The sequence below is a fragment of the Delphinapterus leucas genome, chromosome 19 (assembly GCF_059928025.1).
Source record: "Delphinapterus leucas isolate spDelLeu-1000000601 "Yukka" chromosome 19, BTC_Dleu_Yukka2, whole genome shotgun sequence".
In the NCBI taxonomy this organism is placed as follows: Eukaryota; Metazoa; Chordata; class Mammalia; order Artiodactyla; family Monodontidae; genus Delphinapterus; species Delphinapterus leucas.
This window is the reverse complement of record NC_143147.1, coordinates 38,261,354-38,405,532: the sequence shown is the minus strand read 5'-3', so window position 1 is coordinate 38,405,532 and position 144,179 is coordinate 38,261,354.

Genomic DNA, 144,179 nt, shown 5'->3' with positions numbered 1-144,179 from the left:
ATCATCTCGAGATATTTAATAATATCTAATACAATGTAAATGCTACGTAAATAGTTGCTGGTTCATGACAAATTTGTTTGCTCTTTTGGAACTTTTGGAAATTTTTTTCCTGAATGTTTTTCATTGGTGGTTGGTTGAATCCACAGATGTGGGACCCACAGATATGGAGGGTCCACTGTATGATCTGATACTTCAGAACCAATATAGGTGAACTTTCTTTCCCTAGAGTGCATTGAAATCTGCTTATAACACATGTGTTATTTATCAGGAATGTTTTCTTTTTAAAAAAATAAATAATGTAGATGTGCCTCCCTCATTAATAGAACCCTATATCTATTCATGTTTTCTTTGGATAAAGACAACAAGATGTTTCTATTGGTAGGACTGATGCTTTTGTATACGCTTACCATATTGCATGGGAGCATTTGTTCCTTTGATTACCCTAGGTCTTCACTCAGTGAAGAGTGATTTGCATGAGTAATACTCTGGGCAGTTTTGGTGGTCAGTCAAGCCATAGAGAAAATTCTCCTCCTCCCACCCTCATTTATTTTTTTCTCCTGAGTGCCAGCCAAAACTGGATTTTCATAAACTCTTCCAGGAATATTTCTGTTTGGAGTTTAAGTCCAGGTTTAAGTTGAATTCTTGGTGCCTAAGACCAAATTTCACAACAGGTCCTCTTGTCCTTGGTTAACTGATAAATAAATAAATCTCTGAAGAGGCCTGCCGTCTTTTCTAGGTTGCTTTCTCCATTTACTTTGCAGCCCAAGAGTTTCTTAGATGATAGCTGTGTGGATGGCCTGGGATCCAGCCCTCACCAGATTGCTTACCTGCCTATCCCCACAAGGAATACCTCACCAGTTTGACAAACGGTTTATTTCCATAATTTCACGACATCGGAATCTTAGTAGAGAAGACATAAGTCTTTGTAAATAATCACAAAGAGTTGAGAATTCAAAATATTAAGGTAAAGGAGAAGTGAAGATGTTAATTGTATTTGCTCATTCAAACATAATAATGAAGACCTATAGCTATGGGACAGGACCCAGCAATTATAAAGGTAGTATACACTGTCACTTAAACACCGGACCGTAAATGCTGCTTTACCCATTAAAATTACTCTCAGCAGAAGAGAAAAACTTCTTTCCCTTTCTCCTAAAAATGCCAGATCAAGTTTGCTGTGCAAATGTCAGTAGCATCTGACCCAAAGCACACAGCACCAAAGAAGTACTTAACGAATTGAAGAAGAAAGAAAAACAGGAAGAAATAAAAATAAAGTTAAGGAACTTGTAATAATACTTTTAAAGAAGGCTTTATAGATTCATCCTGTTAAAATTTAGCTTCATCTCTATTATTCCCATCTTCCCCTTACAGATGTTGGCACAGCCCTTTTATTCCTGGCCTAGTTCTGTCTTCAGACTTCTGTCCTACTTCCCTTTCTTTACTCCGTCCCAGGCTCTGAAATCCCATGAGAGCAGACACAGGAGGGGCCAAATGGGGTGCCCTGGCCACTTTGTAAGTTTGCTCAGCAGAGCTTTTTCAAGGACTACATACGCCAAATACTCAATGTAATTCTTCTATGGCATTGTCAGACCTACCGGATGCACCTCGCAAGAGAGCAAAGGAACTGAATGGAATTAGAGGCTCAATGGCTTATTCACTTCATTCATTATTTGGGGGGAAAATCCAAGACTTTGCTCAGAGAGGATTAAAAGGACTGCAACAGGCATCTTCCGTCTGCGCTGCCAATCTAGCTAGGATAGTCTCTGCTTGGTTTGAAAAGGAGGTCACAAAGTTCCACTTATTTCTCAGATCCTCAACACTTAAACTCAGCATGTCAAACACAACCAAAGCTAGTTATTCATTCTCACTGCTCGTTCAGTAATTTACCTTCAGCATCAAAGAAAAGTAGGGATTTTCCTTATAGTCCACCTCCAAAAAGCATTTACTTCTTAAATTAAAACACACACGCACATACAAACACTAACACACACCACACTACAGATTCACCATCTCCTCTAGATATATAAGTGAGAAAATCAAGCACTTAGGAGCATTTATACTTCATAAACCAAATATTAATTTAGTGCAATGCAACATATGGGTGGGAGAAATTGTGGCTATATTTTAACTGATTAAATTAAGACTACATAGGCTGAAGAGAGCTACATGTAGCCCGGTGAAACGCACTTGCCCTTGAACAAGAAGAATTTATTTTGAGCTTGGTAGCACTGAGCGGTTGAGACTGAGAGTAGATTCCTTTCTGAGATGGCATCAGGCATCACACAAGGACCCCAGAGTTAGAACGAAATGGTTTAGAGTTTTGTTTGAAAAAGGACCACGGTTGCTTTCATTTAACCCAACATCATTACTGCTTTCCTTTCCCCACATCTATATCTTCTTCTATAACACCCTTGTCTAACAGGCCCTCAGGCACTGTAGACTGTTACAGATGAGGGGAGCTGAGGTCAGGGATCCGTTGAAAAGTACAGTACTTGGGAAAGGAAATACCAGCTAGAGTAAGGAAATGTGACTAAAGGATTTTGAGTTTGCTACTTTTTAGCTGTGAATCTTTGGTAAGTCACTTGACTTTGGGAGACTCAATTTTCTTATCTATAAATTGGAATTAATAGTAGTTACCCTGTAAAATGCTTGAATAGACACATCACAACAGAAGATATACAAATGGCCACTAAGCACATGGAAGGGCGCTCAACTTGATTAGTCAACAGAGAATTGCAAAATAAAACCGCAATGAGATACCAGTTTACACCTACTACAATGGCTAACATCAAATGTTAGGGAGGTTGGTGAGAACTGGCTGAATGCACGTAGATTGTTAAAGGGAGTATAAAATGGTATAATAACTTTGGAGAATGGTTAGGCAGTTTCTTATAAAGTTAAATATAATATACCTTATGACTGCAATTCTACCTTGGGTTTTACCCAAAAGAGAGGAAAATAAATATCTACAAAAAGAATTGTATGAGAGTACGTATAGTAGCTTTGGTCAAAATAGCCAATCTGGAAACAGACCAAATGTCATCAGTAGGATAACAGATCAACAAATTGTGGTTTGTTATTAGTCATTCTGAGGAATATTACTTGACAATATAAGTGAATCTCAAAAATATTTTTTAATTTCGAGAGGATCTATTGCTGATGCAATTATTACTGACCTGTTAAAAGTATTTTACAAGTTATAATATTTGGATACATTTTTTTTATGTTTAGAATTTTTTTTTGAATTTTATTTTTTTGTACAGCAGGTTCTTATTAGTTATCTATTTTATACATATTAGTGTATATATGTCAATCCCATTCTCCCAGTTCATTCCACCACCACCCCACCCTGCTTTCTCCACTTGGTGTCCATACGTTTGTTCTGTACATCTGTGTCTCTATTTCTGCCTTATAAATTGGTTCGTCTGTACCATTTTTCTAGATTCAACCTATATGCGTTAATATATAATATTTGTTTTTCTCTTTCTGACTTACTTCACTCTGTATGACAGTCTCTAGGTCCGTCCACGTCTCTACAAATGACCCAATTTCGTTCCTGAGTAATATTATGGCTGAGTAATATTCCATTGTATACATGTACCACTTCTTCTTTATCCATTTGTCTGTCATTGAGCGTTTAGGTTGCTTCCATGACCTGGCTATTGTAAATAGTGCTGCAATGAACATTGGGGTGCACATGTCTTTTTGAATTACATTTTTCTTTGGGTATATGCCCAGTAGTGGGATTGCTGGGTCATATGGTAATTCTATTTTTAGTTTTTTAAGGAACCTCCATACTGTTCTCCATAGGGCTGTATCACTTTACATTCCCACCAACAGTGCAAAAGTGTTCCCTTTACTCCACACCCTCTCCAGTATTTGTTGTTTGTAGATTTTCTGATGATGCCCATTCTAACTGGTTTGAGGTGATACCTCATTGTAGTTTTGATTTGCATTTCTCTAATAATTAGTGATGTTGAGCAGCTTTTCATGTGCCTCTTGGCCATCTGTATGTCTTCGATGGAGAAATGTCTATTTAGGTCTTTTGCCCATTTTTTTGATTGGGTTGTTTTTTTTTTAATATTGAGCTGCATGAGCTGTTTATATATTTTGGTGATTAATCCTTTGTCCATTGATTCATTTGCAAATATTTTCTCCTGTTCTGAGGGTTGTCTTTTCGTCTTGTTTATAGTTTCCTTTACTGTGCAAAAGCTTTGAAGTTTCATTAGGCCCCATTTGTTTATTTTTGTTTTTATTTCCATTACTCTAGAAGGTGGGTCAAAAAAGATCTTGCTCTGATTTATGTCAAAGAGTGTTATTCCTATGTTTTCCTCTAAGAGTTTTATGGTGTCCAGTCTTACATTTAGGTCTCTAATCCATTTTGAGTTTATTTTTGTGTATGGTGTTGGGGAGTGTTCTAATTTCATTCTTTTACATGTGGCTGCCCAGTTTCCCTAGCACCATTTCTCCATTATATATTCTTGCCTCCTTTGTCATACATTAGTTGCCCATAGGTGTGTGGGTTTATCTCTGGGCTTTCTATCCTGTTCCATTGATCTCTATTTCTTTTTTTGTGCCAGTACCATGTTGTCTTGATTACTGTAGCTTTGTAGTATAGTCTGAAGTCAGGGGGTCTGATTCCTCCAGCTCCGTTTTTTTCCCTGAAGATTGCTTTGGCTGTTTGGGGTCTTTTGTGTCACCATAAAAATTTAAGATGTTTTTTTGCTCTAGTTCTGTAAAAAATGCCATTGGCAATTTCATAGGGATTGCATTGAATCTGTAGATTGCTTTGGGTAGTATAGTCATTTTCATAATATTGATTCTTCCCATCCAAGAACATGGTACATCTCTCCATCTGTTTGTGTCATCTTTGATTTCTTTCATCTGTGTCTTATAGCTTTCTGAGTACAGGTCTTTTACCTCCTTAGGTAGGTTTATTCCTAGGTATTTTATTCTTTTGGTTGCAATGGTGAATGGGATTGTTTCCTTAATTTCTCTTTCTGATCTTTCATTGTTAGCGTATAGGAATGCAAGAGATTTCTGTTCATTAATTTTGTATCCTGCAACTTTACCAAATTCATTGATTGGCTCTAGTAGTTTTCTGGTAGCATATTTAGGATTCTCTATGTATAGTATCATGTCATCTGCAAACAGTGACAGTTTTACTTCTTTTCCAATTTGTATTCCTTGTATTTCTTTTTCTTCTCTGATTGCCATGGGTAGGACTTCCAAAACTATGTTGAATAAGAGTGGTGAGAGTGGACATCCTTGTCTTGTTCCTGATCTTAGAAGAAATGCTTTCAGTTTTTCACCATTGAGAATGAAGTTTGCTGTGGGTTTTTCATATACAGCCTTTATTATGATGAGTTAGGTTCCCTCTATGCCCACTTTCTGGAGAGTTTTTATCATAAATGGGTATTGAATTTTGTCAAAAGCTTTTTCTGCATCTATTGAGATGATCACATGGTTTTTAATCTTCAATTTGTTAATATGGTGTATCACATTGATTGATTTGCATATATTGAAGGACCCTTGCACCCCTGGGATAAATCCCCCTTGATCATGGTGTATGATCCTTTTAACATGTTGTTGGATTCTGTTTGCTAGTATTTTGTTGAGGATTTTTTTGGCTATATTCATCAGTGATATTTGTCTGTAATTTTCTTTTTTTGTAGTATCTTTGTCTGGTTTCAGTATCAGGGTGATGGTGGTCTTGTAGAATGAGGTTGGGAGTGTTCCTTCCTCTGCAATTCTTTGGAAGAGTTTGAGAAGGATGGGTGTTAGCTCTTCTCTAAATGTTTGATAGAATTCACCTATGAAGCCATCTGGTCCTGGACTTTTTTTATTTGTTGGAAGATTTTTAATCAAAGTTTCAATTTTATTACTTGTGATTAGTCTGTTCATATTTTGTATTTCTTCTATTTCTTTCTTCAGTCTTGGAAGGTTATACCTTTCTAAAAATTTGTCCATTTCTTTCAGGTTGTCCATTTTATTGGCATAGAGTTGCTTGTAGTAGTCTCTTATGATGCTTTGTATTTCTGCGATGCCCATTTTAAGTTCTCCTTTATCATTTCTAATTTTATTGATTTGAGTCCTCTCCCTCTTTTTCTGGATGAATCTGGCTAAAGGTTTATTAATTTTGTTTATCTTCTCAAAGAGCCAGCTTTTAGTTTTATTGATCTTTGCTATTGTTTTCTTTGTTTCTATTTCATTTATTTCTGCTCTGATCTTTATGATTTCCTTCCTTCTACTAACTTTGGGTTTTGTTTTTTCTTATTTCTGTAGTTCCTTTAGATGTAAGGTTATATTATTTATTTGAGATTTTTCTTGTTTCTTGAGGTAAGATTGTATTGCTATAAACTTCCCTCTTAGAACTGCTTTTGCTGCATCCCATATGTTTTGGATCATCGTGTGTTCATTGTCATTTGTCTCTATGTATTTTTTGATTTCCTCTTTGATTTTTTCAGTGATCTCTTGGTTATTTAGTAAAATATTATTTAGGCTCCATGTGTTTGTGGTTTTTACGTTATTTTCCCCGTAATTTATTTCTAATCTCATAGCGTTGTGGTCAGAAAAGATGCTTGATATAATTTCAATTTTCTTAAATTTACCAAGGCTTGATTTGTGAACCAAGATGTGATCTATCCTGGAGAATGTTCCATGTGCACTTGTGAAGAAACTGTAATCTGCTGTTTTCGGATGGAATGTCCTATAAATATCAATTAATTCTATCTGGTCTATTGTGTCATTTAAAGCTTGTGTTTCCTTATTAATTTTCTGTTTGGTTGATCTGTCCATTGGTGTTAAGTGAGTTGTTAAGGTCCCCCACCATTTTTGTGTTACTGTCAATTTCTTCTTTTATAGCTCTTAGCATTTGCCTTATGTCTTGAGGTTCTCCTATGTTGGACGCATATATATTTATAATTGTTATATCTTTTTCTTGGATTTATCCCTTGATCATTATGTAGTGTCCTTCCTTGTCTCTTGTAACATTCTTTATTTTAATGTGTATTTTATCTGATATGAGTATTGGTACTCCAGCTTTCTTTGATTTCTATTTACATGGAATATCTTTTTCCATCCCCTCACTTTCAGTCTGTATGTGTCCCTCAGTCTGAAGTGGGTCTCTTGTAGATAGTATATATATTGGTCTTGTTTTTATATCCATTCAGCAAGCCCGTGTCTTTTGGTTGGAGCATTTAATCCATTCACATTTATGGTAAGTATTGATATGTATGTTCCTGTTACCATTTTCTTAATTGTTTTGGGTTTGTTTTTGTAGGTCTTTTTCTTCTCTTGTGTTTCCCACTTAGAGAAGTTCCTTTAGCATTTGTTGTAGAGCTGGTTTGGTGGTGCTGATTCTCTTAGCTTTTGCTTGTCTGTAAAGCTTTTGACTTCGCCGTCAAATCTGAATGAGATCCTTGTTGCGTAGAGCAATCTTGGTTATGTGTTATTCCCTTTCATCACTTTAATTATATTGTGCCACTCCCTTCTGGCTTGTAGAGTTTCTGCTGAGAAGTCAGCTGTTAACCTTATGGGAGTTCCCTTGTATGTTATTTGTCATTTTTCCCTTGTTGCTTTTAATATTTTTTCTTTGTCTTTAATTTTGTCAGTTTGATTACTATGTGTCTCAGTCTGTTTCTCCTGCCTGGGACTCTCTGAGCTTCTTGGACTAGGGTGGCTATTCCCTTTCCCATATGAGGGAAGTTTTCGACTATAATCTCTTCTAATATTTTCTCAGGTCCTTTCTCTCTCTCTTCTCCTTCTGGGTCCCCTATAATGTGAATGTTTGATGTGTTCAGTGTCATCCCAGAGGTCTCTTAGGCTGTCTTCATTTCTTTTCATTCTTTTTTCTTTATTCTGTTCCATGGCAGTGAATTATACCATTCTGTCTTCCAGGTCACTTATCTGTTCTTCTGCCTCAGTTATTCTGCTATTGATTTCTTCTAGTGTATTTTTCATTTTAGTTATTTTATTTTTCATATCTGTTTGTTTGTTCTTTACTAGGTGTTTGTTCTTTAATTCTTCTAGGTCTTTGTTAAACATTTCTTGCATCTTCTCGTTCTTTGCCTGCATTCTTTTTCTGAGGTCCTGGATCATCTTCACTAACATTAATCTGAATTATTTTTTCTGGAAGGTTGCCTATCTCCACTTCATTTAGTTGTTTCTCTGGGGTTTTTTCTTGTTCCTTTATCTGGTACATAGTCCTCTGCCTTTTCATTGTGTCTGTCTTTTTGTGAATGTGGTTTTCGTTCCACAGGCTGCAGGATTGTAATTCTTCTTGCTTCTGCTGTGTGCCCTCTTGGATAAATTTTTGATAACTCATTTTGAAGTACACATATTAGTATATCTACAGGTGATGATTCTTGCAGATAAACTTTTCTGAAAAGATGTAATTCTTTATACAAATTGATTTTGTCTGTATTCAATTTTAAATGTACATAATTGTATACAATGACATTGTAATGTTTCCTCTAGTATTTCCTGTAACTTATGGAGGTCATATAAGAAACTAAAAGTGGCTTCATGATTCATCTATCAGTGTATTTTTAATTATGAAAAAAATTTTAAACTTATGTTCCTCATTAACAAGTGGTTCATTTTTCATATGAAAATAATGTTCTCATGTTCAGTGCAATGATCTTTGAGTTTAATTTCTATTTCTAGCAAAAGAAGAGGAAAATAAACTAAGCAGAAGTGAGGAGATAATAACGATAAAAGCATAAGTCCATGAAACTGAAAATAGAAAAACATTAGAGAAAAATCAATGAAACAAAGAGATGCTTCTTTGATAATATAAATAAATTGATACCTCTATTAAGACTGAAATAGAAAAAGAGAAGACACAAATTATCAATATCAGAATTAAATGGGGAACATTATTGATATTAAAAGGATAATAAGGAAATACAATGAATATTCTACAAACATAAATTTGATACCTTAGATGAAATAGATTGCTTTCTTAAAAAACAATGACTACCACAGTTCAGCCAATATGATATAGATCATCTGAATAGTCTTTTATCTACTAAGGAAATTAAGTTCATAATTTAAAAACACCAAAAATTGAAATCTGCAGTCCCAGCTAGTTTCACTGGAGAATTTTACCAAATAATTAAAGAAGAATTAATGCCAATTTGACACAGTCTCTTTCAGAACACAGAAAAGGAGAGAACACACCCCAATTCACTTTATGAACCTAATATTACCCTGATGAAACCAAAGACAGTACCAAAAAATAAAATCATACAACAATATCCCTCATAAATGCTGATGCAAAAATCATTAACCAAATATTAGCATTCGAATCAAGCAATGTATAAAAAGAATTAAACATCATGACCAAGTGGCATTTATTCAAGGCATGCAAGGCTGGTTCAATAATTGAAAATCAATCAATGTAATTCATCATATTAAGAGACTAAAGAAGATTTGAAAATCAATCAGTGTAATTCATCATATTAAGAGACTAAAGAAGAAAATTCACATGATCACATAAATTGATGCAGAAAATGTATTAGACAAAATTCAACACTCATTCATGATGACACTTCTTAGAAAAATATAGGTATAGGGGGGCATCCTCAGCTTGATAAAAAACATCTCCCAAGGAATCTATTGCTAACATTATAGTAAATGCTGAAAGACTGAATGCTTTCCCCCTATGATCAGGAGTAAGCCAAGTAAGTCAACTCTCACCATTTTATTCATCATAGTAATGGGAGATTTTGCAGTGTAGTAAAGCAAGAAAAGGAAATGAGAGGCATACAGATGAGAAAGAACTTAAACTGTCCTTATTTGTGGACAAAATGATTGCACAGAAAATCCCAAAGAATCTTCAAAAAGATTCCTAGAACTAATACACAAATTCAACAGGGTCACAGGATACAAAATGAACGTGCAAAACTCAATTGTATTTCTGCATATTAGCAATGAATATATGACATGAATTAAAAAATACAATACCATTTACAGTTGCTACAAAAAAGAAATCTTAGGTGTAAATCTAACAAAAGAGGTACAAAATTTCTATGATGATAACTACAGAACATTGATTTAAGAAAATCAAAGATCTTGATAAATGGAGAGACATAATGTGTTCATAGGTTAGAAGATTCAACATAGTAAAGATGTCAATTTTCCTCAAGCTAAGCCTCTCACACCTTATGCAAAAATTAACTCCAATGGATCATGAACTTAAATGAAAAAATATACCACTTCTAGAAAAAATATAGGGGAAGGTCTTCAGGATCTAGGACTAGGCAAAGAGTTCTTAGACTTGATGCCAAAAGCACAATCCAAAAAAGGAAAAATTGATAAACTGGACTTCATCAACATGAACTTTTATTTTGTGAAAGATCCTGTTAAGAGGATGAAAAGACAAGCTGCAGGGTGGGAAAAAATATTTTCAAACCACATGTCTGACAGTAGACCTGATGTCTGGAATATATAAAGAATTCTCAAAACTCAATGATTAAAAACCAAACACTTCAATTAGAAAATGAGCAAAAGATATAAAGAGACATGTCAACAAAGAGGATATACAGATAGCCAATAAGCAATAAACACATGAAATTATATCCAACATCACTAGCCGTTAGGGGAATGCAGATTAAAACCACAATGAGATATCATTACAAACTTATCAGAATGGTTGAAATTAAAAAATAGTTGACAAAACCAAATGCTGGTAAGGATACAAAGAACATGGATCACATATATTGCTTGTAGAAATGTAAAATGGTACAGTCACTCTGGAAAACAACTTACTCAGAGATCAAAGGAATTATAAAGCCAAAGGAAGTGGCCTTGTATAGTAGACAGATTATACAATGGGTATACAATACAACCTATATACAATAGGTTGTATATTATTTCACCCAACAAATTCATTTCTAGGAAATTATTCTGTAGTTACCATTCCATAAATGTGCAATAACATATAAACAAACAATGCACATTTCATTGCAGTAGTGCTTCTAGTTGCCAAAAACTGGAATCAAAATACTTGATAGATTTAAATAAACCATATTTATAAGGGAGTACCATGTAGCTATTAAAAAGACCTGATAGATATGTATTATTCTAATTTTTGTGTAAAAAATGGGTATGTATGTCTTTAGGTTTGGTAGTATATACATAGAAAAACTAGAAATATATACTCTATGCTATTAAGGTTATCTTGGGAGGGGGTAGAATTATGAGGGACTTTAACTCAGTACTCTATTTCTGTATGTTCAAATAGGTTTCTATTAACGTCATTAACTTAAAAAATATTAACTATAGTTGATTTACAATGTTGTGTTAGTTTCAGGTGTATAGCAAAGTGATTCAGTTATACATATCAATATATACATATATACTTTTCAGATTCTTTTCTCTCATAGGTTGTTACAAAATACTGAGTATAGTTCTCTGTGCTATAAAGTAGGCCCTTGATGGTTATCTATTTTATATATAGTAGTGTGTATATGTTAATCCCAAACTCCTAATTTATCCCCCACCTTTCCTCTTTGGTAACCATAAGTTTGTTTTCTATGTCTGTGGGTCTATTTCTGTTTTGTATATAAGTTTACTTGTATCATTTTTGTTAGATCCCACATATAAGAAATATCATGATATTTGTCTTTCTCTGTCTGGCTTACTTCCCTTAGTATGATAATTCCTAGGTCCCTCTGTGTTGCTGCAAATGGCATTATTTCATTCTTTTGTATGGTTGAGTAATATTCCATTATACACACACACACACACACACACACACATACCACATCTTCTTTACTCATTTGTTGATGGACATCATTTATGTTGCTTCTATGACTTGGCTATTATAAACAGTGAACATTGGGGTGCATGTATCTTTTTGAATTATGGTTTTCTCTGGATATATGCCCAGGAGTGGGATTGCAGGATCATATGGTAGCTCTATTTTTATTTTTATTTTATTTTTAATTTTATTTATTTATTTTTTTGTGGTGTGCGGGCCTCTCACTGTTGTGGCCTCTCCCGTTGCGGAGCATAGGCTCTGGACGCGCAGGCTCAGTGGCCATGGCTCACGAGCCCAGCCACTCCGTGGCTTGTGGGATCTTCCTGAACCGGGGCACGAGCCTGTGTCCCTGCATCGGCAGGTGGACTCTCAACCACTGTGCCACCAGGGAAGCCCGGTAGCTCTATTTTTAGTCTTTTAAGGAACCTCCACACTGTTCTCCATAGTGGCTGTACTAATTTACATTCCCACCAACAGTTTAGGACAGTTCCTTTTTCTCCACACCCTCTCCAGTATTTATTATCTGTAGACATTCTGATGATGGCCATTCTGACCTGTGTGAGGTGATATCTCATTGCAGTTTTGATTTGCATTTCTCTAATAATTAGTGATGTTGAACATCTTTTCATGTGCCTTTTGGCCATCTGTATGTCTTCTTTGGAGAAATGTCTATTTAGATCTTCTGCCCATTTTTTGATTGGGTTTTTTTTGTGATATTGAGTTGTATGAGCTCTTTTTATACTTTGGAGATTAATCCCTTGTTGGTTGCATTGTTTGCAAATATTTTCTCCCATCCTGTAGGTTGTCTTTTTGTTTTGTTTATGGTTTCCTTTGCTGTGCAAAAGCTTTTAAGGTTAAGTAGGTCCCACTTGTTTATTTTTGTTTTTAATCCCATTACTCTAGGAGATGCATCCAAAAAGATATTGCTGCGATTTATGTCTGAGAGTGTTCTGCCTATGTTTTCCTCTAGGAGTTTTATAATATCCAGTTTTTCATTCAGGTCTTTAATTCATTTTGAGTTTATTTTTATCTATGGTGTTAGAGAATGTTCTAATTTCATTCTTTTACATGTAGCTGTCCAGTTTTCCCAGCAGCACTTATTGAAGAGACTGTCTTTTCTCCATTGTATATTCTTGCCTCCTTTGTTGTAGATTGACCATAGGTGCGTGGGTTTATTTCTGGGCTTTCTATCCTGTTCCATTGATTTATATTTCTGCTTTTGTGCCAGTGCCATACCGTTTTGATTTCTGTAGCTTTGTAGTATAGTCTGAAGTCAGAGAGCCTGATTCCTCCAGCTCTGTTTTTCTCTCTCAAGATTGTTTTGGCTATGTGGGTTAGGTCTATTGTGTTTCCATATAAGTTAAAAAGTTTTTTGTTGTAGTTCTGTGAAAAACCATTGGTAATTTGATAGGGATTGCATTGAATCTGTAGATTGCCTTAGGTAGTATAGTCATTTTGACAATATCAGTTCTTCAGTCCATCAACACAGTATATTTTTCCATCTGTTTGTGTAACATTTGGTTTCTTTCATCAGCATCTTACAGTTTTTGGAGTACAGGTCTTTTAGCTCCTTAGGTAGGTTTATTCCTAGGTATTTTATTCTTTTTGATGTGATGGTAAATGGGATTGTTTCAATTTCTCTTTCAGATCTTTTGCTGATAGTGTATTTATTAACTTTTGTATTCAGTCAAAGGTGTTTTAAAGAAGGAGCATGGGCTTTGGAGTTTGACTGACTTGTTTTTAAGTTTCAGCACTTTCATTTGCTAATTTGGACAAGTTAGTTAATCTCCCCAATAAGTAAATTTAGGATCCCCAGTTTCCTTATCTGTAAAATGGGGATAATGATACTTAGCTTATAAAGTTACGTGAATTCAGTGAAGTAAAATAAACATTTGATCCAGAGCCTGGCTCAAAGCAGTTAATTTATAAAGAGCACTTGTATATGTTTGCCACTCCCTAGACTATTGAAGAATGGTAGATTTCTGACTAGCTCACTTGCCTAAGCCTTATCAATCATGTAAAACCTTGATACCCACCAGGCCCCATGGGCTCATTGAATTTCCAAAACTGGCCACTTTATGTCAGTTCTTATCCAAGATCCAAAATAAAAGCTACAAGCAGTGTCAATACACTGGTTTGATGTTCATGTTCCTTGGACTTGCCCATCTTTTACCCTTCAGTCAGCCATCCAGGTCCAGAATTTCACTGTTCCATCTGTATCAGAAGCTAACTTAGTGATAGAGAGAAATACCTCTAAGCTCAGAATCTTTATCATTCAATGAGTTGAACACTTCTGCGCTTAACCCCATTTGAAAATGACAGAGCCACCAGGACATTCTTTGATTGGACTTCCTATTTGCAACTTTGTTTTGGGAGTTGAATGTCCACGTGGCTTTTTGGTCCATAGGGCAGAGAGTCTCAGCTTGGGCCACTGTGTTACAGAGTTCTAATACCATATAGTGAAAGTGGGATAGGATAAGCCAGCCATGTGATTTTAGGGCATTTTGGATTAAACCGAGCCACCATGGGCTTCCCTGATGGCACAGTGGTTAAGAATCCGCCTGCCAATGCAGGGGACATGGGTTCAAGCCCTGGTCCAGGAAGATCCCACATGACGTGGAGCAACTAAGCCTGTGCGCTATGGCTACTGAGCCAGCATTCTGGAGCCCACGAGCCACAACTACTGAGCCCACGTGCCACAACTACTGAAGCCCATGCACCTAGAGCCCCGTGCTCCATAACAAGAGAAGTCACTGCAATGAGAAGCCTGCATACCACAATAAAGATTAGCCCCCACTCGCCACAAGTAGAGAAAGCCCACACACTGCAATGAAGACCCAACACAGCCAAAAATAAATAAATAAAATAAATAAGTTAAAAAACAAAAACAAAAAACTGAGCCACTGTGGTTGATCTGTCCTAAGCTATTACATGCCATGCACTGTGAGACTCTGTGATCCTTAGCATCCAGAAGGACCCGATCCAATCCAGCAGTGAACATGCTGCCAGAAAGAAGCCTGACTGGAATTTAACTCCAGCTGATGGTAGAAGATGTGGCATCGCTACGAACCTGGATCTGATGCAGGTCAAACAACCCCAGATAATCCCTCATATGGCTGAGATGTAGTAGCAATGCATGGCGTATTTCTGCCTGGCCTATGGATGTCTGGGGATTATGTGAATCTTTCCTGTGACAGCAGACTCACTAACTCTAGGGTAGGGGAGTGCTATCTTTACAAAACTTTGTGCGAACACTTCCTCTGGCTATTAATGCAAGCATGCTGACTCCTGTTTTCTTTCTCTAGGGATGATGATGTGGAAAACTAGATTAGAAGACAGTTACTGTGTTGTAGAATTAGTGGTCTCACTTCTCTTAGACTACTTCTGTGCATGAACTTCTGATACTGAACTTCAGGGTATGACAAGGGTGGAGGGACCCAAATTCTAAGGAGCAGATCTCTCAATACAGAAGTACAGATGGGAGAGGGACTCTCAGCTTGATGGGCAAACAATCAAATATTTGAGTACTGTATCACAACACACTGCCAATTACTGCCATCTGCCTGCATGTGAAATTGATCTTTCTCTCACCCCCAGAGCCCTGCAGGAGCAGCAGTGGAAGATGCCATATTTGCAAATGCTCAGTTCCTTGAGCTTGTGTGTCTGACCCACCAATACTGACCTTGAGACTTTCAGTTTGATTCATTTTCTTTTAAAAAACGCAATTTCCTGTGTCTAAGGGAGGGAGGAAAGGTTAAAAAATATCATTATAAAGGCTCCAAGGATTTTTGGGACGTCAAATTGCTCTGACAAACCATTTTTATGAGTTAAGTGTAAAGGAAACAGAAACATACGGATTAAATTTCCCTTAAAATACACATGGGCTTAAAAATTAAGGGGGAAAGAAGGACTTGGCAATGTGGGTTTCAGGCTTTGCCAAACCCCAGCTCCTGAGAAATAACTTGAGATGCTTGACAAACCCAAAAAGCAGCTGGTTTTGCCCTGTGCCCTCATTGAGCGACATTTAGAGTCCCATGTGATTGCAAGCTCTCTAACTGAAATATGCTAATTTACAAACTCATGCTCTGATTCTTCAGATTACCTCAAACAGTCTCTGTTTATAAAATTTCTCCCTAAAGGCCTAGTCCTCCTCGGGTTCTCATTGTGTCTAGGCAGAATCACAGACCAGCGTTCTAATTCCCGTTTCATGGATGAAAACACAGAGCTTGATGAGGTATAAGCTAGATGGTTGGGGGCAGCTTCTTCAAGACAGAAAATTTACCCATATGTACCCCACACCTGCCTTGAGAATAAAAGAGAATCTTTGGTTCATTAAGTTCTATAATGGATTCATAGACAAATGGCAAGTATAAACTCCCCATTGAGCACTGAGGATTCAGAGGGGTATGTATGAACTTAACTATAGTATTCATTCATTCATGTATTCAATAAGCAAATGCTTATGGAGCAAAAAGGTACTATTGATATCACAGTGGAGAATAGAAATAAAAGCAGCTAACATTGATTGGGGGTTACTATATTCTGGATATTGTGCCGACCCATCACTGTGCAGTATCTCATTGAATGCCCGCTTGAACTTTCAGAGGTTGGTACTGTTGACTATCTCCATTTTGTAGAGGAGGAGGGAGGTAGAGAGGGATTTAGTAATTGACTTAAGATTGACTAGAAAGGGAAGATCTAGGATTCAAAACCAAGATTGGTGTTAAAGACACTTGGATGCTGCCTTCAAGGACCCTAGAGTCTCCTGGCCAAGCTAAGCCACACTCAAATGCAAATACAATAAAGAGTGATGAATGTCCCAGAGACGTTCAGAGCATGGAGGGATCACTTTCTACTGAGATTAGGAAGGCTTTGTGTAGGAAGAAGTTTTTGCAAAAGATTTTGAAGGATGAGTAACATCAGAATACCAGGGGAGAGGTCAGAGTCATTTCTGCCTGGAGAACACCCACGAGGGGGATGAGAGGAGGAAGCCTAGAGCACAACAGGAGATACTGCAGAAATGCAGGGAAATCACACTGAATGTACATTTTACTTAGGCAAATGCAATTATGTATCATCAGCCAAAACAAAAGAAAACAAACTCTCCAAAATAATTTAAATAGCTCAGGCAATTTAATCTGCCATTTCCTAGAAAATGAGTGTAAGACAGGAGGAGCAGTCTGTGATTTTCTCATTCGGGTCCAACTCTGAGAGCCTCTCATGATGTGAGCATCTCACAGCGCTTAGTGATTCTAGAGATGAAAGGTGTACATTTTTGCATAACATGGTCCCTAATCGTGTTAGCTAGTACTCAGGTGAAGTCTGTTCCAGGGCTTGAGGAATAACAGTCTACTACTGAGATGGAATAACTTTGACTGTATGTGATACTTACCTTATTTGCTCATTTCAGAACTTAAACCCCCTTTTATAAGTGCAAACCCACAATAGCTGCTTACCTTGTAAATGAACTCTTGAAATTAGAAGGTCAAGTTGTTAAAAATGCTTTGAGTGGATGTAGTAGGAAAAAAATCAATCCAAACAAAATGTAAATTGTGCATGAAAATATATGAAGAAGCTAAAAATTGTTACTAATGCATGAAAATATATTAACCTCTAAATATATACAAAAGGAAACCCAGCTATTAAAAAAAACCCAACTATTCACCTGTTTGTGACAAACCAAGCATACAGACTTTTGACAGTCTCCAAAATGCTATTTGTTATTAATAGCAAGGACTTCAAGACTTGAGGGTGAGAAAAATCAGTAAAAAGGCAGCAGGGCTGAGAAAATTTATTAAAGAAAATATAAGGAGGTTGAATTGTAAGAGTAAGAAACGGAAGAACACTGAAGGTGCATGAATAGTTAAGTCTTCAAGAAAATGTTAATATGGTATGAGTTGACATAATATACATGTAAAAGAAATATCTGATAACTTTACTCCTACTTTTCTCTAAATATAAAAGCTATATGTGCTCATTTTAGAAAAAGTAGGATATATAAAACCTACAAAAGATAAACAGAGAAAAGCAAAAATCATTTACATAGTTACATTGATTCATGCTCTCTATGGGTGGTTCTCAAACTGTAACATACATCAGATTCACCTGGCTGTGAAGACACATTGCTGTGGGCTCACTCCCTGAGTCTCTGATTCAGCAGGTGTGGGTGGGACCTGGGAATGTGCATTTCTATCAAGTATATAGGCACTGCTGCTGCTTCTGTTCCAGGGACCATACCCTGAGATCCACTGTTCTATAAGGCCTTCATTCTTGCTATTTTCACTTCACATTGCATCAAGAGTATTAAAGTTATTTGAAAATATCTTTTCTCATGCCTGCATAGTATTACATGATTTGTTAACCCTGCTCCTATTGTTTTTCCATACCCGTTAGTTGGAGGATGTCCTACTTAAGAAAACAACACTAAGATGTACCTCAAGCCTTAAGACAGAAGCACACACACCTAAGGCTGTGAGATAAGAGGAAACATTTACACTTAACGGTTACTTTGCAATTTAGAGGATCGTCATGATCACATCCCCGATAGGAATGGTCCTGATAAATCATTTCAGCTGCGTAGCAAGGACCTTGTAAGCCTCCAGAAGCTGTATCTCTCACAAAGCAGTTATCACTGACTTCTGAAATGGGCCAAGTGGTTCTTTTGAAATATGTAGAAAAAGAGAATCAAGATAACAGTCTAGGAGACTGATGTTATGACATGCAACCACCTAAAAATCTTCTTCCAGAAGTTGCTTGATAAGCTTATGGTTCCAAAGAAACCTTTGGCACTCTTGGTGAGCAGGCTCTCACCACGAACAGAATCCCAGTGTGGAGTGCTTTGGCCCTTCTGCCTTTTTCTCATCCTCAGCAATGAGCACCAGAAACAGTTAAACTACCAGCAGCTCCCAAACAGTGGTTTCCGCCCTTAGCGACGGCCAGCCCATGCAGGCTCACCACACACAGCCTCAGAGGCCTGGCTCCAAAGCGCCTCTCTGCCCAGACGCCATTAACAATGAGAAAGGAAAACTGTGGCCACCACAGGGCTTCAGGGGCCAAAGACACACAGTAGCCTCCACCCTACCAACGAATTCCCCTCACCCCACGCCTGCGCCTTGCTTCTCATACCCTACCTTTCCCCAGACTTTCACAAAAACCTAGCGTTCTCTTCCTCATTCATCGGATGGTCTCACACTGTCCCCGAAGAATTCCAAGGAGATCCAATGAAGCTGCATTTCACAGTGAGGAATCTCTGGACACTTTGATACTACTTGCTGTGGGTGAACTCAGTAAATTAGTACCAATGAGACCAAATGTTGTTTGAATGGTGTTATTTATCAAGCATGCTACAGATGTGTATTATCCAACTTAATCCTCACATTAACCCTAAGAGCTCAGTATTCTTCTTCTTCCCATTTTACCAATGAAGAAATAAATGGAAGACCAGAGAGGTTAAGCCACTTGCCCAATTTCACTCAGCTGGCAAGTGATGGAGATGGACTTAAACCCAGATCTACCGGACTCCAAAGCCCATGTTCTTTACCACTGTTCTGATCTGCTTCTTTTAAGAAGATATCTAATATTTGTTTAACTTTCTGTTCACCAGACTCATCTAAGTGCCCAAGAAGGCCAAGCATTTTGCTTTTTTAGAGAATCTTAAATGGTAGATCAGATTCCTAATAGCCTATTTTAAATCAGCCAAAAGAAAGTCTTCTGATTTCCTGGGTTATTGGTTTACCCTCTGGGGCACTCAGACCACAGGGAGCATGTGAAGATAGTCTACAGAGGACTCAGTTACCACAGCAATTAGCCTGAGGTGTGAATAAAAGTTACTATCGTATTAAAATAAACTGATTTTTAAAAAAATCCATAATGTTGGTACTTACATATATGCATGATTGTATGTGTGTATATATATGGCGGCCCTAAGTATACATACACACATGCATATATACACTTAGCCCTATACATACTCAGTTACGTAAATATGTCGAGTAGTGGTTTTCAAACATCAGCATGCACTGGAATCACCTGGAGGGTTGTGAAACCACAGACTGTTGGGCCCCTCCCGCAGAGTTTCTGAGTCAGGATATCTGGGAAGGACCCAAGAATCTGCCTTTCTGACAAGTTCCAGGTGAAGCTGATATTGCTGGTCTGAGTAGAGGGGCCGGGGATCTGCCAAAGCTTTACCCTACAGGGAAAGAAGTGTTTGCCACAATATTTTATTTCATTGTATTATTTTTTTATGGGCAAGGGGACCTGGAGGCGGTGGCTTGGTCTGTGGTCTGTGGGGGCATTGGGCCACCCTTTATCCACACCCTAGCTTTAGTGTCACAATATTTTAAAGGAAACTACCTTTCTTTCTTGAATTCCGTGCCACGTTGTCTGTCTGCTGAAATGATGGATTGGTGTATTCGACCGGGGAGCACAATCACCTGGAGAATTGGGCCCACTTCATACTGAGTCTTCCATGTCATGACACAGGGGGTTTCCCAAGGAACAGCTGTGACACTTGAAGTCCCAAGGGTGGTCGTTAACAGATAAAAGCCAGAGAAGGCCAGTGTTTTTTGATTGTCTCCTCTACATCAATAATGGGAAAAGATATCGACTCCTTTGTTACTTGATATAATTTTAGAGATGTTTGCAAACAAGCTTATTCATTTTCTGTAGCTGTCCTAGGAACTGAATGTTCCTCCTGCTGCTGGAAAGATCATGCTCCCTTGCTACAAGTGTGATTGATTTCTCAGATTTGCCTGTCAAAATGCCCTGTGAAATGTTCCCCAGCTCCCTGATAGCTCAGGTCTTGTCCTGTGTACATTGTTTCCGGAAGTTTCTTGGCATATTGGAGTAGAGGGAGTTTAGAATCAGTGTTCACTCAGTAATATTTTCATCTAAATTAACGGGTTGAGTTCTGTGGCAGAGAACTTCAGCTATTTCTGCCAGATTTGGGTGTCCCTGAATGACACAGCCATGAACAAGCAGGTCAGGTCCTTGCTCCAGTTTGAAATTCTTTGTGTCTTGAGCTGTTTTGCTAAAGTAGAACAGCATATACAATGCTGTACCAGGCCACACATTCAGCGCTATCAAAGAATAAAATTCTCAAATTTCTGCTATCTCTCCCCGGGATGGAGAAAGCCAGGCTGACTTCCAACCTCAAATTCTGAGAGCAGACCAGAGGGCCAGAAAACGTCGGTCTGTTTTCTTCTTTGATAAACTTCCTTGGCAAAGTGAGACGACCTGAATTACGGTGTGGCCTGCGGCCCAAGAATCTTGAAGTCGGCTCTGGCTTCCCCTGCTTCTTGCCTCTCTTCAGGCAGTGGTGTCTGGCCCACAGTGCTGTAGATCAATCACTCGGTTTCCAGTGGCAATCATGTATTCTCTTTATGATTACGGGTGCCACCGGAGGGAGGGTAACAGCCACAGATAACCCCAAAGAGAGCTAACCCAGAAGCCAGTTCTACTGTTTGCTTTGGGAAGGCGTTATTCAGTTTCTTTATATAGCTATTTTGCCTTTCTAGCTGATAGCAAAACAAATTTTTGTTCCCTGAGTACATAAGGCCTCATGGTGGGGGAGGTGGACCAGCAATTTGCTAATTGGGAAGAAAACAAAGCTTGGGGTTTAAGGAAAAGATGACTGAGTATGCCTGTAAAGGATGCTCTCCTTGCTGAGAGAATCTGCCAGGTAGCTAAACCACAAGCAGAAGACGTTTCTGCCTAGAATTTTGAAAAGGGAGCTTGGGTGTCCTCCAGTACGAAGGAGACTGCAGACTGTTCCGTGGAACCCTGGAGAGGGCTGGAGCCCTGGGACTGCAAGGGATGAATAAGGCCCAGCTCTTATTTTCAGGGACCTCAAGGTCCAATAAATGGCTGAATGCTTATTTAATCATTCATTTGACAAGTATTTATTGAATACTTAGAATGTGCCTGGGAGATTGTTTTGGTACTGAGATCTCAGAGTAGAAAGAGACTCTAGATCAGAGATCAGAAGTCTCCTGGGTAGCAGCATCTCTTCTGTGCTGTCCTTGGCAGATCATCACCTGACCTCTGACCACATACTGGGGTGGGAAGCTCGCCACGTTGTGAGGCAGCTTATCCCATTGCTCCACAGCAATCACGGCTCAAAGGTTCACTTTGTACTGTACTGAATCTGTTATCTGCCTTCTTAGATTCCACCCTGAATGGAACCAATGTCTCCTTGCATGAGCCCTGTGTAACTTGATACCACTGCCCACCCACCTGAAACCCTCTCACCTCTCCCCCTAAAATAACCACACACACAAATACGCACATGTAAAACCCCCAAAACCGTTGGGTATGTTTTTGCTTCTGTGCTTCGCAGTGGTGGTGGTGGTGGCATATGTGTGATACAATGAGTTAAAAAGATGAGGATGAATGTGTTTGTCCCAGTTCCTAATGCAGTACCTGGCACACAGTCGGTCTCCAGCAAATATCCATCAAAGGAATGAGTGAATGGATGAGTGACTAGACGAGTGACTAGAGTATGAATTACTAACTAGACTATAAACTTTTCATATTATGAACTGTGTCTCATACATTTAGTACCAAAGACAGTACTTGGTCCATAAGTAGGGGTTCAACAATAAGTAATTTCTGAATGAATGGATGGATGCATGAAATTGAAAACCACTGGAATATAAGTGGATGCTAAATAAATATTTGTTATCAGAACAAATGAATGAATGAATGAATGTTCAAGCCAAAGAGTGAGGCTTCACTGGGAATAGTTATCCTGCTTCAGCTGTAGGGAAGTTACAGTGGGTAGGTGAGAAAAGCATGACTTTAATAGGGCTGTTGGTTGCCTTTTTCAGCATAAGAAGCTCTTTCCTACCGTTGACTCAGCAGCCCAGGCAGTCTGCCTTCATTCTGCAGTCTTTTCTCACATGTTAGGGTTAGCTAGGTGAGATGGCAGTGTTTTGTCTTGTTTCGTTTTTAAATCAAACTCTCCTTTGCTTAGACATTCTACATTTATTTGGTTGGCTTTCCAGTTGCTTAAGGGAATATGGATGTTAACTAGAAATGGTTACAGATGCTAACAGAGAGACTGTCTGATTTGGTAACAGAGAAAAGAAATGTCTAGAGAAGATGAACACCATATACTGCTGTCTGCACCCTTATCCTCCTAAGACCACCTGGAGAACCCCTGCAGACAGAGAAGAAGAGTGGACCCTCCGTTTCCCCCAAGAGGTCTTCTTCTGGACGTGGCACACTGTGCTAGAGCAAGTCTGTTCCCCCAAACGTGGGCCTTAGCTTCTCAGAGCCACACTCTGTGAAGAGGAGACCACAGGTTACTTTTGATCACATCACCTCTGTTCCCTGGAAGGCAGCCCTTAGATGGTACAGGACCAAGAGGACTGAAATTTGGTTTGTTTTTCCTTTTCTGATTGTTAGATCATCAGCCTGTGAGTCAGTTCGACTGCACTCCTCAGGAAACCAAGTTTTATTTTGTTATGGTAGGAATCCGACTCAGCCTCTGCCTCTTTGGAAGGTACCATGATTTCCATGCCAGTGATGAAAGGGAAAACCAGGGAGGTACAAATGATGCCCACTATGTAGCAACGTACGTTCTCAGCAACGTGCTTCTTCTAAGATGCCACCTGATTGGCTCTCTTGCCTTCTACTGAAATGAAGAACGAAATACTGGCAGCAGCTCTAAAGAAGATAAAGAATTTGTCACAAACTGTAAGGAAATTTCATGTAGCCTAGTGAATTAAGTACCCACCTCTTAAGCTAATTAGCTGCTGATTCTTTGTTAAATTGGGTGTTAAATTGGGGTCACTTAATTACTTTTCAAGGCAAGTATCTGGCTCTAAGAAGATACTTTAGAGAAATAGGTGATCAGACTACGGAAGTTCAACAGATGCCTCTGGACCAAGTGTCAGAAGCCACAGCCCTTCCTTGTTTCAGAGGAACCCTGGAGAATTTCTGGATGGCCCATGGGAAAAGCAAGTAGCATGCTGGGTGGCCAGGTATTCTGCTGGTCCTGCTATTAGGTTCTAAGCGCTTCAGCAAAGGACTATAGGCCAAATTGGGCAAGAAGTGAAGGCTACCCAAGGCCACTGTAATAGGCAGCTGTCCAGTGTTCTGGCCAGTCCATTTACATGAAGCCAAGGTTAAATTAGCTGGACTAAAATCAGGAACAGTACAATTCGGCCCCTAAATGTGCTTTGGGCTGTTATACATCTGGGCATCGGAAGGTCAGTTCTATGTAGTAGGATACCCCACGCCCATTGACATGGTCTCGACCTGGATTGATTTGCCCTACCTGGACGACACCCATCACCTTCCAATCTTCTGATGATACGAGTGAATCTATTCAAAATAGAAAACCCCATATGTTCAGTCAATTAGTGAGTTAAAACACATCCAGGGCCTTTACAGAGAGGAAATCAGATGAGCAATTTAAGGGAGATGTAGAACAGATTTTGAAGAAATATGGGAATAGGACCAAAATACACACAGACACTTGCAATGATCCAGTGATATTCTCTTACAGACATTTTGCCCCTAAGGAATTATTTGCAGTCTCAACAGGGTTCTCCAGGCTGTGGTTGTTCAGCAGGGTGGAATGATCCAGACTCTTATTTACAAACTGGACCTACTGCTTTTAAGAGTCAAGGGGCATGGTTTTGGGATATTACCTTTCTTTGACGCTCTAGATTAGATTGGAGTTATTCAAATCCTCATAGTGAGACAATGTTCTCCAAGCATTACAGCCATCACAGCCTAGAGGCTGGAGACGGGCCCTCATGAAAGCCTGTCTTCATGTCATTAGTTTTCACAGGAGGGGAGGAAATGAGATAAGACACTGTTCAGAGTAATTTCAATATCAGATAGTCCTCCAGACATCTGCAAATCGATAGAAATTGAGGTGAGAGGGGCTATTAGGAGGCATCGGTGCAGTGACTAATGAGACTAGTTACCATCTGCCTAAGTTAGACTGTGAATAAAAAATTGCATGCTTTTGTTTTGAATTGCTAAGATATCCTTATTTAGATCACCAGGTAGACTCAACTCTTCGCCGGACCTTTGGAATATTTAGTTTGTGTGTCTCTTCAAGTAGAAAGGGTGGTGTGGTGAAAATGCTCCAGGTTCCGCTGCAACTCAAGTGCTCTAATCAAACATAATTCCAAATTCTAAAAGAGAAAGTGAAATTTCTACATCAAGGCACACGTGAATTTTACCTAAAGAGATACAAGTTGTATGTATCTCCTACAGCAGTATTTCTTTGGGCACGTCTCTGGCTTTTAATTCTGTTATCTTGTAATTATCCACATAGCATCCTTCTTTCATAGATGGAGAAAATGAGTCACAGAGCAGCAAAGAGATTTCCCTTGAGAGCTGTTTAAGGTCCTATTAAAATTGCTGGATTAATGGTGAAGTTGGTGCTATAATTTTGTAGTGTTCACGATCCTGCCTGAAATCCTTTTTGGAATAAGAGAGTTGAGGAAACAGCGTAGAGAAAGAGATTGAGAGAGAGGAAGGAGGAGAAAAGGGAGGAGGAAAGGTGGGGGGAGAGGGATGGGAGAGGTAATGGGAAGGGGGAAATCAGTAGAGAAGAGGGAAAGGAAGAGAAGTAAACCTTCAGCCATTGTGGGGAAGATGCAACAGCTGGGAGGTTAAGACCCAGTTCCACAACTCACCAGCTCCATGATTAAACTGTCTGAATCTCAGTCTTCTCATCTGTGAAATGGACTAATTACATCTGCTATGCCTCCCTTGCAGGGTTTGCCAGACCACAGGAGACCACAGCTCCTTTAAGTGTAAGAAGAAGCTTTGGAAAACACAGAGTGCTGTTCAGCTCTAAGCAGCATGATGGCAGACAGTCAGTTACTCCTTTGGGGAATTCAGGGTTTTGGTTACCCTGGAGGGTCACTTAAGACATTTGAACTCCCCCTTGCTACTGAGTGAGGAGTGCCACACGTTACAACAGGGCCAATGTGGGCTTCATTTATAAACAGTGAGAATTCCAAAGCAATCCCGAAGGGAGGGGATGAGCTGCTCCAAAGAACTGGCTCTAGGCGCCAGGAGAAATGGAGCTGTCTCCCTGCTTTTTGATGCCAAGACATCAACACTTAAAGCAGCCACAGGGCGAGTTTGATTGAGAACCAGCAAAGCAGAGAAAGAACTCAATTGAGGTGCCCTGCCCTGTAGGCAGCCTTCCTGCTGACATGAATGAGAACTGTACCCTGGTAAGGAGATCAGGACTGGCTTGCACACTTTAAGTATCCCACGGGCTTTCTTATGAGTGAATCTGCTGTCCTTTCAGCCCTGGAAGCAGAATTAGGTCCTCAGAGCCTGGCCCAAGTGATGGGACAGAAGAAAGAGAAAAGCTATTTCTGAACTTTAACAAAAGTGCCTTTTTCTCAGGGTCTAACAAGGCATCTTCTGGGACTTTAAAGTGAGACTCCCCGCCCCTCATGACATATTTCTCAGATACTGTAAACACAGACTAATTTAGTCTCTTCACTTGTCACTCATTGATGACAAATACAATAGTAGTCTTTGCCAGTAGAACACTGTTCTCTTGAAACAATAAGAGCAGAATGCAGGGCTTTTAAATGAATGGGGATCCACCTGCACAGAAACGGATGCAGTACAAAGTTACATTTAAATAACACAGGAGAGTACCTTACTCAGAGCCTCTGAATGGTGTTAACCTTGCACTCTGCCCCAGCCATCCAGGGTTGGCAAACTCCAAGATCATCTACCAGCAACACTGATTCCTGCTCTGCATAACAAGGAAACCTCCATATTGCCAGCAGCCTTTTGAGCTGGAGATTTAATTATTAGCCTGTATCCTATTTAATAATGTTTGCCTAGATGAGTTTGAGAAATGACTGCCCTTTGTAAGGTTTCTTCTTCGAACTACCGAACAGCATCTCTCTATGAGAAAGATCTAAGATGACCAGCTTGCAGAGGTGATTTGAGGATGGCTCCCCATCTATACTCAGATGTAGAGCACCTCCCTTTTTTTTTTGTTTTGGCCAGGATTAGCATTTACTTCTTAAAGAGCAGCTTCTAAATAGGTAGTGTCACCTGTTATATCACACATCATCATTAAAATTAACTTCTTAGCTACTGTCTAAGTGCCCAAGATGTGTTAGGCACTGCACTAGGCACTTCATGGACATCATTTAATTCCACGGCAGGAATGAAACACAAGGTAGGTTTTATTGCTTTCGTTCTAAGGGTGAGAAATTGAAACTCAGGGACGTTAAGCTCTTTATCCAAAGCCACCAAGCTGTAGAAACAGAACTCAAATTCAGGCTTGTTTGGCCCAAAGCCTAGGCTCAGACCCCAGTGCTGCGCTGTTTTCCCATTGGCAGAGGTCAGTTGGTGGCGGAAAGAAACCTGATTCCATATCAGACTGACTGCACTGAGCCTCAGCTCGGTGACTGTGGGTCAGTTATTTACCTGGCTGTGTTTCCCTTCTTGCTTAAAAAAATGGGGAGAGTGAGGCCTGCCTTATCTTCCTCACAGGGTTGTGAGGATCAGATGCAAAGATTCGTGAAACTGTAACAAACCTCACAACTATGAGGGATTGTGGTAGCATTTCTGATTAGAAAATTATCACTCCATGTCATTATATCAAGGGACTTATCCTTGGAAAATTTTGATAGAAGGCATTAACAAGGATGATGACATTTCGCCTGTGGTTGGTCAGGTGCTTGGAAGAAGTGGCTTGTTATTCTCCAAACATGGATATATATATATATCTCATCCCACATGATCTTTTTACAAGGTGACTACATTTCTCCTGCTGAAGGACATGGGAGTCGAATGTCCTTTGCCCTTGAATCTTGGCAGTGGTTAACATCTTCCTTGGGACTTGATGTGAAGTGAGCCTAAGGTGATAAAGAAGATCAGCTTCCACCTGGCTCAGGTACTTGTCCTTGGAAACCTGCCACTGTGTAGTGAGGAAGCCCTAGTCATGTAGAAAGGCCATGTCTGAGTGTTCCCAGAACCAAACACAAACCAGGCCTTGACTGACAGCAGCATACGTGTGTGAGTGAATATGCCTTCAGATAATTGCAGGCCTCAACCTTTAGAATCTTCCAGCTGAGGCCCCAGACATCTTGGAGCAGAGACAAGCTGGCCCCAATATGCCCCATCTGAATTCCTGAACCACAGAAACCATAAGAGATAATAAATGATTATTATTGTTTTAAGTCACTAATTTGGGGCGGGTTGTTAAGCAGTAAAAGATACCTAATATAAGAAAACATTAAAACAGGGCCACAAAGACTCCAAGATAACATCACAGTTTTCTCTAAGGTTCATTTTGCCAGGGGAGATTTCCATTCTGGAGTTCAAGAAGATGCTGGGAGACAGGAAATGTTGAGTCTGGGCCAACCTGGAACCACAGACCTAAGGGATGGGCCACTGCAGCCCACAGGAAGAGAGCTAACCAAGCAGGCCAAGCCGGTGTTAGGTGACTTTTCACACTAGGATGCTTTTGAAAATGAAAGGACGTGTTAGTAACTGTTACTCTGGGGCAACAGGTGTAGATGAGGGTGTCCTAGGTAAACTGGGATTTAGACACTGGGCTGACACCAAGAGAGTCCCGAATGGCTTGCTGACTAGCTGGGCTGGTGGGGTGGAATTTAGGAAGAAAAGTTTGGAGATCTGGACAGGCAAGTCTGTGTTTGCAGCAGTAGGACACAAAGTCACAAAGCTGGGTGTAGAGGCAGGATTCAAGTCCTGGGTAGGGAGAGGGAGGCTTGTTCTTAAAGACAGAAAGACAAGAAGGAAAAAACATCAGCATTATACTGCTCCAGCTCTGAGACCTCTCTCTTTTTTTTTTGCAGTACGCGGGCCTCTCACTGTTGTGGCCTCTCCCGTCGCGGAGCACAGGCTCTGGACGCACAGGCTCAGCGGCCATGGCTCATGGGCCCAGCTGCTCCGTGGCACGTGGGATCTTCCCGGACCGGGACACGAACCCGTGTCCCCTGCATCGGCAGGCGGACTCTCAACCACTGCGCCACCAGGGAAGCCCTCTTTTTTTTTTTTAATTTATTTTTTAAATTTATTTTTGGCTGCTTTGGGTCTTTGTTGCTAAACACAGGCCCTCTCCAGTTGCAGCGAGCAGGGGCTGCTCTTCGCTGTGGCATGCGGGCCTCTCACTGCGGTGGCCTCTCCCGTTGTGGAGCACGGGCTCTAGGCGCGTGGGCCCAGCAGTCGCGGCTCCAGGGCTCCAGAGCGCAGGGTCAGTGGCTATGGCTCATGGGCCCAGCCGCTCGGTGGCATGTGGGATCCTCCTGGACCAGGGCCCGAACCCGTGCTCCCTGCGTCGGCAGGCAGACTCCCAACCACTGCGCCATCAGGGAAGCCCTCTGAGACTTCTCTTAACCAAGAGTGTGAACTTCAAATATTTTGTTTTGAGAAACTCTTTATCTAGAAGTGGAATAAAGATGGAGAGAGGCGTGAGTCATCTGGAGTGTGTGTGTGTGTGTGTGTGTGTGTGTGTACGTGTTTGGGGGTGGGCATGTGTAGAAAAGACAGGGAAATAAGAAAGGGGGTAGAATGAAGTTCTGGAGGGAGGCTGTTTTGGAGCAGAACTGGGTTCCGGAGCTGGTAGCTCCTGACCTAAAGACCCTAAGGATGGCAGTGAGGGTGGGAGGCCACCTCCAGCCCAGCAGCTTGAGGGCATAAGCCTTTAGCAGCCTGTCCAGCCTCTGCCTCATACTCTTTAAAGAATAGGAATTTGTCTGCAAGGGAAAGACCACACACAGTCCCCAACCACACCCCTGCTGTCACCCTAAATGACGCTGGCATGGCTCAATTAAAATTTTGTGAGAAGGGAACAGATTATAAGGGCATCGTAGTTGTAGATTTCTCCATGAGATGATTTACTGAAGGAGTCAAAGATTCCTTTCTATCAAAAAATAGCGTAATATTTATATAGTCACAGAATAAATAGAACCCTGACTTGTGCTTTATATTTTACGTAGCTCATTCCGGGTAACTTGGGTTCTTTCTCACAGTTACGGCAGTTGTCCCTCTTCTGGGGAGTAGAGGAGAGTTTGCCTGCCCCTCCCCACATCTCACTAAGCTTGTCTCAGTGTACTAAATGAAGCCTCTCTTTAGTTTGCCTGAGGATTCCCTCTTGCCCTTCCATACACTGACCCCTAAACCCCTGTTCTTTTACCGCATTTGGACTTTCTCACCACCACTGTTGCCCGGGCATTTTATGCTGTTGTATAGAGTAGTGGCTTTCAATTTCTTTGACCATGACTTACATTAAGGGACACTTTTTACATTGTGACCCAGTAAACACACACATCACATATATAAAACTGAAACAAAGCTTTCATAAGATGGTATTAACACTCACAAAGCACCCTGCTTTGTACTCTAATAGCATCCATCCCATTCCGTTCTAAGATGTGCTTCCCTATGCTGGCCTGTTCTATTAGATCAAGCAAAATTCAATCAAGATAAATTGGAAATCATTAGCTTGCTTAGATACTTTTTAGACTTAAGAAGATTGACTGTGTTCATTTGTGAAGAAAAAGAGGGAAAATGAAAGATCTTACGAGTATTTTTGACAATGTACCTTCTAAGACAACTTTAAAAGGTGGATTATAATTGGAAATTTTATAATACTTTTTAGTTTTCTAGGAATGGAATTTATAACAGTTAAATCCATTGCTGGAATTTTACAAATCAATCTTCCTCATACACAAACACGTGCACATGCATTCGAGCCCATTACACACACACACACACACACACACACACACACACACACAATTTCCAGATATCTCTGGGAACTTTTATCAAATATCAGGGTATAGTGTATTTTGTTCTCCAATCAGAAGTGTCTAAAAGTCCATTGCTGGGTGAGGAAACATATAAACCATAATATAGGTACATCGTTAAAGCAGCATCAGCAGTCTTTTGACCGCTGTAAATAATATCAGATTATTTCCTCTTTTTGAAAGGAATTGGGTTGTGGTGGTTAAAAGGAATAAGATCCAGTCATCTAATAAGAGGGAGTAGCTCCCCGAAGCGGGGAGAAACCTGGGTAAAGAGAAAGAGAAAAGGAGCTGAAGTTCAACCTAGGTGTTAGGTACTCTGCTAACACTTGGAACATGTTCCTTCATTTAATGGTTAAAATGAACCATTATCATGGGGTCAGCATCCATTCACTGAGTCACAGTCTACAAAATGCACTCGGCCCCTACTATGCTTTAGATATCGGGATTAATAGTGAGCAAAGCCCACAAAGAGCTTGCCCTCTACCAAGAGATACCCCTTTATGCCTAGTTAAGTGCTTAAGGAGAGGCTCCTTGTGTTGTGTGTGAGACCATCTGAAAAATTTAGTTGAGATTTTGTTGTAAAATAATATAATTAAATCAGTTTTCACCTTTTTAGCTTCATGCACATACTTTTATATTGTGCAGTTATTAATAGAATTTGGTTTACAGAATGTGATTTCTAGTGTCCTGTCTTAAACTTCTATTTTTATCTGCTTCAATTCAAGGCACTTCTCTAAAATTACCAGCAATTGCAATATATAAAATGAATGTGCCAACACTTTGTCAAGGCTCAGGGTTCTATATATTTATACATAGATCACTCTTGGTACCAAGCTTTTTAAAAAAATTGTTAGCTAGGGTGGTTTGAAGACACTGTATTCATTTTCTAAGTAATGAAACAAACTCATCATATTTGAGCCAATCACATCAAATATCCAGATGAAAATGGGATACTCATTGCCATATGATTGTTTAGCATCAGTTCAACGCTGTAACCATCACAGACTCATCTTGGAGAACTTTAAAAACTAAAACACTTTCTAGTACTTGTATAACACTTTGTAATTTACAAAAGTGTTTTTTTAATGTTAATTTTTGAGGTATAATTTACGTACAGATCTTAAGTATGCAGTCTTAAGTATATAGTTTCAGCAAGTGTTTCGACAAACATATACACCCAGGTAACTACCACACTGCAATCAAGATAGAACATTTCCTGCACCCTAGAGAGTTCTAGCCTATTGCATACCCTCCCCACGTCCCACACAGAGGCAACCATTGTTCTGATTTTATCATTATACACATTTTGTCATACTGTATGTATTCTTTTGTGTCTGGCTTCTTTTATTCCACACGTTTTTGAGATTCATCCACGCTGTTGTTTGTATTAGTAGTTCCCTCCTTTTTATTGCTGAGTACGAGTATGACACAATTTATTTATTCATGCATCTATTGATGTGTTATTTCCAGTTTGGGGCTATTATGAACAAGGCTCCTATGAACATTTTTTGTGCTAGTTTTTGTATGGCTAAGCGTTTCCATTTCTCTTGGGTAAAGAGTTAGGAATGGAATTGTTGGGTCATAGGAGACATATATGATTAACCTTACAAGCAGTTGCCAAACAGTTTTCCAGTGTAACTGTACCATTTTATTCTCCCACATGCCATGTATGTGACTTCCAATTGCTCTACATCCTTGCCAACATTTGACATTGTCAGTCTTTTTAGCCACTCTAATGTGTGTGTGGAGTTTTCATTTCAGTTTCATTGTGAGTTTTATTTGCATTTCCTTGATGTCTAATGAGTTTGAGCATTTTGTTATGTGCTTACTAGTTATTTTTCTATCTTTTGTGAAGTGTTTGTTTGCATATTTTGCCATTTTTAAATTGGGTTGTCTCTCTTTTTGCTATTGAGTTTTAGGAGCTCTTTATATATTCTGAATACAAATCCTATGTAATGTGAATATTTTTTTCCCAGGCTGTGGCTTGCTTATTAGTATCTTTTAATGCAGCCTGCTGAATTTTTAATTTATCCTTTTTTATGGTTAGTATTTTCAGTGTCCTGTTTAGGAATTTACAAATATTTTATCTTATATTTTCTTTTAGAAGCTTTATAGCTTTAGCTTGTACAATTATGTCTGTGATCCATGTAAAATGAATTTTTGTATTTGATATGAGGCAGGGATTGAGATTCACTTTTTTCCAAATTATTATCTGGTTGTTGCAGTATTATTCATTGAAAAGATTTTCTTTTCCTGATTGAATGGTTTTGGCACCTTTGTTGAAAATCAGTTGATTGTATAAGTGAAGGTAAAGTGTTGGACCATCCATTGATCTCTTTGTCTATCCTTATACTACTACTGTATATCTGGATTGCTGTAGTTTGATAACGTTGAGACCTTCAACGTTGTTCTTTTTTTTGCAAAATTGCAAAATTGCTTTGACTATTCTAGATCCTTTGCTTTTCCATAAAAATTTTAGAATTAGTTTGTCAACTTCCACAAAAAAGCCCACTGGGATTTTGATTGTTGTTGCATTGAAGCTATATAAAAGTTGTTGATAGATTGAGCCTCATAATAGAGATGAGCAAACTGAAGCTCAGAGATCCATGGAATTTAGAATACTACAGCTGGGAAAGACATTGGATAAATCGCAGTTTTCTGCAGTAGTTCTTTAACCTTGCTGCACACTGGAATCACCTGGGGATCTTTAAACCACATATATGTGACTCCCACCCTGAGATATTCTGATTTAATTAGTCCTACTTTTAAACTGGGCATCAGGATTTTTAAAAGCTCTCCTGGTGATTCTAATATGCAGCAAACTTTGGGGACCAAAGTGCTCAAATTTATAGATGTGGAAATTGAGGTCCAGAGGTTATAAGCGAGTTGCTTAAATTTACAAAAAAGTTACAAATTGACTCACTCTAAACCCACTGCTCTTCACCCAATGTCATATGGCTGTTTAAAAAAAATTATGTAAACCTTACAAAACAACCACCACAGCAGCTCCCGACCAAGACTAGATAGCTGCTACTTTCTTGCCAGCAGAGAATCTTATCTAGCTCTTTGTGTCCTACTGAGCAAAATTCTAAATGTGAATTTATTTCCTCAGGGAAGTAACAAAGAAAAGGAATGGCGAGGGGGGAAGATTGAAAGAAATAACACAGGCATTAGGGCCAGGTGTGTTATTCTTCCCCTGGATGCCAAGTCAATAGCTGTCTTTGTGTTGTCAATTTTCAAGCTATAAAAACAAAAGACTATTTGGAGAAACATGATGAAGCCTGAAGTCTTATGCTTCTTGGGTAAAAACACAGAATATCTGATAATATTACTAATTTCAGTATTAGCAATTTCTATTTAAATTTCATTTAAAGAAAATTGCTTTTAAACGTCATAAGAAAAAGAACATTGCTCAGCATGCACATTTATTTTCTCTCTCTGTGGGATTCAATATCTTTCTGTTCAGAAAATAGAAATTTAGGACAATAAATAGAAAAACTGGTGCTATACGATTATTACTTCTTTAATTGAGTATATTTGAATTTATAGTGCCTCTTTTTCCAACTTAAGATTTTTAAGGTCTTTGAGGGCAGGAAACGTTTTTCTTACTTGGTAAACTCTCATTAGCACAGTGTATGGCACGTAGAGGCCTGTCAATGAGTGTTAAACAGAACAATCCTATGGAAGAAGAAAAACTAAGGGCCACATTAGATCGTCTCTAACAAAAGTCCCACAGTTCTTATTTTAACAATAAGACAGTCTTCATTTCAAAGCTTTAAAACAATGCATACTAAGTGGATCTTTCACCTTTAAGCTTCACGTTGAACATCTTTCAGAATAAATGTCATAGTTTCACAATTTTTCTCATTTCAAGGTGTTTCAAGACAAAAGAAGGCTGTTCCAATGTACCTTTTATTATTATTATTATTATTAGCTGCTTTGGGTCTTCGTTTTCTCTAGTTGCAGGGAGCCGGGGTGGGGAGGGTGGGGAGCTATTCTTCCTTGCGGTGCGCGGGCGTCTCATTGTGGTGGCTTCTCTTGTTGTGGAGCACGGGCTCTAGGCGCACGGGCTTCAGTAATTGCAGCGTGTGGGCTCAGTAGTTGTGGCTTGCGGACTCTACAGTGCAGGCTCAGTAGTTGTGGTGCACGGGTTTAGTTGCTCTGCAGCATGTGGGATCTTCCCAGACCAGGGCTTGAACCCATGCCCCCTGCATTGGCAGGCAGATTCTTAACCACTGCGCCACCAGGGCAGTCCCCCGATGTACCTATTTAGTTAGGAAATTTTCTAACTACATTGGGCTTTTCTAAATTGTTTATCATTATTTGTGTTTTGTCATAAGGCATCTTTCAAGCTGTCCTTCAAGCTGCCTATTGGTCATCAATTCTCAGAATTACTGTTGTCAATAAATAACCTATTCTCTAGTTTTTGAAATAGAACCAGTTTTTTAAAAAAATACGAGTGATGTGCCAGAAACACATTCAAAGCCAGTCTGCATGTTTCTAAAGCAACAGTAATTTTTCTAAGCTAGAGCTGTATGTGGGGTCCACTCTTAGAGCGATCCTGTTTGGACTGGGCCAAAAGAAGAAAGAGGAGGCAGGAGATGGGCGACATTCCGAGTTTACTTTAGGGACGGTAGAGGATAAAATGAGACTACAGACATGTCTTTCTGTTATTTTTATCTCCCAGATTAGAGGAGAAAATCATGATGGAGTAAACATGAATTTAATACCTAATTTGGGGATTTTGGAAAACTTAGATCCAAGGGGACGATTGAGGGAGGGAGTGACTACGGGAAGGGGAGGAGGGCAGCAGGGAAGGGAAGGTTCCTAGGGAGCCATCCTGCCAGAACCTGAACTGTACTTCACCACCGTTATATTTAAGAATGCTAGAGAAGTTGGCCAAGAGCCATTTAGAGGAGATAGGCTTCAGCATGAGATATAAGCTACTTTGATCATTTCGATATTGCTGTGGAGGGTAATTCACAGTGGCTTTTAGTTGAAAAACCCTTGCTCCCTTATTCAAAAAGACACATGCACCCCCATGTTCATTATAGCACTAGTTACAATAGTCAGGACATGGAAGCAACGTAAATGTCCATTGATGATGAATGGATAAAGAAGATGTGGTACATTTGTACAATCGAATACTACTCAGCCATAAAAAAGGAATGAAATAATGCCATTTGCAGCAACATGGATGGACCTAGAGATTATCATACAAAGTGAAGTAAGTCAGAGAAAGACAAATATATGATATCACTTATATGTGGAATCTAAAAATATGATACAAATGAACTTATTTACAAAACAGAAACAGACCCATAGACTTTGAAAAAAAATTTATGTTTACCAAAGGGGAAAGGTAGGGGGGAGGGATTCATTAGGAGTTTGGGATTAACATATACATACTACTATATATAAAATAGATAAACAACAAGGACCCACTGTATAGCACAGGGAACGCTACTCAATATTCTGTAATAACCTATGTGAGGAAATCTGAAAAAGAATGGATATATGTATAGGTATAACTGAACCACTTTGCTGTACATCTGAAACTAACACAACATTGTAAATCAACTATATTCCAATGTAAAATAAAAATTAAATTAAAATTTAAAAAGTCATTGGTTGGTAATAAAGAGCCAGTTGATATCTGCTTGATCAATGATAACTTCCTTAAGGGAGCAAGGGTTTTTCAACCGCCCCGTTTCAGATATGCTCACACAGAGTGGGTATTATCCCTTGCTTTTATTGGTAGAGTGGAAAAGTGTGAGGATGCCACAGACAGTGACACCACTGTCCCGTGTTATTAGATGCACTACAGATCACATGACTCAGTATTCTCTTCCATAAACACTTACCTACACCACTAGCTTTCAGGCTTTAGTCAAATCATTGTTACTTCTTCAGATTGACCATTTGGACTTAAAGTATGATTCTATGATGGTGAGCCAACTTTTCAAAACTCAGACTCTGAAGGACTGCAATCTCAGTTCTAAAGCAGGCTTTGGCGTTAGCCATGTTTGGGTTTGGTTCTGGTCCTGTTCGTATTACCGTGAGAGTTTGGACACAATTTTTTTTAACTTTAATGTCATTCTCTTTAAAATGGAGATACGAGTACTTAGTTCTCAGGGTTACTGTGAAGATTACATGAGAAGATGTATATACATACAGCACCCAGGACAGTGCTTGGCACATAGTAGGCACTCAAGACATGAGAGCTACTACTATTATTATTATATCATTACCATCATCATCATTATTCCACTACTACAGGATAATTCTGTAGGTCAGTAAATGAACAAGAAATGGTCTTAAATAAAAAAGGACATTGATATTTTGCAAGTGAAACTTGTAGAATTTGGAACTGTAAATTCCTATACTTCTCATTATCAAAGTTTGTCTAGGATTTGTTTAGTTATCACTTAAGAATGAGATGAAAGTTACTTTATTAATATTCAGTCAAATAGTTATTTTCTTACTGAATATTTTATGATGATACTCAACTGAATATTGTATATGACAATCAGGATTAGGTAAAAAATATGACATTTGAATCTTAGGAATAAAAAAGTCCTGGAATTGACTCCTGAATTTAAATTTGTTCCTGGAGAATTTCAAGAAGAGAATCAATTATTTATAAATAAATCTTTAAACAAAAACCAGACCTACCAAACAGTCACCAATTGGTGGTTTGGAGCCCTGAATTGCTCCTATATTCCATATCGTTTCTAGATTTGGGATTTTAGGAGTTTAGGTGTGATTGTTAATTTTATGTGTCAACATGACTGGGCTAAGGGATGCCCAGATAGCGGGTAAAACATTATTTCTGAGTGTGTCAGGGTGTTTCTGGAAGAGATTAGCATTTGAATCAGCAGAACAAGTAAAGAAGATCACCCTCTCCAGTGTGGGTGGGCATCATACAATTTGTGGAGGGCCCTAATAGAGCAAAACAGAGGGGGAAGGGTGGATTTGCTCTTTGCTTTAGCTGGAACGTATGTCTTCTCCTGACCTAGGACACTGGTTCCCATGGCTTTCAGATGTTCGGGTTTGGATTAGAAAGGAGTACACCCCCAGCTTTCCTGGCCCCCAGCTTTCAGACAGCAGACTGTGGGACTTCTCCTTCTCCATAATCCTGTGAGCCAATCCCTCATAATATATCTGTTTTTATATATCTATATACTGTATCCTGTTGGTTATATTTCTCTGGGGAACCCTGACAAAGCGTAACCCACAAACATTACTGCTATGTGCACAGAGTGCACTCTTTTTGAGAAGCCTCCTTTTCCTCAAATAAACCTTGAAAGTGAACTTGCCACAATTCAAGGAAAGTGGAGTGAAGCTGGGGCTCTCAGCTAAAAAAAAACAAAAACCAAAAACTGCCTCATCTGAGGCATGTAAACATAGCCTATGAGATGTCAAAATATAATAATGAATAAAAAAGAATTCAGGAGGAGAGATAAGCTATTAAGAATAAAGACAGTGAAAATTTTGTGAGTTAAGAATAAACTCTCATAACATTCACCTCCTTAATAATCAGCAGAAATTCCAGTCTGGAATGGGTTAAATCCTCTGCTATGAAAGAATGATCATTCTTACTTTAGTTGTCTTACTATCATGTATCACATCCGATTTTTGATATTAGATTAGAAATTGTAAGCAACCATTCCTGAGGCTGAGTAGGCATGGTGGTTATAGCCCATGAGGAGGTGGGGACAATGCTCTTTCATGGCCCCTAATGACTGATCATCCCTGGGTACCAATGAGGAGCAAATGTAGATCTCAATAGGTTTCATGTATTAGCTCACTGAATTCTCACAACCACCTTGTGAAGTAGGGACTGTTAGTTATTGCACCTATAGATGAGGAAACTGAAGCTTAGCAACTGAGGATACCTTAGATATCCTCAAGGTACATTGTTCAGAGATGAGATATGAACCCAAGTCTGCCGGTCTTCCAACTCCCCTGTTCTTAACCATGAGTCCATTGATTGGAAGACAGAATGAGAGGAAGCCTCCTCTGCAAGCTGAATGAATGGATGCTTTCATCCTGAATGAATACATTTATGTAGACACCCAGAGCTGAGGGAAGAACCCAGGCAAACTGTCAGCCTCAAAAGGGATTAGAGTGAGGTTACCTTTGGATCAGAGATTTGGGGGCCCCGTCAAGCTCTTCAGTGCTTCTGCTAGGGTCAGACAGATGGAGACTGCATTTGGATCGCTCTCTGCAGCATATTAGCTGTGTGATCTTGGAGCAGTCAAATAAGCTCTCTGAGCCTGTTTCTTATCTGTGAAAATGTAGTTAGTAAGAGCACCTGCCTACAGGAGAGTTACTCTTGCTGCTCAGCATCCTTTATGCTTATCCTGGTCAAAGGATCCCAAATTTCCTTCAGAGCTCTGTCCTCTACCCTATTCTCAGTGCATGTGCTTTGGATGCTGTTGTATGAGACAAAGATCTAGCCAATAAAGGTACTGTATTACACAGCCATAGAAATGTGGTCTGGTGAGAGTCAGTGAGATGGGATGAGACTTTGGCCCAGGCTCTTGCGCAACCATTCATTGCTGAGAATGAAGCAGACATAGAGGAAGTCAGAGTCAAGAAACAGAAAAAAATATCATCTGGGACCTCGAATCAAGCTGTACCTGAAGCCAAACGTATCCCAGATCTTTCAGTTAAATGACTTAGTTACTTCATACCTTATACATAATACCATACATAATACTTTATAGTTGAAAATGTCCTAACCACACTATCTACTTGTTATGAGGATAAAACATAGTTCAATGTAAACAATTAACAAAGTTTCTGATGCATATTAACTACACCATAGTATTACCTATTTTAATTTTTCTCAGATTCTAAGCTATACTTTGGGAATTTAATTATTTTTATGCTTCTATTTTTTCTTTTCTATACATTTTTATTTCTTTAGGTCTTGGTAATATTCTTCATTTACCAATCTAGTGTTGTAGCTCACAAACATGAAAAAATTCAGCCTAACTACTAATCACATACGTAAACAAAACTGAGATTATCTGATTATAATATATAATTGTATTATATTCTTGAAATCAATTTAACAATACTATAAAAATCGATTAAAATGTCCGTTGTTTTTGATCCAGAAATTCACTTCTAACACACTCACTCTTATGGAAGCTACATAAAATTCAGGCAAGAGTTATGTATCACGTTACTAATAATAGTGAAAAATTGGAAGGAAACACCTCTTTTTTTAAAATTAAATTTAATTAATTAACTTATTTATTTTTAACATTATTATTGGAGTATAATTGCTTTACAATGTTGTGTTAGTTGCTCCTGTGTAACAAAGTGAATCAGCTAACGTATACATATATCCCTATATCCCCTCCCTCTTGCGTCTCCCTCCAACCCTCCCTATCCCACCCCTCTAGGTGGTCACAAAGCACCAAGCTGATCTCCCTGTGCTATGCAGCTGCTTCCCAGTAGCTATCTACTTTACATTTGGTAGTGTATATATGTCAATGCCACTCTCTCACTTCGTCATAGCTTACCCTTCCCCCTCCCCGTGTCCTCAAGTCCATTCTCTACATCTGCATCTTTATTCCTGTGCTGCCCCTAGGTTCTTCAGACATTTTTTTTTTTTAGATTCCATATATATGTGTTAGCATACGGTAATTGTTTTTCTCTTTGTGACTTCACTCTATATGATAGACTCTAGGTCCATCCACCTCACTACAAATAACTCAGTTTCGTTTCTTTTTATGGCTGAGTAATATTCCATTGTATATATGTGCCACATCTTCTTTATCCATTCATCTGTTGATGGACACTTAGGTTGCTTCCATGTCCTGGCTATTGTAAATAGAGCTGCAGTGAACATTGTGGTACATGTCTCTTTTTGAATTATGGTTTTCTCAGGGTATATGCCCAGTAGTGGGATTGCTGGGTCATATGGTAGCTCAATTTTTCGTTCTTTAAGGAACTTCCATACTGTTCTCCATAGTGGCTGTATCAATTTAATTCCCACCAACAGTGCAAGAGGGTACCCTTTTCTCCACACCCTCTCCAGCATTTATTGTTTCTAGATTTTTTGATGATGGCCATTCTGACTGGTGTGAGATGATATCTCATTGTAGTTTTGAATTGCATTTCTCTAATGATTAATGATGTTGAGCATCCTTTCACGTGTTTGTTGGCAATCTGTATATCTTCTTTGGAGAAACGTCTATTTAGGTCTTCTGCCCATTTTTGGACTGGGTTTTTTGTTTTTTTGATATTGAGCTGCATGGGCTGCTTGTATATTTTGGGGATTACTTCTTTGTCAGTTGCTTCATTTGCAAATATTTTCTCCCATTCTGAGTGTTGTCTTTTCATCTGTTTATGGTTTCCTTTGCTGTGCAAAAGCTTTTAAGTTTCACTAGGTTCCATTTGTTTATTTTTATTTCCATTTCTGTAGGAGGTGGGTCAAAAAGGATCTTGCTGTGATTTATGTCATAGAGTGTTCTGGCTATGCTTTCCCCTAAGAGTTTGACAGTGTCTGGCCTTTGGGTCTTTAATCCATTTTGAGTTTATTTTTGTGTATGGTGTTAGGGAGTATTCCAATTTCATTCTTTTACAAGTAGGTGTCCAGTTTTCCCAGCACCACTTATTGAAGAGGCTGTCTTTTCTCCACTGTATATTCATGCCTCCTTTATCAAAGATAAGGTGACCATATGTGCGTGGGTTTATTTCTGGGCTTTCTGTCCTGTTCCATTGATCTATATTGTTTTTGTGCCTGTACCATACTATCTTGATTACTGTAGCTTTGTACTATAGTCTGAAGTCAGAGAGCCGGATTCCTCTAGCTCCGTTTTTCTTTCTCAATATTGCTTTGGCTATTGGAGGTCTTTTGTGTTTCCATACAAATTGTGAAATTTTTTGTTTTAGTTTTGTGAAAAATGCCATTGGTAATTTGCCAGGGATTGCATTGAATCTGTAGATTGCTTTGGGTAGAATAGTCATTTTCACAATGTTGATTCTTCCAACCCAAGAACATGGTATATCTCTCCATCTGTTTGTATCAGCCTTACTTTCTTTCATCAGTGTCACAGTTTTCTGCATACAGGTCTTTTGCCTCCTTAGGTGGGTTTATTTCTAGATATTTTATTCTTTTTGTTGCAGTGGTAAATGGGAGTGTTTCCTTAATTTCACTTTCAGATTTTTCATCATTAGTGTATAGAAATGCAAAAGATTTCTCTGCATTAGTTTTTTATCCTGCTACTTTACCAAATTCATTGATTAGCTCTAGTAGTTTTCTGGTGTCATCTTTAGGATTCTCTGTGTATAGTATCGTGTCATCTGAAAATAGTGACAGTTTTACTTCTTCTTTTCCGATTTGGATTCCTTTTATTTCTTTTTTGCCTCTGATTTGCTGTGGCTAACACTTCCAAAACTATTTTGAATAATAGTGGTGAGAGCGGGCAACCTCGTCTTCTTCCTGATCTTAGTGGAAATGGTTTCAGTTTTTCACCACTGAGAATGATGTTGGCTGTGCATTTGTCATATATGGCCTTTATTATGTTGAGGAAAGTTCCCTCTATGCCTACTTTCTGGAGAGTTTTTATTATAAATGGGTGTTGAATTTTGTCAAAAGCTTTTTCTGGATCTATTGAGATGACCATATGGTTTTCATCCTTCAACTGCTTAATATGGTTTATTGCATTGATTGATTTGTGTATATTGAAGAATCCTTGCTTTCCTGAGATAAACCCCACTTGGTCATGGTGTATGATCCTTTAATGTGCTGTTGGATTCTGTTTGCTAGTATTTTGTTGAGGATTTTTGCATCTATGTTCATCAGTGATATTGGCCTGTAGCTTTCTTTCTTTGTGACGTCTTTGTCTGGTTTTGGTGTCAGGGTGATGGTGGCCTTGTAGAAGGAGTTTGGGAGTGTTCCTCCCTCTACTATATTCTCGAAGAGTTTGAGAAGTATAGTTGTTAGCTCTTCTCTCAATGTTTGATAGAATTCACCTGTGAAGCCATCTGGTCCTAGGCTTTTGTTTTTAGAAGATTTAAAATCATAATTTCAATTTCAGTGCTTGTGATTGGTCTGTTCATATTTTCTGTTTCTTCTTGGTTCACTCTCAAAAGGTTATGCTTTTCTAAGAATTCGTCCATTACTTGCAGGTTGTCCATTTTATTGGCATATAGTTGCTTGTAGTAATCTTTCATGATCCTTTGTATTTCTACATTGTCAGTTGTTACTTCTCCTTTTTCATTTCTAATTCTATTGATTTGAGACTACTCCCTTTTTATCTTGATGAGTCTGGCTAATGGTTTATCAATTTTGTTTATCTTCTCGAAGAACCAGCTTTTAGTTTTATTGATCTTTGCTATTGTTTCCTTCATTTCTTTATCATTTATTTCTGATCTAATCTCTATGATTTCTTTCCTTCTGCTAGCTTTGGGGTTTTTTTTGTTCTTCTTTCTCCAATTGCTTTAGGTGCAAAGTTAGGTTGTTTATTTGAGATTTTTCTTGTTTCTTGAGGTAGGATTGTGTTGCTTTAAGTTTCCCTCTTAGAACTGCTTTTGCTGCATCCCATAGGTTTTGGGTCGTCGTGTTTTCATTGTCATTTGTTTCTAGGTATTTTTTGATTTCCTCAGTGATCTCTTTCTTATTTAGTAGCATATTATTTAGCCTCCATGTGTTTGTATTTCTTACAGTTTTTTTCCCCTGTAATTGATATTGAGTCTCATAGTGTTGTGGTCAGAAAAAATAATTGATATGATTTCGGTTTTCTTAAATTTACCAAGGCTTGATTTGTGGCACAGTTTTGATCTACCTTGGAGAATGTTCCATGAGCACTTGAGAAGAAAGTGTATTCTTTTGTTTTTGGATGGAATGTCCTATAAATATGAGTTAAGTCCATTTTGTTTAATGTGTGACTTAAAGCTTGTGTTTCCTTATTTATTTTCATTTTGCTTGATCTGTGCATTGGTGAAAATGGGACGTTAAAGTGCCCTAGAATGATTGTGTTACTGTTGATTTCCCCTTTTATGTCTGTTAGCATTTGCCTTATGTACTGAGGTGTTCCCATGTTGGGTACATAAATGTTTACAATTGTTATATATTCTTTTTGGATTGATCCCTTGATCATTATGTAGTGTCCTTCTTTGTCTCTTGTAATAGTCTTTTTTTAAAGTCTATTTTGTCTGATATGAGAATTGCTACTCCAGCTTTCTTTTGATTTCCATTTGCATGGAATATCTTTTTCCATCCCCTCACTTTCGGTCCGTATGTGTCCCTAGGTCTGAAGTGGGTCTCTTGTAGACAGCAAATATATGGGTCTTGTTTTTGTATCCATTCAGCCAGTCTATGTCTTTTGGTTGAAGCGTTTAATCCAGTTACATTTAAGGTAATTATCTATATGTATGTTCCTATTACCACTTTCTTAATTGTTCTGGGTTTGTTATTGTAAGTCTTTTCTTTCTCTTGTGTTTCCTGCCTAGAGAAGTTCCTTTAGCATTTGTTGTAAAGCTGATTTGGTGGTGCTAAATTTTCTTAGCTTTAGCTTGTCTGTAAAGGTTTTAATTTTTCCGTTGAATCTGAATGAAATCCTTGCTGGGTAGAGTAATCTTGGTTGTAGGTTTTCCCCTTTCAGCACTTTAAATATGTCCTGCCACGCCCTTCTGGCCTACAGAGTTTCTGCCGAAAAATCATCTGTTAACCTTATGGGGATTCCCTTGTATGTTATTGTTGCTTTTCCTTGCTGCTTTTTTTTTTACATCTTTATTGGAGTACAATTGCTTTACAATGGTGTGTTAGTTTCTGCTTTATAACAGAGTGAATCAGTTATACATATACATATGTTCCCATATCTCTTCCCTCTTGCATCTCCCTCCCTCCCACCCTCCTATCCCACCCCTCCAGGCGGTCACAAAGCACCGAGCTGTTCTCCCTGTGCTATGCGGCTGCTTCCCACTACCTATCTACCTTACGTTTGGTAGTGTATATATGTCCATGCCTCTCTCTCACTTTGTCACAGCTTACCCTTCCACCTCCCCATATCCTCAAGTCCATTCTCTAGTAGGTCTGTGTCTTTATTCCTGTCTCACCCCTAGGTTAATCATGACATTTTTTTCCCTTAAATTCCATATATATGTGTAGGCATACGGTATTTGTCTTTCTCTTTTTGACTTAGTTCACTCTGTATGACAGACGCTAGGTCTATCCACCTCATTACAAATAGCTCAATTTCGTTTCTTTTTTATGGCTGAGTAATATTCCATTGTATATATGTGCCACATCTTCTTTATCCATTCATCCGATGATGGACACTTAGGTTGTTTCCATCTCTGGGCGGTTGTAAGTGGAGCTGCAATGAACATTTTGGTACATGACTCTTTTTGAATTATGGTTTTCTCAGGGTATATGCCCAGTAGTGGGATTGCTGGGTCGTATGGTAGTTCCATTTGTAGTTTTTTAAGGAACCACCATACTGTTCTCCACAGTGGCTGTACCAATTCACATTCCCACCAGCAGTGCAAGAGTATTCCCTTTTCTCCACACCCTCTCCAGCATTTATTTTTTTCTAGATTTTTTGATGATGGCCATTCTGACTGGTGTGAGATGATATCTCATTGTAGTTTTGATTTGCATTTCTCTAATGATTAATGATGTTGAGCATTCTTTCATGTGTTTGTTGGCAGTCTGTATATCTTCTTTGGAGAAATGTCTATTTAGGTCTTCTGCCCATTTTTGGATTGGGTTATTTGTTTTTTTGTTATTGAGCTGCATGAGCTGCTTATAAATTTTGGAGATTAATCCTTTGTCAGTTGCTTCGTTGGCAAATATTTTCTCCCATTCTGAGGGTTGTCTTTTCACCTTGTTTATGGTTTCCTTTGCTGTGCAAAAGCTTTGAAGTTTCATTAGGTCCCATTTGTTTATTTTTGTTTTTATTTCCATTTCTCTAGGAGGTGGGTCAAAAAGGATCTTGCTGTGATTTATGTCATAGAGTGTTCTGCCTATATTTTCCTCTAAGAGTTTGATAGTTTCTGGCCTTACATTTAGGTCTTTAATCCATTTTGAGCTTATTTTTGTGTATGGTGTTAGGGAGTGATCTAATCTCATACTTCTACATGTACCTGTCCAGTTTTCCCAGCACCACATATTGAAGAGGCTGTCCTTTCTCCACTGTACATTCCTGCCTCCTTTATCAAAGATATGGTGACCATATGTGCGTGCGTTTATCTCTGGGCTTTCTATCCTGTTCCATTGATCTATCTTTCTGTTTTTGTTCCAGTACCATCCTGTCTTGATTACTGTAGCTTTGTAGTATACTCTGAAGTCAGGGGGCCTGACTCCTCCAGCTCCATTTTTCGTTCTCAAGATTGCTTTGGCTATTCGGGGTCTTTAGTGTTTCCATACAAATTGTGAAATTTTTTGTTCTAGTTCTGTGAAAAATACCAGTGGTAGTTTGATAGGGATTGCATTGAATCTGTAGATTGCTTTGGGTAGTAGAGTCATTTTCACAATGTTGATTCTTCCCATCCAAGAACATGGTATATCTCTCCATCTATTTGTATCATCTTTCATTTCTTTCATCAGTGTCTTATAATTTTCTGCATACAGGTCTTTTGTCTCCTTAGGTAGGTTTATTCCTAGATATTTTATTCTTTTTGTTGCAATGGTAAATGGGAGTGTTTCCTTAATTTCACTTTCAGATTTTTCATCATTAGTGTATAGGAATGCCAGAGATTTCTGTGCATTAATTTTGTATCCTCCTACTTTACCAAATTCATTGATTAGCTCTAGTAGTTTTCTGGTAGCATCTTTAGAATCCTAAAGATTCTATAGTATCATGTCATCTGCAAACAGTGACAGCTTTACTTCTTCTTTTCCGATTTGGATTCCTTTTATTTCCTTTTCTTCTCTGATTGCTGTGGCTAAAACTTCCAAAACTATGTTGAATAAGAGTGGTGAGAGTGGGCATCCTTGTCTTGTTCCTGATCTTAGTGGAGATGCTTTCACTTTTTCAGCATTGAGGACGATGTGGGTTTGTCATATATGGCCTTTATTGTGTTGAGGAAAGTTCCCTCTATGCTTACTTTCTGCAGGGTTTTTGTCATAAATGGGTGTTGAATTTTGTCAAAAGCTTTCTCTGCATCTATTGAGATGATCATGTGGTTTCTCTCCTTCAATTTGTTAATATGGTGTATCACATTGATTGATTTGCGTATATTGAAGAATCCTTGCATTCCTGGAATAAACCCCACTTGATCATGGTGTGTGATCCTTTTAATGTGCTGTTGGATTCTGTTTCCTAGTATTTTGTTGAGGATTTTTGCATCTATATTCATCAGTGATATTGGCCTGTAGTTTTCTTTCTTTGTGACATCCTTGTCTGGTTTTGGTATCAAGGTGATGGTGGCCTCGTACAATGAGTTTGGGAGTGTTCCTCCCTCTGCTATATTTTGGAAGGGTTTGAGAAGGATAGGTGTTCGCTCTTCTCTAAATGTTTGATAGAATTCGCCTGTGAAGCCGTCTGGTCCTGGGCTTTTGTTTGTTGGAAGATTTTTAATCACAGTTTCAATTTCAGTGCTTGTGATTGGCCTGTTCATATTTTCTATTTCTTCCTGATTCAGTCTTGGCAGGTTGTACGTTTCTAAGAATTTGTCTGTTTCTTCCAGGTTGTCCTTTTTATTGACATAGAGTTGCTTGTAGTAAGCTGTCATGATCTTTTGTATTTCTGCAGTGTCAGTTGTTACTTCTGCTTTTTCATTTCTAATTCTATTGATTTGAGTCTTGTCCCTTTTTTTCTTCATGAGTCTGGCTAGTGGTTTATCAATTTTGTTTATCTTTTCAAAGAACCAGCTTTTAGTTTTATTGAACTTTGCTATAGTTTCCTTCATTTCTTTTTCATTTATTTCTGATCTGATTTTTATGATTTCTTTCTGTCTGCTAACTTTGGGCATTTTTTGTTCTTCTTTCTCTAATTGCTTTAGGTGCAAGGTTAGGTTGTTTATTTGAGATGTTTCCTGTTTCTTAAGGTAGGGTTGTATTGCTATAAACTTCCATCTTAGAACTGCTTTTGCTGCATCCCATAGGTTTTGGGTCGTTGTGTCTCCATTGTCATTTGTTTCTAGGTATTTTTTAATTTCCTCTTTGATTTCTTCAGTGATCACTTTGTTATTAAGTAGTGTATTGTTTAGCATCCATGTGTTTGTATTTTTTACAGATCTTTTCCTGTAATTGATATCTAGTCTCATAGCGTTGTTGTCAGAAAAGATACTTGATACAATTTCAATTTTCTTAAATTTACCAAGGCTTGATTTGTGACCCAAGATATGATCTAACCTGGAGAATGTTCCATGAGCACTTGAGAAAAATGTGTATTCTGTTGCTTTTAATATTTTTTCTTTGTATTTAATTTTTGATAGTTTGATTAATATGTGTTTTGGCCTGTTTCTCCTTGGATTTATCCTGTAAGGGACTCTCTGTGCTTCCTGGACTTGATTGACTATTTTCTTTCCCATGTTAGGGAAGTTTTCAACTATAGTCTCTTCAAATATTTTCTCAGTCCATTTCTTTTTCTCTTCTTCCGGGACCCCTGTAATTCAAATGTTGGTGCCTTTAATGTTGTCCCAGAGGTCTCTGAGACTGTCCTCAATTCTTTTCATTGTTTTTTCTTTATTCTGCTCTGCAGGAGTTACTTCCAGTGTTTTATCTTCCAGGTCACTTATCCATTCTTCTGCCTCAGTTATTCTGCTATTGATTCCTTCCGGAGAATTCTTAATTTCATTTATTGTGTTATCACTGTTTGTTTGCTCTTTAGTGCTTCTAGGTCCTTGTTAAACGTTTGTTGTATTTTCTCCATTCCATTTCCAAGATTTTGGATCATCTTTACTATCATTACTCTGAATTCTTTTTCAGGTAGACTGCCTATTTCCTCTTCATTTGTTTGGTCTGGTGGGTTTTCACCTTTCTGCTTCATCTACTGCGTATTTCTCTGTCTTCTCATTTTGCTTAACTTACTGTGTTTGTGGTCTCCTTTTCGCAGGCTGCATGTTTGTAGTTCGCATTGTTTTTGGTGTTGGCCCCCAGTGGGTGAGGTTGGTTCAGTGGGTTGTGTAGGCTTCCTGGTGGAGAGGACTGGTGCCTGTGTTCTGGTGGATGAGGCTGGATCTTGCCTTTCTGGTGGGCAGGACTGCATCTGGTGGTGTGTTTGGGGGTGTCTGTGAACTTAGTATGATCTTAGGAGCCTCTCTGCTAATGGGTGGGGTTGTGTTCCTGTCTTTCTAGTTGTTTGGCATGTGGTGTTGTCCAGCACTGGAGCTTGCTGGTCGTTGAGTGGAGCTGGGTCTTAGCGTTGAGATGCAGATCTCTGGGAGAGCTCTTGATGCTTGATGTTATGTGGGGCTGGGAGTTCTCTAGTGGTGCAATGTCCTGAACTCGGCTCTCCCACCTCAGAGGCTCAGGCCTGTTACCTGGCCAGAGCACCGAGACCCTGTCAGCCACACGGCCAAACTTTAGGCTTGATTTATTTATTTAATTCGAGTGTCCATCCTTGATTCTGTTTCCATATGGAATGGATCTTGATGTTATATATCCTATTCTTAATCCTCCTTGGAAATATTAAAAAGAGAGTAATGTATCACCTCATTTCCATCATAGAGTTCACTGTCGAAAATCAGCAGTTCACACATCAGAAATCTTACCTTGCCAAAACCTTTGTGCAGTTTACCACAGAGTAAAGGGTTGAAGGGTTGAACTTTTGGGAAGTCTGAGGTCTTCTGCCAGCGTTCAATAGGTGTTCTGTAGGAGCCGTTCCACATGTAGATGTATTTTTGACGTATTTGTGGGGAAGAAGGTGATCTTCACGTCTTACTCCTCCGCCATCTTTAAGGTCCCCCTGAAAAGCCTAACTCTTGAACGGTTGTTGAACTGTTGTTTCTTAGCCAGGGGGATGGCTAAGAAATTATGAGCCAGTCATAGAACTGAGTATTGTATTTGCATTAAATAAAGATATTTACAAACAGTTGTTTATTACAAGGATAAATGAACATGCTGTTATGTTAAATGACAAAGGGATACTGAAATTACACATACTAAGAATTTAGTCATGTGAAATATTTTATGTATATTGGTCATATATACACAGAGAAAACGAAGGAAAACCCCAAAGTACTTGTCAGAGAGGTTCAGAGTTCCAGACACATGCAACGTGTCCTGTAGGAGTTAGAATTGTCTGTCTTTTATGTCAGAGTGATGACTTAGTCTCTTAAGATGCATTAACAACTATTTCTAGAAAAAATATTTGGGCTTTTGAACCAGGGGCCCAATCCAGGCATCATCTATCAGTTTTCCCTGGCAGGGATTTAAAGAAAACAAACTGAAGAACATTTTCCCACACAGTTGGGGTGAAGTGTTGAATTAGGATCCCTTCTACATGGTATTCCACTCACCTTTTGCATTTCCCTTCTTGAGCTGCCAGTTAAAAATATAACTGGTGGGTGGAGACATTCCCCAGGTCACTCCAGTGTGGACAAGTACATGTCCTAATATTGTAACGAAGCCATGTTTCTCTGCTTCATCATTAGGATTTTTGAACCTCTACTTTTTCCAGTAACAATAGTTCCCATTTATTAAATAACCTTTTTATATCAGATTCAGTGTTTGGTACTCTATTCATTTTATGTAATACAACATTCTGTGAGTTAGATATTATTATCCTTATTTTACAAAAGAGGAAACAGGCTCAGGGAGGGTAAATGACTTGCACAAAGGCACATGGCCAGTGAATGTCACTGGTGGGATGTGGGCTGTGGTTTACCTGGCTCTAGCTGCATCTTTTAAGAATTTGCCTTAAGGAACAGATGCTTGGGAGCAATGGGTTGGTGCTACCTCACCTAAGACAGAGGCGAGGCTCTGCTAGATCTGCTTGCTCCTGCTGCTCAGGACTGGAAGACATCTCCCTGCCTTCTTGAGGTTATGTGTGATTCTGAGTTAAAGTAGTTGTCAAGGACATTCATTCATTCATTCATCCACTCAATAAATATTTATTGAGATACTACCCCATGCCATGTACTATTCTAGGCATGGAGATTTAGAGGTGAGTAAGGAAGAGTAGTCCCCAATCTCCTGGAGCTTACACTCTGGAGGTAGTCAACAGAAATAATCATATAAACAAAGACCCAATTAAGGCAATTTCAGGTGGTGTTAAGTGCTAAAAAAAAATTAAACATTAAAGAGCAAGTTAAGGTGAAAGTGCCACTGGAGCCAGAATTAAGGAGATGTCTAAGTGAAGAAACAAATACGAGATGGACCAGCCATATGATGATCTGAAGGAAGGGCAGTTCAGGCTGAGGCAAATGCAAATGCAAAGCCCCTGAGGTTCAAATGAGTTTGAGACATTCAAGTCAGAGAACAGAAGCTGTTTGGCTGGAGTGGAGTGAGTGGGGTTGAGCAGAAGGGGCTGAGGTTGGAGGGGCAGCTGAGGCGTGTTTCTGATGAATATTTTGGCCATGGCAAGGAATTCGGATTTTATTCAAAGTACCCCAGGAAGCCACTGGAAATTTCTAAAGCAAGGAGGGACAAACGCTGATTTCTCATGTTTTAAATGATTATTCTGGATTCTGCCAGAGTGGAATCTGGGCTGTAAGGGGTCAAAAGTGAAAGCAGAGACCCTAGCCAGGGGCTGTTGCAGGGGTCCTGGCAGGGGATGATGGTGGTGAGGGATGCCTGCCTTGTGAGCAGAACTCTCTTTCTTTGGATAACCATCTCCTTCTGGGCTATGCTGTGGTTTTTCTACCCTTCCAGATCTCTGGAGCTGGGCAGGACAGGGTAAACCCTTTACCTCAAGTCTGCAGCCCTTGTCTGCTTCTTGTTGGTTCTGGTGACAACTACATGGGCTTGGCTCTGGGCAAAGTGCAGTGTCTCAAGCTTCTTCTGGCTCCCCTAGTGGAGTCCTATTGCTATGGAGCCCAGGAGACTCTGCTAACCAGCGTTGTCTCTCTTGGTCTCAAAGCAGACTGGGACCTGCATGCCCACTAGGCTCTTCGGTGTCCTACTTTGTTTACATGTGCTCAACTCAAGCATGGCCATGCCGGTAAAAAAACTTTCAATGGTTTATTAAAAAGGGGGTGAGGGAGAGACTCCAAAAGATTTTGGGACACTAGATAGCTCTTCCTAAACAGAGCTTGATGAGTTAAGTGTAAATGAATCAGAAACATGTGCACTGGATTTCTTTTTGCAGGCACTTTGGTTTAAAAATGAAAGGCAAGGATTAGGAGAATGAGGGAAAGCATGGCTGAGTTTGCAAGGACCTGAATGAGAACTTCACAGAATGGAGTGCCCCAAACATGGTGAAGTTTTCCCCTGCTCTAATTTCTTTCATCCCTAGACCATGAGAGCTGCTTGATATATATGGCATTCTGCTGCATTTTCCTTGCAGACACTATGTTCCTGGTATTCCTTGTTTCCTTGCCAAAGGTCTTATTATGCTGTGGGTTAAAACATGCTTCACCAAAGCCCTTTTGACTTAAACATCCTAAGAAGTTCACAGACTTTGTTCTCATGAGATCCAGGCTTTTGATGGCAAGAACTGACTCTATCTTTTAGGCTGTGCTGCAGCCTTATGGGCTTGAGAGAGGGCACTGTCTTGGCACCATTCAGAAACACTTACCAGCTCCTTGACTTTGAGCAAGACAGTAGTTAAATATTTCAACCTTAGCTTTCTCATCTGTAAAACGGGACAACTCCTTATCTAATGTGCTTCCAAGAGTTGTTTGTGAGGGCCAGGTAAAATTGCAGAGTACTTTTAAAATGGCTAATTATAATGAATGTGCCAGAAGGTTGTGAATGGCTTTAAGATGGTACACCCAACTTATCTGGAAGTGATATGCGGTAGAGGGAGCAGTGAAATGAATTTGTTTTCTTCTTACCTCTTACGCTGAGAGGGGTGAGGATGTAAGCTAAGTTGGAATGAGATCATTAGGGACGAGTTCAAGAACAGCATCTCTTCTGACCCATAGTATCTGGCTGTCCACGAATTAGAAACCTAGAATTTTAGAGGTTGGAGAGCATCTTCTTAATCTCTTTGTTTCACACTTGAAGAATCTGAGGCCCAAAGGGGAAAATTACTGACCCAAGGTCATATAGTTATCTCACTAAAAATGTTACGATGCCTATGCTGAGAGAATAAGGTCCACTCTTAGCAGTAGGAAGGTCATAAGGAATGAGGTTCAGTTATTTGTAAAGCATCTTATGAGCATCCTATATATATATATTTTTTGTCAGTACGCGGGCCTCTCACTGCTGTGGCCCCTCCTGCCACGGAGCACAGGCTCCAGACGTGCTGGCTTACGGGCCCAGCTGCTCCGCGGCACGTGGGATCCCCCCGGACCAGGGCACAAACCCGTGTCCCCTGCATCGGCAGGCAGACTCCGAACCACTGCGCCACCAGGGAAGCCCCAGCATCCTATATTTTTAACTAAAAAAAATCTCCAGAGCTTAGCATAGTCCTTGGAATGCAAAATACATTCAATACAATTTTACAGAATGAGTAAAAGAATGAAGAGTACCAGGTAGATAAGCGGGGAATAGAAAATAAAAAGGAAGCGTGATTCTTGTTCTGGGAGAGCTGTGGAGACAAGATGTAATAAAAACAAAACAAAACAAAACAAAACTGAAGCACTGCAAGTGATGTAAGTAATTGTAAGTAAAATGAAATAAGGTTTTTTTTTTCTTAAGAAAGACAGATTTTAAAACAAAATAGGATAATTCATGCCTCCAAAACAAGCAAGACATATGCCAATATTCAGGTGGTAAACCTGCAATTTTTCTCTGTCATTAAGTCCTCCTTGAGTAAGTGAGCCTATGACCCATGCTGGGCAATCACTCTAGGGCAACACTCTGATTTCAGCTCTTTGTACAGGGATGGGCATGTGACCTTGTCAACAAGGTCAGCCACAGTGCTCCCACGTTATTTGGTATACGAACAGCAGACAGAGAGGGTCCGTCTTCTTTCTTAGTTAGTTTCATTGTTAGTTCATAGCCCGTATGCAGAGAGTAGTCAGCGGCCTTCGTTCCCAACGTGAGAGAGATACTAAGGTGATGTCAACGAACAGTCATAAATGGAGCCAAGAGAAGGAGAAAGGAGCAGATATGATGACTGAATTCAAGTCCCTGGACTCGGCCATGCCTTAATTCCAATTACTTAAGGCAATAACACTCTTTTTTTGCAAATGGGTTTCTGTCACCTTTATTAGAAACAGTTGAGAATTTAGAGCTTCAAGATGGTGGAAGAGTAAGACACAGAGATCACCTTCCTCTCCACAAATATATCAGAAAGACATCTACATGTGGAACAGCTCCTACAGAACACCTACTGAATGCTGGCAGAAGACCTCAGACCTCCCAAAAGTCTGAGCCATGTGGATGCAAGTCTCTTGGTGCTCCAGCCAGGCGTCAGGGCTGTGCCTCTGAGGCGGGAGAGCCATCTTCAGGACACTGGTCCACAAGAGACCTCCCAGCTCCATGTAATATCAAATGGAGAAAAACTCCAGAGATCGCCATCTCAACGCGAAGCCTCAGCTTCACTCAGTGACCAGCAAGCTACAGTGTTGGCCACTCTATGACAAACAACTAGCAAGACAGGAACACAACCCCATCCATTAGCAAAGACGCTGACTAAAATCATAATAAGGCCACAGACACCCCAAAACACACCAACAGATGTGGACCTGCCTACCAGAAAGACAAGATCCAGCCTCATCCACCAGAACACAGGCACTAGTCCCCGCCACCAGGAAGCCTACACAACACACTGAACCAACCTTAGCCACTGGGGGCAGACAACAAAAACAACGGGAACTATGAACCTGCAGCCTGTGAAAAGGAGACCCCAAACACAGTAAGTTAAGCAAAATGAGAAGATAGAGAAACACACAGCAAATGAAGGAGCAAGGCAAAAACACACCAGACCTAAAAAATGAAGAAGAAAGAGGCAGTCTACCTGAAAAAGAATTCAGTGAATTTTTTTGATCCAAAAGAATTGATCCAAAGATGATCCAAAATCTTGGAAATAGAATATAGAAAATACAAGAAACGTTTAAAAAGGACCTAGAAGAACTAAAGAGCAACCAAACAGTGATGAACAACACAATAAATGAAATTAAAAATTCTCTACAAGGGATCAATAGCAGAATAACTGAGGCAGAAGAACAGATAAGTGACCTGAGAGATAAAATAGTGGATATAACTACTGCAGAGGCAGAATAAAGAAAAAAGAGTAAAAAGAATTGAGGACAGTCTCAGAGACTTCTGGGACAATGTTAAACGCACCAACATTCGAAGTATAGGGGTCCCAGAAGAAGAAGAGAAAAAGAAAGGGACTGAGAAAATATTTGAAGAGATTATAGTTGAAAACTTCCCTAATTTGGGAAAGGAAATAGTTAATCAAGTCCAGGAAGCACAGAGAGTCCCATACAGGACAAATCCAAGGAGAAACACACCAAGACACATATTAATCAAACTATCAAAAATAAATTCGAAGAAAAAATATTAAAAGCAGCAAGGGAAAAACAACAAAAAACACACAAGGGAATCCCCATAAGGTTAATAGCTGATCTTTCAGCACAAACTCTGCAAGCCAGAAGGGAGTGGCAGGACATATTTAAAGTGATGAAGGAGAAAAACCTACCACCAAGATTACTCTACCCAGCAAGGATCTCATTCAGATTTCATGGAGAAATTTAAACCTTTACAGACAAGTAAAAACTGAGAGAATTCAGCACCACCAAACCAGTTTTACAACAAATGCTAAAGGACCTTCTCTAGGCAGGAAACACAAGAGAAGGAAAAGACCTACAATAACAAACCCAAAACAATTAAGAAAATGGTAATAGGAACATACATATCGATAATTACCTTAAATGTAACTGGATTAAATGCTTCAACCAAAAGACATAGACTGGCTGAATGGATACAAAAACAAGACCCGTATATATGCTGTCTACAAGAGACCCACTTCAGACCTAGGGACACATACAGACTGGAAGTGAAGGGATGGAAAAAGATATTTCATGCAAATGGAAATCAAAAGAAAGCTGGAGGGCTTCCCCGGTGGTGCAGTGGTTGGGAGTCCGCCTGCCGATGCAGGGGACACGGGTTCGTGCCCCAGTCTGCAAGGATCCTGCGTGCTGTGAAGTGGCTGGGCCCGTGAGCCATAGCCACTGAGCCTGCGCGTCCGTAGCCTGTGCTCCGCAACGGGAGAGGCTACAACAGTGAGAGACCCGCGTACCACAAGAAAAAAAAAAAAAAGAAAGAAAAAAAAAGAAAGCGGGAGTAGCAATTCTCATATCAGACAAAATAGACTTTAAAATAAAGACTATGAAAAGAGACAAAGAAGGACACTACATAATGATCAAGGGATCGATCCAAGAAGAAGATATAACAATTGTAAATATTCATGCATCCAACATAGGAGCACCTCAATACATAAGGCAAATACTAACAGCCATAAAAGAGGAAATGGACAGTAACACAATCATAGTAGGGGACTTTAAAACCCTTCACCAATGGACAGATCATCCAAAATGAAAATAAATAAGGAAACACAATCTTTAAATGATACATTAAACAAGATGGACTTAATTGATATTTATAGGACATTCCATCCAAAAACAACACAATACACATTCTTCTCAAGTGCTCATGGAACATTCTCCGGAATAGATCATATCTTGGGTCACAAATCAAGCCTTGGTAAATTTAAGAAAACTGAAATCGTATCAAGTATCGTTTCCAACCACAACGCTATGAGACTAGATATCAATTACAGTAAAAACATCTTTAAAAAGTACAAACACATGGAGGCTAAACAATACACTACTTAATAACCAAGAGATCACTGAAGAAATCAAAAAGGGGGGGAACCTTGAAGATGGCGGAAGAGTAAGACGCGGAGATCGCCTTCCTCCCCACGGATACACCAGAAATACATCTACACGTGGAACAACTCCTACAGAACACCTACTGAAGGCTGGCAGAAGACCTCAGACCTCCCAAAAGGCAAGAAACTCCCCACGTACCTGGGTAGGGCAAAAGAAAAAAAGAAAAAACAGAGACAAAAGAATAAGGACGCACCTGCACCAGTGGGAGGGAGCTGTGAAGGAGGAAAAGTTTCCACACACTAGGAAGCCCGTCCGCGGGCGGAGACTGCGGGAGGCGGAGGGGGGAGCTTCGGGACCGCGGAGTAGTGCACAGCGACGGGTGCGGAGGGCAAAGCGGGGAGATTCCCGCACAGAGGATCGGTGCCGACCGGCACTCACCAGCCCGAGAGGCTTGTCTGCTCACCCGCCGGGGCGGGCGGGGCTGCGAGCTGAGGCTCGGGTTTCGGTTAGGACGGAGCGCAGGGAGAGGACTGGGGTTGGCGGCTTGAACATAGCCTGAAGGGGTTAGTGCACCACGGCTAGCCGGGAGGGAGTTTGGGGAAAAGCCTGCACCTGCCAAAGAGGCAAGAGACTTTTTCTTCCCTCTTTGTTTCCTGGTGCGCGAGGAGAGGGCTTTAAGAGCGCTGCTTAAAGGAACTCCAGAGACGGGCGCGAGCCGCGGCTAAAAGCGCGAACCCCAGAGACGGGCGCGAGCCGTGGCTAAAAGCGCGAACCCCAGAGACGGGCGCGAGCCGCGGCTAAAAGCTAGGACCCCAGAGACGGGCGGGAGACGCTAAGGCTGCTGCTGCCGCCACCAAGGGGCCTGTGTGCGAGCACAGGTCACTCTCCACACCCCTCTTCCGTGGAGCCTGTGCAGCCCGCCACTGCCAGGTTCCCGGGAACCAGGGACAACTTCCCCGGGAGAACGCACGGCGGGCCTCAGGCTGGTGCAACGTCACGCCGGCCTCTGCCGCAACGTCACGCCGCCTCTGACGCCGCAGGCCCGCCCCGCACGCAGTGCCCCTCCTTCCCCCCCCCACCCCCGGCCTGAGTGAGCCGGAGCCCCCGAATCAGCGGCTCCTTTAACCCCGTCCTGTCTGAGCAAAAAACAGACGCCCTCCAGCGACCTACACGCAGAGGCAGGGCCAAATCCAAAGCTGAGCTCCTGTGAGCTGTGAGAACAAAGAAGAGAAAGGGAAATCTCTCCCAGCAGCCTCAGAAGCAGCGGATTAAAGCTCCACAATCAACTTGATATACCCTGCATCTGTGGAATACCTGAATAGACAAGGAATGATCCCAAATTGAAGAGGTGGAATTTAGGAGCGAGATCTATGATTTTTTTCCCTTTTCCTCTTTTTGTGAATGTGTACGTGTATGCTTCTGTGTGAGATCTTGTCTGTATACTCTTGCTTCCACCATTTGTGCTAGGGCTCTATCCGTCCATGGTTTTTTTAAAAAAATTTTTTTCTTAATAATTAATTTTAATTGTAATAACTTTATTATACTTTACCTTCGTTCTTTCTTTCTTTCCTTCCTTCCTTCCCTCCTTTAGACAACGAATCACCCCAAATTGAGGAGGTGGTCTCTGAGAGCAAGATTTATGATTTTTCCCCCTTTACCTCTTTTTGTGAAGGTGTATGTGTATGCTTCTGTGTAAGATTTTCTCTGTATAGCTTTGCTTCCAACATTTGTCCTAAGGTTCTATCCGTCCCTTTTTTTTTTCCTAAATATTTTTTAATTCAATAACTATATTTTATTTTTACTGTATCTTCTTTCTTTCTGTCTTTTTTCCTTCTTTCCCTCCTTCCTTCCTTCCTTCCTCCCTCCCTCCCTCCCTCCCTCCTTTCTTTCCTTCTTTGCTTCTTCCTTCCTTCCTTCCTTTCCTCCTTTCCTTCTTTCTTTCCTCATACTTCTACTAATTCTACTTTCTCTCCCTTTTATTCTGAGCCGTGTGGATGAAAGGTTCTTGGTGCTCCAGCCAGGAGTCAGGGCTCTGCCTCTGAGGTAGGAGAGCCAACTTCAGGACACTGGTCAACAAGAGACCTCCCAGCTCCACTTAATATTAAACGGCGGAAATCTCCCAGAGACCTCCATCTTAACACCAGCACCCAGCTTCACTCAACGACCAGCAAGCCACAGTGCTGGACAACCTATGCCAAACAACTAGCAAAACAGGAACACAACCCCACCCATTAGCAAAGAGGCTGCCTAAAAACATAATAAGGCCACAGACACCCCAAAACACACCACCAGACGTGAACCTGCCCACTAGAGAGACAAGATCCAGCCTCATCCACCGCAACACAGGCACTAGTCCCCTCCACCAGGAAGCCTACACAACCCACTGAAACAACCTTAGCCACTAGAGACAGACATCAAAAACAACGGGAACTACGAACGTGCAGCCTGCAAAAAGGAGACCCCAAACACAGTAAGATAAGCAAAATGAGAAGACAGAAAAACACACAGCAGATGAAGGAGCAAGATAAAAATGCACCAGACCTAACAAATGAAGAGGAAATAGGCAGTCTACCTGAAAAAGAATTCAGAATAATGATAGTAAGGATGATCCGAAATCTTGGAAGTAGAATGGACAAAATGCAAGAAACAGTTAACAAGGACCTAGAAGAAATAAAGATGAAACAAGCAACGATGAACAACGCAATAAATGAAATTAAAAGTACTCTAGATGGGATCAATAGCGGAATAACTGAGGCAGAAGAACGGATAAGTGACCTGGAAGATAAAATAGTGGAAATAACTACTGCAGAGCAGAATAAAGAAAAAAGAATGAAAAGAACTGAGGACAGCCTCAGAGACCTCTGGGACAACATTGAACGCACCAACATTTGAATTATAGGGATTCCGGAAGAAGAAGAGAAAAAGAAATGGACTGAGAAAATATCTGAAGAGATTATAGTTGAAAAGTTCCCTAATATGGGAAAGGAAATAGTTAATCAAGTCCAGGAAGCACAGAGAGTCCCATACAGGATAAATACAAGGAGAAATACGCCAAGACACATATTAATCAAACTGTCAAAAATTAAATACAAAGAAAGCATATTAAAAGCAGCAAGGGAAAAACAACAAATAACACACAAGGGAATCCCCATAAGGTTAACAGCTGATCTCTCAGCAGAAACCCTACAAGCCAGAAGGGAGTGGCAGGACATACTGAAAGTGATGAAGGAGAAAAACCTGCAACCAAGAATACTCTACCCAGCAAGGATCTCATTCAGATTTGATGGAGAAATTAAAACCTTTACAGACAAGCAAAAGCTGAGAGAGTTCAGCACCACCAAACCAGCTTTACAACAAATGCTAAAAGAACTTCTCTAGACAAGAAACACAAGAGAAGGAAAAGACCTATAATAATGAACCCAAAACAATATAGAAAATGGGAATAGGAACATACATATCGATAATTACCTTAAATGTAAATGGACTAAATGCTCCCACCAAAAGACACAGATTGGCTGAATGGATACAAAAACAAGACCCTTATATATGCTGTCTACAAGAGACCCACTTCAGACCTAGAGACACATACAGACTGAAAGTAAGGGGATGGAAAAAGATATTCCATGCAAATGGAAACCAAAAGAAAGCTGGAGTAGCAATTCTCATATCAGACAAAATAGACTTTAAAATAAGGACTATTAAAAGAGACAAAGAAGGACACTACATAATGATCAAGGGATCGATCCAAGAAGAAGATATAACAATTGTAAATATTTATGCACCCAACATAGGAGCACCTCAATACATAAGGCAAATACTAACATCCATAAAAGGGGAGATCGACAGTAACACATTCATAGTAGGGGACTTTAACACCCCACTTTCACCCATGGACAGATCATCCAAAATGAAAATAAATAAAGAAACACAAGCTTTAAATGATACATTAAACAAGATGGACTTAATTGATATTTATAGGACACTCCATCCAAAAACAACAGAATACACATTTTTCTCAAGTGCTCATGGAACATTCTCCAGGATAGATCATATCTTGGGTCACAAATCAAGCCTTGGTAAATTTAAGAAAATTGAAATTGTATCAAGTATCTTTTCTGACCACAACACCATGAGACTAGATATCAGTTACAGGAAAAGATCTGTAAAAAATACAAACACATGGAGGCTAAACAATACACTACTTAATAATGAAGTGATCACTGAAGAAATCAAAGAGGAAATAAAAAAATACCTAGAAACAAATGACAATGGAGACACAACGACCCAAAACCTATGGGATGCAGCAAAAGCAGTTCTAAGGGGGAAGTTTATAGCAATACAAGCCCACCTTAAGAAGCAGGAAACATCTCGAATAAACAACCTAACCTTGCACCTCAAGCAATTAGAGAAAGAAGAACAAAAAACCCCAAAGCTAGCAGAAGAAAAGAAATCATAAAAATCAGATCAGAAATAAATGAAAAAGAAATGAAGGAAACGATAGCAAAGATCAATAAAACTAAAAGCTGGTTCTTTGAGAAGATAAACAAAATAGATAAACCACTAGCCAGACTCATCAAGAAAAAAAGGGAGAAGACTCAAATCAATAGAATTAGAAATGAAAAAGGAGAAGTAACAACTGACACTGCAGAAATAAAAAAAACCATGAGAGATTACTACAAGCAACTCTATGCCAATAAAATGGACAATCTGGAAGAAATGGACAAATTCTTAGAAATGCACAACCTTCCGAGACCGAACCAGGAAGAAATAGAAAATATAAACAGACCAATTACAAGCACTGTAATTGAAACTGTGAATAAAAATCTTCCAACAAACAAAAGCCCAGGACCAGATGGCTTCACAGGCGAATTCTATCAAACATTTAGAGAAGAGTGAACACCTATCCTTCTCAAACTCTTCGAGAATATAGAAGAGGGAGGAACACTCCCAACCTCATTCTACAAGGCCACCATCACCTTGATACCAAAACCAGACAAGGATGTCACAAAGAAAGAAAACTATAGGCCAATATCACTGATGAACATAGATGCAAAAATCCTCAACAAAATACTAGCAAACAGAATCCAACAGCACATTAAAAGGATCATACACCATGATCAAGTGGGGTTTATTCCAGGAATGCAAGGATTCTTCAATATACGCAAATCTATCAATGTGATAAACCATATTAACAAATTGAAGGAGAAAAACCATATGATCGTCTCAATAGATGCAGAGAAAGCTTTTGACAAAATTCAACACCCATTTATGATAAAAACCCTGCAGAAAGTAGGCAGAGAGGGAACTTTCCTCAACATAATAAAGGCCATATATGACAAGCCCACAGCAAACATCATCCTCAATGGTGAAAAACTGAAAGCATTTCCACTAAGATCAGGAACAAGACAAGGTTGCCCACTCTCACCACTCTTATTCAACATAGTTTTGGAAGTTTTAGCCACAGCAATCAGAGAAGAAAAGGAAATAAAAGGAATCCAAATCGGAAAAGAAGAAGTAAAGCTGTCACTGTTTGCAGATGACATGATACTATACATAGAGAATCCTAAAGATGCTACCAGAAAACTACTAGAGCTAATCAATGAATTTGGTAAAGTAGCAGGATACAAAATTAATGCACAGAAATCTCTGGCATTCCTATATACTAATGATGAAAAATCTGAAAGTGAAATCAAGAAAACACTCCCATTTACCATTGCAACCAAAAGAATAAAATACCTAGGAATAAACCTACGTAAGGAGACGAAAGACCTGTATGCAGAAAATTATAAGACACTGATGAAAGAAATTAAAGATGATACAGATAGATGGAGAGATATACCATGTTCTTGGATGGGAAGAATCAACATTGTGAAAATGACTCTACTACCCAAAGCAATCTACAGATTCAATGCAATCCCTATCAAACTACCACTGGCATTTTTCACAGAACTAGAACAAAAAATTTCACAATTTGTATGGAAACACAAAATACCCCGAATAGCCAAAGCAATCTTGAGAACGAAAAAAGGAGCTGGAGGAATCAGGCTCCCTGACTTCAGACTATACTACAAAGCTACAGTAATCAAGACAGTATGGTACTGGCACAAAAAATATATATATAGATCAATGGAACAGGATAGAAAGCCCAGAGATAAATCCACGCACATATGGACACCTTATCTTTGATAAAGGTGGCAGGAATGTACAGTGGAGAAAGGACAGCCTCTTCAATAAATGGTGCTGGGAAAACTGGACAGGCACATGTAAAAGTGTGAGATTAGATCACTCCCTAACACCATACACAAAAATAAGCTCAAAATGGATTAAAGACCTAAATGTAAGGCCAGAAACTATCAAACTCTTAGAGGAAAACATAGGCAGAACACTCTATGACATAAATCACAGCAAGATCCTTTCTGACCCACCTCCTAGAGTAATGGAAATAAAAACAAAAATAAACAAATGGGACCTAATGAAACTTCAAAGCTATTGCACAGCAAAGGAAACCATAATCAAGACCAAAAGACAACCCTCAGAATGGGAGAAAATATTTGCCAACGAAGCAACTGACAAAGGATTAATCTCCAAAATTTACAAGCAGCTCATGCAGCTCAATAACAAAAAAACAAACAACCCAATCCAAAAATGGGCAGAAGACCTAAATAGACATTTCTCCAAAGAAGATATACAGAATGCCAACAAACACGTGAAAGAATGCTCAACATCATTAATCATTAGAGAAATGCAAATCAAAACTACAATGAGATATCATCTCACACCAGTCAGAATGGCCATCATCAAAAAATCTAGAAACAATAAATGCTGGAGAGGGTGTGGAGAAAAGGGAACACTCTTGCACTGCTGGTGTGAATGTCAATTGGTTCAGCCACTATGGAGAACAGTATGGAGGTTCCTTAAAAAACTACAAATAGAACTACCATACGACCCAGCAATCCCACTACTGGGCATATACCCTGAGAAAACCAAAATTCAAAAAGAGTCATGTACCAAAATGTTCATTGCAGCTCTATTTATAATAGCCCAGAGATGGAAACAACCTAAGCGCCCATCATCGGATGAATGGATAAAGATGTGGCACATATATACAATGGAATATTACTCAGCCTTAAAAAGAAATGAAATTGAGCTATTTGTAATGAGATGGATAGACCTAGAGTCTGTCATACAGAGTTAAGTAAGTCAGAAAGAAAAAGATAAATACCATATGCTAACACATATATATGGAATTTAAGGAAAAAAAATGTCATGAAGAACCTAGGGGTAAGACAGGAATAAAGACGCAGACCTACTGGAGAACGGACTTGAGGATATGGGGAGGGGGAAGGGTGAGCTTTGACAGGGCGAGAGAGAGTCATGGACATATACACACTAACAAACGTAGTAAGGTAGATAGCTAGGGGGAAGCAGCCGCAAGGCACAGGGATATTAGCTCGGTGCTTTGTGACAGCCTGGAGGGGTGGGATAGGGAGAGTGGGAGGGAGGGAGACGCAAGAGGGAAGACATATGGGAACATATGTATATGTATAACTGATTCACTTTGTTATAAAGCAGAAACTAACACACCATTGTAAAGCAATTATACCCCAATCAGGATGTTTAAAAAAAAAAAAAAAGAAAGGAATCAAAAAGGAAATCAAAAAATACCAGAAACAAATGACAATGAAAACGTGATGAACCAAAACCTACGGGATGTAGCAAAAACAGTTTTAAGTGGGAAGTTTATAGCAATACAATCCTACCTTAAGAAACAAGAAACATCTCAAATAAACAACCTATCTTTACACCTAAAAGAACTTGAGAAAGAAGAACAAACAAAGCCCAAAGTTAGCAGAAGGAAAGAAATCATAAAGATTAGATCAGAAATAAATGAAAAAAAAATGAAGGAAACGATAGTAAAGATCAATAAAATTAAAACCTGGTTCTTTGAGAAAATAAAGAAAATTGATAAACCATTAGCCAGACTCATCAAGAAAAAAACGGAGAAGACTCGAATCAATAGAATTAGAAATGAAAAAGGAGAAGTAACAACTGACACTGCAGAAATACAAAGGATCATGAAAGATTACTACAAGCAACTCTATGCCAATAAAATGGACAACCTGCAAGAAATGGACAAATTCTTAGAAATGCACAACCTTCCAAGACCGAACCAGGAAGAACTAGAAAATATAAACAGACCAATTACAAGCACTGTAATTGAAACTGTGAATAAAAATCTTCCAACAAACAAAAGCCCAGGACCAGATGGCTTCACAGGCGAATTCTATCAAACATTTAGAGAAGAGCGAACACCTATCCTTCTCAAACTCTTCGAGAATATAGAAGAGGGAGGAACACTCCCAACCTCATTCTACAGGGCCACCATCACCTTGATACCAAAACCAGACAAAGATGTCACAAAGAAAGAAAACTACAGGCCAGTATCACTGATGAACGTAGATGCAAAAATCCTCAACAAAATGCTAGCAAACAGAATCCAACAGCACATTAAAAGGATCATACACCATGATCAAGTGGGGTTTATTCCAGGAATGCAAGGATTCTTCAATATATGTAAATCAGTCAATGTGACACACCATATTAACAAATTGAAGGAGAGAAACCATATGATCATCTCAATAGATGCAGAGAAAGCTTTTGACAAAATTCAACACTGATTTATGACAAAAACCCTCCAGAAAGTAGCATAGAGGGAACCTTCCTCAACATAATAAAGGCCATATATGACAAACCCACAACCAACATCATCCTCATTGGTGGAAAACTGAAACCATTTCCACTAAGATCAGGAAGAAGACAAGGTTACCCACTCTCACCACTCTTATTCAACATAGTTTTGGAAGTTTTAGCCACAGCAATCAGAGAAGAAAAAGAAATAAAAGAAATCCAAATAGGAAAAGAAGAAGTAAAGCTCTCACTCTTTGCAGGTGACATGATGCTATACATATCTTAAAGCTACTACCAGAATCCTAAAGATGCTACCAGAAAACTACTAGAGCTAATCAATGAATTTGGTAAAGTAGCAGGATACAAAATTAACGCACAGAAATCTCTAGCATTCCTATACACTAGTGATGAAAAATCTGAAAGTGAAATTAAGAAAACACTCCCGTTTACCACTGCAATAAAAAGAATAAAATACCTAGGAATAAACCTACCTAAGGAGACAAAAGACCTGTATGCAGAAAATTATAAGACACTGATGAAAGAAATTAAAGATGATACAAACAGATGGAGAGATATACCATGCGCTTGGATTGGAAGAATCAACATTGTGAAAACAACTCTACTACCCAAAGCAATCTACAGATTCAATGCAATCCCTATCAACCTACCAATGGCATTTTTCACAGAACTAGAACAAAAAATTTTACAATTTGTATGGAAACACAAAACACCCCGAATAGCCAAAGCAATCTTGAGAAAGTAAAACAGAGCTGGAGGAATCAGGCTCCCTGACTTCAGAGTATACTACAAAGCTACAGTAATCAAGACAGTATGGTACTGGCACAAAAAATATATATATAGATCAATGGAACAGGATAGAAAGCCCAGAGATAAACCCACGCACATATGGACACCTTATCTTTGATAAAGGTGGCAGGAATGTACAGTGGAGAAAGGACAGCCTCTTCAATAAATGGTGCTGGGAAAACTGGACAGGCACATGTAAAAGTGTGAGATTAGATCACTCCCTAACACCATACACAAAAATAAGCTCAAAATGGATTAAAGACCTAAATGTAAGGCCAGAAACTATCAAACTCTTAGAGGAAAACATAGGCAGAACACTCTATGACATAAATCACAGCAAGATCCTTTCTGACCCACCTCCTAGAGTAATGGAAATAAAAACAAAAATAAACAAATGGGACCTAATGAAACTTCAAAGCTATTGCACAGCAAAGGAAACCATAATCAAGACCAAAAGACAACCCTCAGAATGGGAGAAAATATTTGCCAACGAAGCAACTGACAAAGGATTAATCTCCAAAATTTACAAGCAGCTCATGCAGCTCAATAACAAAAAAACAAACAACCCAATCCAAAAATGGGCAGAAGACCTAAATAGACATTTCTCCAAAGAAGATATACAGAATGCCAACAAACACGTGAAAGAATGCTCAACATCATTAATCATTAGAGAAATGCAAATCAAAACTACAATGAGATATCATCTCACACCAGTCAGAATGGCCATCATCAAAAAATCTAGAAACAATAAATGCTGGAGAGGGTGTGGAGAAAAGGGAACACTCTTGCACTGCTGGTGTGAATGTCAATTGGTTCAGCCACTATGGAGAACAGTATGGAGGTTCCTTAAAAAACTACAAATAGAACTACCATACGACCCAGCAATCCCACTACTGGGCATATACCCTGAGAAAACCAAAATTCAAAAAGAGTCATGTACCAAAATGTTCATTGCAGCTCTATTTATAATAGCCCAGAGATGGAAACAACCTAAGCGCCCATCATCGGATGAATGGATAAAGATGTGGCACATATATACAATGGAATATTACTCAGCCTTAAAAAGAAATGAAATTGAGCTATTTGTAATGAGATGGATAGACCTAGAGTCTGTCATACAGAGTTAAGTAAGTCAGAAAGAAAAAGATAAATACCATATGCTAACACATATATATGGAATTTAAGGAAAAAAAATGTCATGAAGAACCTAGGGGTAAGACAGGAATAAAGACGCAGACCTACTGGAGAACGGACTTGAGGATATGGGGAGGGGGAAGGGTGAGCTTTGACAGGGCGAGAGAGAGTCATGGACATATACACACTAACAAACGTAGTAAGGTAGATAGCTAGGGGGAAGCAGCCGCAAGGCACAGGGATATTAGCTCGGTGCTTTGTGACAGCCTGGAGGGGTGGGATAGGGAGAGTGGGAGGGAGGGAGACGCAAGAGGGAAGACATATGGGAACATATGTATATGTATAACTGATTCACTTTGTTATAAAGCAGAAACTAACACACCATTGTAAAGCAATTATACCCCAATCAGGATGTTTAAAAAAAAAAAAAAAGAAAGGAATCAAAAAGGAAATCAAAAAATACCAGAAACAAATGACAATGAAAACGTGATGAACCAAAACCTACGGGATGTAGCAAAAACAGTTTTAAGTGGGAAGTTTATAGCAATACAATCCTACCTTAAGAAACAAGAAACATCTCAAATAAACAACCTATCTTTACACCTAAAAGAACTTGAGAAAGAAGAACAAACAAAGCCCAAAGTTAGCAGAAGGAAAGAAATCATAAAGATTAGATCAGAAATAAATGAAAAAAAAATGAAGGAAACGATAGTAAAGATCAATAAAATTAAAACCTGGTTCTTTGAGAAAATAAAGAAAATTGATAAACCATTAGCCAGACTCATCAAGAAAAAAACGGAGAAGACTCGAATCAATAGAATTAGAAATGAAAAAGGAGAAGTAACAACTGACACTGCAGAAATACAAAGGATCATGAAAGATTACTACAAGCAACTCTATGCCAATAAAATGGACAACCTGCAAGAAATGGACAAATTCTTAGAAATGCACAACCTTCCAAGACCGAACCAGGAAGAACTAGAAAATATAAACAGACCAATTACAAGCACTGTAATTGAAACTGTGAATAAAAATCTTCCAACAAACAAAAGCCCAGGACCAGATGGCTTCACAGGCGAATTCTATCAAACATTTAGAGAAGAGCGAACACCTATCCTTCTCAAACTCTTCGAGAATATAGAAGAGGGAGGAACACTCCCAACCTCATTCTACAGGGCCACCATCACCTTGATACCAAAACCAGACAAAGATGTCACAAAGAAAGAAAACTACAGGCCAGTATCACTGATGAACGTAGATGCAAAAATCCTCAACAAAATGCTAGCAAACAGAATCCAACAGCACATTAAAAGGATCATACACCATGATCAAGTGGGGTTTATTCCAGGAATGCAAGGATTCTTCAATATATGTAAATCAGTCAATGTGACACACCATATTAACAAATTGAAGGAGAGAAACCATATGATCATCTCAATAGATGCAGAGAAAGCTTTTGACAAAATTCAACACTGATTTATGACAAAAACCCTCCAGAAAGTAGCATAGAGGGAACCTTCCTCAACATAATAAAGGCCATATATGACAAACCCACAACCAACATCATCCTCATTGGTGGAAAACTGAAACCATTTCCACTAAGATCAGGAAGAAGACAAGGTTACCCACTCTCACCACTCTTATTCAACATAGTTTTGGAAGTTTTAGCCACAGCAATCAGAGAAGAAAAAGAAATAAAAGAAATCCAAATAGGAAAAGAAGAAGTAAAGCTCTCACTCTTTGCAGGTGACATGATGCTATACATATCTTAAAGCTGCTACCAGAATCCTAAAGATGCTACCAGAAAACTACTAGAGCTAATCAATGAATTTGGTAAAGTAGCAGGATACAAAATTAACGCACAGAAATCTCTAGCATTCCTATACACTAGTGATGAAAAATCTGAAAGTGAAATTAAGAAAACACTCCCGTTTACCACTGCAATAAAAAGAATAAAATACCTAGGAATAAACCTACCTAAGGAGACAAAAGACCTGTATGCAGAAAATTATAAGACACTGATGAAAGAAATTAAAGATGATACAAACAGATGGAGAGATATACCATGCGCTTGGATTGGAAGAATCAACATTGTGAAAACAACTCTACTACCCAAAGCAATCTACAGATTCAATGCAATCCCTATCAACCTACCAATGGCATTTTTCACAGAACTAGAACAAAAAATTTTACAATTTGTATGGAAACACAAAACACCCCGAATAGCCAAAGCAATCTTGAGAAAGTAAAACAGAGCTGGAGGAATCAGGCTCCCTGACTTCAGAGTATACTACAAAGCTACAGTAATCAAGACAGTATGGTACTGGCACACAAAATATATATATAGATCAATGGAACAGGATAGAAAGCCCAGAGATAAACCCACGCACATATGGTCACCTTATCTTTGATAAAGGAGGCAAGAATATACAGTGGAGAAAAGACAACCTCTTCAATAAGTGGTGCTGGGAAAACTGGACAGCTACATGTAAAAGTATGAAATTAGAACACTCCGTAACACCATACACAAAAATAAGCCCAAAATGGATTAAAGACCTAAATGTAAGGCCAGAAACTATCAAACTCATAGAGGAAAACATAGGCAGAACACTCTATGACATAAATCACAGCAAGATCCTTTTTGACCCACCTCCTAGAGAAATGGAAATAAAAACAAAAATAAACAAATGGGACCTAATGAAACTTCAAAGCTTTTGCACAGCAAAGGAAACCATAAACAAGGTGAAAAGACAACCCTCAGAATGGGAGAAAATATTTGCAAACGAATCAACGGACAAAGGATTAATCTCCAAAATTTACAAGCAGCTCATGCAGCTCAATAACAAAAAAACAAACAACCCAATCCAAAAATGGGCAGAAGACCTAAATAGACATTTCTCCAAAGAAGATATACAGATTGCCAACAAACACGTGAAAGAATGCTCAACATCATTAATCATTAGAGAAATGCAAATCAAAACTACAATGAGATATCATCTCACACCAGTCAGAATGGCCATCATCAAAAAATCTAGAAACAATAAATGCTGGAGAGGGTGTGGAGAAAAGGGAACCCTCTTGCACTGTTGGTGGGAATGTAAATTGATACAGCCACTATGGAGAACAGTATGGAGGTTCCTTAAAAAACTACAAATAGAACTACCATACGACCCAGCAATCCCGCTACTGGGCATATACCCTGAGAAAACCAAAATTCAAAAATAGTCATGTACTGCAATGTTCATTGCAGCTCTATTTACAATAGCCAGGACATGGAATCAACCTAAGTGTCCATCAACAGGTGAATGGATAAAGAAGATGTGGCACATATATACAATGGAATGTTACTCAGCCATAAAAAGAAACGAAACTGAGTTATTTGTAGTGAGGTGGGTGGACCTAGAGTATGTGATTCAGAGTGAAGTAAGTCAGAAAGAGAAAAACAAATACCATATACTAACACATATATGGAATCTACGAAAAAAAAAAAAGGTCATGAAGTACCTCGGGGTAAGACGGGAATAAAGACACAGACCTACTAGAGCATGGACTTGAGGATATGGGGAGGGGAAAGGGTAAGCTGTGACAATGTGAGAGAGTGGCATGGACATATATACACTACCAAATGTAAAATAGATAGCTAGTGGGAAGCAGCCACATAGCACAGGGATATCAGGTAGCTGGTTTGTGACCACCTAAAGGGGTGGGATAGGGAAGGTGGGAGGGAGGGAGATGCAAGAGGGAAGAGATTGGGAACATATGTATATGTATAACTGATTCACTTTGTTATAAAGCAGAAACTAACAAACCATTGTAAAGCAATTATGCTACAATAAAGATGTTTTAAAAAAAAGAAAAAACAAAAAACAGTTGAATATGATTGGTAAGGTGCTCTGTAGACCTGTTAGTACTGGATGGGGAAGCTGTGTGAGTTGATGAAGATAAGCAGATCATTTGTGGAAGCCAGGAATATTTGAATGGCGTTAGCATCTGGAGAAGTAATTTAAGGTTGAGTGATGAGTCATGAAGGAGAGAGCAGTTACCTCTGGTCCAATCTGGGGAGCAGGAAAGGCTACCCCTCCATTTCATACTGACCCAGTACCTGAAAGAGCCACACTGGAATCCACTATTTGGATTAAGTCAGACATTCTCAAAGTATATTCTTCTGAATACCACATATAAAAGGACTGTGTGTTCAAACACATTTATTTTCTTTACTTCAGCACTTTTTTAGATTTAACTCTCCTAATATTCTTTGAGAATCTCCAAGAGGCAGCTGGAGCATATATTTCCTACCTTTTTTGTTCAGAGAACTCTTTGTTTTGTTTTCCTTTGGCTGGAGGAGCCGCTCATAAGAACATCCTTTGATGGGTCTTGGATTAAGGCATTGCTTCCCTGGAAGACCCCTGCAAAGTAACATACTGCGGGGGCAAAGTAACATTATTTTATCCTCTCTTCTTTCCACAAACCACTGGAGGTGCAGAGGAGAGAAGAATGGAACAAATGGCTAAGAGACCAAGGATGGAGTATGGAAAAGAGGAGGAGGGAGGAAGCGTGTGGGGCCCATTCAGAAAGTAGGGTAAGGGAAGTGGTGACAACAGAGGGAAAGACTAGGCCCTGAACCTCTTGGTAACCACGGCAGACAGGAGGGGAAACCGTGATGACTCTCCTTTCCGAATTGAGTTTTGTGGCTCTAATTACCTCCTAAAAGCAAGTAAAATAGGTACTTGAGAGAGACAAAGAATTCTTTTTCGTTTTAACACTTAATCCTAAGAAATTGTTGATCATATGGCTTCTTATATAAGAGACACTGAATAACATATTAGATGGTCTTCAACAGCGAATTTACAGAAGGCATAGAAACATCCTTCGTATGGCTGTTTCCTCTATTAACATATAACAAAAACCAAAGACTTAGTATGAAGTCACAGCCCTTCGTGGGAATATCTGCAGTGAACTAAGGTCTTGTAACCTAGCATGTTACTTAGTGATCTCAAGTCACACGGGGAGTAGACAGCTCAGGGACTCTCCCAAGAGGGGAAGTTAAGTTAACCAGGTGGAGATCACCGATATGCACAGAGTAGGTTATTACCTTAGCGAAGTGCTACTGGAGAAAGCTGAGAATAGGGTTCTGAGTGAAAGGTGTATAGGGCGGGAACATTTTGAAAGTAGGGGGAGGAAGAGTAGAGAGAAGGGCTCAGGTGGAAGCAGCGTACAGACTCATGATGATTCAGCAAGGATGTGTCTTGGAGGCCACAGAATTAGATTCAAAAATGGGTAAAATTCTCAGAGAGTAAATGGCCTAAGATAGTGCTGGTACAATGAAGCCTAGCTCTGAAGCCCCAAATCAAAAATTGAAGGAACAATATACAACCCAGGGTTCAAAATGATTGATTGTATTTCCAAATGGAAGAGACCCCCAACACTCAGATTAAGTGTAATTTACAAATGACTCAAAGCACAGTTGAAAAATGTCAAGAAAACCAAATTTCACTGTAAACTTTCTACACTCTGGTTGTTTCAGGGAAAAGCTAATAACTTGACCATCCTAACAGTTTACAACAGCCATTTTCATATGTCCCTCCCATCAAATACTGTACCCTTTGGTCACTTTGTCCAACACTTGGCCTCCAGGTTGTGATGGTCCTATTCAGGCTCCCCAAATCCCTAAACTCTAATTTTATTAAACATTGCACCATTTGCTCAAATATTGGGTTTCTTCTCAGAATTTCAGGGAATCTTTAATTCCCACAAAACCTATGAGCTCTAGCTCTATCAACATTTGTTTATTTATTTTTAATAATATGAAACCAGCACAAACAGGGAAACGTGGGCAGAGAAAGAAGCAATGGAAGCTGCTCAGTGGCTGTGATTTAGATGGGCTCCTGTAGGAAAATGCTAGAAAGGATGTGAGGATGGGGCCAGAGGCGTAGGGGGAGGGCTTGGAGAGGATAATGCTGTTTACTCCCCCATACGAAGGCTTTGTAGGGGGGAGAAGAGAGTATTAATAGGTTTTATGGGTTCCAAACCAGAGGAAATATGTAAGATAGACTGTGAGTCATGGATGAGTCACTTACAAATGAGATAACTGAAGGCCAGAAGACTGTCATTTCTCTAAGATCAGATAGTGGCAAGGCCAAGGTTAGAATCTAAACCTCTGGGGACTTGCCTGGCAGTCCAGTGGTTAAGACTCTGCTCTTCCAGTGCAGGGGGCATGGGTTCGATCCCTGTCTTCGGAGAACTAAGATCCCATATGCTGCACAGCGTGGCCAAAAAACAAACAAACAAACAAAACCCACCTCTGGACTCCGAGTTCAGTATTGTATTTGCCACATGACTTGGATGGACTGCAAGTGTGGAGAGAGCTGTTTTGCTGTCCTGAGATCTGGGCTGACTTTGAGGGGACAGAAGAGCATAGGGGAGATTGGTTACACTTGGGAAATTTCCCCAAATCAACAGAAAGAGAAGGGAGGCGTGTGTATGTAGACTGCAAACTTTTTGAAATTTGCTTCCGGTGTCCTAACGAGCTCCTGAACACCAGGAAGGTCTCTCCATGCGGGAGGTCTAAGAGGCAGACGATGCATGAAAAATGCCAGGGCCAGGCAGGCAGGCAGCTGTTCATATTTCAGGAAAAGGGCAATGATATTGATGGAATCCTTCTGCAGAGGAAAAGAGGCTCCACATACTGAATAAGTTTCACAGTTCGGCTTCTTTACAGACAGCACAAATCCGATGTGGTCCCTTGACCTCGCTCTGTGGCTTCCTCCTCACGGATTTGACCCACTTTTACCAACCCTCTCACAGAGAAGATGCTCTTTTCCCAGTGAGCCCCAGTGTCTTCCCATCACCCTAATCTGTGGACAGCTCCCATAGGAACCTGGGTCCCTATCACCATCTTCAGTGAGACTCCAGTATTGCCCGACTGGAGGGAGAAAAGAGCCCCCCACAAAACACTTTCCCTCCTCTTATCCACGCCCTTTTGATCTTTCACAAAATGTAATGTCACATGATGGTAGCCTCAGAGGTCAGACTTTCACTGTTGGTTGGTCCCTCTGAGGGGTCTTTAAGTTGAGAACTGCTGGAAGCCCTTTGGGCTGGAGGCTAAGGTACAACCGCAGGTATCAGAGGGACAATGACAAATTAGAATGGTGTCAAGAGAGACTGTTCAAATAAACAGTTGGATGCTTGGAAGTACAGCCTGAAGACCTCAGATCTTTTTCTCCCCTCTGTTTCTTTTTTCCCCCCAAACAGAAGATTAAGTTTGCTGTGAACATGAGCTGATGAAAAGAATTCAAATAGTGCTTTGAATAGGCCCCCAGTCAGACCCACAGGAGAGCTACAAATTGCTTTTGGAGACACCAGTCTCCCTTTACAGAAAGTTAGCATAAAGCCTGCATATCTTCTTTCTATAAGGTACTAACTTGTAAATTAACCTTTAATGGTGTATAAATGATGTTCTGAAAGAACTGCTTATGCAGCTATATTTATGATCTAGAAAATTGCAAATATTTACAAGATTATAGGTGTTAATGGTCTGTCAAAAATGTTTGTATATTGTACATACATTAAACCCTGGTTTCAGACCACCCTGGTATAAAAGACCACCACTCTCTAGTCCCATATAGTGTTTCGCTTTGATTCCATATATGCCAATCCCTATAATTAGCCTGTTCCCTAATATAGATCAAGTCCACTTTATAGGGAATTCTCCCGATAGTTTTCATTTAGTTTAAATCCAGGACCCAGGCTGCCTATGTAAACTGTTTGCTAAATGGCCCAGGATGGCCAATCGATCTTATGTCAGCCCTTCGGAGGCTCCTGGGCAATGGCCTGTGAACTTGTCCGTCTTGTTTCTGAGTGGGCCCCACTGCAAGGCCTAAGTGCCCCTGGTTTGATTGCTTTCCTGAAATAAAATTAAGCCTATATGCGTGCTCCCAGGACTCTCCTTCTGCTGAGGTTCAGTCATTTGAGCCACAGACGTAATTCATTTCAAAGAGCAGCCTAGTGTGACAATAGCACCTTAACTCCAGTGCTTGACACCGGAAAGGACATCAGGCAAAAGGGGACGGACACTCTCCTTTTTCCATCACCGTTAAGCCTATTGTGGTACATTTCTCTGAACATCTGTGTTCCGTGAGTGGGTGCGGCAGGAAGAAAAGAAAAAGGGTCACAGGTTGCTTTGAAATGGTTCTTCCATCCTAGTTTATTATCTCATTTGCACATTTTCATTAATGTCAAACTGTTTCCACAGCTGTCTCAAGATGATGGGTCTCCCGAGGCATTTGCCAGAGCTGTGTCTGTCGCAGCAATTCAGAGAGCAAGCTTCTTTGCAAATGTTAGAAAGGAGCTGCCTTCCCACCTACTCCACTAAAAACACGCAGGAATATGTTTGCCAAAGTTCTGACGTGACAAGATGAACTTTTGAATTTTTACATAGCTCTTCACATAATCACTCCCTCCCACTCAGTCCACTCCCCCACCCCACCCCCCAAAACAGAGCAGGGAAATAATAAAGTCAGTTTTCCTTTAAGCCCTCTAACGAGCCCTGACGACACACTCTTAATTTTCTTGAAAATAAAATAGGGGTTTGGGTGGCTGCGGACGGATTGAAACCATTGAAGTCTCTGCAGAGGTCCTGAATGGAGCTGGCCAGATGGCTTCGGGCTCCAAACGAGAAGCAGGATGCCCCAGAGTGAAGGGGAGAGGCTCTGAGGAATCAGGAACTCTGTGTTGGGGAGAGTGGCCTCTCCAGCCCTCTTCTCTGAGATGATTCTCAGAGCTACCAAGTCTTTGGACCTGCCCTGTATTTGGGAAGGATATCAGGGTGCTTGAGAGGGCTTATCTACAGAATTCCATTGGAGCTGTTCTGGAAATCTCTCTACCTTAAAATGCCTGTCAAACCTGTTAGGCTAATGATTCAGTCCCTAGGATTTTGGCCCTTTGGGGACCCATGTGGGAAGAGACGGGCTTCTCAGAGATATTCCCAATATGTCAGAGACACCCACTGGAGTCATAGAACTAACTGGGTTCAGACTGAGAAGGAGAGCTAAAACCTTTTTAACTCAAATCCTATCAACTCAATGTGTTTATGTTGGTTCTCTTACAGTGGCAGTTTCTGATTAATAACAAAATGAGGAAATTGTTTTTCAATAATTGCATCTGGTGTATATCCTTCAAAAATATGGACTCGGAGAGGAAAGGAAGATAACAAGGTCCATGGAGGTGAAAAGTGAGGGGCCACTGGTCTAGGGTGGCTCCGTGTGAGCTACGGAGCACCCAATCACCCCTTTTTTTATTCGGATGCCAAGTGAGGAAACTGAAAAGTAAACACAAGATCAGATCCCAATCAGAGACAGAGTCCAATCTCTGTTCGGTTGCCTCTTATGTTTATCTAGGAAAACAAATGGTTGAATAGCCAAATGTACTATATTTGCTTACTCTCACAAGAGGGTTATGAGTATGTTAGCTTTCTCTCTCACTCGGGAAGTGATCCTCTTTAAGATGGAAGCTTAAAATTAGGGAGCAACCTGGGCACCAGGCAGGTGAGGCTGGGCCCTGGCTGTTCCTCAGTGTTGTTTAAGAGGGAGGGGCCTGGAATAGTCACACAAACAGCCATGCATCCATTCCGCCTGGAGAGAATGGCAGGGCCTGGGAGGAATTTATCAATTGTTTCAAACCTTTTTTTTTTTTTTTAAGCATTATGGGTTTGGCAAAACCCCAGGCATACTTTACCAAGTGCTTTTTTCCCTCACTTTTTAATCCCACGTGTATTTCAAATGCAATCCGTATGTTACTGATTCATTTACACTTAACTCATCAAGAATGCTGGTTTGGATGAATTAGTCGATGCCCAAGGAGAAGGCTGGTCCCCTTTTAAAGATGTTAGGAAGCTTTTCCCTGCCTCAGCCCTGTTTGCCAAATGTAGCTCAAAGTGAGCCACCACCCCCGCACCACCAATTTTTAATAACATTAGAAAAGCCATTTCCAAGGAGCACTAAACTTGGGGAAATTCTTCATTCCACTCTCCCTCATTTAAAAATCCGTGTGCATTTTAAGGGAAATCTAATCCATATGCTTCTGATTCATTTACACTTAAGTCATTAAAATGTTGTTTGGAGCAGCCACTTGGTAAACAGAAATGAGTACGAGCCTCTTTTATTATTATTTCATCAAGCCCTTTTCTGCAAAACAGGAAGTCACACTGGGAAAGTTGACTGTCCCAAAGTTTAAACCTGGTATGGCAATTTTTAAGCCACCGTGGTTTCGATAAACCTAATTTTGGCTATCCTCACATGAAACCCAGGGCTGCGCTCGGCTTGAATGGCAGATGCATGATCATAATTGCACGTAATGAGCCAAATTGCATCCGTGAGTAAGTTACTTCCTTTAAGTAATTTGAACGGAGTGTGTGTGCATGCGTGTGATAACAAATCCTTTGGATGCTAAATATACCTGGTAAGAGGGGACTGAAAATGGAATTGCATGCTGAGAAAGAGGAGAGAATCAACGTGAAACGGTTTATGTGTTTCCATGAACATTAATGGGAAACACACGGGATATAGTCTTCTTTAGTCCTAGTTGAAGACTAGTTAAGGTCATTGAACCTGTGTCATCAAGCTCACTGACAAACTAGAGGGGCAAATTGTTACCGTCCCCTTGTTCTCTCTCCTCTATGACAATGTATGCCAATGGACTTTACTCTCTTTCTAAACCCTTTTTCTCTTCCTCCCCTGAATCTCATGGTATAAATTATACTGGGAACACTTACCTACTCCAACCGTTTCATTTTACAGAAGCGGAAACAGAAGTCCAAGAGTTAGTGACAAAACTAGGACATAGAAGCTTTGACTCCTGAAGTCAAATTGCGACACAGTGGTTAAAAATGAGGACTTGTGAAGTGTGTTTGACCACTGACTTCCCCACTCAATGGTTGATGATTTTAGGCCTGTTACTTAACCTTGCTACATCTTCTTGCCCTCAAAAATAGGCATAATAATAGTACCTAAACTACCGAGCTGTTGTGAAGATTACATAAGTCACTCCACGCAATGATGTCTAGATGTAATAGACACTCAAGAAATCATGGTTGACATTCTTTCTACTCCTCTGTACAGTCACTCTATATCACTAATAATTTGGGGATTTCATCAGGGCAAAGGAATTTTATGAATAAAGAGACCAGGGTAGCTGCAGTGAACTGAATAATTTGCATATGTTCTAAAGTCCTTTCTCTACCCACTCTTTATTCCAAATCCTGCCCAGTGATGGGCAGGATCTGTGCACACCCAGCTCTGCAACAGAATGCACATGGATGGGGTCAGCACCTTCCTGACATGGAACTCTGAACAAAACTCTCACATCCTGTGGCACTGAATGTGAAAGCAAAATGGAGACTATTTAGAGGGGGAAAAAAAAGCATTACAGCCATCATTTATTAATGTTGTTACTATTTTCACATCTATAGCTTAGTGTTATCTTTCAAATATAATTTTTAAGCCATAGTAGGGCATTATGATTTCTAGTTTGCACTGTGGGTCATGAAAGTTCCTAAAAGTTCACCTATCAGGTAAAGACATCTGAATCCCATTAGAACTGTGAGATGGGGATTTCATGGCAAATAAAAACACTGTATCATTTTAATAAAATCATCATGTGCAAGTGAACGTGGAGGCAAGGAAGGGTTAAATCTGTAAACCTTTACTCCACACTTCTTATTCTGGCTAAACTGCTACACTTCCAGCAGAGAGTTTTAGTAACAACATTATCAGTCTGCTACAGAAGCTGGGGTTAGTTCCAGATTTTTGTTTATCTTAGGTAGCAAGGTTTCCAGGGTAGCATTTGAATAAGGACGGGGCAAGAGGCTGACAAGAGCTCTTGGAAGGCAGGGGTGCTGGGAGGCAAGACAGGTAAGCTAACCAGTGCACGTTTCCCCTTTGGTTCCAAAACCCCCTCCTGGAGCTTCAAATGCTGCTGGAGAAAACCGATGGCGACCTGTTTTCTAGATCCAGGGCGACACATCCTTTAATATTAATTTCTTAAATTGTCCAAAGGAAACCATGGCTATGCCTGTTTCCATGGTGCCAAACATCTGGATGAAGGATGGGGGGAGGGAATTCCCTGAATAGGGGATTTGTCCTCATTTGCTGTGGCCTGGAGGGTCGGCGACTCTGAGTAAACTGAAGAGCACATCATTCTGGGAAAGAAGCTGAGAGTCCAAGGGGAGGGTTTTACACACTGTTGGAAAACGTTCCCCACCGTGTCACTGGGGTGTCTGCAGGCCTGGAGCCTGTGGGATTGACCCTCTTCTTCCAGAGTCATGAGCAAGAGAGAGACTGTTAATGTTTAAGGGCCATTGAATAAAATCAGTCGTGTAGCACGTGGCATTAATGCAGCCCTGTTGTTTACAGCTCCATCTACAACCAAGGGCAAATGAACAGGTGAATCTCGAAGGTCCTTATCGGCTCCAGGATTCAAGTACCAGCTTTTCCTAGTAGAGAAATGACATCGCTACCCCCAGGACCACTGCATCCTCTTCCTTCTCACCACCACCATCAACACAAAGCTAAGGGAGAGCTTACTATTTCCAGTACCAAACCAAGGCTTTAAGATATCATTTAATTTAATCTACTAGTAACCCTTTGAAGTTGGTGCCAAAACAATTTCCTATTCATAAATCAGGAACACAAGGTTAGATGAGTTGACCAGGCCACCAAGATAGAAAGTGACAGACCTAGGACTTGATCTCAAAGCTTATGGCATTGCTCAGTATGCAGTTAGGTAATCCAGACCTAACTTGAACGAATGAATGAATGAATAAATGAATAAACAAATAATTACAAAGGCCCTTTCTGACTTAACTCACTTCAGTGACTGTTGATAATCTTGGAAGATACTGCTGGGGCAAAAGAGCTAGAATTAGGGTTGAATTCCATATTTATCACTTTGTAGATGTGTAGCCTTAGGCAGGTAATTATGTCTCTGAGCTTAATTTTGTACCTGTAAAATAGGGATAAAAGTAACCACTCTGTAGATTTGTTATTAAAGTTTTAAAATACAATATATAGTGTGTCTGGTTCATAGTTGGTCACTAATATGTGTTACAGATTATTTTTAAATACCTTGCATGTTTATATTAATTGCTTATTACAAGTGACCTAAAACTATCTTTTAAGAAAACTAGACAGGTAGCAGTCAAGGGAAGCTGGCCTCATTTTCTGCCTACCATCCTTAAACCTTCAAAATATGACACCCCCCCACTCTTTACTCCAAGTTTTCAGCCTCAAATAATGAAAAAACAAACCTGATGAATTCCAGCTTCCTTTCATAAGGTGAAAGAACTAGAGGAGGGAAGGCTTGTGTCTGCCAAGAGGAAAATACTCAAATTTTGAGAGACTAAGAGAAATATCACATCTTTCTTATTTTGTAGTTTGCAAATAATGATTTCCTTCCAAGCTCACAGATAATGGATTAAAATCAACACTTCTCTACTCCCCAGTAAAATGGCTTGACTTGAGTTTTTGGAAATGTTTTCATTGATCTTTTCTAACTCCTAGCAGGCTGTTCTCAGACTAATGCTAGCCCTGGCGGTTTACACTGCTGGACAATGAGGGGATTCAGAATGGAAACAGCCACTCTTTGGGTAGGTCTTAGCTCATGACACATTCTTTCTTTAGGCAGAGTCATTATCTACTAATTCTTCTCCACAGTAAATTTGCAGTTCTTATATAAATTCCTGTTATTTGAATATGGAGGCTTAACCAGTAACGACAAAATGTAACCAAGGCACTCAAACGTTTTAGACTCGATTGTCTTGAATATCTAAAATTTAACAAGCTTGTGTAAAAGCTGTGTGATATACAATAGTCCAGGGAAAAGTTGACCATTTACAAAGCATGATTGGGTTACAGTTACCACACTGACCTTCTTGCTTTGTAAACAGGCTACGTTTTCACTGGGGTAACATACAGATTAAATTTCCATTAAAAATTAGCCACTTCTAAATTTATACAATTAATTTGGACTTCTCTGGGGGTACCAAGGAAAGGATGGAAATGCACTTTTCTTTTTACAAGTGTGTTTCTCACAAGGAGTATCCCCTTCCACACCGCCTGAGTTTAAAGGGAGCTTAAGGTAGTGAGTGTCCTCTTCTGGGGCAAATGTCTGTACTTGGTGGATTGAATTGGCAGAGAGAGCTAAATCCTACATTCCAGGCATTTGGAGCTGTGCTGTGACTCAAAAGCAGGAAGCCTGAAAAAAAGCTGGACTTATTTCCCACCTCCTCCACCCTCTCTGTACCCAAAGGCACCAGCGCTCTTTCCAGTATATTCTATAGTTCCAAGCTCAAGGATTGTGCAAACATAACCACCAGTTGTGACCAGATGTCTCCACCAAAACACCATCAATGCAGGGCTGGCACAAAAGAGAATCACTGAATCAAATGGCCATGGTCAAGGGTAGGCTAGAACCCAGGACTTACTTCCCCTGCTGCCTTTCTCCCCCATCCTCATTCCTTCCTGTTCATGGCCTTTCACTATTCATTCTTCCTCTCACTGGCCCTCTGGGATTCTAGTCATTTAAGCCTTAGTGCTCATGGATTAGAGGCAGGACTGGTCTGGTGTCAGGAGGCAGGATGCGCAGCAAGTGGGGAAGTAGCAGGGTCCTTTGTGTCTGGGAGTTGCTTTACATTTGCAGCCAGAGCCACAGGGTTGATTCCTTTCTGCCACAGGCTCCAGCCCTTTGATTGGTCTCTTTCCTCACCATCTCTTCTCCCCACTTCCGGGATGCCAGGGACCTGGGATTTGAGTTCTGTGTCCTCTTTTTTTAAAAATTAATTTATTTTTGGCTCTGTTGGGTCTTTGTTGCTGTGCGCGGGCTTTCTCTGGCTGCGGTGGAGTGGGGGCTACTCTTCGTTGCGGTGCGCAAGCTTCTCATCACGGTGGCTTCTCTTGTTGTGGAGCACGGGCTCTAGGCGCACGGGCTTCAGTAGCTGTGGCATGTGGGCTCGGTCGTTGTGGCTCATGGGCTATAGAGCACAGGCTCAGTAGTTGTGGTGCACAGGCTTAGTTGTTCCACAGCATGTGGGACCTTCCCGGACCAGGGCTCGAACCCACGTCCCCTGCATTGGCAGGTGGATTCTTAACCACTGTGCCACCAGGGAAGCCCCAGTGTGTCCTCTTTTTATATCCATCTTTGTCTTGGGAGGGTTCTACCCCTAGAGGCTCTGAGATGCCCGTGCTGGGGTCCAGCCTGGGTGTTGGGTTTTTTCAAAGCTCCTCTGGTGATTCTGATGTGCAGGGGATGCTGAGAAGCTCTGCTGTGGAGGAGTCGTCTTCTTTATGAGGACCCACATGGGTGTTAGGGACATCAGACTGCATGCAGTCCGGAGGAAAATAGATACTGGAGATGTAAGCATGGGAAAGACATTACCTGGAAGTTCTGGCTGTGGAGAGGCAGTGTGAGCTGGTTACGGGCTCGACTAACCATCCTGTGTGCGTAACGGTACACACAGACGACGTAGTAAGAGCAGATTTGCTGTAACTGTTATTTAAGAAAAACACTAACTGTGTTTTTTTAATTGAAATGTAGTTGATGTACACTATTATGTTAGTTTCAGCTCTGCTACGTAGTGATTTGACATTTGCGTGCATTATGAAATGATTATCACGATAGTCACCGTCTGTCCCCTTGTAAAGTATTACAATATGATCGACCGTATTCCTTATGCTGTATATTACATTGCTGTGACTTACTTATCATATAACTGGAGGTTTGTACCTTTTAATCCCCTTTACCAATTTCACCCATCCCTCCACCTCCCTTCCCTCTGGCAACCACCTGTTTGTTCTCTGCATCTGTGAGTCTGTTTTTGTTTCATTTTGTTTGTTTTTTAATTTAGATTCCACATATAAGTGAAATCATACGGTACTTGTCTTTGTCTGTCTGACTTATTTCACTTAGCATAATACCCTCTAGATCCATCCATGTTATTGCAAATGGCAAGATTTCATTTTTTATGGCTAATATTCCATTGTATATATATATACCACATCTTTATCTATTCATCTATCACTGGATGTTTAGGTTGCTTCCATATCTTGGCTATTGTAAATAATGTAGCAGTGAACGTAGGGGTACATATAACCTTTTGAATTAGTGTTTTTTAATTCGGGTGAATACCCCAAAGTGGAATTGCTAATTTGACACTCAGTCTCCTGTTGGACACGTAACAAGGTCTCATAGCCATAATCTTAAAACTAGCGAAAACAGGGGCTTCCTTGGTGGCGCAGTGGTTGAGAGTCCGCCTGCCAATGCAGGGGACACGGGTTCGTGCCCCGGTCCGGGAAGATCCCACATGCCGCGGAGCGGCTGGGCCCGTGAGCCATGGCCGCTGAGCCTGCGCGTCCGGAGCCTGTGCTCCGCAACGGGAGAGGCCACGACAGTGAGAGGCCCGCGTACCGCAAAAAATAAACAAAAACTAGCGAAAACATTCACACCTTGCACTCTCATATATACTGGAGTGCCTCAAATACTATAAATTCCCAATTACCTGCTCTCCTGGTGGAGACGAGACAGAGGTTCAGGGATCCTAATATGCTAAAGAATTATTTTATTTGTCTTTATTCCTCTGAACATTTTCTGGCACATGTTCTGGTGAAATGTTTTAATTTTCATAGAAGACTACTGATTCAGCATTAGAAAAAATTAGAGCAATACTGAATATGTATTCTCCAAGTTCTTGACAGGATATATGACCTTTATAACCTTGAAAGTTCCACTGCTCAGTCCTTAAGCAACAATATTTAAGCAAAAATATTCACTAGGGCCTGCCCAGTTTTAAGCAACAATATTCACTAGGGCCTGCCCAGAAGATGCGAAGATAACATGTAAATGCTCAGAACAGTCTGGGCACACGGCAAGGGCTCAATCAAGGTGAATTGTTTGTTATTCCTCTAGGTAGTCTAAATGCTATTCCTGGATGAAGCCAGACCCTCAGTGAGCCGTGTGCCTGGACCACAGAGTTCCGGCCTCTTGTCCAGATGCTTTCTGGCATTGCAATCCCCCTGGCCTCTGTGAATAATGGCTCAGGAACCAGCCTGCTGAAATTTACTATTGAATTCATAGCAGCAATGCATTTTCTGAGGACCCACAGGAGAAATTTAATTGAGGGTTCAAGGCCAGGAGCCATTGTATTTCTCCCGAGAATCGAGATTTGTTTTTTTTCCATAAAGACTTTACTTTTTTAAGAGCAATTTTAGGTTTATAGAAAAATTGAGAGGAAGGCACAGAGATTTCCCATTCACTTCCTTGCCCCCCTACATGAATTGCCTCCCCCATTACCAACATCCTCCACCAGAAGGGTACATTTGTTACCATCAGTGAACCTATATTGACACATCAGAATCACCCAAAGTCCATGGTTTACATTAGGGTTCATTCTTGGTGTTGCATATTCTATGGGTCTGGACAAACGTACAGTCACATATATCCATCACTATAATCTCATACAGAGTATTTCATTGTCCTAAAAATCCCCTTTTCCCCTCCCCAATTATTCATTCCTTTTTCAACTATTCATTCCTTTTCCCCTCCCCAACTCCTGACAACTTTTGATCCTTTGACTGTTTCCGTAGTTTTGCTTTTTTCAGAATGTCATATAGTTGGAATAACAGAGTATGTAGCCTTTTCAGATTTTAGTTTTTTTTTTAACATCTTTATTGGAGTATAATTGCTTTACAATGGTGTGTTAGTTTCTGCTTTATAACAAAATGAATCAGCTATACATATACATATATCCCCAAATCTCCTCCCTCTTGCCTCTCCCTCCCACCCTCCCTATCCCACTCCTCTAGGTGGTCACAAAGAACTGAGCTGATTTCCCTGTGCTATGCGGCTGCTTCTCACTAGCTATCTATTTTACATTTGGTAGTATATATAAGCCCATGCCACTCTCTCACTTCGTCCCAGCTTACCCTTCCCTCTTCCCGTGTCCTCAAGTTCATTCTCTACATCTGCGTCTTTATTCCTGGCCTGCCCCTAGTTTCTTCAGAACCATTTTTGGTTGTTTTTATCGGATACCTACAATGAATTTTGTTTCCTTCCTTCCTTGGCTGCTAGGAAGTACAGCATTCATTGCTGACCCATTTTTAGTAACTGTGTGGAACCTTATTGGGTGTGTTTCATCTACTAAAGTAACCTCTCACTTCGCTTAATTTTTCTCACCTCCTCTTTCTCCAGATTCTCTCAGTTGTTATTTTTATCTTATTAACACTGTATGTATTTCAAATTAAAAAAAAATAAAACCTTTCAAGAAGTGGAAGGAAAGTAAACAAGCAAAAAATAAAAGCAATTGGCCTAGGAATGCATTTAAATAATTATTTTGAAAATTTACTGTCCTGATTTTTTCTTTAGTGAAAAGAACATAATAACAAGAGTTCCAGTCTTGGTTCCATCACTGGTGAGTTGTGTAACTTTAGAGAAGCCACTTTATCCCACAGGCCTTCTGTTTCTCTAGCTGTAGGTGAAAAAGTGGAAATATATGATTATAAAAGTCCCCCTCAGTTGTGACAACCCTGGATGTATAAAGGAATTCACATTCTCTGAGCATATATCATCAATCCAGAAAGGTACTGAATGACAGATGGGAGCCAGCTTGGGAGCCATGCAGAGCATAAAATTCACAACGAAATACCTGACAGCTAATTGCCTTGAGCCAACTTGGTACCTTCCCTCAAGGAGTTTATGATCTAATGGAAATCCCTGAAATTCATTCTCAATATCCCAGGGTGCATTGGTAAACATTTAATTATTTGTTGAGTAAATAAATGGAGGGATGAATGAATGGATATATTCTCCAAAGGCTTCTCAAGTTTTGGATTTTTTTCTTTTTGAGTAATTTTTATTTCATTTATTAAAATAGCACCTATATACATAAAGAATGCTACATCCATACAAGAGTTATTCAGTAGATAAATAATTCTTGATGCGGATATGGATTCCTAGTCCCCTTATAACTTCGTGGTACATTGACCCTCTCACTCCCCAACCCCAGAAGTAGGGAACTAGTTCTAAAGATTTATGATGATACTTCTGAAAAAAATATTTCCAGTTATTTTTCCTAATTAGCATTTAAACATCTATCTATTTGTAAGTGTTATTACAATTAAAATTAAATTGTTAGGAAAACTTTATGGTGTTAAAAAACCTGTTATTTTTATTGGTAACTTTTTGATAAATGGTTCTTTGTTGTTTGTTTGTTTCTGAGGGAGTGCTTCACATCGAGGGACCCATAACTCAATACAAAAAAGATATAAACCACTGATTTAGAGACAGATTTGTAACTCAACTCCAGCCTCTGAATAGGATGTCTTGGCATTCATGTTATAAGCTCTCCTCACCCCTTGCTTTATAATTCTACTTTTAGATTCTTAATGCTCATATACCAGGAAACTTTTCTATGGACTCACAAGATCTCTTCCTACAGAAGTTAGGAGTATTGTTGCTTTTTTTTGTTTTAATTCTCCTGATAGAACATGCATTTCCATGTTAGCCTTCACGCTTCGTCTGGAGTGGGAGTTACAACAAATGAGATGAGGTTAAGTGGGTGGTCCTTAGCATCAGAACAATAAGTGAAAATGAAAACTGTGCAGTTGTGAGATGGTTGCCTAATCTGAAAATTTGGACATCAGAGAGAAAACCTTTTGGACAGCAAGAGATATACTCTCTACTAATTGCAAACAAAAGTCTGTGCTAATATAAATGCAACTAAGTCAAATGCTGGCTTAACTAGAATGAAAACTACCCTAGAAACAGAGACTTCATTAAAAAAAAAATCACCTACCTATTCTTTCATAAGATTTCATTTATTACTTTATTCCCTGAGCCACAGATAGTGCTTTTAGGAGCACCTCTTATAAATTACAGTTGAAACATTATTTTACACCACTGCAAAGCTATGCAAAGCTCCCATATCAAAGGAGACCAATTAAAAATATTGAGTAAACACAGTTTGGCTTTATTTGGAGAAAAATAACCAATCATTTTTCATTAACAAGACTATCTTTTTTTTTTTTTTTGACAAGGTTGTATATGGCTCTTGTTGTAAGTGGCTCCAATTGTTTTTTTTTGAAAAGAGGTGAAATATAAATACTTTCAACAAATAAAATGATGTGTCAGGTTTAGCTTGCCCTCCAACTTTCCTGCACGGGAAAAATTGTTCAAATTATTTAAAAGTAATAAAGTTTCAAGTGATTATTGATGATGCCTCTACCATTTTAGATACATGATCATACATAATTGTATATTGTGTATAGAAGGGAAACCCTGGGCTGCATATCATATTCTCTAATCAACTGTTGGTTTGCTGAAGCCAAATAACTTAACCCTTGAGGGTATGCTTTCCCCTTTCCTTCTAGAAGAGCTGTAACATGGCGTATAGATCTGATCTGTGTGGCATATTCCAACCAGATGCTTTATGAAAAAATACTCTTTGGGCAGAAATTGGTATTGATTTATTTGAATAATAATATCAAGCTCCTTAGATTAATGACATAAAATTATGTTTATATTTCTGGATAGAAACATGTCAAATTAAAGAATGATAAATTCTTGGCCAACGTACTGTCACTTTCCCATATCGTGCTCAAGGCAGACATTACTAACCAACTCTGACATTCTTTTTCATGAGTTGGGACTTGGCTTCAAGAGCATTTGAACTACTCTTTCAATGGATTGTAGTTCACATGTAAGATGAAACTTATTTGCCTTGCAGTTTGAAGCAGGCAAAATATAGCAGAGGGCCTGTAGATCACTGCCTGGATTCTAAACCAAGAGTAAAACTGAGTTTTTTGAACCTTAAAATTTCAAAGGAAAAAGAGGATGGAGGATCCTTAGGTTACGTTGTCCTTTCTGCTCCATTTTTTATGAGAAAACAGGCCTTCTATGCCTATGGAGGTACTGGGGGAGAGAGGAGGTTGTTGAGGTGATGTCCAATATCCTAACCCTTGTTTCAACCACTGTAATAAATACATATAGTAAAACTATTTCACAGAAGCTTTTTTTTTCCCATGGAAAAAAATGCCAACAATGGTACAGCAGAAAAATCCAGAAGCACTGGAAGCTGCCCCAGCGATTAAATCTCAGTAAGTGCTGTGGGGCTATTGGCTTTTCATATGGAAAAGAGCGAAACCCCTATTCTAATTTATCTCCCCATGAAAAGCCAACAGACCCACAGCCCTTACTGGATAGTCCACCTTCCCCACCGCAGTCTCCCAACCTCCTCCTTTACTTACCACTTTTGGGATCTCTATCCTAGTGCAATATTTATTTGTCTAACCCTGTGACAGTATTTACTATCTGAATGACTGCAACTTTATAAGTCTAGCTATCTGTTCATGACAAATTTGCCCAAACTTTGTCCCTTTTCAGAATTGTCTTGGCTATGCTAACACTTTTGTTCTTCCATATGAAGTTTAGAATCAATCTTTAAAGTTCTGTTAACAAACCTGTTGGTATTCTGATTGAATTTCTTTTTCATTTACAACATTTTTACAATGTTGAGACTTTCTGTGCATGAACATGAAAATTCTGGCCATTCATCAAATCTATTCTTATGTCTTTCAACAACCTTTTCTTGTGAAAATCTCAAAGGTTAAGTTGATCTTAGCTACAGGTGAGACTTACTTGCCTAATGATACTGGAGTTGTTCTGGCTAGACTGGCCACGACTGGGGAGTTTTCTGCTCCATTCCGTGCTGTTCCTGATGGCAGAGTGCTCCTCATCCCTGTCTCCCTTGGTCCTAGTACCCCAGTGAGATCAAGTTACAACTGTCCACATATTAACTTGCTTGATAATGCACCTTTTAGCTTTCCCTTCTATGCCCCATTTACCCTCTCTTACCCATATTTCCTGTGATCACCTCCTAATAAACCACATGTACTTTTATCCTTGCCTCAGGCTCTGCTTCTGGGGAAACCTTGACAAGTATTACATAGATTTCCATGCCAAATGTAATCAAGTCTAATTCTCCGAACCAAATATTAAAGAAACTCCACCTGTGATAACCTTCAGGTAGGGTCTTTCAGGGGAAGAGCATGGTCTTTGGGGCCTGGTAGATGCCTGGATTCCAGCTTCCTGATTGTTTTCACTGTATGGTCTTGATAAATCTCTGTCTTCCACCTACATGAAAATAGTAACCTAAGCCTTAAGAATAATATTGTTCTGATTATTGAATGACATGTTAAATTTTACATTCATTCAACAAACATTTTTTTTCTCCAGACATAACTTATATAAGGAACATAGTTAAGTAGCTGGCACAGAGAGGTGAACAATAAATGGAAACAATGGCTGTTGCTGTACACTGATGAATGGGTGGCTGAGCAGATCTTGGAGAACTTATGACAATAGATGTTTGGTAGTAGGAACATGCATCTGTCATAGGTGCTGTGCACCAGGGTGCCTTGTGCTCTGCATCAGGGGGTGAGCCTTTGAAGGTAAACAGACCTGGGTTCAAATACCCAGTGAATGACCCTGTCAACTTCTCTGGGACTATCTGTGGGATGATGATCGTGATGCCTTCTGCAGGGGCTGTGTGGGGAGGAACTAAGGAGATAAGGGACGTAAAGGCGAGGCCTTCAGCAAGGTTGCCTCTTAAATTGCCCTTTCTGAAGTTCTCCTGATTGCTGCCTACTGGGTACATTACATCACTTTCTCCTGACATAACGTGTCACATCCAAAGGCATTTAGACAAGTCCTATTGGTGGGCCCTGTTCTGTCCAATTCTTCAGAATTGACAGTAGTCAGAACAGAATACTGCTTTTTATACTCTTGATAAAGGCAACAAACAGGACCCTGCTATCCACGCTCTAAGAAGTTTTCTAAAATGTAGCTTTAGAGAAAGCATACCAAGGCCATGTTCAAAAGCAGGAGGATATAACAATTCTATTGTCTTAATAAGCAATCTTAAGAAGAGGACAATTAAGTGAGGAAGAGGGAACATGATTTTTAAAGTCAGATAACTTGATTTTAATTCCAGGACTGCCATTTTGTAGGTACATGTGATCTTGGGCAGAATGCTTCATAGCTGACCTTCAATTTCTTCAGTAAAATGCTAACACAATCTCATTTTGCAGTGTTATTAATAAGATTGTCAGGTAATCAGGAAAAAAACATGTGTATAAAACGCCCAGTTTACTGTATGGCACATAATCAAAACTCAATAAATGGTAATAATTGATATTATGTAGCTAGTATATAAGCTGAAATATTTACTTCAAAGGTTTTTTTTTTTTTTTAATCTAGGGTTGTTAGTCTAAGGTATGAAATATAAGTGGGAAAGCCGTGCCTTACTTCCAATACCTATGGTTCTCAACTTTTATAAGTTTAACTTTCAAATGACCTGAATTCTTGTATATTATATATTAAAATCCCGAAATCTCCTTTCCTCTACCAAATTCAGACTTGCACCTTACCAAACAGCTATGTCAAGTTTTCTTTACAGGGTGCTGCTTGCCAACCGGTTTTAGCAGCAATGCCATCACTGACTGCAAAGCAGCATTTATTTTTCGATTATCTGAGAAGTTTATGTATTCTCCCTTATTATTTTATAAACAGGAATGGAAAATGGAAAAGTGATAGATATGATTCTAGTGGTAAGCATAGATTTAAGAAGGCAACTGTTCTACCTACAGAAAGCGATAGATCTTTTACCCTGGTTCTATTGACTCAAGGTGGTTAACTGTGTGTTCTCAAGTGAAAAAAATTAAGCAGTACTGTGGGATGAGTAATTGATGCTTGAAGCTTGTGTCTAAAAAGCAAGAAGTAAGTAGGGACTTTATAACTTTCTTAAGGTCTCTGAATAGATGCTCCCTTATAATGAGTGTAACTACCCTTTGACCTTCATGTATTATTAGACTTTAGCATTTTAGTGATGTATATGTCAATAGAAAACTGCCTACATTTCTAAAAAGTCAAACTGAAAATGCAAAGTTTCTTTGTTTCTTTAGGGGATTATAATAACTCACGTGGTAACGTTGAACACGTCAGCAAAATCAATGGCAATTTCCCATTTTGGTTCATAAAAATTGTAACTTTTATTATTAATTAACTCTTTGTTTAATACGCCAAATTCTTCAAAGCATGAGTCCCACAAGGGAAAAAATACAAAAAGGGTTTGTAAAGAAAATAATGAGAAAAGGTTGGAAACCAAATGGGTCCAACAAACATAGCTGGGCAACTTTGTAACTTGAGCTGCAGCCATTAACTGGAGCTGCAGAGATGGATCAGGGACTGGCTGATCTTATTATGTCTCTGTAGGGACTTGGTCTCTTTGAGGTTCGTTTCTTAAAGACAAAGCAGATAAAAGGTCTCTCAGTTCAGTCCTCACTGAAGCCTCTGCCCATGATGCCATGAATGAGGTAGGAAGTGCACGCCTGTCTGGGTAGCCTATATCCCAAGTTATATTTCCAATGCAGTTTGGAATCACCTTTCAACTACTACTGATTTTCTCCCTCATCTGATTAGAGGTGGTGGTGGTGTGGGAAAGAGAAAGGAGCAACACTGATTACAGATGCCTCTTTTGGGGTGAATATTCTTCAAAGCAATGCTATCTTGACAGGCAGGACCATTTTAACCTGATTCAGGGGAAGAGACCCATCTGCTTTTTTCTCTCTGACCTTTTAGTAGGTTGATGCTGCCTGTCTTCCCTTTTAATGAATTGCAACACAGCTCTCCTATAAAAGAATCCATAAAATATGACGTAGTGCTGTAGCAAAACTATAAAAACCAATTGCTAGCACAGCTCCTGCAAGTCTGTGTTGAAATTTCAGAATAAAGGTAAGATTCTCCAGTTTCCTTAGAGAATTGCATTTCTTTTGATAGTGTCCTCCTTTAAAACATTGTAAATAAAATCATCTCTCTTGTCTACAGATAAAATAGTGTTAAGTGTTTGCTATCAGCTTAAAAATGTTACAGATAGAATTTAAGAATCAAACTAGAGTCACAGACCATGTGGGATTTAGGTTTTAAAGTTGACGTGTAAGGTAAAAATTGCCAATTGTCAAAATTACCAGTGAAAATGCATTAAATTACCCATAACACACTATGGAACCATCTTTTAATAAATCCAAACATCTAGTGTGGCAGGAAAGATCACTGTTGAGCACCAAGTAAAGGGTTCTTTCGGGTTCAGATGCCATGATGTTTTAAAAGAATCTTTAAATACTAGAATTACTCTCCACCCAGTGAGACCTTCACTCCGTGACAGCCATTAAAGTGGATAAAGTGAAAGACCTGAGGAACAGGCAACTTTGGGCCCCCAGTGACTCTTGTGACTGGAAAAGGATCCTTGGGCAAGAAGGTGGGCAACATTTCTCACATGATTTAACGGTTACTTTCTTTTGCTTTTTGATGAATATTATACAGTTAAATTTGCAGATGGCAAAAAAAGAAAGGACCACTGAATATTAGAAATTAAAACACAAGCAGTGTTTTTAGGAGCTATTCCTAGCAAATTTCAAAAGACTACAGACAAGTAAGCAGCCAGCAAATGTTTGATAATTCAAATACTCGATATTATTGAAAGCCTTTTTTGAAAAACACATATTGAAATTAGAAAAATCTGAATTACTAAGACTATAGGAAGTACACTGAAGTTTTGATGGAACAAAAAGTTGGCCATGTGACTGATCCTTCACTAAATAAAACCTACCGCAAAGCAAAGTAGTGGCTTAAATTGTCTCTTTTACTGAGAGGTGAGTTGAGACAAGCTTTAGAGGGCCAAGCTGGGACTCCGAGGAAGCCTGCTCTCTTTACTCTCCACTCCCTGTCAGTACTCTTGTTAGAACTGCAGATCTAACCCTTCTACTTAGGGTCTCTGGATCCAGTGACGTTCAGCCCTTCCCTGATGGCTGCATGTGTGTTGCCTGGATTTATGAAATGACTGGGCATCTAATTTCAGGTATAATAATCCAAAAAACATAAAAATGAATGGTAGCATCACTCATTCAGCTTTCTCTTGAGAAGGCCTCTCAGAGCTAAGTAATTCCATTTTGCATTTAGGCTGCTGGGCCCTGAAGACCGATGCTTGGGGACTGTCATGATGCAATAACTTTGAGTCACTGAGAGTGTTTACTCTGGGCATGTGACTTTGGGTACCATGCACACAGAGAAGGAGGCCAAGAAATTTTGAGAAAGACACCAACCCAGGAAAAATGATTAAAGGTAGTTTCTCCTCCTTTGGGGGAAAATGTTGTATAAGAAGGTATTCCCTTAGAGTTACTCTGCCTTATCTTCACCTTGATGCCTCCACTGGAATGAACAGGAGCACAGGTAGTCTGTCTTTACTCACGTATCTTCACCTACCACACCTACCATACCTAGCATGTCAGTGCCTGACAATTAGCACATGCTTGACACACATTTTAAAATTAATATGTTGAAGTTTATAGGTTATAAGTAGAGAAGGAAAGCCAATCGTGTACACAGTATTTTAAGTCACCACTCCCTTCCTGCCACACAACCGGATCCTGTGTGCCATTAGAACTTCCCTCCAAACAGCATCTTGTCCTTCTTCCTGCTTTCTTAGCTACCATGCCTACCCCATCCCTGATATTTCATAATGGTCTATGGCTGAACTCTGCGGCCAACTGGCTTCACCACAGTGCAATGAAATTTCACTGAACTGAAAATGTATTCAAAAGCATAGAATTATAAATCATAATAATTATATAGGGTTTTCTCCTGCACTGTTAGTGGAAATGTAGATTGATACAGCCACTATGGAGAACAGTATGGAGGTTCCTTAAAAAACTAAAAAAAAAAACTACCATATGACCCACTACTAGTAGTAGCAATCCCACTCCTGGGCATATATCCATGCAAAACCATGATTCAAAAAGATACATGTACCACAATGTTCATTGCAGCACTATTTACAATAGCCAGGACATGGAAACAACCTAAATGTCCACTGACAGGTGAGTGGATAAAGATGTGGCACATATATACAATGGAATATTACTCAGCCATAAAAAGAAACGAAATTGAATTATTTGTAGTGAGGTGGATGGACCTAGAGTCTGTCATACAGAGTGAAGTAAGTCAGAAAGTAAGTCAGAAAGAGAAAAACAAATACCGTATGCTAATGCGTATATATGGACTCTAAAAAAACATTACTGATGAACCTAGTGGCAGGGCAGGAATAAAGATGCAGACGTAGAGAATGGACTTGAGGATACAGCAGGGGAAGGGGAAGCTGAGACGAAATGAGAGAGTAGCACTGACATATATACACTACCAAATGTAAAATAGATAGCTAGTGGGAAGCAGCCGCATAGCACAGGCAGATCAGCTGCATGCTTTGTGACCATCTAGAGGGGTGGGATAGAGAGGGTGGGAGGGAGGCTCAAGAGGGAGGGTATATGGGGATATATGTATACATATAGCTGATTCACTTTGTTGTACAACAGAAACTAAACTTTGTAAAGCAATTATACTCCAATAAAGATGTAAAAAATAATAATAATTATATAGGGTTTTTTAAAAAATTGAAGTACAGTTGATTTGCAATACTGAGCATAGCATAATGATTCAGTTTCTTTTCAGATTATAATCCATTATAAGTTATTACAAGATATTGAATATAAGTCCCTGTGCTATACAGTAAATCCTTGTTGCTTACCTATTTTATGTATAGTAGTTTGTTATATTTTAAATCACTCCTAATTTATCCCTCCCCCCTACCCCGCTTCCCCCTTTGGTAACCATAAGTTTGTTTTCTATGTCTGTGAATCTGTTTTCTGTTCTGTATATAGATTCATTTGTATTATTTTTTAGATTCCATATAGTGATATTACATAGTATTTGTGATATATAGTATTTGTCTTTGTCTGACTTACTTCACAAAGTATAATGTTGTCTAGGTCCATCCATGTTGTTGCAAATTACAATATCTCATTCTTTTTTATGGCTGAGTCATATTCCATTGTATACATATTTGTGTGTGTGTATATACATACATATATATATATATATATATATATATATATATCACATTTTCCTAAGCCTGTTATCTGTTGATGGGCACTTGGGTTGTTTCTATGCCTTGGCTATTGTAAATAGTGCTGCTATGAACATTGGGGTACATGTAGCTTTTGATTTAGAGTTTTCATTTTTTGCGTATTGACCCCTTGTCAGTTGCATCATTTGCAACTATTTTCTCTTATTCCATAGGTTGTCTTTTTTGTTGATGGTTTCCTTTACTTTGCAAAAGCTTTTAAATTTGATTAGGTTCCATTTGTTTATTTTTGCTTTTACTTACATAGGTTTTAAATTTTAATAAAAAACATAATATTCAATACTTCTTAATGTAACTGGAGATTAAAACTGTAATTTTAATTACAGTATATGATATTGATATTGGTCTCAGATCAGGGTGTGTTCCTATTTTGCCACTGTGTGGTCCTTCTCACAAGAATGAGATCTTCTTTCATTCCTGTCTTTGGGTGGTTGAGTGTCCAAATGGTGACATTAATTCACTGTGTGATCCATTCCGGTTGATTTGGATTTTCTTATTGGCTTTCAACCTCCTTTTTCAAGCTTTGCTTCTTGTTTGCATCATTCCCATTGTTGCAAAGTGTCTGGCTAAGAACTTGGCCTCATTCACTGGATATCTGGCATTCCTGTCTTATCCTAGCTCACTGACCTCTTACGTTAGAAACTCTGCTCTCTTACAGTCTTTCCAATAGCTTTAATCTGCCCCGTCTGATGCTGAAATGACAGCATTTGGTAGAAAAAAGATAAAATGGAAAAGGTTCAGCTGGTTACCATCCACCAAATTTGATTTAGGTCTGGTTGCAAAAACTCCCCAAATGGGTCCATAATGCTTATCAGTTGCATGAGTACTTTCCACTGTTTGGTTTTTTCATTCAGAATTGTTTGTGAGATTTATTCATGTGGTTGCATGTAGTTGTAGACTGTAATTCTCACTGTGGTACAGTATTTCACTGTGTGAATATACCACAGTGCATTTCTGTTGGGTATATACATCAGAATGGAATCACTAAGTTATAGGGCATGCTTATGTTTATCTTTAGGAGATAATGCCAGTTTTCCAAAGTGGTTGTACCGAATGTCTCATCTACCAGCAGTCTATGAGAGTGCCAGTTGTTCTGCATTCTCATCAGTACTTGGTATTATCTGTTCCTTGTTATGGTCATTTGGTGGATGTCATTTTATTATCTTTTATTTTGATCCAAATATTGGAGTATATGCTAGGGGGTTCTTAGAGGTACTTTAAACTGGTATCTATTCATGATCTGAGCAGTTAGCTTTTACAGTGTCTTTTATGTAGTGCTGAGCCTCTCTCTTGGTCTGTCTCTGTCCTTTTAAAAGACAAGATGCTTCATAAATCAGGAATAAAGTTACTTTATCCACTTTAAAGTTACTTATTTTAGCCTTAAAATTTAATTAACATGGAGACACAATAATCTGCTGTTTCTTTTAAAAATTAACTCTAAAATAATAAATAGTCTTATTCTAAGCCATACACTGAGACTTTAAAGATCACTCTGTGCCAACAGATTGTTCTGTAACTTCTGTAATGGCCATTGACAAAAAGCAATAACAGCTGACCTTAAAACCACCTCTCTGTGTGCTTTGGTGCCTTTAACCCTACTGCGGGATAAAGACTACTTAATCCTGTGTGCACAGTGATGCCTGGTTCCGTGTGTGAAATCAAGGACTTAAATAAGAGCACTACAGGATATGTATTCACTATCTTCATGGGTCTTTCAGAACTCAGAAGACATGATTAATCCACATGTATAAGTTATAGAATAATAAAAAATGAGTATGTAGTCAATTGTTAAATAGGATGCTCTAATGATAATTGCAAAACCTTTAATATTATTACACTGTATTGTAAATTTTTGTTTAATAGTTTCCCACACTAGATACAGTTCCATGAAGACAAGGCCCACACCCATCTTCCTTTATGTATTCTCAGTGCTAGTACAGTGCTTGATATATTACAGCACTTAACACATATTTATGAGGTTAAACTGAAGGGAGACAAAACATGAGTTAGAATAAGTATCCAGAGAAAAATGATTAAGAGTTAGGTAGGCAGAAAGGAAAGGGGAGTTTTCTAGGCAGAGAACACATACCAGTTTTATACTAGTGTTTCCTTTTATTGCTATAACCCTTTGTATTTAAAAAATTTCACATAATTATCCCAATTCATTCCCCCAGAAAACCATATAAGTTTATGGGACTCAATGAAGTAAATAAAGTATTGAAAAGATATAGGCTTGTTCACAAACAAAATCAATAACTCTGCAGATAACAAATAAAACAGGAAAATGAAGAAATAAGTGCAGGGGTGAAGCCCTCTAGCTGAGCTTCACTCTGGAATCAGGACAAAGAAGGGCTAAACTCAGGAAGGGCTAGGAGCTCTGTACCTGTAGTTTACTGGCGATTGCTTGTGGGGAGCTAAAGCTGGGCTCACTGATGATACCAAGAGGTAATGTGAGTTTTCTCAACTTGACAAAGGAGGAAGAAAAAGGTTGTTGTCCACTGTTGCTTGGGATACAGTTGTGACCTAGGGAAGTTGACGAATATGCACTCAACTTTATAAAGTGACTGAGCTTGGGGGCTTGGATCTTGGATATCCCCAATATCACCATGGAGCAGGAACATAAGCCCCTATTAAATATTTGGTTGGACCAGGGGTCCTGGGTGGGGGGCTGAGTAGAGGCAACAGCGAAACTTTTAGGTAAGGTGGTGTGAGGAGAGTGGGTTGGAAGGAGGGATAGAAGGAAAGTCTCAGAAAAAGTAAGATAGATATAAAATTTTCAAAGTACAAAGAAACTCAATGCTAGGCAAATGTAAAGGAGAATATAATGCCAAAAAAAGAAAACTACAGTTGATTCTTGAACAATGTGGGGTTAGGGGTGCCAACCCCCTGCATAGTACAAAACTCGCATATAACTTTTGGCTTCCCCCAGACTTAACTACTAATAGCCTACTGTTGACAAGAAGCCTTACCAATAACACAAACAACTGATTAACACATATTTTGTATATCATATGTACATCTACATATATTTTATGCATTCAGGATATACTTAACTTTTTCTTAATTTTTTCGCAATTTCTAGGCTACAGAGTTTGCGAGTTTTTTCAAATTGTTGCAAATGTCCAAGAATTTTTCAGTGTTTATTGAAAAAAAATCCACCTATAAGTGGACTTGCACAGTTCAAACCTGTGCAGTTCAAGGGTCACTGTATATATGGGGCATTCTCATAAGTGAACCTAAATGGAAAAATTTAAATAGACGTTTGCAAATTGCTTATCAATGTATTTTCAAAGATACTATTGAGTAAGGTGTGCCAGGAAGGCAGTGAGATTCAACATCAGAAAATCTGTGAGTACAGTCTATCACACAAATAGATTAAAGGGAAAAAAACCCATAAAAATAGTATCATTAGAGGCAGATAATACTTGATAAATTTCAACACACAATCCTGACTTTTTAAAAAGTCCATTATCCACAGCTAATGGAACCAGAGATGTTTCCAACTGAGATATCCCATTCATTTGCTGGCCAGTGGCATAACAAGGAACAAAGACCTGAAGGATGTGGGTTTCCTGTCTTGGAGTTTGGATTATATGTGGATTCCCCAAGTGGGAAGCAGAGCTAAAATGTCCTCTCCTTGATATCTGTGCCTGCCATTTTGGGCCACATGCAGCTGAAAAATAAGTTGGACCTGGTCTACAGAAGTAGGAGACACCACAAAGCCCAAGAAAGAAGAGACCATCCCTGGTTCTCTTTTCTTCTTTTTTATTTTTTAAATTTAATTTTATTTATTTTTTTATACAGCAGGTTCTTATTAGTCATCCATTTATACACATCAGTGTATACATGTCAATCCCAATCTCCCAATTCATCACACCATCCCCCCCATCCCTGCTGCTTTCCCCCCTTGCTGTCCATACGTTTTTTTCTCTACTTCTGTGTCTCAGTTTCTGCTCTGCAAACTGGTTCATCTGTACCATTTTCTAGGTTCCACATAATGCATTAATATACGATATTTATTTTTCTCTTTCTGACTTACTTCACTTTGTATGACAGTCTCTAGATGCATCCACGTGTCTACAGAGGACTCAATTTCATTCTTTTTTATGGCTGAGTAATATTTCATTGTGTGTGTATATATATATATATATATATATATATAGTATATACCATAGCTTCTTTATCCATTCATCTGTCTATGGGCATTTAGGTTGCTTCCATGACCTGGCTATTGTAAATAGTGCTGCAATGAACATTGGGGTGCATGTGTCTTTTTGAATTATGGTTTCCACTGGATATATGCCCAGTAGTGGGATTACTGAATCATATGGTAATTCTATTTTTAGTTTTTTAAGGAACCTCCGTACTGTTCTCCATAGTGGCTGTGTCAATTTACGTTCCCACCAACAGTGCAAGAGGGTTCCCTTTTCTCCACACCCTCTCTAGCATTTGTTGTTTGTAGATTTTCTGATGATACCCATTCTAACTGGTGTGAGGTGATACCTCATTGTAGTTTTGATTTGCATTTCTCTAACAATTAGTGATGTTGAGCAGCTTTTCATGTGCCTCTTGTCCATCTGTATGTCTTCTTTGGAGGAATGTCTATTTAGGTCTTCTGCCCATTTTTGGATTGTGTTTTTTTAATATTGAGGTGCATGAGCTGTTTATATATTTTGGAGATTAATCCTTTGTCCGTTGATTCGTTTGCAAATATTTTCTCCCATTCTGAGGGTTGTCTTTTCACCTTGTTTATGGTTTCCTTTGCGGTGCAAAAGCTTTGAAGTTTCATTAGGTCCCATTTATTTATTTTTGTTTTTATTTCCATTATCTAGGAGATGGATCAAAAAATATCTTTCTATGATTTATGTCAAAGAGTGTTCTTCCTATGTTTTCCTCTAAGAGTTTTATAGTGCCCCATCTTACATTTAGCTCTGTAATCCATTTTGAGTTTATTTTTGTGTATGGTGTTAGGGAGTGTTCTAATTTCATTCTTGTACATGTAGCTGTCCAGTTTTCCCAGCACCAATTACTGAAGAGACTGTCTTTTCTCCATTGTATATCCTTGCTGCCTTTGTCATAGATTAGTTGTCATAGGTGCGTAGGTTTATCTCTGGGCTTTCTATCCTGTTCCATTGATTATATTTCTGTTTTTGTGCCAGTACCATATTGTCTTGATTACTGTAACTTTGTGGTATAGCCTGAAGTCAGGGGGTCTGATTCCTCTGGCTCTGTTTTTTTCCCTCAATACTGCTTTGGCTATTTGGGGTCTTTTGTGTCTCCATACAAATTTTGAGATTTTGTTCTAGGTCTGTAAAAACTGCCATTGGTAATTTGATAGAGATTGCATTGAATCTGTAGATTGCTATGGGTAGTATAGTCATTTTCACAATATTGATTCTTCCAATCCAAGAACATGGTATATCTCTCCATCTGTTGGTATCTTTAATTTCTTTCATCAGTGTCTTATAGTTTTCTGCATACAGTTCTTTTGTCTCCCTAGGTAGGTTTATTCCTAAGCATTTTATTCTTTTTGTTGCAATGGTAAATGGGAGTGTTTCCTTAATTTCTCTTTCAGATTTTTCATCAGTAGTGTATAGGAATGCAAGAGACTTCTGTGCATTAATTTTGTATCCTGCAACTTTACCAAATTCATTGATTAGCTCTAGTAGTTTTCTGGTGGCATCTTTAGGATTCTCTAAGTATAGTATCATGTCATCTGCAAACAGTGACAGTTTTACTTCTTCTTTTCCAATTTGTATTCCTTTTATTTCTTTTTCTTCTCTGATTGCCATGGGTAGGACTTCCAAAACTATGTTGAATCATAGTGGTGAGAGTGGACATCCTTGTCTTGTTCCTGAACTCAGAGGAAATGCTTTCAGTTTTTCACCATTGAGGATGATGTTTGCTGTGGGTTTGTCATATATGGCCTTTATTATGTTGAGGTAGGTTCCCTCTATGCCCATTTTCTGGAGGGTTTTTATCATAAATGGATGTTGAATTTTGTCAAAAGCTTTTTCTGCATCTATTGAGATGATCACACGTTTTTTATCCTTCAGTTTGTTAATATGGTGTATCATATTGATTGATTTGCATATATTGAAGAATCCTTGCATTCCTGGGATAAACCCCACTTGATCATGGTGTATGATCCTTATAATGTGTCGTTGAATTCTGTTTGCTACTATTTTGTTGAGGATTTTTGCATCTATATTCATCAGCGATACTGGTCTGTAATTTTCTTTTTTTGTAGTATCTTTGTCTGGTTTTGTTATCAGGGTGATGGTGGCCTCATAGAATGAGTTTGGGTGTTTTCCTTCCTCTACAATTTTTTGGAAGAGTTTGAGAAGGATGGGTGTTAACTCTTCTCTAAATGTGTGATAGAATTCGCCTGTGAAGCCATCTGGTCCTGGACATTTGTTTGTTGGAAGATTTTTAATCACAGTTTCAATTTCATTACTTGTGATTGGTCTGTTCATATTTTCTATTTCTTCCTGGTTCAGTCTTGGAATGTTATACATTTCTAAGAATTTGTCCATTTCTTCCAGGTTGTCCATTTTATAGGCATAGAGTTGCTGGTGGTAGTCTCTTAGGATGCTTTGTATTTCTGTGGTGTCAGTTGTAACTTCTCCTTTTTCATTTCTAATTTTATTGATTTGAGTCCTCTCCCTCTTTTTCTTGATGAGTCTGGCTAATGGTTTATCAATTTTGTTTATCTTCTCAAAGATCCAGCTTTTAATTTTATTGATCTTTGCTATTGTTTTCTTTGTTTCTATTTATTTCTGCCCTGACCTTGATGATTTCTTTCCTTCTGCTAACTTTGTGTTTTGTTTGTTCTTCTTTCTCTAGTTCCTTTAGGTGTAATGTTAGATTATTTGAGATTTTTCTTGTTTCTTGAGGTAGGCTTGTATAGCTATAAACTTCCCTCTTAGAACTGCTTTTGCTGCATCCCACAGGTTTTGGGTCGTCATGTTTTCATTGTCATTTGTCTCTAGGTATTTTTTGATTTCCTCTTTGATTTCTTCAGTGATCTCTTGGTTATTTAGTAACGTATTGTTTAGCCTCCATGTGTTTGTGTTTTTTATGTTTTTTTCCCCTGTAATTGATTTCTAATCTCACAGCACTGTGGCCGGAAGAGATGTTTGATATGCTTTCAATTTTCTTAAACTTATTGAGGCTTGATTTGTGACCCAAGTTATGATCTATCCTGGAGAATGTTCTATGAGCACTTGAGAAGAAAGTATAATCTGCTGTTTTTGAATGGAATGTCCTATAAATATCAATTAAATCTATCTGGTCTATTGTGGCATTTAAAGCTTGTGTTTCCTTATTAATTTTCTGTTTGGATGATCTGTCCATTGGTTTAAGTGAGGTGTTAAAATCCCCACTATTATTGTGTTACTGTCGATTTCCTCTTTTAGAACTGTTAGCAGTTGCCTCATGTATTGTGGTGCTCCTATGTTGGGTGCATATATATTTATAATTGTTATATCTTCTTCTTAGATTGATCCCTTGACCATTATTTAGTGTCCTTCCTTGTCTCTTGTAACATTCTTTATTTTAAAGTCTATTTTATCTGCTGTGACTATTGCTACTCCAGCTTTCTTTTGATTTCCATTTGCATGGAATATCTTTTTCCATCCCGTCACTTTCAGTATGTATGTGCCACTAGGTCTGAAGTGGGTCTCTTGTAGACAGCATATATACGGGTCTTCTTTTTGTATCCATTCAGCAAGCCTGTGTCTTTTGGTTGGAGCATTTAATCCATTCACAGTTAAGGTAATTATCGATATGTATGTTCCTATGACCATTTTCTTAATTGTTTTGGGTTTGTTTTTGTAGGTCCTTTTCTTCTCTTGTGTTTCCCACTTAGAGAAGTTCCTTTAGCTTTTGTTGTAGAGCTAGTTTGTTGGTGCTGAATTCTCTTAGCTTTTGCTTGTCTGTAAAGCTTTTGATTTCTTCATTGAATCTGAATGAGATCATTGCAGGGTAGAGTAATCTTGGTTGTGGGTTCTTCCCTTTCATCACTTTAAGTATATCATGCCACTCCCTTCTGCCTTCTAGCGTTTTTGCTGAGAAATCAGCTGTTCACCTTATGGGAGTGGCATACATACACATACACATACACCTTGTATGTTATTTGTCATTTTTCCCTTGATGCTTTCAATAATTTTTCTTTGTCTTTAATTTTTGCCAATTTGATTACTATGTGTCTTGGCGTGTTTCTCCTTAAAGGATAAAAATGTTTATCCTTTTTGGGGCTCTCTGCACTTTATGGACTTGGGTGGCTATTTCCTTTTCCATGTTAGGGAAGTTTTCGACTATAATCTCTTCAAATATTTTCTTAGGTGCTTTCTCTCTATCTTCTCCTGCTGGGACCCCTATAATGCGCATATTGTTGTGCTTAATGTTGTCCCAGAGGTCTCTTAGGCTGTCTTCATTTCTTTTCATTCTTTTTCTTTATTCTGTTCCACAGCAGTGAATTCCAGCATTCTGTCTTCCAGGTCACTTATCCATTTTCTGCCTCAGTTATTCTGCTATTGATTCCTTCTAGCGAATTTTTCATTTCAGTTATTGTATTGTTCATCTCTGTTTGTTTGTTCTTTAATTCTTCTAGATATTTGTTAAACATTTCTTGCATCTTCTTGATCTTTGCCTCCATTCTTTTTCTGAGGTCCTGCATCATCTTCACTATCATTATTCTGAATTGTTTTTCTGGAAAGTTGCCTATCTCCACTTCATTTAGTTGTTTTCCTGGGGTTTTATCTTGTTCCTTCATCTGGTACATAGCCCTCTGCCTTTTCATCTTGTCTATCTTTCTGTGAATGTGGTTTTTGTTCTGCAGGCTGCAGGGTTGTAGTTCTTCTTGCTTCTTCTGTCTGCCCTCTGGTGGATGAGGCTATCGAAGAGGCTTGTGGAAGTTTCCTGATGGGAGGGACTGGTGGTGGGTAGAGCTGGCTATTGCTCTGGTGGGCAGAACTTGGTAAAACTTTAATCTGCTTGTCTGCTGATGGGTGGGGCTGGGTTCCTTCCCTGTTGGTTGTTTGGCCTGAGGTGACCCAACACTGGAGCTTAGCCGGGCTCTTTGGTAGAACTAATGGTGGACTCTGGGAGGGCTCACGCCAAGGAGTACTTCGCAGAACTTCTGCTGCCAGTGTCCTTGTCCTCATGGTGAAGCACAGCCACCCCCTGCCTCTGCAGGAGACCCTCCTACACTAACAGGTAGGTCTGGGTCAGTCTCCTATGGGGTCACTGCTCCTTTCCCTGTGTCCCAGTGCACACACTACTTTGTGTGTGCCCTCCAAGAGTGGAGTCTCTATTTCCCCCAGCCCTGTCAAAGTCCTGCAATCAAAGCCCTCTTGCCTTCAAAGTCTGATTCTCTAGGAATTCCTCCTCCCTTTGCCAGACCCCCAGGTTTGGAAGCCTGACGTGGGGCTCAGAACTTTCACTCCAGTGGGTGGACTTCTGTTGTACAAGTGTTCTCCAGTTTGTGAGTCACCCACGAAGCAGTTATGGGATTTGATTTTATTGTGATTGCGCCCCTCCTACCATCTCATTGTGGTTTCTCCTTTGTCTTTGCATATGGTGTATCTTTTTAGTGAGTTCCAGTGTCTTCCTGTCGATGACTCTTAAGCAGTTAGTTGTGATTTTGGTGTCCTTGAAAGAGGGAGTGAGAGCATATCCTTCTACTCTGCCATCTTGAACCTATCTCCGTATCCCTGGTTCTTGATGGCTCTCCATTTCTGATAAAGCTCTCCAGTTTAGAATAGCATAAATCCAACTAAACTTTGCTTCCTTTTTGTGGATTTCATTAAATATCAGCATTCTTACAATTATCTCCTCCTAACTCCCTTTAAACTTGAGCTTCTTTTGTAGTCTAAAAAAATGTTTAGAAAATATATAATGATAGAATCTTTACGTCAATAATCAATACTAAATGTGGAAACATATTTTAATGTTTAGGAAGGTAGAAAGTGGTTTCTGAAGACCTAGGAGATAGTTTCTGATCTTTGGTAAAACTCTAAAGTAGATTTAAAAAATAATGATTTGTAGCTTGGGAAAAGTTAACTTGTAAATATTCACAGCTATACCCCAACATTTTCTTTGGTACCCAATGCAGGGGACATTGGTTTGAGCCCTGGTCCAGGAAGATCCCGCATGCTGCCGAGCAACTAAGCCTGTGTGCCACAACTACTGAGCCAGTATGCCACACTACTGAAACCTGCGTGCCTAGAACCCATACTCTGCAACAAGAGAAGCCACCACAATGAGAAGCCCGCACACCGCAATGAAGAGTAGCCCCGGCTCGCTGCAGCTAGAGAAAGCCCGTGAGCAGCAATGAAGACCCAACGCAGCCAAAAATAAATAAATAAATTTATTTATTTTTTAAAAAAGAAGAAAAGAAAGGATAAATAATATAAACAGGGATTTAAATAAAAAGGTACTTTTGATTGAAAAATTAAGATGAATATGCACATTGAAATTTGATGCTATTTTATAAAATAAATGGTAAAAAAACCCTCTACATGAGTATTTCTCTCTCTGTATGTGTGTGTTAAATAACTATTCCTTCAACATTATATGAATGCAGAAAAAAAATACAGAAGGATATGCACTAATTTTGCAAGAATGTTTATGGATTAGTAAATAGGGGTAAGAGAGCCAAATTAAAAAGGAAAAGAAAAGGGAAGAAAAGAGAAAAAAAAAGAAAAGAAAAAGGGAGAAAAAAGCAAAAGAAACAGCCTACACTAAAATGGCTAGTATGTATGATGTAATCACATACATACATTGTTATAAAATTGTACACAAATGTGGACATGAAAAAAAAATTAAGATTAAGAAGTACGTTGCAACCAAACTTGCTAGAGAATATATGCAAGGAATTCATATCAGTATGTAGATGCTCTTCTGCTTGCAGTTTCACAAAATGTAGTCCAAAGTGGCCATGGAGACCAAGCATAGTCCTTGATTATTATCAATCTGAAGTTATTATGTATGTGTTCGGCTTGACTGTATTAAAGGAACAGGGGTCAGTTGAATCTGGATTTATGGTTTATTCCAGGGGTCAGCAAACTTTCTACAAAAAAACCAAACAGTAACTATTTTAGGCTTTCTGGGCCATATCGTCTCTATCACGACTACTCATCTCTGCTGCTGTAGGCAAAAGCAGTCATAGACTTCGATGGTTAATTTTATGTGTTAAATTGGGGAGGCTAGAGTATCCAGTTGTTTAATCAAATGCTAATTTAGGCATTGTAGTGAATATATTTTGTATAGTAATTGTAGATAGATAGAAAATAGCTGATAGATGATAGATATAGATAGATAGAAAGAAAGATCGATAGGTATTGCATACTATTGGTTCTGTTTCTGTGGAGAACCCTGACTTATATAGAGATAATAAATATATAGATATAAATATATAGATAAATATCTATAAATAATCTCTCTCTATATATAAATATATAGATATTTATTGGAATAGTGTTCAAATAAAACTATTTACAGTAACAGGTAGTGGATCACATTTGGCCTTGTACCATAGTTTTCCAACCTTTAGTACTATCAATAATAAAAGATAGTTGCTTTTATTAAAAACTCTATGTTTCCATTTCCTCCTCACCCCCCACACTGCTATCTAAAGATGAAGGACCAGTTGTACTAGAGATGGCTTGTGACGGTTTGCAAGGGGCAGCAGTTAGACTTTTCAGGAATTTGTGAGCTGATTTTTTTTTTCTTTTTTTCGGTACGCGGGTCTCTCACTGTTGTGGCCTCTCCCGTTGCGGAGCACAGGCTCCGGACGCGCAGGCTCAGCGGCCATGGCTCACGGGCCCAGCTGCTGCACGGCATGTGGGATCTTCCCGGACCGGGGCACGAACACACGTCCTCTGCATCGGCAGGCGGACTCTCAACCACTGCGCCATCAGAGAAGCCCTGTGAGCTGATTTTTAAACACAGCCATTCTTAAAAATTGAATTATATAAACTTGCAATGAAACAACTTGTATTAAAAATGGGAAACAAATACTCAAAACTCATCACTTCCTATTTGTTTTATGACATTTTATTATTACCTATGCTTCTGTGGTTATTTGCATCTATTGTATCTTTATGGCAGAAACACCATAAAATAGTGTTGCACATCCTTTCTTAATTCCAAATTCAGTGATAATCATGTTGGTTGCTTAAAATTGGCCATGGTAGAAGTATCAACACCAAAGAAATCAACAAATACTACAAATCAAGGCTTGATTTATTGTGTTGTTGGTTGTCTAGATTTAAGAAAGTGATGTAGAAAATGTTAATAAAACAGATAAAGCAAAAATAAGTGTTGTGTTTATAATTCATATTGTAAATAATACAGAAACTCAAGGAAATATTCTATAGTATTCAAAAACTATTATCCAATTTAGTAAAGAAGTTGCTCACATTATTGATGAATGGGTGGGTCTGTGACATACATCTTTGTTGTTTCACTTTTGTCTCACTCGTTAACATAAATAATATTAACCACAATTTATTTGTAAACTACATTTATACATCAGTTACAGCCATAGGTTTGCTATAGGTACAAGAGTTCAGCAAAAATCAGTGAAAGTGTTGTGTGACAATCAGCTAGCTATATGGAATTTAAAATAGAGAGCACTGCATATTTTATTATTATATATATTATATATAATAATAAATAATTATATATAATTTATATAATATATAAATTATATATATATGTATGTGTATGTATTTTTTTCAGGAGCAGCCTGGAAAGGCCACATTGAAATTACATAAGAAATGGAATTGTTGGAGGCAGAAAATAATAGACCAGTAGTTTATTAATCCTGCAAAATAGGGCATAATTAAGAGAGAAAGATAAGTGAGGAAAAAAGCAACACTAGCCGGGATCTTTTTATATAAGCAGTAGGGAGAGAGGCAAGATTTTTGAGCAGCTACTATAAAGAATTGGGTAAAGAAGATCTTTAGAATATTTTGCCATGGAATGTAATATAATTCCTCTTTGTGGGAATTTAGTAAAAATTTACATTTTTTCATCTTTTTAGACATTTGTGTTTCTTTTGAATGCATACCTAAACTTTGATGCGCATGAAGCAGTTGAGTTGTATTTAGATCACATGGCATTTTCATACTATAATTATTATTTGGAGTTAATATGGGTTCACTATGAACAAACTATGCCAAACTTGCTTTCTTTCCCCTTAGGACAGGGTAGTTACACTAGCATATCTTGAGAACAACAAAAGAAACAACAATACATTTATTACTATATTAATTATCATTTTTATATTATTGGCAGCTGTTCTACATTCTTTACATGGATTAATTCACTTAATCATCACAACCACCAAATGAGGCAGGTACAAATAATTTAGTGTCATCATTTTACAAATCAGGGAATAGAACTAGAGAGGGGGAGAAACTTGCTCCAAAGCATGTAGCTGGCAAAGTCTAGTGGGATTAGAATCCAGGCAACCTAGTCCTGAGGGTCACACTATAATGCTACAAAATCACCAAGCATTAGCAAAATAGTGTAAAATTCATCTTGTCCTTGGTTTGTAAAGGGCACTGATATCAATCAAAAGATGGCTGTCTGTCAGGGTGTTGGAAAGCTGCCTGTATTTGATTTTATTGACTGATTTCATAAAAGCATTTCTTGAGCATCTGGTTGTTTAACAGAATGTCACAGGAGAGACAAAGATGAATAAAACATGACTCCTCGTTTGAGGAGCTTAAAATCCAGATATTCATTGTTTTGTTTTTTTTTTTTAAATCAATCTCTTGAATGAAGTCAAGAAGCAAATCAAGTATGTCCCAAAACTGGGACAGGATTTTAAAAAATTCAAATTCAAAAAGCTCCTAACAGTTTCCACTAATATTCTGAAACTAATCAGCGTCACCATAATGTAAAGGTCTGCTTATTCAAAATCAAGTGCATGGATACAGCAGAAAAAAATCTGCTTTCATGGCAGCTTCTGTAAAACATAGCTAGAGGTTTTAGGATTAACCTCAGGACTAAAGTGCTATTGAAATTTGTGATGTGCTCTTAGGTTATAGTAATAGAAATAATATGTCCAGAATGAGAGCTTTTTGTTTTTGTTTTTTTTATTCCTTGGAGCTCTGCAGTGGTCAACCATCTTGGCAATATTCTTTTCAGTTCAGGCTGTAACATTTTAACAGGAACATTGAAAAATGTGACTGAGACACATGGAAAAGGGTAACTAAATCAAGTCATATGAAGAATGACTGAAGAAACTGAGGATGTTTAGCCTGGACAAGGAAGGCTCAGAAAGTATAGGGATCAGATTCCAAAATATTTGGAGGGTTGTCATGTGGAAGAAGGAGTGAACTCTTGAGCAGCTCCAAAAGTAAAACTAGCACAAACCACCTGAAGGTTATCTCAGGTTAGCCAAAGAAAGCTGGAAGTGTTGAGCTATTAAATAATGGATTGGGCTTCCATGGGCTAGAGAAAGGGCTCTAGAGAGGGTGCTGTGAGGAGGATGGCTTGGGGGCTGCTGCTGAACAGCATCATGGTGAACGCATCTTCCAAAATTAAAAACCCATGATTTATAATGACATAACACAAACAATTCCCTAAACCTGTAGGATACACACAGGAAGATCGTATGTTCCTCAAATACAAGAAAATTATACAACTAACCTATGAGTAGCAATTATCTTTATATTCTTCCTATAAACAAAAGAAGCAGTGATATTTAGGTCATGAAAAGAGAAGAACTAAGTAGCCTGTGCAATTGCCTTTGGGCATAGAAAGTCCAGGAACTGTGGGCATAAGCCCCGAGGTATCTACTCCATGGAGAACAGGGGCTCTTTTGATACGCAGAAGTGAACAGAGAAGGAATACAAGGTTCACGCTGGATGCAACTTTAAATCTTTCAGCACAGTGCCTAGCAGTCATAAAAAAGCAAACAGAAGTCAGCAAAGCCTTTCCAGAGGTGATGAATAGAAACAGAACAAATTGCTCTCACCTAGATAAATGCTATATCCACACACTGCCTCTGCAAAGAGACAAGGGCAAAAATTCTGGCACGTGGGTCTTCAGGTAATTTACACAAACCAAGTTAATGTAATTGGCAAGTGGACACCTAAAGACAGAGCATTTAAAGAGAATCCCATCGAGGCCAGAAGAGGCCAAAAGGATCCGGTAGAAGAGAATGTTCTAGGCTTGTTGAATACAGGAAAAAAAAAAAAGAGAGAAAGACTGAGATTGCAATCCAGACAAAGCTTAGTGGAGAGTCAAGAAGAGTTAAGGGGAACAGACCTTTGCTTAGCTGATGAAAACCCTCGATGAAATCCCAACCACACCATGCAATTTATTAAAAGTTGTTTCTTCCCCACTAACCAACCAGCTTCCACGAGTCTCAAGCATTCTTTCTGACTTATTTCATTAACATTTCCTTCTTTTTCTGGAGTGGTCAGAGCCCCAGGGAATCTCTCTCTCTCCTCGCTCCTTGCCCCCAACCAGTGGGGCATTGAATGAGAGCCAGAGTGTTGTCTGCGTAAAGAGAAATTGCAAAACCACAAATTGCAGAAAATCGTTACTGCCAAAAATCGAAAGGAACACACAATATCACCAGGCCTCTTAAAAAGCAATTGCGCATTTCACAGGCCTTTGGATAATTCAGGTTTGTTTGGTAACTTTCTCACCCATACCACCCAGAAGACAATTCTCTTCCACCAGAGGCAGTGGTCCCAAAGAGTATGTGTAATTGAAAAGAAAGAAAAAATGTGGGTGCAAGACTCTCCAGGGGCATGATATGTTTGGATATGGTTCTTTTTGTTTTATTGTGCAGTGTCGATTTTAAGGCCCAAAGTTTGCTTCCAGAGTCCCCAGAGACTCCCACATAAACAGCGAAAGCCTCCAATAATCTAATAAGAATCCCTTGAAGATAGAAAGCATTTTTAGATGACAAAATCTTTCTGAAGCATTATGCTCTTATCACAACCACCCATTGGTGGAGGCAGGAAAATGTTTTTCTTCCCACTCCACCCCCCATAATACAGATACTTAGAAACTGAGGGGTTAACTAAAATTCTCAAAATCATACCACTTCTGCGGGAGTGATGTGGGACTCAGACATGCACCTTCTGATTTTTATACCTGAGTTCCTTCCGTCATCTGCCCTTTTTCTCCCAGGGGGCACATCTTCCTGACTTGGGTGAGGCTGTCCTCCATCAGTGGGGCTGGTGTTCTACCTGGCATGTACACATTTCCAGGACCTTTACTTGCAAAGCCTCCTGCCACCTACTGTGGATGGAAGCCTTGTTTGAATGGAGTGCTGATTGGGTGGTTGTCCATTTGCATTGATTGTATAATACAATCATCATTAGGACACAAGGCCAACTCCAGAGGGGTCCATTGAGTCTGGCTGTCAAAATGAACCCCAGTCACAGTTGCCTGATGATTTGAATGCGTTTCCATGACTCCACAGGTCAGACCAACTTTGTGCCAGTTGCTCAGAGATGACATGGAGAGGTACGTAGATGTATCTTGTCTGGATGGTGTAAAATTCTAATGCAAGTTTACTAAGGATATTTACTAATGAAATAGGTCACCAAGCACTTTGTATGTCCTTGAGAAAAAAATGTAAAAATAAAATGATCACAAATTGACCTAAGGTGAAATAACTAGACTTCCCCTTCCCCCCGCCTCCACGAATCTGGGAGGTGTAAAAGGTGTTTTCAACTGAAATTTTGATTCAAGAGATCTTGAGCTAATAGTCATATATGTGTTCATAGTTGTGTATTTGCATATAATGACTTAAAATGCTGCCTTAAATTGCCCTTCATCAAATTTTCACCATGAACATATACCAACCATTTTTTAGTATTTAACATTAAATCATTTAAAAGCACTGTAAACCTAAATAGGCAGACACTGTATGACAAAGAGCTACCAAATATGAATATGCGGGGAAGGAAACACAGCGTTCTATGTTCAAAAGCGAGAATATAGTCAAAAGTTCCCATTTGTACAAATAAAATACTCATGATAGCACATGAAAAGGGAGACTGCTCATAAAATCTAACATGACTTTATTGGTAAAAGTTGCTTAAATCATTCACAACATGCAGGTGTCTTGATACTGCAATAAAGAGCACAGCAATATAATATAGAGCTTGACATTTTACAAATTCCAGTGAATGCATAATACTTAGACATAAAATTTAAATGATTTTAAGGGTGATGTTTCTTGTGCTGATGTTTGAATATTTGGGGAATAGCAGTGGGATCAATTTATTCTAGAGAACAAACGAGAAACATCATCCAGGCAAGTCAGTGAAAACTAAGTTTTTCTTACAGTTCAGCTGAACACATCATTTTCTCAGGGACTGAATGATTCAAAAGAGAATTTATTAGAACACATATAATACGTATAATTCAAGTGAGACCTCTGGATTCTCTCAGGTCCAAGAGTGTCTAATTAATGCTTCAGTGAGTGCTGAGATGCATCCTCCACTAGAAATTCTGTGTGAATCAGGAGCTGGGAGTTGATGGACACTCCTTGGTTCACCTGAGTCAACCTTCTACCTTATGGTTGTTGATCTCCTGCTTACTTATCTGTGGTGACAAGAAACTCACTACCATTTAAGCTACTATTGAATAGCTAGAGTCTTTATATTGAACCCACATTTATCCTCTGTTTTTTGAACTTGGGTAATAGAATCTAGCGTGGGTGGTGGTGGTGTTTTGTTTTAAGAATTTGTGGTATGTGTTGCAAGGTAAGGAATATTAGATGTCTTGGTTCTTAGATTTTCATAATCAAATTATTCCAGAGACAGATGGAATGTTCATATTTTCTGGTTAAAACCTTTATACCCATTTTATTAAAAAAGAAAAAAAAATCACATCCTAATTCCCAGAGGCAGAACTCTAAAATACTCAGAACTCCCAGTTTGGATCTGGTGTAATTTTATTTGGTCTTTTAGAATAGAGGGGGTTTGTAATTTGTGTAGGGACACTGGGAGTACCAAGAGTAAAGAAACATAATACTCGGGTGATTCATTCTAGAAAGAACACTGGTTTACAGAGTTGCCATAATGCAGTACACACAGGAAGGAATTATTAAGATAACTACCATATTGTTAAACGTAAAACAGTCTGTGATTCCAAGGATCGACTGGGCAAAGAGTAATAAAGTAGTCAGCCATTTTTTGAGAGAATCTGAATATTCAAAGGTTTGCTGTCACACTGTCATAATGTCTAAAAGAATATTGCTTAATTTTTTCCTCATTACTTTTTTCTAGCTTTTTAGAGGCAACCTAGTCACAACCACAATCAGGTTCAATCTGTTTCCCAAACAGTGTATAAAATGTTCCACGATGTCATACAAATCAAGAGTGTGAAATATTAGATTCAAACTGCATTTGTTGAGCCAGACTTGAAAAATGCAGCAATGTGAGATGGGAGCCTTAAAGATTAGGAGGTTTTAGGAATTAGAGCTGAGAAGGAGACACCATTTCAAGGTGGACATGTACTTACGTTTTGCTGCAAGTGAAATGCCTGTCTTTAAAGGGTAGCCTCTGAAACAAAGAGAGAAATAAGTGTGTTAAAAAAAATATACAGTAACCAATTACAAGTGAAAAGTCACTGAGTTGCCTTCAGAGGTGCTGCCACTGATTGAAAAATTGAGAAGCTTAGAGATGAGAACATTTTGATTGGGAACTCTTCTCGGAGGTAGAGGGAGATGTAACCCACAAAGAAAGCATGTAAGTCAACTGTGGTATCTCATTGCACACTCAGCTCCCTGCCCCGAACATCCCCGAATTTCAAGATCACTTGATGTTCACTTTGTCTCCCAGGTCTGTTCCGGGCAAGAGGAGATACAGAGTCTAGTTGCATAGGCCAATGGCTCAGACTCATCGTCCTCTTGCTTCTGGTTCACACTGACTTTGTACCTTGTTCTTGAAAAGCCCAGTTCTGACACTTTGTTCCATTAACTGAAACTCCTCCTAAAAATTATGATTTTCTCAATTCATGCTTATTGGGATAAGTGGACAAATTTTCTTTTCCAAGAAAATTTTTCCAATTTTTCTGGTGAGTATGGGGTGGGAGGGTGTTGAAATCAACGCCAAGTTTCTCTTTATTCAAGGTGGCAGTGAAAAGAGAGGAACAATTAGACTGTGCCCGTGCTTGGAAGGAGTTTGCCAGCTGTGCAGACAATTTTTTCAGTGTGGCAGCCCACCAGACAATTCACTTCCAAATCCATTTTTTTAAATCTATTGTTGTTATTTCCAAAAGGGTACTTTTCAAGGTAGTAAGTTTAATTGGGGACGGCAGGTAAGTCTCCATGATTGACATGAACTATTTGCATTGTGAGGTTCAAATGGTTCCGGGTCATCTCCCAGACTGAACACTAAAGTCATGGTGTCCTCGGCCTGACAAAAAGATCTTGTCCCGCCACCCACATGGATCTGGATTAGGCAGATTAGTCGCTTCAGTGAGCAATATTTTTCCAAGCTCTGCCATTTTTAGTAATAGTGACTTTTGCAAATGGATTCAGTGCTCTGGGATGGAGAGAAATAACAATAGTGGCTAATTCAAAGAATTGTTGTAAGGGTTAAATAAGATAATACATGTAAAATAGTAGTATAAGGCTGGCCTATAGTGAGGACTCAGTGAATGCTACCTGGTATTGTTACTGTTATTATTATTATCAGTAGGCCAATTTGGAAAACCAAATTAAGAAGATATGATAAGTCCATGGAATTGGAACTAGGAAGGTAGCTACAGAGAGAGTTTTGCTTGGGTAAGATGTCTCCACTCTTGGCAGTCAAAACTGTACCATTTTCCCAAACTTCTCTCCCAGATGGCCTTCCTCGAATTTTCATTCCTCCAACTGCTGAGTGCAATTTGAATTAGATCCAAATCCATATTGGAAAATCCCTCAATATTTTAGTAAGCCACCTAATTCCTCATTGACAATCATGAAGATGGTTGGGGATGGGCTTCCTAGATTGATAAAGTGCTAAATTATTGAACGGCTGGGCCCAGGAAGAACAAAGATAATTCTTCGAGTTTTTACACAAGGTAGGTGCACTGTGCATTTTTATAGAGCTGAATCTTTTAGATGGATCCTATGGTGTGATTCAGCAAGACATCATACGTGTCACCGAGTCTACGGAATTAGGACCACTCCTCTGACCTCCCCCTGACATACACTCCCCCACCCCATCCCCACCCCGCTCTTGCCCCTCAAACAAAAAGTATATCGAAAATTCCTCTGAAATTTCGACCCCTTCAGCTCTTTTAAGCAAATTATTGCTAGGAAACAAATTTAGAACATTCTCACCTACTGAGAAAAGTTTTTACTACTGCCTCATGTAATAGCTTCTTCTTTAACTACAAAAGTATTAACAAAGGAAACTGTCCGTTACTTCAAGAATTCATTGAATAAGAGCTCCTCATTTGGGCAACAATTTTACAGCAATATCATTGACTACTTTGAAAACTATTCAGAGCCACCCTTGAGACTACCTTATGTAGCTACCTACATTGGTGGTACCAATCATTTTTCTTGCGGTACAAAATAAATAAAGCCGTTAAGAACATTGTGGCAGTGAGGTTTTACAGATCATTAAAAACCATAAAATTCACCTTTGCTTTTCTAAGCTTTCTTCCACATTAGAAAAAGAAAGCCTGAGTTCTTAAAGGAGAAAGAAAGCCCTTAAAATTAATAATTAACTCATTTGCTAAATGTTTCTTGAGTGCCTGGTATGTGAAGGCCCCCGTGCTAGGCCCTAATACATCCCCTGCCCGCATGATAATGTCTGTCTGACTGGAGAGACAACTATACATTTGGAAGTATTGTGTGATGATATAATGCAACCTTACAAGGTGCTCAGTGAGGAGGGAAGGTGGTCTTTGAGGATCCAATCTAGAAAGAGAAATCAGGGTAGTCTAATTGAGGAAGTGTTAGGATAATGTCTGAAGAAAAACTCATATTAATGATAACAGCTAAGATTGCTGAGTGCTTCATGCATCAGAAACTGTCCTAAGTGTTTTCACATGCACTGATTCACTTATTACTCAGAATGCCACGAGAGGTGTTACTCTGACCCCAGGGTAGGAGTTAAGAAGGCAAATGGGGAGAGTGGAGCACACCAGGCAAAGGGACATCATCAAGGGCACAGGCTCTGAGCAAGAGGAACTGGCTCCTTTGAGAACTGAGAGACCAAACCACCATTTGCCTTATTTGCACATTTCAACAGAGTCCATTCTTCCACCTGGTGGGAGTCTTCAGGGGGTCATGGATGGGGCTCTTCTGATACCAATCCTGGATTACTTTAGCTATGGAAGCCTAGCCTCTGCTCCCACCTTGGGGAGATAAGAGGCACACCTTGGCCCCCTGCCTGTACCACACTCACCCAGCACCCCAAGCCACACTCAGAAGGCATGCAAGGCCAGCAAGTTACCATCCTCAAGTCATGGTAGCACTTGGCCCTGATTCAGTTGCCAGGTCCATAGGAATGGACGTTGTCCAAAGCCTTGGATACCAACTCTGGTCTCCTTGTTAGAAATCTAATCTCCTGTGCTCTGATGATCACTGAAATCTGTCAACTGACAGTCCTGGAGCAACTGATCTCTAGGCCAAAATGTCCAACCGAAGGATTTTCTCTGCACCACACATCTCTCTCAACTTCTCACCCTGGTCCCTGTGGCTGATACCATCTGGTTACAATCTGTAACCTACAATTGACACTCACTAAAAAATAGACAACTTAGTAATTTTGGAATGTTCTCTGCTGATTGAAATATTTAGCTTGAGTTGTCTGCTGTTTAAAACTTTTATGACATGCAAAAAAGTTGCATCAGTACAACTGTAATTGTTTGAATAATGTAACACATGGAGTCAAATCCCCTACACACCTATTCCTCTCTATAATACACAATAAGCTACTTCTTACATGTCCAAGTTATAAGTTTTGAGATGAAGTGGCTGCTACTTTCTTATTCCAAATATTGAATTAATTCTATTTTATGTTAATTTTAATTATGTGCTTATTGCTATGGTGGGAATACTTATTCTTTATCGCAGTTCCAGGAGTGCTGGGAACCAATAATCTTTTAAATTACCTGGGAAGGGGGGAAATGGGGGTGGAGATAAATTGGGAGATTGGGATTGACATATACATGCTACTATATATAAAATAAATAAATAAAAAGACCCACTGTATAGCACAGGGAATTCTACTCAATATCCTGTAATGACCTATATGGGAAAAGAATCTAAAAAAGAGTGGATATATGTATATGTATAACTGGTTCACTTTGCTGTACAGCAGAAACTAACACAACATTGTAAGTCAACTCCAATAAAAATTAAAAAACAAAAACAAAAACAGTTCTCCCCAAAAAAATATTACCTGAGAAATTAATTTAAGAAAACCAATGCATGTTTTATATAAGATAGAATATGACAATTACTGCATAATAATAATAATAATAATTTGTGAACAGTGGATCCTTTTCACTTTGATCACACGTCCTTTTTGTGCTGCTGTTGTTGAGAGTTTCAGGGCCTCTGCCCACGGCTCCCACACAGAAGGTAAAGGCAATGGTATCACAGGCCAAGCGTCCAGTCTCAGATCTTCCACTGACCTCCAGGGTGACCTCTAACCAATTATTTAACCTTATGATTTTTAGGTTTATGAGAGCACACATATATACATCAACCTTTATGTAGCTCAATGCCTTTGTCTATAACATGGAAATAACAGTAGCACCTGCACCTCTCCTAAGATTGCTGTGTTTATCAGAGGAATAATGCATACAAAGCACTTGGCAGAGACCTTGCCCATTCTAAGTGCTTAACATGCGCTAGTATGATTGTCTTTATTGAGTCCAAACTGAAAAATTACCTTACAAAGAATTGCACTTTCCATTTGGATCAAAATGTTCCTTAAATGGTCACAAAACATGCCATCTTCAAACTCTTTTGTCTCTGACTCTGGGTCTTGATTTGACCCAAAGTATGCTCTTCTTTAAAAAGTCATAGTTGATTGGCTTTTCATGACTGTTGATAATTTTGCTAACAGTAGCTTTAATTTTTTTTTTTTTTTTTTGCTGCTAGTGTTTTAAGAATTTTATAAACATTTCCAATAGCTTCCCTTATGGTATTGGAATTTCACTGTTGTTTTTTTCCAAGTTTTGACTCTGTGCCTTTGCTGAGAACTCAGCAAACCCTTCCGTTGCCTTGCCATGTTTAGTTATACATGGCTTCTTGTGTTTTGATTTCTTTCTAGCTTTTAAACAGTAAAAAATTTAATTAAATAAGCAATTTTCATTTCTGAAAATTTGGAAATACAAAAGAGCCCCAAAATTAGGTAAAAGAGTTCAGAACCTCACAGATTTATTCTGAAGTATATAAAGAAGTGAATGTCTTGTCCAACACTCCAGCCTCATTTCCCACAGGTAATGCTGTTTATAGTATGTGAGGGTATCATTCCAAATTGTGTTTTATGCTTATGAAAGCAAATGTACATACATAAACCTTTAGACATATACACTAATACACACCATTAAAATTTTTTAACAAAACAAGATCATGCTATATAATGCTGTATAATATGCTTTTATTCTTTTCATAGTATTTTTGTGGAATATATTCCAAGTCGGTATACATACATCTCCTCATTTTTTTAGTGGCTAAATAGAAATTTATTTATGTGCATGCCCTAATTTATTTAACCAATCCCATATTGATGAACACTTTGGTTGCATGTGATTTTTTGCTATTACAATAAGCTTGCAATGAGAAAACATTTTGAACTTCTTTTTTTTGCCTTGTGCCCTTATACTGTAAGGTAGTTCTTAGAATTGTGAGTACTTTATAATAGGGCATATGCCACTTAATATTAAATGGAGAGTCCAAATTACTCTACAAGAAGGTTGAGCCTATTCACCCTTTACCAACAATAGGATGTATCCTCCACGTGGAACTTTCACTATCCACTCATAATTTCTATTTCTTTGAGATTTTTTTCCTCTGTGTGATAATTCTTCCATCTGAGCTGCAAGATACTTAATTCAGTTTTCAGCAATGTTTTTGAGTTCCAGGAACTCTTTCTTTTTCACAGATTGCTCCTTTGCAATAGCTTCTCTAGTCTCCCTAGGAATTTATATTATTTTATTTTAGAGTTCTTTTGATTTCTTTTTTTAAGGGTCCCTCACGGAGAGCTACCTTTTCTGATTATGTTGTTTTTTCCACCTTCAAACTGGTGAGTCACCTTTAACACTTTGTACATTTTCTCTCCCCACTGTTAACTTGTCTGCAAACATCCAGGTCTCCTGACCCATAAGAGAGGAGGGGTCCTCAGCCCATATGCATGGAGGCTGTTGGGGTCTCCTAAGTAGTAGGGGGGTCTGCCAGTGGTGAGAGGTGAAGGAAGAATCTTTCCCTGGGGGATGGGCTGGTAGGCCAGGACCCCTCAACTGAGTGGTATGGGGGAGACCTCCACGTTCTCAGGACCCTCCTGGTAAATGTGGAGTGTAAGCATTCTCTTCGTGTTAAATACACTTGGTGTATTCTATAGTCATGGTCTTCTCAAAAACAAAGCACAAGGCAACAGCAACAAATCTAAATACGAGTCCCAAAACAAGAAAGAAACGTCTGTGTTGAAGCCAAGTTGACATGTCAGTCCAAGGGTAGATAGACTCTCACCTTCAAGATGAGGGCATTAAGAAATTTGCATAAGCATGGCACTCTCAGAAAGCATGTCAATAATATTATGAATTATATCCTATGTTGGATATGGGACTATTTTGGTAAAACAATTTTATTACACACTCTATTCAAATAGTATATGTTAATTATCAACAGCAATAAAATAGATGGTCCATTTTACCCAATAATGTATTTATCAACATATACCAGATATTTAAAATGTATCCCAGGTGTAGAACATATAACACTGGCAAAAGCGCGGGGATGATTTTTCTCACTAAGGCATTTACATGAGAGAACTTCTAGAAAATGACTCTACAATTATAGTGACATATGTGGTAAGTACTATGATACAGCAACGTCTGGGATACTACAGGAGCAAAGGAGGTTCTTTCTAAATCAGATTAAGCCAGATTTTTCCAAAGAAGGTGATAATGGGTTTGTGAAAAAAAGAAGTTAAATGTCCAAGTAAGTTTGGGGAATGTTGGGTTAAAGATAGTGAAATAGGTCTTTCTACTGTAATCTTTTTCAGACCTTTTAATATTCTAATATTTATTATAAATTCCAGAGAGAGGTAACGCCCCAAGTTTATGTGACCAAAGAACCCTTCTACCATGCACTTTGAAGGACACATGGGGGGAACAATGGCCGAAGTGATGCAGGGCAGCTCTCCGGAGGGATAATGGCAGAGCTGAGATTTCAAAATGAGCAGGCGTGAGTAAAAGGGGTAGGGAAGGGCAGTCTCAGCAGAACAGCATATGCAAAGGCCCAGAGACAGGACAGGCACCGAGGTCATATGCTACGTAGCGCAAAGGAGCTAGACCAAAGAATTCCACAGGAAGAAGTGACTGGGGGCAGGGCGGGGGAGGAGGACAGAGATAAGCAAGAGTTAGTCAGATCATTCCACCCAGGTAAAGAGTTGCACTTCACCTTGAAAGCCAAGAAGCATATTTGAAGTTTTCTAAAATAGAGGAGAGGTATGAACTGATTTGCTTTGCCAAAAACATCACCCTGGTCGCAGCATAGCTATGGATTGCTGCTAGGTCAGCCTGGAGAAAGGAGGCATAGTCAGAAGGAGTTATTGAACTAACCCAGATGTCAGTATCGAGGGACTGAACTGGAGGAGAAAGATGGGTGGATAGATAGAAAGGTTAGAGTGATCAAATAGATGGATTAGATACATAGACAATAGATAGGTAGGTAAGTAGATAGACAGATACACAGATACATAGATAAGGGGCTAAGGAGAGTCTGCAGGACCAGGTGGCCAACTGGATGAGGGGTGAGTGGGACATAAAGGATCAGGTGATTTCTGGGGGACTGGGTGAGTGATACCATCACTTAGAGAGATGGGGAATATTTGCAGGAGGAGCAGATTTGCATCGAACCTAATGACAAGATAGGTGGTAGGATTCAGGTGAGAAGGGATGGAGGCCCAAGCCAAAGCTGAAGCCATAGTCTTCATCATGTTGAATCTGAAGAGCTGTTGAACACGTAACTGTTAAGATTCTAACAGGTAAATCTATCAGAGATAATAGCAATGCTAGAAACCCAGAGGTCATATAAATTATTCCTTAGGAAACACAGATCTCATTTACAACTTCTGTATCCCAAACCCCTCAAATGACAAAGACAAGTACAAACTATTTTTAAATGAACATAGATTGGTGAAAAAATTATTATTTAAAACCCAAACTGACTAAACTCTTCTGCCTTCCAGTGGCGGTGGGGTGAACTTATTCATATCAGTGGGAAAATAACTCTTCAGGGTTTCTCAACCATTGCACTGTTGACATTTGGGGTCAGATAATTCTTTGTTGTGGGGACTGTCCTGCACATGGTAGGATGTTTGGCAGCATCCCTGGTCTCTACCCACTAGATGCCAGTATTACCCCCTTCCCCAGTTGTGATAACCAAAATGTCTCCAGATGTTGCCAAATATCACCAGGAGCGGCACGACTGTGCTTCCCGTCCCCACCAACCCACTCCAGATTGAGGACCACTGCTCTCAACTCTTCCTTTAACACCATGGGGTGGAATTTAGAAGAACTCTGCTAATTCTTATGCCAGGGAAGGGTGAAACCCAGAGGAGATGGCCTTTTGTTCAGCAGAGTACATTAATGAGTATTTGGCCTACACCTTGAATAGATGTTGTGTAAGTTAAATTCTGCTACAGAAGAAAGTGAGAGGAACTGAATTTCCAAAGTAAACTGAAGGGAGCTTGCTGGGCAGCAGGGAGTCGGATGTCTTACAGAAAGGAAAGCAGTGAGAAATTCCTGATGGCTGGGAGGATGCAGGGCCTTTAATTACAGGGATGCTTAACATTCAATCCTAAACTATTTACTGTTCTGCGGTATAAGACTCCTCCATTGTTCTCAAGTCCTAAAGTAGAACCCTAAGGCAGATGTGGCTGTGAGGATGTTATCTCCCAGGACTTTGCAGAGATGTTCAGTGTGTGGCTTAGGCTCTTAAGCTTTGTCACTGTCTTCACCATTGCCATCTTCTTTCTTTTCATCTTTTCCTTCTTCTTTCACATCTTATAATAAAAATGTTCATTCTTGGAGGTTAATTCTTTTGCTTGGAATTACCAGTAAGCTCAGATTCCCTGTGGGATGCTGAGTTTCGGAAGTTGTAGGAGACCAGAGACGCCCTCTGGGCAGGGCAGAGCTTGGCACAGAGACTGACATCATTAATGACATGTCTCCTTACAGATGGGTAAGCTGCGGTCCAGAGACCCGCAGCACTTTGTTTTAGGAACACAGCCTGTATCTTCTGGCTCCTGGTTCTGTATGTTTTCTAGCAGAGCACACTGTCTAGGAAATCACCTCTCTCAGATTAGCTGGCACTGGTATCTAGAAAGGTCTCTGATTTTTGCGCTAGCAGCTTCGAGGTAATAACCTTGCTAGAAGAAAAAAGCAGAGTAAAAACTGTTTAACTGAAGGTCTCTCCAGGGATGTCTTAAAGTTCTGCTTATCCTCAAATCTTTTCTCCATGACATCATTAAACTATTATCTGGCTCAGAATATTTTCTACTTTTAAACATCTCTTTTCAAATTTGTATCTTCAATCAGCTCACAATACAGACTCATAAAAGCCTTTCATGTCTCACAGCTACTATAGTCCAAACCTTATAATTAAATGGTGAATTTCTAAGGATTAATTATTCAAATGTCAAAGAGATGGTTTTTGGCAAAGAACGAAGTATCTTTCAAATCTGCTTTAGATAATATGAAAGCTGATCAATGGCCAGTGTTTACATATCTAGCTATCAATTTTAATGAAACATTTCCTTTGAAGTCACTTACAAAAACGTATGAAGTCTATATATATAACCCCCCCAAATCACACTGAAGTTCTGTCTCACAAAAGGTGACCTCAATTGATGCTGTTCCAAAACTCCTCCAACAGGAGAGTAATGGCTCAAATTCCTTATAAATCAGAGCATGAACACAGGCAACTTCTTATTCATCTTTTTATCTTCTGCAGTGTCTAGCAGTGTATCCAGCACATAGTGGCTCTTCAATAAATAGCAGTTAAATGAATCAACCTCCCCAGGCTTCCCCAGCAACAAGATTCTGTCTGCCCAGCAGCCGCCCACATCCATACTGCCTCTATCAACCACGTCTACCCCAGGACAGGTATGTAATTTGTGGGACTCGCGGCAAAAATGAAAAGAGGGAGCCACTTGTTCTAAAACGGTTAAGAAATTCAAGGCAGTGACAACAGAGCATGAAACGAAGCCTGAGGCCCTGCGTGACTGCATCAGGTGTGGCATGGTCATAGAGCCTGCCCTGTGTGTGCCCAGCCCGCTTCCCAGTCTTCTGAGTCCTTTGTGCTTCTAATCACGCTGCCTGGGCCAAGAGAAGACCCATGTCGAGCTGTGCTTAGCCCCTTCTTTCCTGTCTCAATCAGACCCCTCCTTCTTGGATCAGGCCTTTCCATCCTCCTTGTCTTGTCTTTTTTTTCATTGTGCTTTCTGGTTCCCCGTGCCAAGGTGAGAGAGCTCACCTCTGTCTTTGCCTTCTCAGTCCATCTCCTCACATGAACGGAAACGGAAAGTAGGCGTTCCCACCTGCACAGTCCTCTCCAACAGGGGCCACTATTGTTTCTACCTTCAAAGTGCAGCTGCATAAGGGGAAGGATCTATCTGCACTTGAGCCTCAGTGGCCCTTGCAGACTGTTTGTTACATTGTTGTTGCTCCACCTAATTGCTTACACCCTTTTTCCATACCCTACCCTATGTCACTGGATACTTTCTATGGCTCTCTTCTGCCTCCCTTCAGGCCACGCCAGCACGCGGCTCCCAGATCCCCTCTTCTCTCCCACCTTTTTTGGTATTTGTAATGTTTGCATCAGTGACCCATCTGGCTCTCTGACCTTGCAGCTCAGTGATTTCCACAAAGCCACTGATCTTCATTTCTGTTCACTCCAGACACTCACTGGCATACCTCAATCTGCATTATTACCAGGAACTACTCTACTTACAAGATGTATATTCTAATCACGGGACAACTTGGAAAATATAGAAAGCAAAAACAAGCACATAAGAACAAAACAGATCAACCAACCAAACAAAAAACAACTGCCGTTCTATCACTCAGTGACATCACTGTTAGAATTTTAGAAAGTACCACCCCTAGTTTTTTCTCTATGCATAGAAAATTGAAACTGCAAGAGTTGTGATGAGTTTTACCCATAAAAATAGAGGATATTGATCTCATCTGGGATATCAGATTAGGCTGTTTAATCAGAGAATTCTAGTTAAGCTGAAATCTGAAAGCTGGGATGGTGCAGCTCATTGAAGGAGAAAAAGAAGATCATCGTAGGCAGAAGGCACAGCTTGTACAAAGTTCCTGAGGCAGGAAAGAGCATGTCTTGTTTGAGGACCTAAAAGAAAGCCATTTAGTAAGAACAGGGTGAGATGCATTACCTGAGTTCAAATCTCAAATTATTTACTTCAGCCTCAATTTCCTCCTTTGTAAACTGGAGGTCATATTGGCCTTTCCCTAGGTTGGTTGGGGAAAATTAAATTTGTTCCTGTAGGGAAAGCACTTAAACTGGTACCTGGCACATAGAAAAGCTTTCTTCAAACGGGGGAAAATCTATACAGCCTAAAGAGTCAGTGTGGAGAAGGGGCCATATCTCTTCTGCTTCCCATGTTCTCCGTGAGGACACAGCCATGAGTGACAGCTATTGGCGTGAGCAAATCTGGCCTCTCTCTTCACTCCCTGTCTTTTTCATCCAGGAAGAGGCTGACTTACTGGACTGTGGAAAGCTAAACAACCACCGGGCCATTTTCCATAGTGGGGAGGCTTCCTGGCTGCAGGCCACTGCTCTTGTGTGCACGTGATTCCAGGCTCCTGTGTTAATGCTGCAAGTCAGGGGTCCCGCTGTGACTAGACAGGTGAGTCACAGTCGTGTGGCACTGGGCTCCAGGCTCTTTAGTTCAGAGGAGGGGAGGGGGCAGCCCTGGTCTGATTTCTGCAGTGAAGTTTCCCAGTTGCCATGTATTTTGGATTTATTGGATACTCTCCAGCTATCAATGAGGTTGGTACTTCGATACCCACTTAGTGGAGACGATGGGGTGAAGGATTAGAATCCTGATCGCAACAAAGCAGTGCCCTGGAAACCTTAAGATGAATTACAGACATCTGGAGAGCAAAGGACCTGAACACGAGACCACAGATCTTGGTATAGCTATCATGACCACTTTGGTATGAGTGGGCAGGCCTTTGTTCCTGACTTGTTTGGTGGCAGTGGCTTGTAATCAATGTGCTGCTAAGGCCAATATTGGATTACTTGGACTTTAAGTAGAAAATCAACAGCAACAGCAAAGCCCAGCTAGACTCCATCAGAGTAGAGAGAATGAGAGAGAGGTTTTGGCCTGCAGGGTAGCGCTAGGCACTGGGAACACTTGCTCAGCTGATCCAGCTTGGTCTCCTTTTAATGCTGCTGGGAATCACACATCCGGAGACAGGACTGTGGAAGGACCAGCTTCTTGTTTCAGGGAGTTTGCCCACAGGTTCCTGGGGCTTTCTGCCAAATGCTCTCAAATTGGCTTTTTTCATAATGCTTATTTCTCAAATGAGATATGATCTCTTAAATCCACAGCTGATTATGGTATGGATTTAAGAGACCCTGACCCAGATAATGGTAAAGAGGAGCTGAATCCCTGGCTCATTATCTTCCAGCATTCAGCTAGGAAGTATGCTTAAAAGGCCATTTTCTTGAACTTTCTATTTCTAGGGTAGATTTGCTTACAGAGTTAAGGAAGAATGGAGTTGGCTTAAAATACAGCCTTTGATCTTGCCTTTAGAACACTAGCTGTTAGAAATGAAAGAAAAATGAAGGAAGATGCTATGACTGAGTGGAAAGAAAGGAGTTATTTCTTTAGGAGAAATGCAGAGATTTTAGAGGCTAAATTGGACAGATATGAAACTAAAATGTTTTAAATGCTTTTAAAGTTGATGTTAGAAAAGAGGTGTGGCTGAGGCTTAAAAAATCCAACAAAAAAGTAGAGAAAGAAAACAGAGGAGACTAATGCCCAGTGGTGGGGGACTGTTAGGAAGCTTCTGGCAGAGCCACACGGAGGGCTGCCTGCAATCTGTACAACTGTGGGAGGGATGACTAGGAAAAGCAGAGTGGAAACTTCCAGGGATTATTTCACTGGTTCCAAGATAACCCAGTTACTGCAGTGCTGAAGCAGGTTCAGCAGATGCCATGAAGAATGGTAAGCTCTGGTCTTCTCACAGATGGCTCAGGGAGGATAAGTTAGCCAACCTTAAGTGTTTTTTTGTTTTTTAGATTTATTTGCGATTTATTGATAAATTCACGGGGTGTATCCACATTCCATAATGGTTTGAAACGAAAGAAAAAGAAGTTTATGGTTGATTTTATACTAAAAATAAAGTTATATAAGCATATTGAAATGAGGTAAGGTAATCAAAGAACTTAGTAAGAGCTTGACATATAGAAAGTGCTCAAACGATACAGACTCTGGAGCTGGACTTCCAGGATTCAGATCCCATCTATGTTTGTTTCTTACTGGCTGTGTGACCTTGGGCAAGTTATTGAAAGTCTCTGGACCTCAGTTTCAAGAACTATAAAATGAAAATTTTAGGGCTTCCCTGGTGGCGCAGTGGTTGGGAGTCCGCCTGCCAATACAGGGGACGCGGGTTCGTGCTCCGGTCCGGGAGGATCCCATGTGCTGCGGAGCGGCTGGGCCCGTGGGCCGTGGCTGCTGGGCCTGTGCGTCCGGAGCCTGTGCCCTGCGGCGGGAGGGGCCGCAGCGGTGAGAGGCCCCCATACCGCAAAAAAAAAAAAAAAAATAATAATAATAATTTTATATTGCTCATAGGGTTGTTCTGACAATTAAATGAGTGACTATGTAGAACGTGTACAGAACTGTATCTGGCATGATTTTTAGATGTGTGAGCTCTTATTTTCCGGTGTTGTTATTTAAGAAGTTATAGGTTACTTTTTGTGTCACAAAACACAATAAAATGAAAACTATGTTAAATAAAAATATATCAGAAATCTTTTACCTTCGGTAAGATAAAGGTTATTCTTATTTGGAATAAGAATTTTCTCTATCAGCTCTGTATCTGTGGTTTTTTGAACCCATACATTTTATGACTTTTATTATTTTAGGTTTAGGAAAAGGAGCTGGTGGGCTTCAGATCATATTCTCCCAAATCCAGCTAAATTCCACTGGCATTTTTTCAAACTGACAAATTTGATCTAATCATCATGTTTAAATGAATATCATGAATACAAAATATATAATATATTCTTTTTATAACATCTTATTTAGAGTATAATTGCTTTACAACGGTGTGTTATTTTCTGCTTTATAACAAAGTGAATCAGCTATACATATACATATATCCCCATACCTCCTCCCTCTTGCGTCTCCCTCCCACCCTCCCTATTCCAACCCTCTAGGTGGTCACAAAGCACCAAGCTGATCTCCCTGTGCTATGCGGCTGCTTCCCACTAGCTATCTATTTTACATTTGGTAGTGTAAAATCTCTCACTTCGTCCCAGCTTACCCTTCTGCCCAACCCTGTGTGCTCAAGCCCATTCTCTACGTCTGCGTCTTTATTCCTGTCCTGCCCCTAGGTTCTTCAGAACCATTTACTTTTTTTTAAGAATCCATATATATGTGTTAGCATACGGTATTTGTTTTTCTCTTCTGACTTACTTCACTCTGTATGACAGACTCTAGGTCCATCTATCTCACTACAAATAACTCAATTTCTTTTTATGGCTGAGAAATATTTCATTGTAATACAGGTGCCACATCTTCTTTATCCATTCATCGACACTTAGGTTGCTCCCATGTCCTGGCTATTGTAAATAGAGCTGCAATGAACATTGCGGTACATGACTCTTTTTGAATTATGGTTTTCTCAGGGTATATGCCCAGTAGTGGGATTGCTGGGTCATATGGTAGTTCTATTTTTAGTTTTTGAGGAACCTCCATACTGTTTTCCATAGTGGCTGTATCAATTTACATTCCCACCGACAGTGCAAGAGGGTTCCCTTTTCTCCACACCCTCTCCAGCATTTATTGTTTCTAGATTTTTTGATGATGGCCATTCTGACTGGTGTGAAGTGTTACCTACTGTAGTTTTGATTTGTGTTTCTCTAAAGATTAGTGATGTTGAGGATCCTTTCACGTGTTTGTTGGCAGTCTGTATATTTTCTCTGGAGAAATGTCTACTAAGGTCTTCTGCCCATTTTTATTTATTTTATTATTTTATTTTATTTTATTTTATTGCGATATGCGGGCCTCTCACTGTTGTGGTCTCTCCCGTTGCGGAGCACAGGCTCTGGACACGCAGGCTCAGTGGCCATGGCTCACGGACCCAGCCGCTCTGAGGCATGTGGGATCTTCCCGGACCGGGGCACGAACCCGTTTCCCCTGCATCGGCAGGCAGACTCTCAACCACTGCGCCACCAGGGAAGCCCCTGCCCATTTTTAGATTGGGTTGTTTGTTTTTTTGGTATTGAGCTGCATGAGCTGCTTGTAAATTTTGGAGATTAATCCTTTGTCAGTTGCTTCATTTGCAAATATTTTCTCCCATTCTGAGGGTTGTCTTTTCGTCTTGTTTATGGTCCTTTGCTGTGCAAAAGCTTTTAAGTTTCATTAGGTCCCATTTGTTTATTTTTGTTTCTATTTCTATTACTCTAGGAGGTGGGTCAAAAAAGATCTTGCTGTGATTTATGTCAAAGAGTGTTCTTCCTATGTTTTCCTCTAAGAGTTTTAGAGTGTCTTGTCTCAGATTTAGGTCTTTAATCCATTTTGAGTTTTTTTTGTGTATGGTGTTAGGGAGTGTTCTAATTTCATTCTTTTACATGTAGCTGTCCAGTTTTCCCAGCACCACTTCTTGGAGAAGCTGTCTTTTCTCCATTGTATATTCTTTCTGCCTTTATCAAAGATAAGGTGACCATATGTGTGTGGGTTTATCTCTGGGCTTTCTATCCTGTTCCATTGATCTATATTTCTGTTTTTGTGCCATTACCATAGTGTCCTGATTACTGTAGCTTTGTAGTATAGTCTGAAGTCCAGGAGCCTGATTCCTCTAGCTCTGTTTTTCTTTCTCACGATTGCTTTGGCTATTCAGGGTCCTTTGGGTTTCCATACATATTGTGCAATTTTTTTGTTCTAGTTCTGTGAAAAATGCCATTGGTAGATTTGATAGGGATTGCATTGAATCTGTAGATTGCTTTGGGTACTATAGTAATTTTCACAATGTTGATTCTTGCAGTCCAAGAACATGGTAGTAGCTCTTCCCTAAATGTTTGATAGAATTTGCCTGTGAAGCCATCTGGTCCTGGGCTTTTGTTTGTTAGAAGATTTTTAATCACAGTTTCAATTTCAGTGCTTGTGATTGGTCTGTTTATATTTTCTAGTTCTTCCTGGATCAGTCTTGGGAATATGTGCTTTTTTAAGAATTTGTCCATTTCTTGCAGATTGTCCATCTTATTGGCATATAGTGGCTAATAGTAATCTCTCACAATCCTTTGAATTTCTGCAGTGTCAGTTGTTACTTCTCCTTTTTCATTTCTAATTCTATTGATTTCAGTCTTCTCCCTTTTTTTTATGAGTTTTGCTAATGGTTTATTAATTTTGCTTATCTTCTCAAAGAACCAGCTTTTAGTTTTATGGAACTTTGCTATAGTTTCCTTCATTTCTTTCCCATTTATTCTGATCTGATTTTTATGATTTCTTTCCTTCTGCTAACTTTGGGATTTTTTTGTTCTTCTTTCTCTAATTGCTTTAGGTGTAAGGTTAGATTGTTTATTTGAGATGTTTGTTGTTTCTTGAGGTAGGATTGTATTGCTATAAACTTCCCTCTTAGAACTGCTATTGCTACATTCCGTAGGTTGTGGTTCGTCGTGTTTCCATTGTCATTTGTTCCTAGGTATTTTCTGATTTGCTCTTTGATTTCTTCAGTGATCGCTTCCTTATTAAGTAGTGTATTGTTCAGCCTCTATGTGTTTGTATTTTTTACAGATCTTTTCCTGTAATTGAAATCTAGTCTCGTAGCATTGTGGTCAGAAAAGATACTTGATATGATTTCAATTTTCTTAAATTTACCAAGGCTTGATTTGTGACCCAAGATATGATCTATCCTGGAGAATGTTCCATGAGCACTTGAGAAAAATGTGTATTCTGTTGTTTCTGGATGGAATGTCCTATAAATATCACTTAAGTCCATCAATCTTGTTTAATGTATTATTTAAAGCTTGTGTTTCCTTATTTATTTTCATTTTGGTTGATCTGTCCATTGGTGAAAGTGGAGTGTTAAAGTCCCCTACTATGATTGTGTTACTGTCAATTTCCCCTTTTATGGCTGTTAGTATTTGCCTTATGTATTGAGGTGCTCCTATGTTGGGTGCATAAATATTTACAATTGTTATATCTTCATCTTGGATCGATTCCTTGATCATTATGTAGTGTCCTTCTTTGTCTCTTGTAATAGTCTTTATTTTAAAGTTTATTTTGTCTGATATGAAAATTGCTATTCCAGCTTTCTTTTGGTTTCCTTTTGCATGGTATATCTTTTTCCATCCCCTCACTTTCAGTCTGTATGTGTCCCTAGGTCTGGAGTGGGTCTCTTGTAGACAGCATATATGTGGGTCTTGTTTTTGTATCCATTCAGCCAGTCTATGTCTTTTGGTGGGAGCATTTAATACATTTACATTTAAGGTAATTATTGATATGTATGTTCCTATTACCATTTTCTTAATTGTTTTGGGTTTGTTATTGTAGGTCTTTTCCTTCTCTTGTGTTTCTTGCCTAGAGAAGTTCCTTTAGCATTTGTTGTGAAGCTGGTTTTGTGGCGCTGAACTCTCTCAGCTTTTGCTTGTCTGTAAAGGTTTTAATTTCTCCATGAAATCTGAATGAGATCCTTGCTGGATAGAGTAATCTTGGTTGTAGGATTTTCTCCTTCATCACTTTAAATATGTCCTGCCACTCCCTTCTGGCTTACAGAGTTTCTGCTGAAAGATCAGCTGTTAACCTTATGGGAATTCCCTTGTGTGTTATTTGTTGTTTTCCCTTGCTGCTTTTAATATGTTTTCTTTGTATTTAATTTTTGATAGTTTGATTAATATGTGTCTTGGCATATTTCTCCTTGGATTTATCCTGTATGGGACTCTGTGCTTCCTGGACTTGATTAACTATTTCCTTTCCCATATTAGGGAAGTTTTCAACTATAATCTCTTCAAATATTTTCTCAGTCCCTTTTTCTCTTCTTCATTTGGGACCCCTATAATTCAAATATTGGTGTGTTTAATGTTGTCCCAGAGGTCTCTGAGACTGTCTTCAGTTCTTTTCATTCTTTTTTCTTTATTCTGCTCTGCAGTAGTTATTTCCACTATTTTATCTTCCAGGTGACTTTTCCATTCTTCTGCCTCAGTTATTCTGCTATTGATCCCTTCTACAGTATTTTTAATTTCATTTATTGTGTTTTTCATCATTGCTTGTTTCCTCTTTAGTTCCTCTAGGTCCTTGTTAAATGTTTCTTGCATTTCCTCTATTCTATTTCCAAGATTTTGGATCATCTTTACTATCATTATTCTGAATTCTTTTTCAGGTAGACTGCCTATATCCTCTTCATTTGTTAAGTCTGGTGGGTTTTACCTTGCTCCTTCATGTGCTGTGTGTTTTTCTGTCTTCTCATTTTGCTTATCTTACTGTGTTTGGGGTCTCCTTTTTGCAGGCTGTAGGTTCGTAGTTCCCGTTGTTTATGTTGTCTGTCCCCAGTGGCTAAAGTTGGTTCAGTACATTGTGTAGGCTTCCTGGTGGAGGGGACTAGTGCCTGTGTTCTGGTGGCTGAGACTGGATCTTGTCTTTCTGGTGGGCAGGTCCACGTCTGGTGGTGGGTTTTGGGGTGTCTGTGGACTTAATTTTGATTTTAGGCAGGCTCTCTGCTAATGGGTGGGGTTGTGTTCCTGTCTTGCTAGTTGTTTGGCATAGGGTGTCCAGCACTGTAGTTTGCTGGTCGTTGAGTGGAGCTGGGGCTTAGCTTTGAGATAGATATCTCTGGGAGAGGTTTCACCGTTTGATATTATGTGGAGTTGGGAGGTCTCTGGTGGACCAATGTCCTTATCTCGGCTCTCCCACCTCAGAGGCACAGGCCTGACACCCGGCCAGAACACAAAGACCCTGTCAGCCACACTGCTGAGTTAGAATTCAGGCTTTTTTTATACTAAAAGGAGAGAGGGTATGGCTGGTGCAAACTTCTTGGTGCTTAGATCCCTTGCAGCTGTCCATCTAGGTCTGGTCACAATCCCCTAAGTGTTTTTTAAAAACGTATTGAAGTACAGTTATTTACAATGTTGTGTTTAATTTCTGCTGTACAGTAAAGTGACTCAGTTATACATATATATATATTCTTTTTCATATTCTTTTCCTTTATGCTTTATCACAGGATATTGAATATAGTTCCCTGAGCTATACAGCAGGATCTTGTTGATTATCCATCCTATATATAATAGTTTGCATCTGCTAATCCCACACTCTCAGTCCTTCCCTCCCTCACCCCCCTCCCCCTGGCAAGTGTGTTCTCTATATTTGTGAGTTTGTTTTTGTATTGTAGATAAGTTCATTTGTGTCATATTTTAGATTTCACATATAAGTGATATCATATTTTTCTTTCTCTTTCTGACTGACTTAGTATGATAAACTCTAGGTCCATCCATGTTGTTGCAAATGGCATGATTTCATTCTTTTTAATGGCTGAGTAATATTCCATTGTGTGTATATATATATATATATATATATATATATATATACCACATCTTCTTTACCCATTCCTCTGTTGATGGACATTTAGGTTGTTTCCACGACTTGGCTATTGTGAATAATGCTGCTATGAACATGGGGGTGCATATAGCCAACCTTAAGTGAATTGCACCCCACCTCACAGGGCATCTGGGAATATCTGGAGACATTTTTCTTTGATTATTATGATTTGGGGGGGTACTGGCTGTTAAACATACTACAATGCACAAGATACCCCCCAGAACAAAGAATTATCCAGTCCAAATTGTCAGTAGTGCTGAGATTGAGAAACTACCTTAAGGAATACCAGGCTGGGCTACCAACACGAGTCCAGATGGGGTCAACAGTTGGGCTGATGGGTGGAATCATCCAACTTGGAGACCTACATGTGGACAAGATTTGTTTGAAGTATGGATATTCTGGCAGCTTCTGAAATGGCTAACTTCATATCTCTTATTAAGGAAGATCTCAAAGGACAAAATCTGGAATGATGTCATGAAGAAAACAAATGAACGGGGCTGAAAGCAAAGGGAAAGAGAAAGGAGGGAAGGTTCTGTGGTCCTGCCAAGGGTATTAGCACCACATACAGAAAAGATAAGGAGCCAAGTATTACACTCTTAAAAACTGCTGAGCTTCTTTGAAAAGAGTGCAGAATGGGAGAGACAAATGGAACACTCTAGGCATTTGTTACTGAAATAGGGATGAAGGTGGCAGAGGTGAATGTCCTTGCTACCAATGAAGTGAACATAATCCACTCAAGGCCTAGAAACTTAAAAATCGAGGAAAGGCAAATTTGGGGGGAAAAGCACACAGTAAAAAGATGGACTTCCCACGTGAGCATGCAAGCTGCAGCTGCCTCAACAAGAGTTCAGTTTGAGGATCTGTTGAGGACAAGTAATCACTGAGATAAATATGCAAACAAAGAAGGTATATCCTTCAAGGACAGGTCTACAGCAGTGGTTCTCAAACTCAGCATCCATTAGAATCACCTAGAGAACTGGCCAAAACCCAGATTTCTGCATCCCACTCCCTGAGTTTCTGATCCAACAGATCTAGGTGGAGCTTGAGAATCTGTGTTTCTAATATAGTCTCAGGTGATGCACTGCTGCTGCCACATTTAGGAAACCACTGGCCTACAGAATTCCAGTGTAGGAAGTGAAGACCATACACACTGCCTCCTGGGATCCTGAAACAGGTGGAGAAATACAAAAAGTAGATCAAGGCACTGAGACTCTGGGGAAGGCATGAGAATGAGCCTGACTTAGACAGATGCCTCTCCCTTTTGAGCACCCTGCTCCAAGCAGAGGAAGGTGAGTCATTGAAAAGAGCCCACCCAGGATTCAGCACTGGGGAGAGGGGCAAAATGTGGGACTCAAACCTTGAATGGAAATGAAAAGGATTAAAATATGCAGCATAGAAAACAAGCCACGAGAAGACCTAGAGATGAGGGCCACCATCTAAATTTCTTATTTGCCAATGTCTCAAGGGCCAGTCTCTGGGGGAGGCAACAGGATGCATGAACAGATTCCCTTCTCTCTCCTTGCCTCGAAGGATACGGGAAGCACAGGGTTACAATGAACTTTTTCACATCTTGGCACAAAATTACTGTGCTCAATTGTTTATGCTCCCAGGTTATGGATTCAAAATAGATTATGGATTCTAAATTATTACAAAACTGAAACCAAGAACATTGTCCTTTTTTGTCTAAGTTTTTCAGTCAACCCTTCTCGCTAGATAACACTTAGTATTCTGCTATGGTCCATGGCTGATAACCATAGTGTGGATCAGAACTTTGCATTCCATCTGTCTCTTCATTCTCTGTGCATATTTTCTATCCACAGGAAGAGGGAAGTAGTCAGATTCAGGCACGAAGCTCCATCCTGTGCTTCTCAAATTCAGTGACAGATGGTCCAACTAATCTATAATACATGTATCTACTAAGGGACTGTCATGTAACCATTAAAAAACCCAAAAGTTTATGAAAGGTTGTAATTACATGGAGGAAACGCTTATGGTATAATGGGAAGTGAAAAGAAAACAATAAAATTGAATATTTAATGTCACAATTACATCAAAACATAAAAGCAAATAAAATACTATTAACAAATGAAACTACAGATGGAAATGCAGCATAGTGTATACTGGGGCTGTTCTCAAGTGATGGGAATTTTCTTCAAAGTTTTTCATTACTAACTTGAATGTCATATATAACAGGAATAATAAACTTTATCAATTTTAAGGGGAGTTAGCATTAGAAAGTCATAGGGACCCTTATTGCTAGAAGACAGGAAAAAACGATAAGTAAACAAATATCAAAATGGTAAAGGAGGTGTGGGTAGAGATGTGCTTTGAGGTGGTTGAGAGACTTGTGACTGAGTGAGGATTTACGATAGGGAGAGAAAGATCATTCCTCCAGTAGGAGGACATTCTTAATATTTCAGGACTAGCATAGAGTTGATGTACAGTAATAGAGAAGATGTCAAGCAAAGCTTGGCTGATACTGCTAACCAATTGCAGAAGTGTGAAGAAAAGTTTTAACACTCTAGGGATATAATGAAAATCAACAAAGTTGGTTTAATGAATACCGCATGGGAAAGTAGAATGAACTGGCTATGGAAAAAATCAGAAATCTCCATTTGAAAGGATGGCTACAGTATCACTTTCCATTATAAGTGAAGACTATAAACACATTGTCAAAAGTACACATTGTCAAATGAATTTGAACAAAAATATTTTAGCTTTCTGTCAGCTGACTAGAATAAGTTTAGATTTTAATTTAAGCATCAAGAGAAATGATCTAATGGTTTATGAGCAGCTTTGCAGAGAGCAGAAGTGATAAAAATTGCAAACAGATGATATGTAAATAAATATTTGCATCAACTGGTATAAATATTTAGAAGTGCTGACAACTCCCAATTATCTTGTTTTAATTGGTTCACATAGAAACGAATTTTTGACAGTCGTACTTGGTCAACTAACACTTTAGTAGCTCAGCTAAGGTCTTTGATCCTAGGAGTGCTTTTGGGGACAAGTCTCCCTTTGTATGTTGGAGAAATAAACTTTTCATTCAGTCATGAAAATACAGTGGTTTGTGAGCCTCCTACTGCAGCCAAGGAAGTCTTGGTCCAAGAGAATGGAGCCAGAAAGGTTGTGATGTTAAATTGTCAAAACCAGTGGTGCTGGGATTGTGGATAGGGAGGAGAGAAAGGGACAAAGCTCATAGGAAGTGCTGGACATTGGCTTTTAAATGTCTGTTGCCAATCAGTTACGTATGATCACAAACAGTGCCCGATTTTCTGAGAGGGGCAACTTAGGGATCATTTCAGAGAAGAAATCAGGCATAGTCTGAAAGTTCACCCATTCTTTCCCTTTTCCCTCCTAATTTCTATCTCGCTTCCAGCTTACTTGGCTAGCTATATACTTTTATTTAAAAAAACTAGGTATCCTGAGGGGGAGGGTTCAAGGTGGTGACATAAGAAGATCCTGAACTCATGGCCTCCCAGGGACACAGCATATTTACAACTACATATGGAATAATTCCCTTGGAAACAGACATGAAAACTAGATGAACAGAGCCTACACAACAACAGGAAAAAAGATAGCAAGAGGTGTAGGAGAGGTCTGTAGAGATATGGTCTCACCAACAAAAATCCTCACCCCAGCAATGGTGATACCCAGTCAGGAAGGATCACAAAGGGATATTTTTCCCTGAGGAGCAAGGGATTCAAGCTCTATCCACACCAGGCACCACACCCCATAGATACTGCACAGGAGAGACAAGATCCCCCCAAACACAAGGCTTTGAAAACTAATGGAGAGTATGCCCAGGAACTATAAGAATTTCAGAGAAAGGAAAACCCTCTCTGAAAGAGTTCACACACATACCTACTTGACCAGAAAACCAGCACAGAAACACCAGATTAAAAAGCACATGGACCAAAGGTGAAGGGGACCCACTTACTAACCTTGAAGTGTCTGCCATCAAGGAAGGAGTCAGTTGGGACATGCCCTGGGGACTGAGACAATGGCAGGAGCCATCTTTGCAATCTCAGGCTGCCTTGCTAATACTGGTGCTGACAGGTGCCATTCTAACATTCACCCTCTAACCTGTTCCAGTGTTCATGCCCCATTGAGAGCCCTGCCCACCCCTTCACCTTGTCTGGGTCTCACAGTCATCTGAGTGATAGCAGCACCCACCTGTGTGCACAGCAATTGCAAGCAGGTCTCAAAGCTGGGCTGGGGTCTAGTCCTGCCCACCAGCACCCTGTGGCAGCCATGGCCAGGCCCTGCAGCCAGTCGTTGTACACTGCAGCAGCAACTGCAGCCCCACCACAACAGGAAGGTGCATACAGCCCACATAGGGGACACATCTGGAGCACCTGGCTTTGGTGACCAGGTCAGATTTCACCTCTGAGCCCCACAAGACATCTCCTAAATAAGTCTATTCCTTGAAGCCTGAGAAGATAGCTGATTTACCTAATACACTGAAACAAATGCAGAGAATTAGGCAAAATGAGGAGACAAAGGAATATGTCCCAATCAAAAGAATAAGACAAAACCTCAGAAAAAGAACTAAATCAAATGGAAATAAGCCATCTACTTGAAAAAGTGTTCAAAGCAACTGTCATAAAGATTCTCACTGAACACGGGAGAAGAATGGATGGACACAGTGAGTGCTTCAACAAAGCAATAGAAAACAAAAGAAAGTACCAAACAGAAGTTAAAACTGAACTGATAAATACACCAGAGCTGTTCAACAGCAGACTGGATGAGGTAGAAGAGCAAATCAGTTAGCTGGAAGACAGAACAGCACAATGAAAATATTTTCAAAAGTAAAGATACCTTAAGGGATCTTTGGGACAACATCAAACAGAATAACATTCACATTATAAGGGTCCAAGAAGGAGAAGGAAGAGAGAGAGAGTGTCAGAAAAATTATTTGAAAAAGTAGTGCCTGAAAACTTTCTTAATTTGGGGGAGGAAATAGACATCCAGGTCTGGGGGGCTCAGAGAGTTTCAAATAAGATGAACACAAGTAGACACACCAAGACACATTATAACTAAAATGTTGAAAGTTAAGGATGAAGAGAGAATCCTCAAAGCAGCAAGAGAAAAATAACTTGTTATGTACAAGGGAAATCTCATAAGGTTATCAGCAGATTTTTCAACAGAAACTTTACAGGCCAGAGGGAGTGGCATGACATATTCAAAGTGCTAAAGGGAAAAAAACTTCCAACCAAGAATTCTCTGCCCAGCTAGGTTATCATTCAGAATTGAAGGAGTGATCAAAAGTTTCCCAGATAAGCAAGGGCTGAAAGAGTTCATCACTACTAAACTGATCCTGTAAGAAATGTTAAAGGTACTTCTTTAAGCTGAAAAGAAATGGAATTAAATAATAAGAAAACATATAAAAGTAAAAATTTCACTGGGAAAAGTAAACATAATAAAGACAATGGATCCATCACTTAGAAAGCAAGCATGAATGTTAAAAAACCAAAGTAGTAAAATTAACTAAAATTAAAATGATTAGTTAAGGGATGCATACAATAAAAAGATGTAAAATGTGTCATTGAAAGTTTAATACGTGGGGGACAGGTAAAAAGATAAAGCTTTGGAATGTGTTCAAATTTAAGTTGTTACCAACTTAAAACAGCCTGCTATTTACATAGGATGTTATATGTGAACCTCACAGTGACCACCAGGAAAAAACTCATAGCAAATACACAAAAGAAAATGATAAAGAAATCTAAACGTAACAGCAGAGAAAACCACCAAAATATAAGGGAAGAGAGAAAGAGAAGAAGAAAGGAACATAGGAGAACTACAAAAACAGCCAGAAAACAATTAACAAAATGGTGATAAGTACATACTTATCATAATTGGACTAAATTCTCCAATCAAGACATAGAGTGGCTGAATGGATAAAAAGAAACCCAAGATCCATTTATATGCTGCCTACAAAAGACTTATTTCAGAAGAAAGGACACACACAGATTGAAAGTGAAGGGATGGAAAATAATATTTCCTGCAAATAGGAATGAAAAGAAAGCTGGAGTAGCTATACTCATATCGGACAAAACAGACTATAAAACAAAGACTGTAATAAATGACAAAAAAAGGTCATTACATAATGATAAAGTTATCAATCCAGCAAAAAGGTATATTTCTAAATGTATATGGACCTAACATAGGAGTACTAGGGTATATAAAACAAATAACAAAGGTTAAGGGAGAAATTAAAAGCAATACAATAGGAGGGAAGTTTAACACTCCACTTACAACAATGTATAGGTCATCCAGGCAGAAAATCAATAAGGAAACATCAGTCTTAAACAACACATTATAACAAGTGACTTAATAAATAATACAAACAGAACATTCTATCCAAAAGCAGTAGAATACACATTCTTCTCAAGTACACATGAAACATTCCCAGGATTGATCACATATTAGGTCACAAAACAAGTCTCAATAAATTTAAGATTTAAATCATATCAAGCATCTTTTTCAACCACAATAGCATAAAACTAGAAATCAGTCAATCACACACACACACACACACACACACACACATACACACAAATGGGAAAAAAAACACAAAAATGTGGAGATTAAGCAACATGCTACTGAACAACCAATTGGTCATTGAAAAAAATCAAAGGAGAAATAAAAGATACCAAGAGACAAAAACAGAAATACAACATACCAAAATCTACAGGATGCAGCAAAAGCAGTTCTAAGAGAGAAGGTCATAGCAATAGAGGCCTGCCTCAAGATATAAGAAAAATTTTGAATAAACAATCTAACTTTACACCTAAAGGAACTAGAAAAAGAAGAACAAAGGCTAAAATTAGTAGAAGGAAAGCAATAATAAAGATTAGAGCAGAAGTAAATGAAATAGAAATTAAAAAAATAGAAAAGGCCAATAACACTAATATCTAGTTCTTAACCAAAGATAACCCAAATCGACAAACCTTTGGCTAGAGTAACTAAGAAAAAAGAGAGGAAACTCAAATAAATAAAATCAGAAATGAAAGAGGAGAACTTAACAACAAAGGATCAAAAGAGACTACTATAAAAAATTATAGGACAAAAAATTGGACAACTTAGAAGAAATGGAAAAATTCCTATAAGCATACAATCTTCCAAGGCTGAATCAAGAAGAAATAGAAAATCTGGATAGAGTGATCACTAGTAATGAGAGTGAAACAGTAATAAAAAATCTCCCAGCAAACAAAAACCCAGGACCAGATGACTTCACTGGTGAATTCTACAAAGGACTCAAAGAAGATATAATACCTATCCTTCTCAAACTCTTCCAAAAAATTGAAGAAGAGAGAGACATTCCAAACACATTTTATGAAGCCAGAATGACCTTGATATCAAAAGCAGACAAGGACATACACACACAAATTATAGATGTATCCTTGATGAACATAGATGCAAAAATCCTCAACAAAATATTAGCAAACCAAATCCAACAATACATTCAAAGGATCATACAACATGATCAAGTGGGATTTATCCCAGGGATGAAAGGATGGCTCAACATGAAAGATCACATAAACAGAATGAAGGATAAAAATTATATTATCATTTCAATAGATGCAGAAAAAGCATTTGACAAAAGTCAACATCCATTTATGATAAAAACTCTCAACAATGTAGGCATAGAGGGAACATACCTCAATCCATATATGACAGACCCACAGTTAACATCATACTCAATGGTGCAAAGCTGAAAGCTTTTCCTCTAAGACCAGGAACAGGACAAAGATGCCCACTCTCACTACTTTTATTCAACATAGTATTGGAAGTCCTAGACACAGCAATTAGGGAAGAAAAAAAAATGTATCCAAATAGGAAAGGAAGAAGTAAAACTGTCACTATTTGCAGTTATCATGATATTATATATAGAAAACCCTAAAGACTCAACAATAAAAAATTGTTAGAGCTAAAATTAATTCAGTAAATTCACAGGATAAAAAAGCAATATACAGAAATTTGTGTTTTTATACAGTAATAATGAAAGAGAAATTGAGAAAATAATCCCATTTACAATTGCATCAAAAAGAGTAAAATACCTGTACACTGAAAACTCTAAGATACTGATGAAAGAAAATGAAGAAGGAACAAATAAATGGAAAGATATTCTGTGTTCATGGATTGGGAGAATTAATATTGTTAAAATACCCAAAGCAATCTACAGATTCAATGCAATCCATATAAAAATTCCAATGGCTTATTTCACAGAATGAAGATGGAGATATCATGCTCCCTGATTTTAAACTATACTCCAAAGCTATAGTAATCAAAACAGTATGCTATCAGCACAAAAGCAAGCACATAGATCAATGGAACAGAATTGACAGACCAGAAATAAACTCACACATATGTCAACAATTAATTTTTGACAAATGAGCAAAGAACCTATAATGGACAAAGTCTCTTCAATAAATGGTGCTGGAAAAACCAGGCAGCCACATGCAAAAGAATGAAATTAGACAACACACAAAAATTAACTCAAAATGGACTGAAGACTTGAATGTAAGACCTGAAACCATAAAAATCCTAGAAGAACACATAGGCATTAACCACATTGATATCAGTCTTAGCAAAATTTTTGTGGATCTGACTCCAAAGACAATGGAAACAAAATAAAAAATAATCAAATGAGACTACATCAAACTAAAAATCTTCTGCACAGCAAAGGAAACCATTATCAAAGTGAAAAGGCACCCTACTGAATGGAAGAAGATATTTGCAAATCATATATCTGATAAAGTGTTAATATCCAAAATATATAAAGTACTCAAATAATAATAATAATAAACCCCAGCCTGATTAAAAAATAGGCAAAGAATGGACTTGAGGACATGGGGAGGGGAAAGGGTAAGCTGGGATGAAGTAAGAGAGTAGCACTGACATATATACACTACCAAATGTAAAATAGATAGCTAGTGGGGAGCAGCTGCATAGCACAGGGAGATCAGCTCAGTGCTTTGTGACGACCCAGAGGGGTGGGATAGGGAGGGTGGGAGGGAGACACAAGAGGGAAGAGATATGGGGATATATGTATACATATAGCTGATTCACTTTGTTATACAGCAGAAAGTAATACAATATTGTAAAGCAATTATACTCCAATAAAGATGTTAAAATAAAAAAAAGGCAGAGAATCTAAATAGACATTTTCCCAAAGAAGACATACAGATGGCTAACAGGCACATGAAAGGATGTTCAGTATCACTAATTATTAAAGAAATGCAAATCAGAAGCACAATGAGATATCATCTCACAGTTGTTAGAATGGCTATTGTTGGAAAGACAAGAAATAACAAATGTTGGAGAGAATGTGGAGAAAACAAAACACTGTTGGTGGGGCTGTAAATTGGTGCAGCCACTATGGGAAACAGTATGGAGATTCCTCAAAAAATTAAGAATAGAACTACCATATGACCTAGCTATTCCACTTCTGGATACTTATCCAAAGAACACAGAAACACTAATTCAAAAAAGATATATGCACCCCTATGTTCATTGTAGCATTACTTATAGTAGTCAAGATATGGAAACAACCTAAGTATCCATCAGTGGATGAATGGATAAAGAAGATGTGATATATACACAATGGAATACTACTCAGCCACAAAAAAGAATAAAATCCTGCCACTTACAGCAACATGGATGAAACTTGAAGGTATTATACTAAGTGAAATAAGTCAGACGTTGGAAGACAAATACTGTATGATTTCACTCATTTGTGGAATCGAAAACAAAACAAAACAAACAAATGAAATAAAACAAAAACAACTCATAGATCCAGTGATCAGATTAGTGGTTACGAGAGGGGAAGGGGATTAAGGGGTGGGCAAAATGAGTGACGGGGCTCAACTGTATGGTTATGGACAATAACTTGATTTGTGGTGATGATCACTTTGTAGTGTATACAGATGTGAAATTAAAATGCTACACACTTGAAACTTATATAACTAAAAAAATGATATCCCTGGCTAGATTGTGCCTATTTTGTTTGTGTTTTGTTTTTTTTTTTTGCGGTACACGGGCCTCTCACTACTGTGACCTCTCCCATTGTGGAGCACAGGCTCCAGACACGAAGGCTCAGTGGCCATGGCTCATGGGCCCAGCCGCTCCACGGCATGTGGTATCTTCCTGGACCGGGGCACGAACCCGCATCTCCTGCATTGGCAGGCGGACTCTCAACCACTGTGCCATCAGGGAAGCCCGATTGTGCCTATTTTGCATTCTAAAACAATATCCAACTTTTATTGTGCCCCATAGTACTCATTCATGCTCTTTGCCAAATATTTCTGACTCTCCACCTTCTAGGCACCTAGAGGATTGCATTCCTGATTCCTTTGTGGATGAATGAGGTCATATGCCTAGTTTTAGTTGGGAGCAAAAATAAAGAGCAGAAAGTCACTTCCTTGCCAGTTCATTTAATTGCCCAGGCAAGTGTCCCGAGGTCTTTCTTTACCTTCTAACAGGGCAACCAGGAGGTTCAAGATGGCGGTCATTCCATCAGCCTGGGTTCCTGAGTAACTCTGATGAGTAGAGCCCCCAATGACTGTGATATGCATGCAGGGTGATAAAGCCCCTTTGAGCCAAGCCTGTGTCAGCTGCTGAGGGAGATATAAATTTATATATATAATATATTAATTATATTAACTAAATGATATATTCACTTGTCTTCTGGATTAAAAAATTTCCAGTTCTGAAAATTTGGAAAAGTGGCTGTCCTTTTCTCTTTTCCCTGGATGGTTTGGCACTGAGTAAAACCACACACCTGTTTGTTCCTCTATTTAAGATTCAATTAATTACCTAGTAATTAAATATTATATATAACATAGATATAACTACATAGTCCTTGTCCTCAAGGAGTGTTCAAATTAGTTGCAGTGATAAGATGTATAAAATCAAAAGGTATACAAAAGGAATAATTTTTAGGTGGAAAACAGTTCATGTCAACAGTAGGAGAGATGTCACAAGGTCAGGTATGACTGGAAGGCAAATGAGATCCAGGCAGTAGGAAGGGAAAGGAGAAGTAGTCAGGAAGGGAA